The sequence below is a fragment of the Leucoraja erinacea genome, chromosome 21 (genome assembly GCF_028641065.1).
Source record: "Leucoraja erinacea ecotype New England chromosome 21, Leri_hhj_1, whole genome shotgun sequence".
In the NCBI taxonomy this organism is placed as follows: domain Eukaryota; kingdom Metazoa; phylum Chordata; class Chondrichthyes; order Rajiformes; family Rajidae; genus Leucoraja; species Leucoraja erinaceus.
The window spans coordinates 10,758,285-10,871,999 of NC_073397.1; the positions used below are offsets into that span (position 1 = coordinate 10,758,285).

A 113,715-nucleotide genomic window follows, 5' to 3' on the forward strand; every position below is an offset into this window, starting at 1 on the left:
ACCAAAGACAATCAACTTACGAACCTTTTACATCATTGGGTGGTAGTATGGAAGGAATCCGGAGCATCCGTAGAAAACCCATGCGGTCACAGGGACAATGTACAAACTCAGTAAAGACAGCAAGAATAGTCAGGATCATTCTTGGTACTGTAATGCAGCATTTCCATCACTGCGCTACCATGCCACCCTTTTCTCAATATTGACATCCTTTTGGCATTTAGTGGAACTAATCCAGTCACACAAATGCCTGGACATTAGAGCATGTTAGATGCTGGACTTCATGCAATTAATGTCACCACTTCCACAGCTACATAGCATAAGCCAGGAGAAACATGGAATAATATCCACTTGCTGGATGGGTGCAACTGCCACCACCCTCCAGAAAACTTGATGGAAGATGGAAGAAAAAGTGATCTGCCACCCTATCCACTACCTTACCCACCCGCTCCCACCACTGGATGTAAAGCTGAGAAAGGAATGGGAAGCAGATGCATCTCTGAATCACAAAACATATGCAGGAGCGGGCCCGGCCTCCAGCATAGAACCGTGCGAGACCGGAGCCAGCCAGTGCAAACAAGCCCAGCGACCGAAGTGACCACCGAGGACAAGGACGGACAAAGATGGACAAAGACCCTCGACAACAAGGATCAAGGACGACCAAGGACCGCCGAGAGCCAAACGGCCACATACGGTGGAAGCTCGGACAAGAGAGTTGACGAGGGAGCCATTGGTGGCGACGGACGCGAGGAGTGGGCCGGTTGGAGAGGGACCTGGGTATTACCACAAGCGTCTTCAAGGTGGGCTGCAGGAGGCACCCCCCAGGGCACAGAGGCAGTAGGCAGCGGAGCGGGATGCAGGTCAGGCTTACCTGGATCGGGGGAGCTCCTGGACGTCCAACACGTGAACTTAGAAACACTTTGCACCATTTGTGTTTTCTGATTTTTCTTTTTTTTAAATGCCATCAAAATTGTGGCGACACTGCATTTGTGGTTTTGCAAAAGAATCTCACTGTGCTGTGCATACGTGATAATAAAGAACCATTGAACCATTGAATCAATTGTTTGGCAAACCGTGGGAGCAGATTATTTCTCTCCCAAATTGTAAAATTTCACATTGCCCTACATTACACTCCAGTTTACAGAACTTTGCCTGTTGAATGTAACCTATCTATCTATCATCGTAGCCTCCTTATATCCCTCCTTTCATGATTTACTTTCCTACCTATCTTTGAGTCATTAACAAATTTAACAATATGACCAGGTAATTCACATAAATTAAAAAACGCTGGTCCCAGAATCACCTTCTATCTTGGCAATCATTAAAAAATATATTTTTAACCTCATCTCTATTTTGTGTTAGCCAGCCAATCTTCTATCCATGATATGTTACCTCCTACCCTATGACCATTTATCTTCTGCAGTAATCTTAGATGCAGCACCTTATCAAATGCTTTCTGGAAATCTGAGTACAAGCACCAGTTCTTTCTTATCCACAACATACGTTCAAAAAACTCCAATAAAAAGTTTAAATGTGATTTCCCTTCACAAAACTATATTGACCTTTCCTGATAACCTTGAATTTGCCTAAGCAACCTGCTATAGCATCTTCAATAAAAGTGTCGAACATTTTCTCTGTGCCAGATATTAAGTTAATCAGTCTGTATTATTGTGCTTTTTTGTCTTTCTCCCTTTCGAAATAGAGTTGTGACGATAAAAAGGACAAACACGCCAGGTTCTTATTTATTGTCTATAGCTTCACCATCAACATGATAATCCCATCCAAACTCATCCCATTCTCCAGGATCCACAGGTCAACACCCTCCTCGGAAAATGCATTCTCGACTTTCTCAGCCATAGACCACAATCAGTGATGAGAGATGACAATACATCTTCCCCGATAATTTTCAACACCAGTGTCCCGCAAAGATGCTTTCTCAGCCCCTTACTGTCCTCCTTGTAAACTCACAACAATGTGGACAATTCTGCTCTAACTACATCTACGCTTGCAGATGATCGCACTGTAGCGGGCTGGATCTCAAACAATTATGAGATGGAGTACAGAAAGGAGATAGAGAGCTTATGGTGTCGAGACAACAACCTCACCCTCAGCAAGATGGAGGAGCTGGTTCCACAACTTCAGGTAGCTTGGAGCACATGCCCTAATCAGCATCTATGGTGTCGAACTGGAGATGGTGAAGAGCTTCAAGCTTCTAGGTCTAAATACCACCAATAGTTTTTCCTGAAATAACCACATCAAAGTTTCAACCAAAAAGCCACACCAACACCTCTATTTCCATAGTCAGAGGGTGGTGAATCTGTGGAATTCATTGCCACAGAAGGCTGTGGAGGCCGTCAATGGATATTTTTAAGGTGATTAGTGTGGGTGTCAGGGGTTATGGGAGTAGGCAGGAGAATGGGGATGAGAGGGAAAAATAGATCAGCCATGATTGAACGGCGGAGTAGACTTGGTGGGTCGAATGGCCTAATTATGCCTATCTCTATAATTATAAAACTCTGGGATGTGTGTGGTTGTGTGTAATCACATCTGCTCGAAAAAATGACGCCCGATCGGTAAAACATTTACATATTCCTGTAGAGTTTTATCCCGTGGACTCCGAAATTGCCTCATCTGAAAAATTCATGCATTATTTCTCGAGTTATTAATCAAAATGTTTAAAAGTCTGAAAGAACTTGAAAATAAAACCGACTGGCTTTGGCTGATGACGTGATGACGTGACAATGGCTACACACTGTGTTCACACGCTGCGAGTGACGTCACCCGGCCGCTCGTTCGTCCACCAAGGCCCTTTGGAGGTTTAGGTTGCTAAACATTCTAACACCCCTTCCCATTCCCAGACTGACTTTTCTGTCCTTCACCTCCTCCATTACTAGAGGCCACATGCAAACTGGAGGAACAGCACCTTATATTCTGCTTGGGTAGCTTACAACCCGACAATATGAACAATTAATTCTCCAATTTCAAGTAATAATCCTATCTCTTTCCCCTACCCCGCAGTATGGGGGGGGGGGGGGGGGGGGGGGGGGGGGGGGGGGGGGGGGAGGGGGGGAGGAGTGGGGGGGGGGTGGGGGGAGTGGGGGGAACTCGAGGTATGAAAATGTCAGAACAAATCTAGGCTGACACAGATGACAAAGGAAGGGTAGAATTATTAATTCACCATCCATGGATCAATTAATTAAAAAAACAATGCAATTAAGGATTAAGCTAACATCTTAAACCAATTCTGAGATGCCCCTGTCCCACTGAGGAAACCTGAACGGAAACCTCTGGAGACTTTACGCCCCACCCAAGGTTTCCGTGCGGTTCCCGGAGGTTTTTGTCAGTCTCCCTACCTTTTTCCACTACCTGCAACCTCCAGCAACCACCTGCAACCTCCGGGAACCGCACAGAAACCTTGGGTGGGGACGCAAAGTCTCCAGAGGTTCCCGTTCAGGTTTCCTAAGTGGGACAGGGGCATTTAAGGGTAAAGGATTTACTTCCATACAAGACATTGGTATACTAAATATTTTTTTAAACAACTATCCAATCGTTTTATACTATCAATTACTGATGAGCGTTTTCCTAAAATTCCAGATTTGCTGAACCTGTTGAATTTTGATTTCCCACCCAGCACGGTGCGGATTTGAACTCACATCCGCAGTTTATTCATCAAGGCCTGTTGAATTACTTGCAACCAGTGATTTTCATGTGGAAGCAACTCTTGTGCACCAGTAAAATATTAATGGAGACACACGAGAACGCAGATGCTGGAAACTGGAGCAACGAACAATCTGGTGGGGGATCTCCGCACGTCATGGGAAATGGACGGTCAACCTTTTGGATCTCAACTGAAACTAGCCAGCACAGAGATGTTCTTTTCGGAAGCAGATAAGGAGAAATTTCTCAGAGAGGTGTGCAAGATAGGTTAACCTATGATGAGCACTTGTCGGCACTGGGCCTGTACTCGCTGGAGTTTAGAAGAATGAGAGGGGGCCTTTCAGAATTCACATTCATAATTGTTGAAGGCTTGGATATAGTGGATTCGAGAGGATGTTTCCACTCGTGGGAGAGTCTAGAACTAGAGGTCATAGCCTCAGAATTAAAGGGCATTCTTTTAGGAAGGAGATGAGGAATTTTTTTTTAGTCAGAGGCTGGTGAATCTGTGGAATTCTTTGCCACAGAAAGCTGTAGAAGCCCGGTCAGTGGATATTTTTAAGGTAGAGATAGATAGATTTGTGATTAGGACGGATATCAGAAGTTATGGGGTGAAGGCAGGAGAATGGGGGTAGGAGGGAGAGATAGATCAGCATGATTGAATGGCAGAGAATGGGTCGAATGGCCTAATTCTACTACTATCTCTTATGACCTTATGAGGAGGGAATGCGGGGTAGAACAAGAGCTGAAAAGTGAATATGGATCCAGGTGAGGTGCAGTTGACAGACAGATGGAGTTAGGCGGTGGAGGGAGAATATCAACCTTCATTGAAGTTTCCTTCTTATCCTTATTTTTAAACTTTGGGGAAGTTGGTTTCTTGGGAACTTTCATACCTCTGACTGCTTGCATCTATTTTTACATCAGCTAAAATGCTGTTGTTTCTGGTGTACGTTTCTGGTACACCAATGGCAAAATGGATATCAAGGGTCTCTTAGTTACACTGGCGATGTTAAGATAGTGGATCGAAACAAAACAGTCCCAGTGGCACTGTGGTAGAGTTGCTGCCTTACAGCGCCAGAGACCCGGGTTTGATTCTCACTACGGGTGCTGTCTGTACGGAGTTTTTATGTTCTCCCCGTGACCTACGTGGGTTTTCTCTGGGACCTCCGATTTCCTCCCATACTCAAAAAGGCATACAGATTTGTAGGTTATTTGGCTTCGGTAAAATTGTAAATTGCCACTGTGTTGTGGTTATGTTGTGTCGTGGACTTCTGTGTTTGTGCTTTTTAAAAATTTTTAATATGTTTTTATTATTTATTATGTATTTATCTTTTTATGATACTTGACTGTATGGAAAATTCATTTTGTTGTCTCTAATATGAGACAATGACAATAAATTGAATACAATACAATACAATACAATACAATTGAGTCTCTTCAATCTTATCACATCCAGCCACTAGTCATGTTGAATCCCAATTCTTCCCCACATGATGAATGCTTAATATTGCTCTATTGATGCCACAATCTGTTCATTATCACTTTCTAGTAAACTGGACGGTATTATTTCCTTCCAATTAACTCAAGGTTATCATTGGGCAGATTTATAGTGATTATTCCCTTGCTGTTAATCTTTCAGCCTGGATGTCACCAGGACTCTTGTCGTCAAAAGTATCTTGGTTATCAACAATCCCTATGGCAACTATGATGCCAATAACTCGTTCAACAGAAGAAACACGAAACAAGAGATAACAATTCTCCTTTTACTCCTACTCCTTCCATAAGCCATGTACAATCTGTGCTTTCATGAGCCCCATCACAGTCACAAATCTCCTGTGGGAAAAAGCCATCCTCGTCTCCAAAGATACCCACTTCTTATCTGCCACCTACATTAGTAATGTCAGCCATTACAGTAAGCATGCTCCATTGGTATTATTGTCTTGCTCAGTGGTTCTTAACCTTGGGGCCGTGACCCCCCTATGGGGGTCGTTTGGGGCTTTGCTGGGGGTCATGAAGGGGACACAAATAATATATCAATTTGTTGAGCCCATGTTTAGGAACCTAACGAAGGTACATACCACAAATAGTATTTTGTTCACATAAGCGCGTACTGGAGCCAAAGAGGTTAAGAACCACTGGTTAGCTGCTAGTTTAGGCCTGCCCCATCATTTGCACTCATAGCCTTAGTTGATGTACCAGCACCCGGTGCAAGATATTCTACATAATTGGAGCAACATTCTTCCTCTTGGGCAATCTCCTGGCACTAAGGATAATTTGCACTAAGCACAATCCCTCACTCAGTTATAGCGGACAATCGGCAATAACAGATTCCACCCCCCCCACCCCCCACCCCCCGGTCTGAGAGTTTACTGTATTTTGATTGTTATGAATATTACTTGTCAATGTTAAGCACTTATTTGTGCCTGAATATTTACATTCACTTAATGATGACTTCATGTTGATTTAGAGTTTTATTGCTCAAGTTTCTTCCATATCCAAGTTAAATTACAATAACATTCCTTTAAGCTTGCAACTATCACCCTCTAGTGGAAGATATTGTGAGATATATTTTCTGATCCTTGAACAAAAATGCTAGACATATTTCAGAATGAACCGAGGAAAAGGTGTAGACCATTAGCCCCTTAAGCTTCCCATTAGTCAATTAAATCAAGTCTGATCTTAGGACTGACTGCATTAACTTGCCTTATGGAACTCATAGCTTTAAGGTGAGAGCGGCAATGTTTAAAGGAGTTGTGCAAGGCAGGTTTTTTACACAGGGGTTGGGTGGTGAGTGCCTGGAACGTGCTGCTGGGGGTGGTAGTTGAAACTGATACAAAAGAGTCCAATGAATAGATATATGGATATGCAACAAATGGAGGGATATGGGTAATGTCTTGGCCTGTACTGTTCTGTACTGTTCTATGTTCTATGTAACTCCTTAATAAATGTGGCACTATATAAATTACAGATTTAAGATTAGCAATTAACCCAATATCAATTGTCATTTACAGCGCAGAGTTTTAAATTTCTACCATGTAGAAGTGTTTCCTAACATCACTCTTAAAAGATTTAACTCAAATTATTAGGCTGTAGCCCATAACCAGCAGAGGTGGACTTGCCAACTATCTTGAAGGCTAAGTGAACCTTTGTCAAATCCTACATACATTTTGACCAAGTGCTGCAAGTACAATGATGTTAAAACCTTCCTTTTCTCTTTAGAGGCTATTAATGTTTCAGCATTTTCTGTTAAAAACCTGGATTTCTGGTAAATGCAGCATTTACATGAGTGGATTCCAGTTTCCTCACTCAATTCAATTCTACTCGTGTGCATTGATCAATTACGCCGCTCACTTGCTTTTAATTTGGCAAACACACAGTTTAATAATGTGAACAATTTGCTCAAGTGAAGCAAAACCGATCCGTAAAGATACCTTCATACTTCATAATGAAGTGTAAAAACAATATGTGTAGAAAGTAACTCCAGATGCTAGTATATACTGAAAATAGATACAATGTGCTGGAGTAACTTTTCAACACAAAGTGCTGGATTAACTTTTTCAGACAGAAGAAGTCTGAAGAGGGTCCCAACCTGAAACGTCACCCATCCTTTTTCTCCGGAGATGCTGCCTGACCCGCTGAGTTACTCCAGCATCTTGTGTCTATCTTCTGTAAAAACAATATGTCTGGGTTGAATGTTGCAAGAATGGAGAAGAGGAGGAATTTCTTTGGTCAGAGGGTGGTGAATCTGTGGAATTAATTGCTACAGAGGCTAATTCATTCGATATTTTTAAAGCAGAGATTGATAGGTTCTTGATTAGTAAGGGTGTGAAAAGTAATGGGGAGAAGGCAGGCGAATAGCGGAGAGGGAAAGATAGATCAGCCATGATTGAATGGAAAAGCAGACTCAATGGGCCGAATGGCCTAATTTTGCTCCTCTGTCTTATGATTTTTGTTGAACATTACCGTTGCATCATATGATATAAGGTTCTTACTAGATGTGCTACCACACAGTATTGACAATTGTTTTAAATGTTCAGGATATCAGGAAATCAATTGCAATAATATCATTGCAAACTCATTCTGACGTTAGTACAGAGATATTTAGCGTTGTGCTGCATTCAAGTTCACAAGTTATAGGAGAAAAATTAGGCCATTTGGCCCATCAAGTCTATGGCTGATCTCTGCCTCCTGATCCCGTTTTTCTGCCTTCTCCCCATAACCCTTGATACCCGTTCTAATCAAAAATGTATTTATCTCTGCCTTCAAAATATCCACTGACTAGGCCTCCACAACCCTCTGTGGCACTGAGTTGAACATATTAACAGGTTGAGTTGAATGCTAAACTGTGACAATAATTTATTTATTCTTTCATTGATTTGTTGCAACTCAATTCAATTTCCCAAATTATTAATTTATAAATTCTGCAATGTTTCGCAGCCCCTTCACATGTTTTTTTAATGTCACAATTTTTTTTGTTCAGTTTCCGTGAAAATCTGTTTCTGGATGAATATTGTGATAAATGCAATATTCTGTAAAGGTTTTTTTCCTTTTGAAGTCTATATGTCATCATCCGTCTTGGAAAAATAAAGTTTAGTATATTCCCTTTCCTCAGCCATCAGTTTCAACTGTGACTACACTTCAAATGCATTTTATTTGTTGTTAAATGTTTTGAATGGCCAGTAAATGCCAAGGAAGGTGCTGTGTAAATGTGCATTATTTCCTGCCAATGCCAATATATTAAGTAAAAAACAAAATTGAAGTTGTTGGAAGTATGAAGTAATAAAACAGCATCTCTGGAGAAAAAAAACAGAATGAATGTTGTCTGCTGCTTTACCTGTGGGAGCTTTGCTAAAGTATCAGCTTCAACCTCATAAATCTCCACAACAGCAGCCCATTCTAGTCCACTGTACTCAGCTCCAACTGGCTCCATGGCCCCTAATTTACTCTCACCCTCCATGTCTCTATCTATCACCCATCAATCACTACCTCCGGATTCCTCCCTCTCCCTCTCCCTCTCCCTCTCCCCCTCCCTCCCTCTCCCTCTCCCTCTCCCTCTCCCTCTCCCTCTCCCCCTCCCTCCCTCCCTCTCCCCTCCTTCTCTCTCCCTCCTTCTCTTTCTCTCTCTCTCTCTCTCTCGCTCTGTCGGTCTCTCTTTCTATCCCTCTCCCTCACACTCTCTTTCTCACTCTCTCTCTCCCTCTCTCTCTCTCCCTCTCTCCCTCTCCCTCTCCCTCTATCTCTCCCTCTCCCTCTCCCTCTCTCCTCTCCCTCTCCTCTCCCTCTCCCTCTCCCTCTCCCTCTCCCCTCCCTCCCCCCCCCACCTGGCTCTATCTGCCTTTCATCTCTCCCCTCCCCTGGTTCAACCTGGCCAGCCTCCAGCCCCTGTTTGATCTCTCTCTCTCACCCCTTTATGGTGGTTATCTCCGCTCACTCTACAGTCCTAATGCAGGACCTCCACTCAAAACATTGACTAATCCTTTGCCCCTGCAGATGCTGCTTGGCACTCTGAGTGTTTCTTTGCTCCAGATTCCAGCAGCTGCAGTCTCTTGTGTCTGCGCTTCTCCTGTCTGCAGCCACACGCATGCCCAGAGGGAGAAGAGAGAGTAAATAGCAGCAGAAATCATGTGATTTCCCTTCCCTCACCTCGATGTTTGGCCCATACCAAATTCTCATGGTAGTTAGCAGAATATCAATGGAAAACATGTTCCTTACTGAGAAGTCTAGAACCAGAAGTCACGATCTCAAGAAACAGTGCATTCAGGAGAGGTGGTAGAAGCAGATATGATAGTGGCATTCACGAGGATTTTACATAAGCATGAGGATATGCAGGGAATAGGGGGATATAAATCACATGTTGGCAGAGGAGATTAACTACACACTTTAGACTTTATACTTGGCAGATACAGCGCTGTCTCTTCTGCTCACCGAGTCCTCGCCGACCAGCGATCACCCCGTACACTAACTATCCTACACATTAGGGACAATTTTACAACGTACCAAAGCCAATTAACCTACAAACCTGCATGACTTTGAAATGTGGGAGGAAACTGGAGCACCCGGAGAAAACCCACAGGGTCATAAGGAGAAGATATAAGCTCCGTACAGGCAGCATCTGTAGTCAGGATCCAACCCAGCTCTGGGGCACTGTAAAGGGCCTGTCCCACTTTGGCGACTTTTCAGCGACTGCCTGCGACCTTTAAGCTCGCCAGAAAAACCGCGAACTGGAACGGCGGCCGTCAGAGCGGGGACACACACACACACACACACACACACACACACACACACACACGCACGCACACACACACACACACACACACACACACACACACACACACACGCACACACACACGCACACACACACACACACACACACACACACACACGCACGCACACACACACACACACACACACACACACACACACACACACACACACATCACAAAGGCGGGGGCCAGGGAAAGCGGGGAAGCACTGTCTGAAATTCACACAGTGCAAAGCCAAGGTGATACAGACACACACCGCGATGAACAGGAAGGTTAAGATGGCTAGCACAGTGTACAGTAAGTCGTTTAAAGTCTTAATTGAGTTAACGGAGAAGTCCTTTAAAAGAGGTGGGAGAAGGGGGGAGAAGGAGTGGAGACAACTTTTAAGAAGCCAGACAACTTTTAATAAGCCAGAGATACACAGCTGTGAAGTTTAGCGGGCATTTAACATTACCGGTCGGTTCTCCTTGGTTCAGAAAACTCGTGCTTACGTTTTTTTCCCCCCAAAGAGCCAATGAAAATGTCAGCAAAGGCGATTAACTAAAACTACCTTCGGCTACCTAGACTACCTATAACTACATGGCAACCCCACTACCACTGCACCTACGATTACAAAAGTATCGATTTTCTCCATGGCGACCAATATTTGGTCGCAGAAAAATTTTCAACATGTTGAAAAATATGCGGCGACCATACTGAGGCCGCCATTAACCATATAATATAACCATATAACAATTACAGCACGGAAACAGGCCATCTCGGCCCTACAAGTCCATGCCGAACAAATTTTTTTTCCCCTTAGTCCCACCTGCCTGCACTCGTACCATAACCCTCCATTCCCTTCTCATCCATATGCCTATCCAATTTATTTTTAAATGATACCAATGAACCTGCCTCCACCACTTCCACTGGGAGCTCATTCCACACCGCTACCACTCTCTGTAAAGAAGTTCCCCCTCATATTACCCCTAAACTTCTGTCCCTTAATTCTGAAGTCATTTCCTCTTGTTTGAATCTTCCCTATTCTCAAAGGGAAAAGCTTGTCCACATCAACTCTGTCTATCCCTCTCATTTTTTTAAAGACCTCTATCAGGTCCCCCCTGAACCTGTCTGCGCTCCAGAGAATAAAGACTAAACTTATTCAACCTATCTCTGTAACTTAGTTGTTGAAACCCAGGCAACATTCTAGTAAATCTCCTCTGTACTCTCTCTATTTTGTTGACATCCTTCCTATAATTTGGCGACCAAAAATTGTACACCATACTCCAGATTTGGTCTCACCAATGCCTTGTACAAAAAACATTACATCCCAGCTTCTATACTCAATGCTCTGATTTATAAAGGCTAGCATACCAAAAGCTTTAGTTCCCAGAATGCGGGAACTCCTCGCGACCATGAAGGAGACTCACCAGAGACCACCAGCGAACATGTGGCGAACATGTGGGGACCATGTGGCGATCATGAGGCGAGCGCAGAGTCTCGTGCACTCGCTTAAAAAGTCGCCTAAGTGGGACAGGCCCTTAATGCAGCAACGCTACCACTGAACCACTGTGCCACCCAAACCTTCCATCATGTTAGGCATAGATATAGTGGGCCAAAGGTCCTGTTCCTATGCTCCAAATGTTCCAAAGGAATCTTTGGACTTTGCTAACCTGAAGGTTCATAGAGGTTCAGTCATTGATTTCATTAAAAACTAAGAGCATAAGATTTTTGAATTTTAAAAGAATCAAGAGATATGGGGACAGGGCAGGAAAATGTCTGTGAAGTTGAAGATCAGCTATGGTCTTGCTGAATGATGAAGCAGTCTCAAGCCAAATCACCTACTCCGATTCATTTAGTTATATTTGGCTGTCGGCTTTTGCATTGTATTTTTATTCATCTGATTATGGAATATAGACATCACCACCAATGTCAAAAAATGATTTTCTATCTGTAATTGCACATGAATTGAAGAGAACATTGAATTAAACCTCATTGGTGGTTCTGGACTCACACAAAGACCAGGCCAGGTGACGGTGGCAGGAAAGGAGATGGGTTTGAGAACAATCCAATGATCTTATGGTCTCCTTTGCTGAAAGAAACCTTTTTAAATTCCAGAAAAAAGACATAAAATACTCGAGTAACTCAGCGGGTCAGGCAGCATCACTCGAGAACATGGATGGGTGACGTTTCGAGCCGGGACCCTTCTTCACCAGAAATGCTGTCTGACCCGTTTAGTTACTCCAGCCCTTTGTGTCTTATTTTGTAAATCAGCATCTACAGTTCCTTGTTTAACTTTTTTAAATTCCACATTTATTTAGTGGCTGGTGAGATTTGAACTTGTCTTTCTAAATCAATAGCTAGCTGCTAGTCTAATAGCTTAACCACAATGCTATCACAAACCAGCTTGCAGAGATAAATCGAGAGCTCTCGGCTCGGTTTGGCTCAGTTCCATGCCATAATATGCGCAGTGTATTCAAAGCAGCATATATTAGGAAAATCAGTGCAATTTTTAAAGATATGGTCTCCTTTCATTGATTTATTACAAGTATAGTATGGTGCAACTCAATTCTGGAAATTAACCGTATCTGAACTGGGTGATGGGTGTGGTGAGATATGAAGTAGGTATATACCTTCTCTGTTTCTAATCTTTCTTTCTTTTTTCTCTTTTTTCTCTTTCTTTCTTTTTCTTTTTCGTTATTTTTCTACAAGCTATCACTTGTTAACCCCAGGCACTCCAGGGGTTTACACATCACAACTTTGTTCACTCTTTCCTTTCCTTGCTTTTTCTTGTGTTATCTTTCTGTTGTTAAATTAAAAACAGAAGTTGTACACAAAATGTATTATGTCCAATGTCACACATTATACTACTGTACACTACTAATAAAAATATATTTAAAAAAAAAGGAAAAAAAAAGCAGCATATATTCATTTTTAGGGCCCCAATGAACTGCAGATGCTGGAATACTGAGCAAAACACAAAGTGCTTGTGGAACTCAACGGGTCAGAGCAGCATCAGGATAAGTAATGTTTCAGGTCAGGACCCTTCTTCAGACTGATCATAGTAGTGGGGAGAAAGCAGGAAAAGAGAGGGGGTGGGCGGGTAAAGTCTGGCAAGTGATAGGTGGATAGAGGCGAGGGGAGTTTGGTGGGCAGATAGATGGAGTAAGTGACAATGAATCGAGATGAAAAGAAGTCAAAAGGGTGGCAGGCAAGGAGAGAAGGGGAACGAAAGATGAAGCCAGATGGAGAGATTTAGGAGTTGGGGGGTGAAAGAGGGGCAATATAGTGGAAATGGGTGTGCATCTGTTGTGGAAAACACAGGAAAGAGAGAGGGCTGGGGGTATTCATTAAAATTGGAGAATTCAATGTTCATGCCATTGTGTTGTAAGCTACCCAAGCGGTGCTGCTCCTCCACTTTGCTAGTGGCCACACTCCAGCAATGAAGGAGACAAAGAACATGAAGGTTGGTGTGGGAATGGGAAGGGGAATTAAAATGTTTAGCAACCAAAAGATCCAGCAGGCCTTGGTGGATGGTGTGCAAGAGTTCAGCAAAACGGCCACCTAGTCTACACTTGATCTCTCCGATGAAAATAAGTTTACATCGGGAGTGCTGAATGCAGTAGGCATGTAGGTAGAGGCATGCGTTCACCTGTGTCTCACCTGGAAGGCTTGCTCAGGTCACTGATCGGAGGTGCAGGTACAGGTGTCATATCTCGAACGGTATCTCAGGGAAAGGTAACTGGTCACCTGTGGGTGGGAAGGGACGAGTGAAGCAAGAGGTTACGGAGTGGTCTCTGTGGAAAGCGGAAAGTGGTGGGAACAGGTACGGGAAGATGTGACTTGCGGTGGGATCACGTTAAAGGTGACAGAAATGTCAGAGAATGGCATGTAAGATGAGGACCAGGAGAACTTGATCCATCTGGAGAGAGGGAGAGCGGCAGTAGAACTGCAGGACACAGAGAAGAGGGGTTAGTGATGCATCTACAACACTAAGGTAGAAACTATGTTTACTAAAGAAAGACTTATTTTTTGTTGCACGAAAACATATTAATTCTGAAGCGTATACTGTAAGCAAGTGTTGATACGTTGTTACATTTAATTAAATGCTGGACTGTAATATTCTTGCAACAATTTATTATCTAAACTGATGGCCATTCACTCTAATGCAAATTCACACATATTTCCATTTTATGTGTAAATTAATTAAGAGGATTTCATTTTTTTCTTCATTAACTAAACAAATGTATCATTTCTACTAAGAAGATGTCTCTTAAGAATGATCAAAATGTTTGTGTGAAATGCAGATAAAAAAAGTATGAGTAATATTTAACCAGATGAACTTTATGAGCCACATACTGGCCGATTCACCCATCATTTTTTTGGCATCTCGTCTTCAAGACAGCACCAAGGCAAGTACCAACATGATACGGAAATTCATAATCTTCAGCTTAGACACCTACAGCAAATATGTCCTCGGTATTAAAGGAACCATATTTCATTTGTAAAAACCAAGAGGACACTTCCATTTCTGTTTCTGCCACCCGCCTAAATAGAACTGGGCAGGAGAGTATGTGTCATTGCAGCTAATTAATAGCAGTAGCTTCAGTGTGTTATGAATTCCACCCAATTCTTCGTTGTTTGTGCATTCCCCACTCATGAGGAGTCACAGTCAATAAATGCTGACCGCAAAAGGCTAACACACACATTTCTGCTCTCCCATGTCATTTTCTTTCTATTTATTTTCACGTTGTGGGCATCACTGGCAAGGCGAGCATTTCTTTCCTGTGATGCATGTCTATCCTACTTCCTGGGCAGTGCCTCAGGATTGATGATGCACTGCTCTCATCCCAGTTTTGTGGGTCCTGTGGTGACTAATGAGGCGGGTACAGGAGGTCTAGAGCATTCCGCCTGCAGTTTAGTATCTAAACTAACTGGGTGTTCGTTCTAATGCAAACTCACACAAACCTCCTTTTGGTGTAAAATAGTAGTGAGCATTTTATTTAGTCTTCATTCATAAAGTTTGATGCATCTCTTCTACTGGGAAGGTGGGGCAGGTGGCAGCTGATGGGACAAATTTCTTCAGACTGAAAGGGTCTCTACCCGAAACGTCACCCATTCCTTCTCTACCTGTTCCGCTGAGTTACTCCAGCATTTTGTGTCTATCTCCTATTTAAACCAGCATCTGCAGTTCCTTCCTACACATATATAGTTTGTTGTGGTCAGCTTTTCCCTTCAATTACACATCGCCTCTGTGTGTTCCTCTGTGGGAACTGTGGTTCTCAACGCCTTCGTGAATGTTCATTCTGCATTGTGAGTGATTGTGGGCCAGGATTCCCAAGGATATTTCATATTTTCTATTTCTTGTGACAGGAAATGTGATCCACCTCTGCTTTTGTGGATGGAGTCCTCACCCATGTCTCCTCTGTGCCTCCCAGCTCTGCTCTTGTTCTCCCTCCTGCCCAGATGGCTCAAGGATACAACTACCCCGGTCCTCATCTTTCACTCCCCCAACCCCTTCAGCCAACGCGTCATTCTCCGACATTTTCTCCACTGTCAACGTGTTCCCACCACCAGCCATAACATCCCATCCCCACCCATTTCTGCTTTCTGCAGAGACCACTTTCACTGCCCCTTGGTTCACTCATCCCTTCCCACCCAACGTTCCCCTGCAACCGCAGGAGATGTATCGCCTGCCCCTACCCTTCCGCTCTCACTATCATCCAGGGACTGCCAGTAGCCCTTCCAGGTAAGACAGAAGTTCACATGCACCTTCTCGAACCTCATCTACTGCATTGGGTGCTCCTGATGTGGCCTCCTTGACATTGGCTGAACACCTGCGCACTGTCTGCCAAGGCCTGCTCGATCTCCCTGTTGCTAACTATTTTAACCCCCTTTCCTATCCTCATACTGACCGCTCTGTCCTTGCCCTCCCCCATTGCCAAAGTGAAGCCACAGATAAACTGGAAGAATGTTCTCCTTGAATAGCTTACAACCCAACAGTGTGAACATGAACTCCGATCTCAAGTATAGCCCCCAACATCCATTCGCTTTCCTCTGGCCACACCCCAGTGCACACATTTCTTCACCATCTTCCACCACCTCAGTGACCCTGCATCTTTCCCCTCCTCATCTCTTCACCCCCATTCTTTCCACACCTTCGTGTCCCATTCCACCCATACCCCTCCCTCTGGGTTTACATTTCACACTTCCTCTTCTTTATTTATCTGACATCCTTTCTTCTCCTGTACATCTCTAGCCTTTGTAACTCACTTCTCCCAACACCAACCTCTCCTCTTTTCTTGCCTTGTCCGCCTTAGACAGAAGAAGGGTCCTGGTCCAAAACATCCTCTGTCCATTTCCCCCACAGATGCTGCCTGAACCACTGAATTCCTCCAGCAGTTTGTTTCTTGCTCAAGATTCCAGCATCTGCCGTTACTTGTATTTTTCCCCTCATCTGTTATCTCGGCTCCGTTTCTCTCTCTCCATTCGTGTAGCCTGACATGCTGGGCTTTACATTCACAACTTTTATAATCTTTTGTTTGCATTCTTACCAAATGCCCTCATTTCATAGCTTTTGTCCATTTCCTCTCTGTCTAACTGGCCCCATTTACCCATCGATAAGGTGACTTCTAAAACTTCACTTCACTACAATCTTGACCTCATCCTATGCAAGATATTATTTTTGTCCCATCCACCCTCCCCGAACCTTATCTTCAACTAAATACTAACTATTTTTCTCTATCCTAGATCAGGCAAAGGATCTTTGGTCTAAAACATGAACTCTGTTTCTCTTCCCACACATGCTGCCTGACCCGCTGAGTGTCTGTAGCATTGGCCATTTCAGATTTACAGCATCTGCAGATTTTTGTCTTCCTTCATGAGACCTACGCAGTTTTTTCTCTAACCTTTGAAGTACTTCATAACAACTTACAGCAGAGAAGCAGGCCATTTGGCCCCTCGTGACCCTGCCAGCCAAAATCAAGCTATTGCGGCTGCACCTACAGTACTTCCCAGCTCTCAGTCTGCAGCTCTGCAAGTTACAACACTGCAAAATACTTGTTAATTATGAAGGTTCCTGCCTCCACCACCTGCTCGGGCAATGTTCCATAGCTCCACCTCTGCTCGCTTGAGAATATTTACCATTCCCCTGATAGTTCAAAAAATTGCTTTAAGTCTATGTCTCTGAGCTATTGACCTCTCTGCTAAGAAAATTGCCGAAGACTCTCACTTTTGTTAAGTTGCCCCTTGGCTTCCTTTGCTCTCCAGGAAAGAAACACAGCCCGACCAGTCTCTCCTCAATACTAAAGTTTTCCAGTTCTGGCTGCATCCAAAAAAACTCTCCTCACAACCGTTTCTTTCTAGTGCTGCAACGTTCTTCCTAAGGCATCATTCACAGTGCTTCAGCTGTAGCTTAGCTAGTAGCCTAAAGGGCAGCACAGTGGCACAGCGGTAGATTTGCTGCCTTACAATACCAGAGACCCGGGTTCGATCCTGACAACGGGTGCTGTCAGTACGGAGTTTGTACGTTCTCCCTGTGACCACGTGGTTTCCTCCAGGTGCTCCGGTCTCTTCCCACATTACAAATTGTCCCTATTGCATGTAGCATAGTATTAGTGTATGTAGTGGTCGCTGGCTGGCATTGACTCAATGGGCCAACAGGCCTGTTTCCACGCCACATATATAAAGTCTACTGCAAAGTCTAAATAAAGTCTAAACTAAAGGCAAATGTCATACACGTACTCAGAGATTTGTGTACACCAGGATCCTTCTGTTCCTTTTCTGATCCCGACTACAGGTGCTGTCTGGACAGAATTTGTACGTTCTCCCCGTGACCATGTGGGTTTTCTCAGAGATCTTTAGTTTCCTCCCACACTCCGAAGGCATACTGGTTTGTAGGTTAATTGGCTTGGTACATGTGTAACAAAATTGTCCCTAGTGTGTAGGATAGTGTTAATGTGCAGGATCGCTGGTTGGTGCAGACTTGGTGGGCCGAAGGGCGTGTTCCCATGCTGTATCACTAAAATAAAATAAACTCCAATCATTTGTATCTTTCTTCATTATGATTCTTACCATCAAGCCGACATGAACAATTAAAAGCAAGAAAGTTAGCATTGAGCTGTGATGAACCCCTTCAGAAAGTACTTTCTCTGGCATTTGCTACAACCCAGTACAGCCTTCTAATAACTGGAGCCTTCTCCCCCACTAAACCAATCTTGGATCCAACTTGACATCTTGTCTTGGATCTCAGGGGCTTTTAGCTTTCTGATCAGTCTACCATTGGGGGATTTGACCATAAGCCTTGCTAATCCACAAAGACTGAATTAAGTTACTCGTCCTATCAACTTGTTACTTTCTCATAAATTTCAATAAAGTTAGTTGGTCCCAATCTTCATATGAAGCACTGGGATAATAATCTAACATTAAACCTACTACGAAGGCACCTGACTTTGAGAGAGAGTGTAAAATCGAGCGCTAAAAACAAGTCTGAAATTGACATTACATTTTCCTTGCTTTTTAGTTCCGTTGATGTCAATAAAAGTCAGATAGGGAGACGCAAGAAAGTGCAGGTGCTGGAATCTCGAGAAAAACACAAAATGAAGGAACTCAGCGGGTCAAGTGGGAGGGAATATACAGGTAAAGTTTCGGATTGTGACCCTTCTTTAGGAAAGGGGATGGGTTTCAGATCCTGCCTGTTCTTCACTCAATGTTTCATGTGGCAGTGTAAGCTACAGTTTCGCCCATTCTGATCTGTTTCAATCCAGAGATAACATTTTCATATGTAAGAAAGAACTGCAGATGCTGGTTAAAATCGAAGGTAGACACAAAATGCTGGAGTAACTCAGCGGGACAGGCAGCATCTTTGGAGAGAAGGAATGGGCGACGTTTCGGGTCGAGACCCTTCTACAAAGAATCAAACATTCCTTCTTCCCATATCATTTTCATAGTCTTATAGGCAAAGGCATAATATTTTTTCAGATTATTTTATGACATATGTTCTTATCTTATATTCATGCGTTAATATTTTACATTTTTTCCCTAGCTAATGGAAACAGTACTTTCATCTTTTTGACCTTGGTGGCAATGGTTGTGTTTGCACAAGAACAATATGAGCTTTAGGACTGAATTACATGTGTTTCATTTATGGGCTTCATTCAGGTTGTTCTGTCAACCAACAGGTGGTCCTATCGATGGTTTTCCTTGAGGGTCAACGAGTGCTTGCTACTGCTGGCACTTCCACTCCTTTGCTTGTTCACACTCTTAGAATCATAGAATCATTTAGCAGTGAAACAGGCCCTTCGGCCCAACCTGTCCATGCTGGCCAGAATGCCAAATCTAAGCTAGTCCCATTTGTCCACGTTTGGCCCATATCCCTCTAAACTTTTCTTATCCATGTACCTGGACGAATTGTCTTTTGAATGCCATAGTGGTATCTGGCCCATCTCCCTTCCTCTGACAGCTCATTCCATATACCCATCACACCCTGAGTGAAATAGTTGCCCTTCAGGTTTGTATTAAATCTTGCCTCTCTCACCTTGTTTTTGATTCCCCAATCCTGGGTAAAGGAAAGTGTGCATTCACCCCATCTATTCCCGACGTGGCGGTAGAGCTCCTGCCTTACAAGGCCAGAGACACGGGTTCGATCCTGACCACTGATGCTGTCTGTAAGGAATTTGTACATTTACCCTGTGGCCGAGTGGGTTTTCTCCAGGTACTCTGGTTTCACACTCCAAAGATGTACAGGATTGGACGTTCATTGGCTTCGGTTAAAATTGCAAAGTTGTAAATAGTCCCGAGTAAGTAGGTTCGTGTCTTCTTCTTGCGGTTGAGGCAGCAGAAGTCTGCAGATGGGTGATGCCATCCGGTTCGACATCCGTAGGTGCCCGCCCTAGAAAGGGTCCATGCTCCGGGTTGGTGCCAAGCTGCCGAGCTGCTGCTGTGTCTGTTTGTTGTCATTCGCCTGACCGAGGTCAGTTGACAGGGCTCACCATAGGGAGGTCGACAACATGAGCCCCAGGTTAGTGTTATATTGTGAGTGTACGGAGTGATCGCTGGTCAGCATGGGCTTGATGGGCTGAAGGGCCTATTTCCACTCTGTACTCCAAAGTCTAAAGTCTTATAAGCTCACCTCCCAACCTCCAGCTCGCCAAGGAATAAAGGACCAAAACTGAACACAATACTCCAAGTGTAGCCTCACTTCCAAAGCCTTCTTCTCCACCCTCTGTACCTGTGATGCCACTTTCAGGGGATGACATGCTTGTAATCGTAGATCCCTCTACTCTACAACACTCCCCAGGACCTGACCAATCACTGTGGAGGTCCTGCCCTGGTGTGATCTCCCAAAACCTCACACTGAATTAAACTCCATTAGTCATTCCTCAAACCACTTGTCCGGATGAATAAGATCCCACCACAATAATAGGTTATCATTTTCACTGCCTACGATACCTCCTATTTCAGTGACATCTGCAAAATGACTAACCATGCCCTGTACATTCTCAGTTTATTGATGAGTAATCAACACTGCCCTTCCTGTTTTAACTTGATGTCTTCACCCCCCCCCCAATATTGACAAACCTTAATCGTAAACCCTCCAATTATTCTAGCAATATTCATCTGTCAGGGCTTTCAGATTTATATACTTCATATTGTAAAAAACTCTTCCTCACCTCATTTCTAAATTCCGCTGAAAAGACATTGGCCCAAAACATTCGTTTTGATTCTCTTTCCGCAGATGCTGCCTGACCTGTTGAGTGTTCCCAGCATTTTCAGTTTTTACTTCAGCTTAACGACATGTGGGCCATAGAGTCACAGAACCATAGAGTGATACAGTGTGGAAACAGTTCCTTCGGCCCACATCAGTTCCCACGCTGGTCAACATGTCCCAGCTACACTAGTCCCACCTGCATGCATTAGGTCCATATCCCTCCAAACCTATCCTGTCCATGTACCTGTCCAACTGTTTCTTAAATGTTTCTTAAATGCATCTACCCGATCTATTCCTCTCATGATTTTATACACTGAGGTTTTATGCTTTCTGGGTCTACATCCAATTTTCTTCCTACCACTTATAACTTAATGTCGGGTGGCACAGTGCTGCACCGGTAGAGTTGCTGCCTCTCCTTCTTCTTCTTCTTCTGTGTGGCGTGCACAGCCTAAAGTTGTTGAACAACTTGTTCTATCTGATCTTCCGTTTGTGCACGTCCAGTTGATTGCATTAGTCGAAACAGGGCTGACCACGTGATGGTTGCAATAGTTGCTGCCTTATAGCACCAGACTCCGGGGTTCAACCCTGACTACAGGTGTTGCCTGTACAAAACTTGTACGTTCTCCTTGTGACAGTGTGGGTTTTCTCCGGGTGCTCCAGTTTCCTCAAACACTCCAAATACACACAGGTTTGTAGGTTAATTGGCATCTGTAATTGGCACCTATTTCCATGCTGTATCTCTAAAGGTTTAAAGTCTAAAGTCGTAAAGTTGCACTTTATAAGACACTAAAGTTCATTTTGTCTCTTTAATGAAGTTTTATTTAACAAACTTATGTATCAGATTCTGCCAAACGTTAATGAAAATCAAGAAAACTCTATCAAACAAAGTAAAAAATTTAAAAAATCCAAGCCCTTCCTACATTGAAGTTTTGGACCCCACCAGCCCTCCCCTCCTCACCCCATTGTGACGCTGCAACAAGCACCCACAATTGTATACATGGGCTGCTCAGGTTAGCTCCCGTGATCCTAGGTACACAGCACCTGAGGAAGTCGATCAAGAGAGCAAGTCTTGATACAATCCCATTACAGTGGTAAGGGATGAAATAACATTTCTATCTCAGGTTTAACACTAATTTACCCAACTTTACAGCCACTGGAAAGCAGTTGGCAAAATGTGTTCCCTCCCTTCTGTCACCAGATGGGCAGCACTCATGGTGCAGCTGAAGAGCTGCTGCCTCACAGTGCCAGAGACCTGGGTTCGATCCTGACTGTGAGTGCTGTCTGTGTGGAGTTTGCACATTCTTCCTGTGACCACATTGATATTCTTCGGGTGCTACGGCTTCCTCCCACATTCCAAAGATGTGCGGGTTTGTAGTTGAATTGGCTTTTGAAAATTGCCCCTAGTGTGTAGGATGCAAAGGTGAGATAACAGAACTAGTGTCCAGGCGATTGATGGCCGGCATGGACACACAGGGCCAAAGGATCAGTTTCCAAGCTGTCCCTATTAGCTAAACTAAAATTATATGCATCTTTGCAGCAACAAATTGTTGTGGGCATAACACTAAAACTGCTACAGCAGGTGAGAAATATACCTTGTGGCCAACACCAAAATCAAAGAGCAGATTAATATCTATCTTGAGATAGGAGAAAGCAAGTCTGGTTACCAGTTATTCTCCTGGGATCATTGGAGACAGAAGAAACTGCAAATGCAGGAATCCTGAACAAAGCACTGGAGGAACTCAGTAGGTCAGGCAGCATCTGTGGAGGGATTGGACAGGCGACGAGTTGGTTTGGGACCCTTCTTTAGTTTTTCCCTCCCCCCAAGCAGAACAAGGATAAAGTGCCCCTGGTCACCAACTTTCATTCCACCAGCCTCCAACACATCAACACATCCTCCAACATATCATCCTCCAACATATCATCCTCCAACACATGTGTTCAAGAAGGAACTGCAGATGCTGGAAGATCGAAGGTACACAAAATTGCTGGAGAAATCCTCGGGTGCAGCACATCTATGGAGCGAAGGAAATAGGCACGTTTTCGGGCCGAAACCCTTCTTCAGACCCTCCACACATCATCCTCCACATTTCGTCACCCCAATATAATCCATCCCCATCCCATCTCCCCATCCCCCTTCCACAGAGATCGAGACCGATACCGCAACTCCTTGGCTCACTCATCCTTTCCCACCCAAACCACCTCCGCCCCAGGTACTTTCGTTTGCAACTGCAGTAGATGTAGCCCTTGTCCCTACACCTCCTCCCTCACCTCCATCCAGAGACCTTAGCAGTCCTGGCAGGTGAGGCAGAGGTTCACATGCACCCCCTGTAATCTTATCTACTGCATCCAGTGTTCCCGATGTGGGTCTTATTCATTGGTCCGACTCGGCAACCTTATTCACTTATTCTCAGGGCTAACCCATATTAGATCATCCTGGCTAAAGCCGCCCACCTTTCTTTGTCCATTGGATCTCGGCAACTCATTTCCTCGAAACACTCTTTTGTGCTCAGTCCTCTTTTCATCTCTGTCCTTTGCCCCATTTTCCTGAACCCCACCCCCCCCCCCCACCTATGCCTGAATCCACCATATTGCTTACCAGGTTTTGTCCAGCCCCTTTTCTTCCAGCTATCTTCTCTGCCCCCACCACAGTCAGTCTGAAGAAGGGTCCCGACCCCAAATGGGACCATGTTCTCCAGAGATGCTGCCTGACCCGCTGAGTTCCTCCAGCACTTGTCAACCAGAAGTTCAGTTCGCTGTTTCTACAATTTTATTGATCTACAACTTTCAAATTAAACCATGTTCTCAGTTGAAATTGTTTCTTCACATTATAACAAGAATTAGACTTTAAAAGGATCTCCTCAGGTGTGAAATGAAAACAGAAAAATTATGGAAACACACAAGTCGAACAGCATCGGTAGCAAACGAAGCAGTTAACATTTCAATGCAGAACACTTAGATTAATGTTTAGGTTTACTATGGTCCATTTACTGAATTACAGTGAAAAGCTTTGTTTATCCAAATCAAATCAGGTAATACTATACATAAATACAAGACAGCCAAATTCCAGTTCAAAATGTAGGACAAAGGACAAGATACAGAGTGTGGTATATATATGTGGTTCTCAGCATTGTAACACATCAGTTCCAGGGATGGTACAGTAGCGGTACATGGGTGCAGCGGTAGAGTTGCTGCCTTACAGCGCCAGAGACCTGGGTCGATCCTGCCTAAGGGTGCTGTCTGTACCAAATTCAGTATGTTCTCTCCTCCGTGACCCCGTGGGTTTTCTCTGGGTGCCCCAGTTTCCTCCCACATTCCAAAGACGTGGAAGGACCGTTTGGAAGTCTGATCTCAGAGGGGAAGAAGCTGTCCCTGAGTCCGGTGGTGTGCACTTTCAATCTTCTGTATCTTCTGCCTGATGGGAGCGAGGAGAAGACGATATGGCTAGGGTGGAACAAGCTTTTGATTGTGTTGGCTGCTTTTCTGAGGCAGCGTGTTGTAGATGGTGTCAATGGTGGGGTGTCTGGTGCCTTTTGCATGTCTGATGTGAAGCCCCTTTCGACACCCTGAGATTGTGAACTGTATGGATAAATACAAGTTCTGTTGCAAAGCCCAGCATTTCATTATTTTAATCCTTTAAATTTGACAACCTTGGCATATGCAAAGAATGTTGCAAAGCCACACCTAAACCAGTTAGGTTTGTCGAATGGCTTGCCTTCAGTTGCAGGATTGTAAATAAGATCCCATGTTAGTCTTTTGCTAGACGCAAGGTCAATGCTTTGAAATATTGAGTTTCTAGTAAATCTGATCATTTGGAAACAATTTTGGTTATTCTCAGTTGTTCTTAAGTAATCTTTGAGAGTGTAACATTGAGAGGGGTCTTATCAGCAGCCTTCTGCTCTCTCTCTTTCACTTGACATTATTCTGAACATGGCGCGGGTAAACCATAGCACACCAACCCCAGGAGTGCCAGAAGTTCCGGGGTTACGTCCGTGCCTGGGTGGTGTTAGAGAGGGACTACGCACTGTCAACGGGTGCCCTGGGGGATTTCCGGGACCGCTGGGCACTGCGGGGGGTGAAAAGTATCTTCAATAAGGATGGGGAAATGGTGATTTAATATTTAAGAATATTTGCTTTATTTTGTATTATGGTGGTGGGTTTGTTTGTGTTTTTGTGCGTATTTTTGTAAATAGTTGATTAAAAAATTTTTTTGCTTAAAAAAAAAGGTGTGCTATAAGTTGGGCCTCGAACAGTCATCAACTAAGGTTCAGAGGAGAGGAGGCACATCTCTCGAAATGGGAGAAACATAATGCCCAGGAGTCTGGAGAAATTGTAGCATCAGATGAGGTTACAGAGATGAAGGAGCAAAGATTGTCAGCAGGTTTAATGTGGATGAGAATATTGATGGTTGGGGGATGACAACCAAAGTTGTTGGCAAAGACAAGATGATCGATGACTCGATACAGGGCAAGATCGGAAGTGTGAGGTTTTGTATGAGCTGTGGACTCAAAGGGTGGAAGCTTGGAGGTCAGTCAACAGACCAGGAAATAGTAAAGGGCTAAATATGACTAGAGTAAGGATGGGTTATCAGAGGTTGATGAGCTGAGGTGAGATGGAGTGGCTGTGGAACGTTCTCCTTCTGACTGTGTGGTTTTCTCCGGGTATTCAGATTTCCTCCCACACTCCAGAGATGTACAGGTTTGTAGGTTAATTGGCTTCTGTAAATTGTCCCTAGTGTGTAGGACAGAACTAGTGCACTTAGTGCCCTACAGCGCCAGAGACCCTCTAATGATTTTGTTCACCTCTACAAGACCACCCCTCATCCTCCTACACTCCAGTAGTGCAAAGTTATATTACAGTACAATCATTGGTCATTGGTCATTGATCATTAATCAGTGCGGACTCTGTGGGCCAAAGGTCCTGTTTTCATGGCTGTATCTCTAAATCAAAAACTGTGAATAGTTTTATCAAACCTGAAACAATAGCCGGGACAAGAGGTTAGAACGGAGAGCATTATTCAGCAGGGTCAAAAGATAATAATTAACAGGAGGAAACTACGTCCTCCAAACTAAACAGCCTGATGTACAGGGAATATTGATTATGCAAAGGCAGTGATGGGGAGGTTGGGCAGTCACAATGTTTGCACAATTTTCCCGTATCAACTTGTCAAGAGGAAATGTACAGATAATGAAACGTTTCAGGCATAGGATGGGTCCATGGGATCTTTCCCGTGGTGACGGAATTATTTGGAAAGCAAAACACTATGTACTAGGTCACGGGGAACAAGGAAAGAACTGTAAAAAAATGCATCCTCAGTTATAATAATAATTACAAGGGCGGCACAGTGCCACAGCAGTAGAGTTATTGTCTTACAGCGCTAGAGACCCTCTCATGATTTTGTGCACCTCTATAAGATCAACCCTCATCCTCCCACACTCCAGTAGTGCAATAACCCAATGAGGAAGAGTTAAGAGTAAGAGTGCATTGCAGCACCTCCAGGAAGCGGGTGGAAGGAGATGATCGGTTTAAGAGTTGGAGAGCCGTGGGGAGGAACCTGGTCTGAAATCTGGATGTCCATGTTCTCAAGCTCCTGTATCATCGCGCAGAAAGTAGAAGAGAGGAAAAGGCATGGCCAGGGTGGCAGGAATCCTTGTCAATACTTTATTATTGGGATATTATTGTCATGTGTACTGAGGTACAGTGAAATGCTTTGTTTTGCATGCTATCTGAATAAGTTATACCAGGCACGGAACTCGCTGTCAAAATATGGAGGGGACCGGGGGACACAATTATTTGGCGACCGCGCGCGCATGCGCACACTCACACACACACGTGAGGCTTCGGAGGCTCAATCCAGCGCTAAATGCAGCTCAACTCTGCCTGCCTCGCCGGGTTCACCTACAAGCCCTGACTGGGCTGACGGGACACCAGCGCTGCTTCTCCGCACTGGCCATATTTCCCACAAGCCCAGGCAGGTTAACCTAGTGGGACAGGCAGAGTTGAGCTGGGTTTAGCGCTGTTTCTCTGCGCTGGCTGTGGGCCTGGGGGTACAGCTCGCGACTGACTCCCGACCTCTCTGGACACCCCTGGGGGGGGGGGGGGGGGGGGGGGGGGGGTGCTCGGGAGGGGACGGGACAGCGCCAGAGACCCGGCCGGGATCGATCCTGGCTGCGGATGAGGCGCAGGTCTGTGCCACATCTCCCTCCAATCACCGCACTCTATCCTCAGTCCCACCCCCCACTCCTCCCTCCTCCAATCATCGCGCTGAATCATCATGTCCCGCCCCCATTGCCTGCTGACCGACGTCTCTCTCGTCCAATCGGCGCCCTCGATCAGCAGTCCCACCTCCACTGTCTCGCGGAAAGCGGAGTTTAAAAATCCGGATGACAAAAACTTGGGGGGGATGTCCCCCACCTCTCAAAACATGGGGGGGGGACGTATCCCCTCTGGTCTCCCCGGGTTTTCCGCCCCTGCTATATATAAATACAATCAAGTCAAATTCAGGGACAATAGTTAGAGCAAAGGGGAACATACAGAGTGCAGGATATAGTCCTCAGCGTTGTACTGCACCAGTTCCTTTGACAAAGTCCAATGTTCACGATGCGATACATACCTACATGATACATGTTGCGTACCCCAGCTTATGGAAGGACCATCTTCTTCTTCTCGCGTATGGCGTGCACAGCCTAAAGTTGTAGGACAACTTGTTCTATTTGATCTTATTTGATTGTGCACGCCGGGTTGATTGCATTCGTCGAAACAGGGCGGACCACGTGAAGGTTGCAATCTTCCACCCCATAGAAGGACCATTCAGAAGCCTGACAAGAGTGGGGAACTCAAGCTTTTCCAGCATCTGTAATTCTGTACTTCCAAGCTTCTGTATCTTCTGCCGGATGGGAGCAGGGAGAAGAAGGAATGATCAGCGTGGGTACAAGTCTTTGATAATGTTGGCTGCTTTTCCGAGGCAGTGTGCAGTGTAGATAGAATCAATGGTGGGAAGTCTGGTCTGTGTGATGGACTGGGCTGCAATTATTTGCAGTCTTGGGCAGAGCTGTTCGCAAACCAAGCTGTGGCGCAACTGGAGAGTATGCTCCCTTTGGTGCACCTGCAGACGTTTGGAGACATGTGGAGTTTGCTCAGTCTCATCAGGAAGTGGAGGCATTGGTGTGCCTTCTTGGTTGTTACATCAACCTTAGTTGGTCCACGACAGATTATACATTTTAATAACGGCAAGGAAATTGAAGCTCTCAACCATTTCCACTTTAGCACCTTTGTTGCTGATTGGGGCATGTACTCCACCACGACTCCTGAATTCAATAACTAGCTCCTGCATGCTCCTGACATTGAAGGAGCGGTTGTTGTCCTAACACCATGTTGCTACATTATTTATCTCCTTCTTGTACTCCATCTCATTATTGTTTGTGATCCGATACACCACAGTGGTGTCATCTGCAAACTTGTAGATGGAGTTTGAGCAGAATTTGGTCATACAGTTGTGAGCGCATTAAGGGTTTCGTAGGAGACATTGGTGAGGCCATTGGTGAGTGTTGTGTTCAGTTTTGTCACCCTGTTATAGGAAAGATGTTGTTAAGCTGGAAAAAATGCAGATATTTGCAAGGATGTTGCCAGGACTCGAGGGCCAGAGCTGTAGGGTGAGGTTGAGCAGGCTAGGACTTCATAGTGGAGCGCAGGAGGATGAGGGGTGATCTTATGGAAATGTATAAGATCATGAGAGAAATAGATATAGTAGATGCACAAACATTTTGCCAAACATTAATGAAAATCAAGAGAACCGTATCAAAAAAAAAAAAAAATAAGAAAGGGAAAATCCAAGCCCATCCTATGCCCTTCCCGTACAGAGTCTTTTACCCAGAGTAGGGAAATCAAGAGCCAAAGGACATAGGTTTATGGAGAGGGGGGGAAAGAGGGGCAAGGGGTTGTAGGTGTATGGACCGAGCTGCTGGAGGATGTAGTTGAGGTTAGGTGCTATCACAACGTTTAAAATACATCTGGACACATACATGTCTAGACAGGTTTAGAGGGATATGGGTCAAACAATGGCAGGTAAGGCTAGCGTTGCTGGGCATGTTGGTCAGCATGGGCATGTTGGTCAGCATGGGCATGGTTGGCTGCAGGGCCTATTTCACCACTATATAACTATGACTCTTTGACTGGGAAAGCATCTTTGCCGTGTACAAGCGTTCCTGATGCAATGTGAAGACAGATTGGGTGGAAGGAAGAGATGAGTCTGTGAGTCTGTGAGGTTAGACAAGCACACCTCTTCAACCCTCACCCTGAACACCGGCATTCCACAGGGCGGTGTGCTGAGCCCCCTCCTCTACTCCCTCTTCACCTACGACTGCACACCTGTACATGGTACTAACGCCATCATCAAGTATGCAGATGATACAACGGTGATTGGCCTCATCAGCACCAACGATGAGTCGGCCTATAGGGAGGAGGTCCAGCTCCTAGCAGCATGGTGCGCTGACAACAACCTGGCCCTTAACTCCAAGAAGACCAAGGAGCTCATTGTAGACTTCAGGAAGTCTAGGGGCGGCATGCACACCCCCATCCACATCAACGGGACGGAGGTGGAACGTGCATCCAGCTTCAGGTTCCTGGGGGTCAACATCTCCGATGACCTCTCTTGGACCCACAATACCTCAACTCTGGTCAAGAAGGCTCACCAGCGTCTCTTCCTCCTGAGGAGACTGAAGAAGGTCCATCTGTCTCCTCAGATCCTGGTGAACTTCTACCGCCCCACCATCGAGAGCATCCTTACTAACTGTATCACAGTATGGTATGGCAACTGCTCTTGTCTCCGAACGGAAAGCACTGCAGAGGGTGATGAAAATTGCCCAACGCATCACCGGTTCCTCGCTCCCCTCCATTGAGTCTGTCCAAAGCAAGTGTTGTCTGCGGAGGGCGCTCAGCATCGCCAAGGGCTGCTCTCACCCCAACCACAGACTGTTTACCCTCTTACCATCCGGGAGGCGTTACAGGTCTATCCGTTGCCGGACCAGGAGGTCCAGAAACAGCTTCTTCCTTGCGGCAGTCACACTACTCAACAATGTACCTCGGTGACTGCCAATCACCCCCCCCCCCACCGGACACTCCTCCCACAGGAAAAACACTATGACTGTATGCATGTAAATAGATTTATTTATTCAAATCATATTCTATGTCGCTCTCCAGGGAGATGCTAACTGCATTTTGTTGTCTCTGTACTGTACACTGACTATGACAATTAAAGTTGAATCTGAAGTTGAATCTGAATCTGATGGATTCCATCTGCTAGATTAATCATAAGATCATAAGTGATAGGAGTAGAATTAGGCCATTCAGCACATCAGGTCTACTCAGCCATTCAATCATGACTGATCTATCTCTCCCTCCTAACCCCATTCTCCTGCCTTCTCCCCATAACCTCTGACACCCGCACTAATCAAGAATCGATCTATCTCAGCCTTCATATGCATTGACTTTTATGCTTAATGTCATGCTGAAAGATCTATTTTATTTCATAATTATATTGCAGCCAAGGATTACTTTGTTATCAATCCATTTGTATTTGATTGTCATCATTTCATACAGAAACATGACACCCATTCCTTATGGTCATGATTCCTGGTATCACCTTTCCTGCTAGTTCTACTTGTCTGCAGCAAATTAATAGTTCGGAAAAACTGTACATCATTAATTTCTGTGTAGGAAGGAACTGCAGATGCTGGTTTATACTGAAGATAGAAATAAAATGCAGGCGTAACTCAGCGGGTCAAGAGAATGGTCCCAAGATGGATTTCGACCCAAAACGTCACCTATTCCTCATCTCCAGAGATGCTGCCTGGCCTGCTGAGTTACACGTGCAATTTGAGTCTATCATCATTGATTTCTGTTCTTTCGAGTAGTGGACGTGCACAGTTGAAGGTCCACATTCATATTTTTATCCTTGAATTAAATCAAAGGTATTCCAGTAACTTCCCAACCATGATGTGTGGTTGAATGATATTTGCCTGTGGTGAATATTTCCAGTGAGGTTAACAGCATTCTACACTGATGTACGTTACAAATTCCCCTCCTGTCAGATCCATTTTCAATCATGTCCTAGCTTGCTGAATTCTGAGTACTTCAAAAAATGCAACGAACAGCCAGTCCCAGATTTTGTACAGTTTTTCTTTCGTAAATGTACACTCTTCAAATTTGTAAGGGGCAATGTCTTAACAGCAGCTGCAAACAAAATGAAGGTGGCATCACCGTCTTCAGAAGATTAAATAATGCAGTGAGTGGCTTCAGTCCAATTGGACATTTGGAACAACTCACTCAATAGGGTGAATTAATAGGGTGCTTGAAAATTTTTTAAAAATTAAGCAAAAAGGTTCTATCTTACAGAAAAATACATTAAATCTGCTTTCATTCAAAGAAGTACCTTGGAAAAAATTGTTTCCAGCTTACGAAGGAAACATTTATGAAGCAGTTAAATAATATTGAAAGAACTAGTTTTACCTGTTATAAAATTATAGCAAAACCTGTCTGTCAGGTTTACTGAACCTTTCTTTCTTTAGTGCAGCTGCTAGTACTGGAAAAAAACACACAAACTAGATTTGCAAGTATGTGCTAACAGTGCTTTGTACCATCCTGTTGCCTCCATGAATCCTGCTGAACTTCGTCTAGGATTCGGGTGGAAAGTACACAAGTGCGTGAAATCCTTTTTAAACAGCTACTCAGGAGTAAGTATGTGACATTTCTATATTATCCACAGCTCCAATCTGTTCTTTCGCGTTTGCATTGAATTGAATCATTTGGATAGTCTAGATACTGGTGTTTTGCTATGAGTCTCGCCATTACTGTACCAATACCTTTGCTAAAATCTGTGAGATCCAGATCAGCATTTAATGTTCTACTTGTAACCGTGTTACTACGTATTAAAGTAAAGTGCTCATGATTGTGCAAAATTTATTTACCCATCCAATCTGGGTATGTATTAATGTTCCCAAAAATCTGCAGCATGTAAGAAATTCATTGTTCCGGCTTATATCCGGCGCTTACGACATAGACACTTCTCAACCTTGATTATTGAAACAATCAATGTCACCAACTTTCTGCGGCCAAATTACTGCTGGCAGTATTTTTATAAAATCGAATATAATTTTAAAGGAGGATTTGTTTTTTTTGGTTTTTGATTGACTGCAATGCTATTAAAAAAAAAATTGATTCATAGAGCATTGGAGACCAAAGGCTATGTGGGCATGTTTCATCATGTAGTCAAGACAATATAATCTTGTTCCTATCAAGGGTTCGTTTTGCAGACACATGCATACTATACGGCAATGGATTTCTGATCAACAAAGATGGCAAGAATTTTAGCTGAATTTTAGCTGAATTTTTGTTATTACAAAGCAAAATCGTTCCTAAATACTACGAAGATTGTGGGACAGCATTAAGATTTGGATCAAATATGGAAGTGTTTGAGAGCTGCACAATTTCACTTTAATTTCATGTTTCATATATCGTGTTGTGTTTTATGATTGTTGGCAGACCAATTTCCCTCCTGGGATAAATAAAGTTCTATCGTATCGATAATCATTCCAACACGTCCTGTGGTGTTAAAGGTGTTTCTGGATTTTATGTTTTTACTGCAGCCTCTTACTTGCCACTTTCATTGCTCCCACCGCCCCCTTCCACCTATACTCTCATTGTAACTACTTCCTTATTCACTAACTCCCTATCTGATATCTTTGGTAAATGTGGGTGGGGATTTTCAGTAATTCTGCTTGTTGACCTTGAGTTAGACAATCACTCAAACATTTGTGTATTCTGCAAGCAACCTGTAATAATCATCCAGACCCTTTGCCCTCACTATTCTGATTAATGTTTGAGAAAAACAAACTTTCAGTTAAGCAAGCAGGCTTGCCTGGGGCAAAGGCTAAGGAGAAATCTTTGTGAAGGTATTTTTTTTAGAATATTGCGCTGTTAATAGCTGGGTAACATCTATTGATTTTCAATCAAAAATGTCTTCTGTGCACAATCATCTCCAGATTGAGACCATTTTGATCCACATTAAATGAATTTAACTAAAGAGGAAAGAACCCAACAATATAGTTACATTGAACCTTTAATGTATCGTCATCGAGCCACAGAGACAAACAGTGTGGAAACAGGCCCTTCAGCCCAACTTGCCCACACTAACCAACATGCCCCATCAACACTAGTCCCACCTTTGGCCCATATCCCTCTAAACTTGTCCTAGCCATGTATCTGTCTAAATGTTTCTTAAACATTTATTGTTTAATATAAAAGAACTCTCAAAGTGTTTTGCAGGAACATTCCAGGCCACCAGAATGCATTAGATCCAAATGCTCGTTCAAGTATTTAAATTGTGATCTAAAATAGGCAGAGGCACATAGGAAGGAACTGGACAACTTGGGTCCAGGCAGCAGCAGACGAGCAAGGGAGATGAGACGTGTGCAAGTGACCTGAACTAGGAACTGCTAGCCCTTGGTCTTTTCTCCACTCCAGCTCTTCACCTCCCCCCCTATCCCCAACCCCTTACTTTCATTCTGAAAGAGGGTCCCAACCCGAAATGTCACCCATCCTTTTTCTCCAGAGATGCTGCCTAACTCACTGAGTTACTCCAGCACGTTGTGTCTATTTTCGGTGTAAAACAGCACCTGCAGTTCTTTGTTTCTAAAATTAAGTAGCAGTTGATAGCTGGAGACTTATGCGTTATTCTAATTTGTTTAACCAAATAAAATTGCAATTTCTCTATGTACAAATAGGTGAAAGAAAAAAATATTCTTGTAGACAGAAGTGATAATTTTCTTTTGATTGAATTCAAACAAAATGGTGAATAGGAACACTTTATAGTCACCATGTTTCAGTCATTAGGTCAGTGCTCCAGCCAATCATTGCTCAGAAGGACAGGTAATGCGGTTTCAGCTGAGAAAACTCATTTTGAGTTCACGCGTTACCCATGTTGTCCCTTCTGTAGTTGTGAAATTCAATCGGCATCTTGTGTTGATATGGGCTGTTGCAGTTCTTCACTACTGTTTGACTCTGAAGATGGTTGAATTAAAAATACGATCACTGCATTTACATTCGAGTAAACTATGGATAAATGCTAAATCATGCTTGGAAATAATTTTCCGTATGATTACTTAAAAGTATGGAATTTTGACTTTATAGGCAACACCAATTTATTTAGCTAAGTCTTTCATAGTGTTCTGATATCAATGTCTTGTGATTTTCTACCGCATTAGAAATGACGTGTAATTGTTTGTTTTGTTTCGCTGAATTTGTTATTAGTGACCGTGCTGTAATTTGAATTATCTTGCAATTCTAAGAACTCATGCCCACATCAATAATGCAGTTCAGTACAAATGGGAACTTGTATTTGTCAGGACTGGACTGTGCTACTGTTGTAATCAGTACCTTTAATCACCGTATTACTGTATTTTCCAGGAATCACACTGTGCACTCCTCTCTGCTCTACAGATTGGGACAGTTCACGTTGTCAAAACATTACAATCAGGCTGAAACAAATAATCACATTTATTTCAATAGACAATAGACTATGTAGGAGTAGGCCATTCAGCCCTACGAGCCAGCACCGCCATTCAATGTGATCATGGCTGATCATCCACAATCAGTACCCCCTCTCCCCATATCCCCTGACTCCACTATCTTTAAGAGCCCTATCTAGCTCTCTCTTGAAAGTATCCAGAGAACCGGCAGAGAATTTCAGACCCACAACTCTCTGTGAGAAAAAGTGTTTCCTCGTCTCCGTTCTAAAAAAGCCAGGGCCGACCTTAAGAGGTGTGGGGCCCAATTGGGAACAATTTTCATAGAAATATAAATAAATATTTATAAATCAGTCACGTGTCGTGAGTAATATGACAGTCAGTCGGCTTTAAAAAAATCTTAAACCGCGCATGCGCAGATTGTTCTCCTCTCCGTAAAAATAAAAAGAAGTAAAGTAACGATTCAATTTGCCCAAGGCTTCCAAATCTCCTTCTTTCAGAATTACTGAATGGGTGGGGGGTGGAGGGTAACGGCAGGTGGAAAGATGGTGGGAAAAACGGGAGCGCACCGGGTCAACATGAATCAGTTGTCATCTTATTGAATGACTATACTAGTTCAAGGGACCAATTGGGGGGAGAGTTCATTTCACAGCGTGTGGGGAGTCTAGCCAGGGGTAAAGTTGCGGGGAGGGCAGGAGCGTTGAGAAGGAGGGGGTCGGGTTTATGCCAGTAACCCACTCACTCACCATTGCCGCTGTGCTCCGGGTGCGGAGCCACCGCATTGTGGCCGGGGAGGGATGTAGCTTGCGTGGTTACGAGCGGCCGCCATCACCAGACAGCAGAACCGACTGCCATCTCAGCACCTTCTGACGGCCTGCTCACCTCTGGCAGTGCTCTCTGTCTGAACAGTGAGGGGACCAGCTAAAGAGCAAAGATCTTAGAGTGAAGTGGGTCAGAGGGTGACGGATACCATCACAGCGGGCGGTGGAGCTTATTCCTGTGTCAGAGCGAACAAGGGATCAATTGAGGTTACTCGCACTGACATATGGAGTAGGCTCCACCTCCCGCTGTCCTATTATCCATCACCCGCTGACCCGCTCTTGAGCTGGATGCTGGCATGATCCCCGACCCCATCCCTCTCAACGCTCCTGCCCTCCCCACAACTTTACCCCTGGAAGACTACCCACATGCTGTGAAAGGAACCCCTCCTCCCCCCCCCCCCCCCCCCATCCCCCATCCCCCCCAGCACGCTGTCATTTTACAGCCTCTTCCGACTTTACAGCCGCTTCCCATCAGCTGCTAGCAATGAGGGATAGACTTGGCCATCGTTCTTGATGTTGCTGTGCTGAGGGATAACAAAGCCTATCTTTCTTGGCTAACAACCTAGCCTTCGGCCTCCAAGGTGCAGGTACATCTTCTAGCAATGTTACAAAATTTTGAGATTTTAAAAATCAAGTCTGCAATTTATCCCATCAGATAAAGCATAAAAAGAAGTTTAATTTGACACCTAATTCACTTTCATATCTTCAGTATTAAAACAGTTATGGCCATTTTCCTACTTGGAAATTAGCATCTTGTTCCCTATTGCTTTTCCATTGACGTAACACAAAAGCTACGATTGTGGACAGTCAAAAGCCCATAACTTTCTTAAAAACTAAGAGAACTGAATTAAATTTTCAGTTATTATAAATTGAGGCATTCTGAAACAAATATAAAACATCTTACTTGGATGACCTGAAATTAAAGCATATAATTAGTTAATTACCTAATTGTAGCTAATTACAAAATTGACCGTTGTGACAGAAATAGTAATAAAGAGTGGCGGCGCTGTGAACGGCTGCGGCTCGCCTGCAGTCCGTTTGTCTTTTACTTTTTTGTGTTGTTTTTTTCGTTTTGTGTAGTTATGTTTTTGTTTTTTTAGGCTGTGTTTATGTGGGGAGGGGGGTGAGGGGTGAAACGGGGGCTGCTGTCACTCCCTTCGGGGGAATACGACCTTTTTGTCGTATCCCCCTTCTTTGCCTCCGTCTACACTGAGGCCTAGCGGAGCCGGTGACCTCGGGACTCTGGAGGCAGCTGACAGGACTCGTCCTGGGCTCGCTCCCGGCCCAGCCCGGGATGGAACGGTGCTCCCGTGAGAGCGGCATGGTGAGGGGCTGGAGTGGCCCAGCCCGAGGGAGGAACGGCACTCCCGTCGGAGTGGCCCAGCCCGAGGGAGGAACGGCACTCCCGTCGGAGTGGCCAGCCCGAGGGAGGAACGGCACTCCCGCTGGAGTGGCCCAGCCCGAGGGAGGAACGGCACTCCCGTCGGAGTGGCCCAGCCCGAGGGAGGAACGGCACTCCCGTCGGAGTGGCCCAGCCCGAGGGTGGAACGGTACTCACGTGAGGGCGATCCGGTCCGGGGGCTGGGACGACGTTCTGGTGGCGGTGTCCAGAGTCCTGGGTTCAGCCGCGGGCCGGCGGCTGCGTGTGCTGGACTGGAGGTGCGGCGGCTTCGACCACCCCGGGCCGCAGTGTTTGAACCGGCCCGTTCTCGGGGTTCGGTGAGCTGCGGGACTGTTTATACCATCGCCCGGTGGGGAATCGCCTCAGCGCAGAGGGAGCAGAGGGAGAGACTGCAACCCTAAGATTTTTGCCTCCACCACAGTGAGGAGGTGTTTGGAGGACTCACTGTGGTGGATGTTAATTTGTGTTTATTGTTGTTATTATTGTATCATTGTATGTATGACTGCAGGCACAAAATTTCGTTCAGACCGTAAGGTCTGAATGACAATAAAGCAAATTCTAAACACCCAGACTGCTTTGAAAATTCAAAAATGTGATATTCTCAAGATCAGTACTTTAATATTATTGTATTATATGCTGTAAGTCCGTAACAGATAGGTAAATGAATTACAATTTCTAGCAATAGACCAAGTCTTTATGGAGAAGATCAGTTGCTAGCTGGTACATTGGCATACCATAATCAGTAGCATCGTCATACTCCTCAGATTGTAACCAATAAACAACTCTGTACACCTTGTTTTACCTCAACTTTCCAATTTTGGCATTGTAAACTACAAGTTTTTGCTCTTCAAACCACGCATGACATGCCTTTCTGCCCACTACTTTCCTATAAGGGAAGGATAATTTTTAAAAATAGCCTAAGTATCCAAATTACAAACTAATCCCATTCACGTTTTGAGTTGCCAAGAGGAGGTGAGATAGAGAGATCGAAGGAGATGCCTGTGATAGGGTGGAGACCAAGTATGTCTAGGTAACGCAATGTTTTCGGAGCCACCTAGTTGCAAATAAATGTGAGCAGTTAGAAAGAAGATGAAAACAAAACAACTTGCTGGAATGCTGAAACAAAAGGGAATGCTGGAGATGCCAAGCTGGTCAGGCAGCATCTGTGGAGTGAGAAACCCAGGGTAATGTTACAGGTGGATGTTCTGTAGAATGGTTTAGGTTATGATGGGTGCAAAAATGTGCGCAGGATGATCGGCATAGTTCAAATGGATCAGTGGTTCAAAGGGTCTGTTTCTATTGGGAACCTCACCATGATTCTGTGTCTTTACACCATGATAGATTTATGTTTGATTCATTGAGTAACTAACAATGGTGTAAGTTGGTGTAAAAAATGATGTAAAAAATGGTTTCTACAAGCTGAGTCATAATCCTATTTTATTATACCTTTGCATGGTTACAATAAGCACCATTAAATTTACAAATCTAAAAAGGACGCATGTGAAGAAGGGTCCTGACCCGAATGGCCTCCAGAGATTCTGCATGACCCGTTGAGTTACTCCAGCACTTTGTCTTTTATTTATGAACGAGCACATGCAGTTCCTTGTGTTTACAAATCACTGCCTGCTACGTGACAGAGCACATCATCCACTAATGGAAACACAGACAGTTCCCAGTCTTTTAATTTTGATGGAACAAGAAAAGTCCTGACTTTGAAAACAGGCTTCTGGTCCACTCAGCTACAATGCCACTTGGCCCTTTAAATAATATATTTGCCCAATAGTGTTGGTTGAGTGACTTTGGTGATAATGGGACATATTATGGTTTCTTATAGATACGCTACCCAACTTACGTAAGTTTAACATCCCGCGGACTCTTGCCCAGGTCGGATGTTATGTAAGTCGGAATCAGAAGTGCTGCTGCGCACGCATACTTTTACTATTTGACATGAAGACCACATGGGAGCTCCGACATGGAGACCGCGTAGGAGCTCTGATGTGGAGTCCACGTGGGGGCTCTGACGGCTCTGATGTGGAGACCAAGTGGGAGCTCTGACGCGGAGACTACATGGCAGCTCCGATGTGGAGACCAAGTGGGAGCTCTGACGTGGAGACTACATGGGAGCTCCGATGTGGAGTCCACGTGGGGGCTCTGACGCAGAGACCACGTGGGCATCTGTGGGTCTGGAGAATTGTTTACGTAAGTGCAAGTAAGTCGCCCGTTACATAAGTCAGGGATTGCCTGTATAGTTTTTTTTTTCTCAACAAAGTATTCTCAGTAGAACGTGTTCCAAGACAGATCAGGATTTAACAAGGGGGATAGGCACATAGTACTAGAATAACTCAGTGGGTCAGGCAACACTTTTCTGGAGAAAAAGGATAGGTGACGTTTCGGGTCGAGACCCTTCATAAGGAGTAGGGCGTGTAGGGAGAATAGGTTACAACAAAAATTAATGAGGAATAGGATTGCTCTATCAGCTAACGTAGACTTAATAGTCTGAAATGGTCGCCTTCTATACCATTATGGGATTATGGATATAGATTTGTCGTTACCTCCTGGTTAGTAATCTTCTAGAGTCTGTACATGAGGCTGCTTTCCACAAATGCATCTCTGTGAAGGGAAGTGATCAAATTTCATGTGGGGAATTTTGACAGTGTGCTACTGTAGGCCATGATATTAATAGTAGATGCATGATCATTCATATTCCATCTTATGCAAGAAAGCTGTCATCCTCTATTAATGCCTACACATCATTTTTTAATCATTTGCCTCACAAGGATTTAACCATCTGACAAGACAAGCGGAAGACATATCATGAATCATACCTAGAATGATGTTATAAGACACAAATGCACCTCAGGGATTGAATATTGTGAGCGCACATCCACCGAAGGGTCTCGACCCGAAACATGTTGATATTGATCAGCCGGTGCTGATAGCGCGGCCCCGAAAGCGAGGGCGCCCTCTGTCGAGGGTACCTCCTCCTCTGGCTACTCCGTCCCCTGCACCTGTTGGTCAGTTGCCTGTTCCTGTGCCGGGCACGGTATGCACCCGGGCTGGACACCGTGTACGCCCTCCTGTCCTCGGGTACCTGTGGGGGGAGGGGTTCCCTTGGCGGTCCCTGGGAGGTAGGCCACTCCTTGGATCATCCCCCTCGCCGATTGAGGGACAGGGGCGTTGGTCTGCCACGGGGTTTCCTGACCACCCGTGGTGTTTGCTCTCGGTGTGTGTGTGTGGTGTACTCGCTGTAGGGATTAAAAGACTACTGTTTGAACCTGCCTGGCGTCTGGCCTTTTCCTGACCTCGCCCAGGCCGCTACAACCCATTCTTTCTCTCCAGAGATGCTGCCTGTCCCACTGAGTTACTCCAGCTTATTGTGTCTATCTTTTGTTTAAAAGACTTTGACACTATTTACCGTTGCAAAGCTTCAATGTTGAAACGTTGTCCTGAAGGCAGGTGAAAGCATGATTTGTGCTGACCATGGATGAGTTTAGCACTTGTACGCAACAATGTTAACCCATATTTTCCATGGATGTCTGTTGAAATTAAACCCAAGGCATTTAAAACCACAGCAGAACAATTGCTTTTACTGTATAGAAGAAGTGTAGAGCCGAAGTGAATGCGTGGATGCAAATCTGATCTGGAAACAATCCAACCATCGAATGATTTCCAAGAACAGTGATGAGAAACTCAAAAGCAGCAATTCCTTGAAAATGCCAGGATAATACTGGAAAGAGTGCAGAACGTAACGGATGTTGAAACCATTTCCTGAACTGGAGAGATCAGATAAACTATCATTGGTTGAAAACTTGAAATCCATTTGCCATAGTGTTGCCCATTCTCTTCATCCTTTAACATTCTTTCATCCCTTTAATATTTCCTTCTACCCATTGCTTCCTATTGTTCTAATGCGGCACAGAGGTAGAGCTGATGCCTTATAGTGCCCGAGACCCGGGTTTGATCCTGACTGCGGGTGCTGTCTATACGGAGCTTGCACATTCACCCCGTGACCATGCGGGCTTTCTCTGGGTACTCCCGTTTTGTCCCACATCCCATAGACATGCAATTGGCTTCTGTAAATTGCCCCTGGAGTGAAGGATAGAACTAGTGTACGGGTTTGTCGGCGCGGACTCGGTAGCCGAATGGCTGTTTCCAAACTAAACTAGACTAAACTAATCTCACCTGTGTTTGTCTCTTTGCTAATGCATTTTGGGTGTGTTACTTTCCATCCTAGTATCTAAAATCATTTACAAACAGTGAATAGTTGCAGCCCTGATGTTGATCCTTGTCCAATTTCACAAGTCTAGGCCTGTCAATTTGAGCTCTTGTCCATTTAATCTACAGTACCTTCTATCTCCTGTTAGTCAGACATTTGCCAACAAGGCATAATAAAATGTCTTCAATAACATGAGGTTCAACATTAACTAACATTAACCTTTTGGAAGAGTGAAACGGGCCATAGAATCAAGAGGCCTTATTGTGCTCTAAATTCCAGTTTTTGAAACATCAGGACAGTGGGCGGCACGGTGGCGCAGCTGATAGGGTTCGATCCTGACCTCGGGTGCTGTCTGCGTGGAGTTCGCACGTTCTCTCTGTGACCACATAGGTTTACTCTGGGTGCTCCGGTTTCCTCCCACATCCCAAAATCGTGTGGATTTGTAGGTTAATTGACCGCTGTAAATTGCCCCTGGTGTGCATGGAGTGGGATAACATTGAACCAGTGCGAACGGGTGATCGATTGTCGGCGTGGACTCAGTGGGCTGAAGGGCTTGTTTCCATGCTGTAATAAACTAAACTGAAACTCCAACTCCAACTCTAAACTAAAGTGATAATAACAGCAATAATATAGAAAACCGGAAAGAAAACTAAAGGCCTCGAGCTAAAATGTCACCCATTCCTTTCCTCCAGAGATGCTGCCTGACCCGTTGAGTTACTCCAGCTTTTCGTGTCTATCTTAGATTACTGAAGGCTTCCTCCTACTAATAACTAGTAAGGTTACCTTGTATAGCACTCGCACAAAATTTGCTATTTGCCAACCACACCTCAATGCACTTTGATAGTCTCTCAAAATGAAAGCCAATAAGTACACTGAAATTAAAATGCCAACCATTCATCTATGTCCAAGCATTTAATATGATGTCAGAAAATATTCCTTTAGATCACCTTTATTTTCTTGAGCTCTGTGGGTGCTTTATAAGCCTCCCCAACTGTTCGACCAACTTAATATGTTTCAATATTTGAACAGATTTCAATGTGAACTAGACAGTAACATAGGCTTTGCCACTGGTTATGTCGGTCTTGAGAGGGATTTGTGAATTGAGGAGTGATATTTGACCATGGAGGGACAATTTGTCTATACCATCTGTCTTATTAAAGTGGCTTCACTGTAAGACTATTATTGGGGAGAGGGCATTCAAGTGTATGGTCTTTAGACTTTAGAGACAAGGCGTGGAAACTGGCCCTTCGACCCACCGTCCACGCTGACCACCAATCACCCCATACACTATCCGACACATTAGGGACAATTTACCATTTTTACTTAAGCCAATTAATCTACAAACCTGCACGTCTTTGGAATGTGGGAGGAAACCGGAGCACCCGGAGAAAACCAATGCAGTCGCAGGGAGACATACAAATGCTGTACAGATAGCACCCGGAGTTAGGATTGAACTAGGGTCTCTGGTGCTGTAAAGCAGCAACTCTACTGCTGAGCCACTGTGCTGGCCCAGCCTTGTGGATATGGTCCTGGGTACAAGCACGTTAAATGGATGGAAGAATCTTTATATTTAAATGTGAATTGATAGTTGATGGTAGTATGTGTTTTATCTGTAACGCCTTGCATTGGCAAAAAGGTACCTGGAAAGAAATGATTTATGATCAACGTTACTGGGGAAACGCGCATTCCGGGTTAGAAATCGCAGGAAATTAAAAGAATTACCCAGTATGGTCGATACGGTTGCTGGGTCAAAGCTGAAGGGTGGCATTTGTTCTCAGAATGGGAAGTTACAATATTATAGTGTCGATCAGGAAGGAATCACATTTAGGTATCAAATTTAGCTTCTATCTAGAGAGTAAAGTATGCAGTCTGGGTGAACAGACTGCATACTTGTTGCTTTGTTTTCAAACAATCTGGGAAATTACTGGGGCATCCTTGCGAATCAAGTAGTGAGATAATATTGTTACTCCGAGAGTAACCGCAGCCGCTGGTCATTTTGAAGCTTCCCATCCTGCAAGCAATAACTGGCTGAGTTTGTAACTTGCATTCTTGAAGCAGAGCACAGTTGTGTTATTGACAGGAAAACTGAACTCGGTCTCCCTCAAGAAGGGGGCACCCTTAAGCCCAGGGTAAACCTTGTTCTATATCAGAGGTGTGAGTTTGGCCTAAAGGAAAGGCACAGCTAACCTCAAGGCAGTATGGTGTGTTTTATTATTTTCTTGAGTTGGAGATGATGGGGTACATGATCATAGTTGTGCCATTATTGCATTAGTAATCCAGGTACCTGATAACCTGGAGATTAGCAACACAAAAACACAGCAGGTAAAGCTGCTGCCCCACAGTGCCAGCGACCAGGATTCGATCCTGACCTCCAGTGCTCTCTCTGTGGAGTTTTCAAGTTCTCTCTGTGATGGCATGGGTTTCCTCCGGGTGCTTCGGTTTCCTCACATATCCCAAAGACATGCGGGTTTGTAGGTTAATTAGTTTAATTTATTTTAGAGATACAGCGCGGAAACAGGCCCTTCGGCCCACCGGATCCGCACCGACCAGTGATCCCCACACATTAACACAAGCCCACACACACTATGGACAATTTACACTTATACCAAGCCAATTAGCCGACAAATCTCTACGTCTTTGGAGTGTGGGAGGAAACCGAAGATCTTGGGGAAAAAAACCCACGCTGTCATGGGGACAACGTATATACTCTGTACAGAAAGCATCCGTAGTTGGGATCGAACCCGGGTGCACAGTAAGGCAGCAACTCTACCGTGCTGCGATAATGGGCCCCTATAAAATCGCCCCTAAAGTGTAGGGAGTGGATGAGAAAGTGTGATAACATAGAACTAGTGTGAACGGGTGAACAATGGTCAGCGTAGACTCGGTGGCCCGAAGGACCTGTTTCCACGCTGTACCTCTAAACAAACCTCACCTCACGACCATCAATTAATGTAAATAAATAAAATCATATAATTGTCCACAAAGAATGATGGTTTGAAAGAATTTGAAATCGTAATTGGATTTTCTGCCCTGTGGCTACAAATCATAGATTAGCTTAGGCGGCCTTCAGCCCAATGTAACCCAAAGAGCTACAGAGACTAATCCCACTTTATATGAACACATTCTACATTTACTTATCACCATCTGCTTTGATCTGTTGTTTTCACACCTAACCCCTCCATATCTCTAGACTCCCTCTCTCTCTCTCCCCGAATCTCAGTCTGAAGAAAGGTCTCGACTCGAAACGTCACCAATTTTTTCTCTCCACAGATGCTGCCTGACCAGCTGAGTCACTCCAGCATTTACGGTCTATCTTTGGTGTGAACCAGTATCTGCATTTCCTTCCTACACACTTTGTATTTGTCAGCAATACAATTTACAGCACTCCGCCAACTTTTCCTGGTGCTTGTCGAATACAATGAACGTTTCTTGCAACACGTTGCAGGCCTTTCAATACCCTTTGGGTGAAAATATTTTCTTCTAGTCCTTCTACCTTCAACCTTGGTCCCCTTGTTATTGACCACTCCGCTAAGAGACGTAACTCCTTTCATTTATCCCTCACAAAGTGTTTTATAAATTGCATCCCCACGCAGTCTCCTATGTGGCAAAGAGAAAAATCTAGTCTGACCAGTTGTTCCTCTCACATAAATTGTTCTAGCCTTGTTGACATATCTGTAAATATATTTTGCATTCCGCCCTGTCACACTATTCTCCTCCTGTGACCTGGTGAGTTCTCTAACTGTGTTCTAATGGCATGCCCAACAGTGGCAGTCTCACTTGCTTTCTTAAATCTCCTTATTTGTATCAGGCACATACCTTCAGCTGTCTGTGGACTTGCACTTCAAGATCCCACTACAATATACCCTTCCATTTAAGTTGCATTTCCTTGCCTTTCGTGGCCATTTCATGTGTATTACCCCATTCTTCTCATTGAAATGATTTGCCACTTTCTTGCCCACCTGAAATCTAAATTGTTCCTTCTCATTTTTGGCCGTATTGTCCATTTTGGTGTAGCTTGCAAACTTCTTAATCATGGTTTCTATAGTTAACTAGACTAAGTGGGACCCATTGGGTCCCAGCATCACACGGAAGTGCTGGTCACCAACGCAATATTCCACCTCTCCACCAATTCCAATACTGCTCGCCAGTTGGGGGGGGCTGTCTGTTGCGCTAGTATGGGTGTTGCGGGCTGAAGGTACTGGTTTCCAGAGGGCTAGTATAGACATTGTGGGCCGTATGGATGCTTGGGCAGGCATCCAACTGTTGCAACGATTTTAAAAGCCAAGCCAAGGCAAACAATTGGGCTGCAGCCACCCGACAACCAAAATTCATTTTGTGAACACAAACTTTTTAAAAAGGGCTGCAGCCACTTTACAGCCGCATCGAGGGGACTCACCGTGGAGTAGATGTGCGTACAGTGTTATTCAGCAGCTCAGAGAGCCGTGACCCTCTCACTTCCTGGTCTGGCAGACACTGAGTGAGGCACGACACTTCCTGGTTTTATAGTCCCTCCCCCTGCCGCCAGTGGGGGCAGCAGAGAGAATGGGGAATTTTGTAAAAACATTCATATCTCTCTCATTTTTAATCGACGGAAAGAATCCTCTGCACTCATACGGCGGAGGAGGGCTCTGAGCGAGGTGGCCAAAAATGATTGCCGTAGGTGGCGGCGTTATCTCAGAAATCGTAGCACAGTCGGCCAAAATCGGTCAAGATCAGAGATTTAGTAATATAGATACCAGAACACTATTGGACATAGGAGCAGAATTAGACTATTTAGCCCATCAAGTCTACTCCACCATTCAATCATGGCTGATCTATTTTCCCTCTCAACACAATTCTCTTGCCTTCTCCCTTCCTAATCAAGAACCTATCAATCTCCATTTTAAAAATACTCCAGTGAAATCCAGAGCACTGACATCTACAGGAGGACAAGGGGACCAAACTCTACAAAATCCCATTAGAAGCACCCATCAACAATTATTCTTTACTTTGTGCATTATCGACTTCCTTTCAATGCCACACTGTTTAATATTTAGATTAATCCAACAGTGAGATGCTGTTAAAATATGCAGCTGTTTTCCTCCATTTAAAGCAACTTAGTCATAGAGTCATAGGGTCATCGAGTGATACTGTGTGGAAACAAGACCTTCGGCCCAACTTGTCACACCAGCCAATGTGTACCACCTGCCTACAGTTAGACAGGTACATGGATAGGACAAGTTTGGTCCACATCCCTCCAAACTTGTCCTATCCATGTACCTGTCTAACTGTTTCTTAAACATTGGGAAAGTCCCAGCCTCAACTACCTCCTCTGGCAGCTTGTTCCATACACCCACCACACTTTGTGCGAATAAGTTACCCGTCAGATTCCTATTAAATCTTTTCCCCTTCACCTTGAACTTCTGTCCTCTGGTCCTCAATTCCCCTACACTGTGCAAGAGATTCTGTGCATCAACCTGATCTATTCCTCTCATGATTTTATATACCTCTAAAAGATCACCCTTCATCCTCCTGCACTCTAAGGAATAGAGACCCAGCCTACTCAAGCACTCCCTATAGCTCAGGCCCTCCTACCCTGGCAACATCATCATAAATCTTTTCTGAACCCTTTCAAGCTTGACAATATCTTTCCTATAACATGGTGCCCAGAACTGAACACAATACTCTAAATGCAGTCTCACCAACGCCTTGTACAACTGCAATATGACCTCCCTACTTTGTACTCTATACTCTGACTGATGAAGGCCAATGGTCCAAGAGCCTTTTAGACCACCTTATCTACCTGCAAATCGACCTTCAAGGAACCATGTACCTGCACTCCTAGATCCTTCTGCTCTACAACACTCCCCAGAGGCCTACCATTCACTGTATAGGTCCTGCCCTTGTTAGGTCCCAAATTGCAACACATCACATTTCTCGGTATTAAATTCCATCAACCATTCCTCAGCGCACCTGGCCGATCGATCAAGGTCCTGCTGCAATCATTCACGACCATCTTCAATATCTGCAAAACCACTCACTTATGTATCATCAGCAAACTTGCTAATCTTGCCCCGTATGTTCTCATCCAAATCATTGATGTAGATGACAAACAGTAATGGGCTCTTCACCAAACCCTGAGGCACACCACTAGTCACAGGCCTCCAGTCTGAGAAGCAACCTTCCACCATCACCCTCTGCTCCCTTCCATAAAGCCAATTTGCTATCCATTCAGCTATCTCCCCTTGGATCCCATGTGATCTAACCTTCCAGAGCAGCCTACCATGTGGAACCTTGTCGAATGCCTTACTGAAGTCCATGTACACAACATCTACAGCTCTGCCCTCATCGACCTTTTTGGTCACGTCTTGTAAAAGCTCAATCAGATTTATGAGACACGACAGCCCACGTACAAAACCTTGCTGACTGTCCCTAATCAGCCCTTGCCCAAACAAATGCCTGTATAACCTATCCCTCAGAATAATCTCTAGTAACTACAGATGTTAAGCTCGCCGGCCTAAAGTTCCAGGAGTTTTTCCTGCAGCCCTTCTTGAATAGAGGCACCCTCCAGTCTTCCGGCACCTCCCCTGCATTTACGAACGACTCGTAAATTTCAACCAGGACAATTTCTTCTCTAGTGTCCCACATTGGCCTCGGATATATCTGATCAGGCCCCCCTGGAGATTTGTCTACCTTCATACATTTCAATGATATTTTATTGTCACATGTACCTTGGTACAGTGAGATTCTTTGTTTTTGCATACAATCTGGTAAAATCATACAGCAGACTTTACCCAGGCCGTTCCCAAAGAGACGCCACGTTTCTGGTACCGACAAAGTATCAGAAGTTCTTAGTACAGTCTTATCTTGTCGCAGTGGCGAACCAGGTCTGCCACCTCACATGGCCATAGGCGGACTGCCGGGTCCCTCTTTGTTCTCAGCGACCCGACTCAAAATGGCAAACAATGTAAACATGATGCATCTTCTCTTAACTCGCGTAAACCAGCCATTATTTCAATGCAACCACGTTCCTGGATTCTATGCCATATATTTCTGATGACAATACCACTTTAAAGTTTTACGGTTCAGCTCTTTGCACGCAGGTGAGGAATCCGGGTAGGACACTGCACCCAGAACTTTGTAAGGTTGATAATTTTAAATTGACAAAGTCCATTAATTACGCAATTGCATTTCCTCTTGGTGTTGTTTCACACACACACACGCCTTTGTGCAAGTGCTGGTTTCAAACGAACAGATTTTCTGCCGACACCGGAGAATGCGGATTAGGAAGCCGTTTTTGGAAAGGTCAAACTGAATGACAAGTAGAAATTACCTGAAGTGAACCGAAAGTTAAATGTAAACAGGATTGTGATATCTGCAATCACATGTGGCTGCGGAGTAAAGGACTCCTACAGATGTTGCCATGGGGAAAGTGGAAAGATAGCGACAGTGTTGATGCCAACAGCTACTTCTAGAAGGTGTGGAAAATTATATTTGTTGCTCTGTGATGTAAAATAATGGCCATCAATTGTTTCTGTGGCTGGTGCTTATACTGTCAATTGTTGCATGCTTGCTGATTCATTTTGTAACTGCCACTTTGTTGTAATACTCCTTCGCATAGATGTAATTATGTATTCTACAGATAGGGTTGAGAACCTAGCTCAGAGAATGAAGTCCATAAACCCATAATCTTGGAATATTTTGCAAGATCTATTCGCCTTTTCTTACGCCAGCAAAAACATGGCAAGTGAAATCAATGGCGGACTGGGTCTAAAAATATTGGTTGCCAGGAGACAAAGGGGGCCCACTTCATCAGGGGCCCACTTGCCATTGGGCAAGCTGACACCCTGGCCAGTCCGCCACTTAGTGAAATGTCTAGGCGCTGAGCGGGGGAAGGGAGAGTTATTTTGTTCAATGGACATATCAGTCTATTCACATTCAAACATACAGTCTTAAATGGAAGGGACTCTGAAAAAAAAAATTTGTAAAGGTTATCTTGTTATTACTGTCTAATGCTGTGTGGCTCTCTGCATATATTAACTTTTTTTTCTGGGGTTATCCTAGAAGTTGCAGACATTTATTTTCTTCTATTGACACTCCACCCCTCGAGTTCACATCATGCAAAGGAAAGATAAGATGGAGGCTGGGAAGCTGAAATAGAGTTTGCTGAAAAGAGTTGGTCCACGAGCTTCTGCGGAGGGTAGAAATTGAATGAACATTTTCAAATCACGAGCATATTACTTCACATCAGATTAATACAGGGGTCAGGGGTTATGGGGAGAAGGCAGGAGAATGGGGTTCGGAGGTAAAGATAGATCGGCCTTGATTGAAATATCACGGAGCAGCGGAGTAGACTTGATGGGCCGAATGACCTAATTCTACTCCTATCATTTATAACCTTATGACTTGTATCTGAGTAAAAGTTTTGAGATTAGCTGCGATTTAAACTGGAATTCTAAATAAATCTAATGGAATGTTGAAGGTTGAGGGAAGACCTACACTACGTCCAATTCTTGGTCCTCCCCCCCCACCTCTGGAGCATCAGAGGCTGAGGGGAGACCCGATAGAAATACAGAAACTCATGAGATGCTTAGATAGGGTAGACAGTCAGAAACCTTCCCCCCAGGATAAAAATGTCAAAGACTAGAGGGCATAGCTTCACGGTGAGAGGAGCAAAGTTTAAAGGAGATGGGCGGAGTAAGTTTTTTACACAGAAAGTGGTGGGTGCCTGGAACGTGCTGCCACTTTTATAGACAACATTATTTCGCCACTAGGCAACAATTCTATAATAATAGTAACCCATAATATTGTAGAGAATTTAGTGAGCAATACCTTTATATTGACAATTGAAACAATCTTGATGGTAGTTATTGAAAATTGATAGCTTGTGCTTGTTTTCTATAGTATCTATTAAATGGTACAAGATTCTGCAAGATTCTGACACCAGGAACAGATTACTATGGATGTTTCAATAAAGCTTCTCGCCCGAATTTACTGAAAAGATTGAATCTTGACATATGATTAAGATTAATCTTAACATAAGATTAATCTTAACATATATTAGTTTGATAAACAATAAAATACAGTTTGGTATATAATGCCTCGCTCAGTTAGCAACAATGCAAGTCACAATTTATTACTAAGTGGGCCATACTGCTTCAAGGAAACTTGTCATCCAAATTTTCCCCCCTCATTATCAGAAAGCACTTTGATTTAAATTATAATTCTTAAAATTGGTTTAAGAGATGCTGCCTGTCCCGCTGAGTTAGTCCAGCATTTTGTGTCTATTTTCGATGTAAACCAGCATCTGAAGTTCCTTCTTACACATGTTGATTTAAATAATTCTGACCATTTGTCATCACAGATCTTCTGTGGTAGTGAGCATTTGTCCAACAACGTAACAATTGAGCAACGCACCTCGTCAAAGCACCCTGTTACATTGCCACGTCGAATATTACAGGTGGCAACATTTTCTATACTTGACTTCACAATCTTTAAGAAAAACGCTTTTTGTGTCAAATAATAGTTGCACGAGAAATGCATTTCACAGGATAATGCATGCGTCTTGGAAAGTTCCCATACTAATCACACCATTGATTGGTAAATTTGGATGCCAAAGGTAACATTGATACTCAGCGATGCAATAACAAAAATCCAAATTTATACACTAGTTGAATTATTTCAAATGATCGAATCACAACTACAGTAGCCTGCATTCAATATAAATTTGTTGGTGTTATAAATAAATGAGGTGGGTCTGTATTTTAGTGCATAGTTGCTTTCAGGTCTGTTGTTTTGATACTCTAAATCAAAGTTGTATAGAGAGCTGGACCACTGGTTTGTTTTTCTCTTTACATTTTACAGAGCAGATTTGCCAATTTAAAATACTTGAAGTTTGCATAGCAAATTCCAAAAACAAAGGTGTAAATGGTATTAAATGATCCTGTTCTATTTGAGGTAGAATTATGCCATTTCTTTGCCGAATGGTTTAGTTTACTGATGTGGTGCATTTTCTATTCTGCCCAAGCCACTGTCTAGTTGAGTGTACTGCTGTGTTACAAAGAGGTCGTGTTCCCAGAGAACATTCTGCATCACCATTTTCTGTATCGCATGCTCTTGATGAGGCGGCATAGATGCACAGCAGTAGAGTTGCTGCCTTACAGCGCCAAAAACCCGGTTTTAATCCTGACTAAGGATGCTGTCTGTATGGAGTTTGTATGTTGTTCCTTTGACCATGTGGGTTTTCTCCAGGTTAAATTCACAACAGTGCCAATACTTTAGTTTAGCTTAGAGCTTAGGAAACAGGCCCTTCGGCCCACCGGGTCCGTGCCGACCATCGATCCCCACATATTAACACTATCCTACCCACACTAGGGACAATTTTTACATTTACCAAGCCAATTTACTTACATACCAGTGTGTCTTTGGTGTGGGGGAGGAAACCGAAGATCTCAGAGAAGACCCACGCTGGTCACGGGGAGAACGTACAAACTCCATACAGACAACGCCTGTAGTCAGGATCTAACCCTGGTCTCCTGCACTGCAAGGTGCTGTAAGGCAGCAACTCTACTGCTGCGCCACCGTGCCGCCCCTTCAAATACTCTTCAATGCCTATCTATTGATAGATTCCTCTTGTGAATCGTGAGTCCGTTTTGGGACTGTCATAGAGTCATAGTGCGTGGACGCAGGCCCTTTGACCCACTTGCCCACACTGACTAACATGTCCCATCTACACTAATCCCACCTGCCTGCCTTTTGCCCATATCCCTCCAAACCTACCCTGTCCATATACCTGTCTAAAAGTGCCTTAAATGTTGCGATTGGACCTGCATTTTAAATGTGATTTTTAAATGTGCTGTTAACTTGTTTGTGAGTTAAGTGACAAGGTGAATCTAATGTGAAACTTCAACCTTTGTACCTGGTTTCTATAAAAGGAAAATAAACCAAGCTAATGGAAACTGTTTGGCACAACTATTGTGGATTTGAGGCTGAATAAAAATTGGTAAAAATATTTAGAAATTGCACAGTGGTTGAGTTGCTGTTTTACAGCACCAGAAACCCAGATTCGATCCTGACTATTAGTGCTGTCTGTACATAGTTTGTATGTTCTCCCTGTGACCCACGTGGATTTTCTCCGGGTGATCCGGTTTCTTCCCACATTCAAAATTCGTGCAGGTCCGTAGGTTAATTGGCTGCTGTATGTTGCCCCTCGTATGTAGGATGGAAAACTGGGATAATATAGAACTAATGTACGGGTGATCGTTGGTCGGCACGGACTCGGTGGGCCGAAGGGCCTGTTTCCACGGTGTATCTCTGAAAACAAAAAAACAAAAAATGATCACATAATTTATGATATGTACTTTATATTTTGTGCTAGAGAAAGTTTCAGGAATTGAATACGGCTGGTTGAATAGATATATGTTGAGCACTTTTCTACCACTGATACCTCAGCTTTGAGCATGCTTCTTATGTCCTCTAATGTTATCAAACATGATGTTGATGCTCAAACATCTCCAGTTGGTAGCCCTCCATTGAGCAGCAGCCTGCTCCCATTTGCCACCTCTTGCCCTTCCACACTCAAACTCTGCAATTACCAAGTAAATCTTCCTCACATGGCCTCCTCAAACCCATCATGGTGGGGGTTATTGTAGAAACATAGAAACATAGAAATTAGGTGCAGGAGTAGGCCATTTGGCCCTTTGAACCTGCACCGCCATTCAATATGATCATGGCTGATCATCCAACTCAGTATCCCGTACCTGCCTTCTCTCCATACCCTCTGATCCCCTTAGCCACAAGGGCCACATCTAACTCCCTCTTAAATATAGCCAATGAACTGGCCTCGACTACCCTCTGTGGCAGAGAGTTCCAGAGATTCATCACTCTCTGTGTGAAAAAAGTTCTTCTCATCTCAGTTTTAAAGGATTGCCCCCTCATCCTTAAGCTGTGACCCCTTGTCCTGGACTTCCCCAACACCGGGAGCAATCTTACTGCATCTAGCCTGTCCAACCCCTTAAGAATTTTGTAAGTTTCTATAAGATCCCCTCTCAGTCTCCTAAATTCTAGAGAGTATAAACCAAGTCTATCCAGTCTTTCTTCATAAGACAGTCCTGACATCCCAGGAATCAGTCTGACATCCCAGGAATCAATTATGCTGGTATTGTAATAGATGGTTTGTTTGCTTATAGGCCGTTTGTGGTAGGCCTGATTCCTGGGCCTATTAACAAAGGCATAAGAGTATGTGCCACAATCCTACGTGTCACTATCAAGGTACCTATTTTAACAGATAAATTATTGTTTTATTGTTTATTTCATATTTATTTGTCATGTTGTTGTGATCATGTGCGCCTGTAAAGCTGCAGCAACTAATAATGTCATTGTTCTGGTGCATCGGACAATTAAAGACGACTTTAAACTGTTTGATATTCAGCATTACCGACAAAAAAAGCAAAGACATTGACTTCATCCCAATGTTCTTTAGACAAGGTTGTAGCCTTGAAAAATGAGTATACTGCAGATTAGACCGAAGCATCAGTGCTTCATCCAAGAGAAGTGTGATATTCTCCACCCGTTTGGTTTACTCCTCCCTTTCACATGCAAGCTTGTGCGAAATGGAGAAGTTGCCTTGGAATGTCAGAATTTCCAAAGAGCATGACCATGTGGCATCTTGGTCCCAGCCTCTGCATGAATCAATGAGTGTCATGGCCGTCCAGGCCCTTGGTTTTGGTATACACTTTGTAGTGGAAATCGTTGTTTTGTGGTATTCCCACATTAGCCGCCCTCCCCGACCAGCCATATCTTGGAAATCTTCATACAACCTCCTTCCTCTTATTTCACGCCTCTTTCACGAAGCACTGATACATTAGTCTAACTCTGCTGTATATGCAGTTCTCGTGAGGGAGGGTCAAGTAGAACTGATATGTTTTGGAAGGAACTGCAGATGCTGGTTTAAACCCTCTAAAGCATCTGAAGAAGGGTCTCAACCTAAATCGTCACCCATTCCTTCTCTCCGGAGATGCTGCCTGACCTGCTAAATTAATCCAGCTTTCTGTGTCTATCTTCGACCCGGACCTGATACTTTGATTTCATGCACAGCTTGTTGATGTGCGGCAATGAAACCAAAAATGGTCCTGCTCTTTCCTGCCTCAGCCAATCTACTTCTGAGAGCAAGCCGTTCTGTCCAGTGATTTCTCATCTGGACATCAAATAATATTCTCCAAATGGCAACAGCAGTGCAAACTGAATTATGGAATCAGTGTTCAATGAACTGTCGTTAATAGTTAATGCGTTTAACTCATAAGTTCATGTCATAGGAGTAGAAGTAGGCCATTCGGTCTATCGAGTCTACATTCAATTCTAGCTGATCTATCTTTCAATCACAACCCCATTCTCCTGCCTTCTCCACATAACCCTTGACACCCTTACCTGCCAATCTATGCCATAAAAATACCCAATGGCTTGGCCTCCACAGCCATCTATGACAATGAATTGCACAGATTCCCCACCGTCTGGCTACAGAGATTCCTTCTCATCCCCAAAACGTGTGGAGAAAATCCACGCAGTCGCAGGAAGAAGGTGCGATCTTCACACTGGCAGTTGCCAGGATCAGGATCGAACCCCAGGGTCTCTGGCGCTGTCAGTCTGCTGCTTAATCAGGCACAATGGCACAACCGGGAGAGCTGCTGGCTGAATAGGAGAATAGGTTACAGAGAAATAAGCGGGAAATATGAAATATGACCGTCTCTTCTTCTTCTTCTTCTTGCGTTTGAGGCAGTAGATCTCGACATCTGTAGGTGCCCACCCTAACAAGGGCGCATGCTCCGGGTTGGCGCCAAGTTGCGGCGCTGCTGCTGTCTCTGTTTGAGGTCAGTTGTCAGGGCTCACCACATGGAGGTCGACAACAATGAGCCCCAAATAGCCGGTAACATAGAGATATGGAACAAATGAATAAAAGGAACAATGGTCAAAGAAAGATGGAGCCCACAATGGTCCATTGTTGGCTATGGTCTAGGTGATAACGAGATAACAGACAGTGAAATTCTCCAGGATGACAGTGAAACTAGCATGATGACTAGGTTGAGGTGAAGGACGGAGGAGAGAGAGGGGATACAAGGGTTACTTGAAGTTAGAGAAATCAATATTCAAACCAAAGATAGACACAAAATGCTGCAGTAACTCAGCGGGGCAGGCCCATGGTCATACCGCTGGGTTGTAAGCTGCCAAAGCAAAGTATGAGGTGCTTTCCCTCCAATTTGCATTAGACTTCATCTGAACAATGGGGGAGGACAGAAAGGTCAATATGGGAGTAGAAAGGGGGGTTCATAAGGTCATAAGGAACAGGAGTAGAATTAGGCCATTCGGCCCATCAAGTCTACTCCGCCATTAAATCATGTCTGATCTCTCTCTCCTTCCTAACCCCATTCTCCTGCCTTCCCCCCATAAGTTTTGACACCTGCACTAATCAAAAATCTATCCATCTATGCCGTAAAAATATCCATAGGCTTGGCCTCTACAGCCTTCGGTGGCAAAGTATTTCACAGATTCACCACTCTCTGACTAAAGAAATTTCTCCTCATCTCCTTCCTAAAAGAACGTACTGAAGAGGTTCACGTGTTGTATAAACACTCAGTTTAATATTTAAACGATACAGCTCATAAATGAGTACAAAAGGGCAAGGTGTGTGTGTTGACGTGTTGACTGTGAAGTGAAGACTAGCTCTGTCGTCCCCACCAGCGGTACACCCAGGTCGGCGTTGATTGGTCGGCCCAGATCACTCCAGTACTAGGCAAGTACTTGAGCTCGATGAACGGCCGTTCGAGACCAAAGTGGCTCGGCCGCCACATGACACCACCCCCCCCCCCCCCCCCCCCCCAGAACTGGAGTATTGAAGGCGGTTAGGCTGTCAAGTGAAGCGGCCTAATCCTGTGTACGTGTCTCCTGTGTTCGGGGTTGCAGCTGGTTGTGTTGAGGGCGGGTTTGGTCTTGATGGTGAGCACCCTCAGCGGCGGGGTTGTTCCACCTGCACTGGTTGGTCAAGGTCCAAGTGTGCCGGCTTAAGACGGTCCACGGGGATAGTCTCGTGTCTGCCGCACGTGTCAATGATGAAAGCCGTGGCGCCATTTTGCAGTACTATGAAGGGTCCCTCGTAAGGCTTTTGCAGTGGTCTACAGTGGGAATTTCAGCAGAGGAAGATATACTGGCAGTCCTGGAGGGGGGGGGGGGGACGTACATGGTTGTGAGACCATGTCAGGAACAAAGTGGCTCGGCCCACCACAGTCCTTTAATTCTGAGGCTATGACCTCTAGTCCTAGATGCTCCCAATAGTGGCAACATCCTCTCCACCTAGAGTGTTTGGGAGATCATGTATGCCAAGTCGGACCGAGCGAAGGTGTCTTCCTTCGATGTCCTAAAGTATCACAAAATATTTACTTGATTGTTCAATTCAATTCAACTTTAATGTCATCGCACAAAATACAAGTATCAGTACAACGAAATGCAGTTTTGCGTCAGTCCGTAGTAGTTGTACATAAAGAGAAAAAAACAAGAAAAAAAATAGGAAGAGAGAAGATACAGAATAATCAGGAAATACAGAATGATTAAACAAAGGGGGACGGAGGGACCAGAGAAATCTATCGTCGGGACTCCGAGTTCAGCAGTGTGATTGTGTTGTTATAGAAGCTTTTCCTCATCCTGCTGGTACGTGACCTGAGGCTCCTGTACCGCCTCCCTGATGGGAGGAGGGCAAACAGTCCATGGTTGGGGTGTGAGGGGTCTTTGATGATCTTCCCAGCCCGTCTCAGACACCGTTTTCGGTGGAGGGCATCCATGGCAGGGAGCGGGGCACCGATGATGTGCTGTGAAGCATCTTGGGATGTTTTTATTGTCTTGAAGGCAATAAACATTCTGTTGTAAATGCAATAAAAATATTTTCGATCTTATTTAATGTTGAGATATTTGCATGCCAGTGGATCTGGTGTCAAAGCACAACCTGACTGAGGGTCCATGATTCTGTGATCACTTCAGGTGCAGTGAGGAATGGCTACAGACAACTTCACCGATGTATGGGCAAAGCTCAAAGATCTGCATGAACAAGAAGTGCGAGGTAAAAAAAAGTCGGCTGTTCGACACACTCTTGTCCATTGTAAATGCCTTTGTTCTGTACGGCCACAGTTAAACATAACGTGTAATAACTTGGTTATCTTTTATCTTTACCCAATGTTTTGGCAAGTGCGGCCATTTACAGAAGTTATTGTACACCCTCGCAGGAAAACTGTAGGAATACGTTAAACGATTACAATGTTTCTAAAGTTTTCTTTTCTTTTCTATTTCCCTTTCCCTTTTACTGCTCAGGACTGTACACAAAGTTAACTGAAATAAACATGGAGCGATGTCTGTGAGTATAGTGTGTTATGTTTTTGAAAAAGGCATTTTCCTTCTTTGAGTAGAATGTAGTTCACTGTCCTGTATTGCAAAGCTCATAATGCTTCCATGATAATCTTAAATGTCTCCATTCTTTGTTACCTACTTATTGCACGCTATTTTTTTTTTAGTTTAGTTTAGAGATACAGCGCGGAAACAGGCCCTTCGGCCCACCGAGTCTGCACTGACCAACATTAACACTATACAACACCACTAGGGACAATTTACACACACCAAGCCAATTAACCTACAAACCTGTACGTGTTTGGAGTGTGGGAGGAAACCGAAAATCTTGGAGAAAACCCACGCAGGTCACGGGGAGAATGTATAGACAGCACCCGTAGTTGGGATCGAACCCGGGTCTCTCGTGTTGCAAGCGCTGTAAGGCAGCAACTCTACCGTTGCGCCACCATGCCACCCTGTTTGTTAACTTTTGTTTATTCTTACACCTGCATATAACACATATCCCTCCATTCCCTGCATATCCACATGTCTATACAAAACTATTTAAATGCCATCAGCGTATCTGCTTCAACCACCATCCCTGGCAGCAAGTTCCAGGCACTCAGCACCACCACTGTGTAAAACAACTTGCCTCATACATATCCTTTAACTTTGTCCCTCTCACCTTAAATTTGTGCCCTCTAGTATTTGATTTTTCCTTCATGGGATAAAGATTTTGACTGTTTACCCTATCTATGCCCTTCATCAATTTACACATTTTCACACGTCAAAGACATGCGAGTTTGTGGGTTAACTGGCCTTTGTAAATTGCCCCTAATATGTGGGGAGTGGGCCTGTTTCCATGCTGTATCTTTCAATCAATCAATGAATTAATATTGACCATTAAGTAAAGAATCATTGCCATTTGCCCTTCCTAATCTGAAACAATCTCATTGTCATTGCGTATTACTTTTATGTATTTCCCTAATAGGCTATCCAGCACGGTGCACAACACTATAAATGTGACATTGCTAAGTTTTAGGGGAAGTTCCAAATTACTTCCATGTATTTGCATTCTGTCTCTCTGGTTTCCTTTCACTTTAATGGTACACATGGCTTACAGCCATCTCTTTAATCTTCTGTGCACTTAAAATGGATGTCCTTATTTTATCCTTAACACATTGGAAATATTTGTTTAATAAAAAAAGATTTAAGGTGATAGGGGAAAGATTTAATGGGAACCCGAGGGACAACTTTTTCACACAGAGGGTGGAGGGTAGATGGAACCAGCTGCCATAGGAAGCAGCCAAGCCAGGTACAATAACAACATTTAAAGGACATTTGTCCAGGTACTTGATTAGGACAGGTTTAGAGGGATATATAGACCAAACACAGGCAAATGGGACAAGCTTAGATGAGGCATGTTGTTCAGCATGGGTGAGTTGGTGGTACAATGACATAGAAGCTGCATCTCACAGCACCAGAGACCAAGGTTCGACCCTGACTACGGGTGCTGCCTGTGTGGAGTTTGTACGTTCTCCCTTTGACCACGTGGGTATTCTCCGGGAGCTCCTGTTCCCTCTTTCATCCCAAAAAGGTGCCGGTTTGTAGGCTAAATGGCTTCTGCAAATTGCCCCTTGTGTGTAGGATGCATAAGTGGAATAGCATGGAACTAATATACGGATAACTGATGGTCAGCAAGGACTTGGTGGGCTGAAGGGTCTGTTTCCATGCTGTATCTCTAAACTAAACTAAAGAGCCTGTTTCTATACTGTATACGACTCTTTATTGGTGCAATTTGTCTTTTACAGGGCACTGATTATAGAGTACTCCTAGCTTACAACAGGAGGGTACCTTTGGTCCATTTGGGTGGCAGATAATCCTAGATCCATGCATCCAGGAATCGAGTCCCGATCTTGGATGTCACCTTTACACAATCTCTCATTTATTGTGGGTGGTTCTTCCTCTGCTTCCACATCCTAAAGATTCATTGGCTACTGGTTAATTGGTTGATGCAAAATTACCCCATAGAGTAGGTTAATAGAAAATAAAAGAATCAAGAGGAAAAAATGTTGCAGGAGTACAAGGACATGAACGAGGGAATGGGATTAGAAACATAGAAAATAGGTGCAGTAGGCCATTCAGCTCTTCAAGCCAGCACTGCCATTCAATATGATCATGGCTGATCATCCAAAGTCAGTACCCAGTTCCTGTTCTCCCCATATCCCTTGATTCCGTTAGACCTAAGAGCCATATCTAATTCTCTCTTGAATACATCCAGTGAATTGGCCTCCACTGCCTGTTCACAATGGCTTTTGAGAAGGGAGTGTGCATTCTCTTTGATATCCTCCTCTCCGTTTATGAAGGTATTCACAGAATACTCTTTGGTAGAGAGCTGTAGGATGGAGACCTGGCTGGCGATGTGTGTCATGGATGGAAACGTGTTGCTAGTGATGGTCCCAATCACTGCAGGCCTTGTCCTTCTTGGTGGCTCTGAACACAGATCTGGAAGGTACCTCCAGAGACCCAACCCAAGTAACGCTATCCAAGCCAACTAGATGGAGTGCATTTTGTAGATGGTAAACAATGCAGTTACATTACACTAGTGGAGAAGCAAATGCAAGTTTACAGAGATGAATGGGGTACCAGTGGAGCAATCTGCATTGTCCTTGATGGCAATGAGCTTCTTGAGACATTTACGAGCCTCATTCATGCAGGCAAGGCAAGCTTATTCCATTATGTACATCGTACATGATGGTCTGATTTTGGGGTGAGTCACTCACCACATGCTATCTAACCTTTGACCTACTCTTGTAGCCATGTTATTTATGATTCTGGTACAATTTAGTTTCTGGTTACTAGAACCTCAGAATGTTTGTGAAGAAGACCTTGGCAATGAAATATCCAAGGTAGGCAGTTAGCCTCTCCCTTTTTGGAGATGTTCACTTGTGTGGAACAAGTGTTACCGTTCCTAAATGTTTTCCAGACCTTGTTGTATGCAAGGATACACTGCTCCATTTACTGAGGTGTGCCAAAGGAGATTGAGCATTGTACAATCAGTGATAAATCCACGTTCTGGCCTAATGATGGAAGGAAGTTCATTGATGTACAAACTCTGTACATGTAGCATGCATGGTCAGGATCGAACCCAAGTCTCTGGCCATGCAAAGCCGTGACAATAATATGGAACATTTCATGTGTGTCCGTAATACAAGAGCAGAGCTTACCCAGGCCACTGTCAGTAATAAATAGAAGTGATTGTTGGAGCCATCAAGCTACAGAGAGTTGTTCATGAAGCTCCCTCGCTGCTGAAGTTACAAACAATAGGAACAAGCCTGCGGCCTCTTTCCCCCTTTTACACTCTGTGCCTATTATATTGCCTGCCCATTCAGTGCCTGAGTTCATTAACCATGGGTGATGTTAAGGGTCCGGTTCAGACGGAAGAAGGATCTCGATCCCAAATGTCACCCATTCCTTCTCTCCAGAGATGCTGCTTGTCCCGCTGAATTACTCCAGTTTTTTGTGTCTATCTTCAGTTTAAACCAGCTTCGTCCTACACAGTTAATTAACCATGACTCCTTCTGCTTTTGTCTTGCATGACATATTCTTATGGTGACCGTGGTCCCAAATGGTCCAGGACATTTTTACCAAAACTGCAACAATGCTGTAATATTTTTTAATCTTTAAAAGAACATTCCAGTGGGCTGTTTGTTCTTATTATTTGCTCTGCCCAGCCCTCTAACTCAATTACAGAAATTAATTCCAACATGTTTAAATGGAAAGGGATGCTTGATTTTTGACCATATGTTTTACCACTGTGCCAATGCCCCAAGTGCCATTGAAAAAAAAACCCACACATTAAAACTAAAGGAAGGTACATCATAACTAATGTATACACTGGAGCTATTGTTGAACTTAATTGCAGAGGTCAATGTTCCAGGTGTAAATGTGGGATTATCATTTTAAGTGGTGGGTTCAATTCCTAACTTGATTCTGCACTCTGAATACTGTCCTCTGTATTATCAACAAGTGTTACTAGAAAATGTAATTGTGAAAGATAAAGAATTATTACACAAAACCTGGCATAATTACGATATTGTGTTACACAGTGATGCACAGAGATTGGACGAGTTGTTTAGCAAGAACCATCAGCTGAGGGAGCAGCACAAGATAATGAATGATAATGTCAAGGTTTTGGAAAACAGGTATGAAAACCCCCCTCTCCTTTGTTCAGATTCAAGTTTTATTTTTCTAATGTTTCTCAACTGAAGGTTTCATGCTCAGTAATCTGAGGGGGAAAAAATAACACTCACTTTCTCCCTGGTTGCTATTTCAATTTGCTCCACTAGCCCCACAGATGTGGAATTTTCTCGCTAAATTATTCTTTCCAAAACCGCAAGAAATGGCCCAGAGTTGTGACCGTAGCCCAGTCCATCACACAGACCAGACTCCCCACCATTGACTCCATCTACACTTCACGATGCCAGAATAATCAAAGACTTGTCCAACCTCAGTCATTCCTTCTTCTCTTCACTCCCGCTGGGCAGAAGATACAGAAGCTTGAAGGTGTACACCAGCAGACTCAGGAATGGCTTCTTCCATTCTGTTATCAGTTTTCCGAGAAGTCCTTCCATAAGCCATGGTACTGTCCGATTCACACTGAGCCCATTGCAGACGTTGGACTTTGTCTCTAGAACTGGCGCGCTACAATGCTGAGAATTATATTCTGCACTCTATATCTTTCCCATAGTTCTACCTATTGTACTGGAATTTGGCTTGATTGTATTTATATATAGTATTATCTGATTTGGTTGGATAGAATGCAAAACAAACCTATTCACTGTACCTTAGTACACATGACAATAATAAACTTAAACCTAACCCTAAAGACCTCTTCCTTCTTGTAGAAGCCTTTGTTTTGACCAATTCACCTGGCTTTATCAGATTCTGGGATCAATTTTGCTTATTAACACTATATGAATTATTTTGGGCAATGTTAAAAGTGCAGCAAGTTATTGTCATGGAGACCATAGTTGGGAATCAAACATGTGCATTTGGGGGAAAGTAGAATTGTATTTTATGAAATATCCCTGGTCATTTGCTTGCACCATCTTAGCCTGGTTTCAGCACCAAAAGTCTGGAGACACAAGGGAACTGCAGGTGCTGGAATCTTGAACAAAAAGTGCTGGAGGAATTCAGTGGGTCAGGCAGCATCTGCGGGGGGAAATGGACAGACGACGTTTCAAGTCAGCTCTTCTTCAGACCAAGAGTGAGAAACTGGGACATATCAGCGCCCAAGGATAACAATGCTCAGGGGAGAGTAATTAATGGCAACCTAAACACAGAAAATCTAATTTGCCATGCACAATTTTGAGTGCAGCTATAAAAGTGAAATATTTGAGGACAGATTTTGTTCCAGGTACCAAAGTAAATGTGAATAAATGCAGCAAACAATTTAATTAGCATTTGAATGAGGTATTGCCATATCAGATGAGGACCTTTTCTTCCTCGAATTTGGTTTCAGTTCAGGAATTTGTGGCTCAAATACATTTAAAAGTCAGGTGACCTGAGAAAATAAAGTCTGTTTGTATTTTGGAGACATAAGTCTCAAGTCCTGAATAACCCATAATTGAAAAACCAAGGAGTCTCAAAGCTATAAATGGAAACTAGAATTATATTTGTTACAATGAGTGTTGTGAATTCTTTGTATCCAGCACTGCTTAGATTAGACTCAGAGATCAGTGCATGACTCAAGAACATACAGCACAACTGTAATCATCTAACCCCAGCCAGCTATTGTTCAAAGAGTGTCCCCTTTGTCTTTGAGTCAGGGAACTATGGAGTCAACTCCCACTCCATAAACTGGAGTTGTGTACAATTATGGTGCTGAGGGCATTGGTTTAATTGCCTGCTCAGATGAGACATTTAAACCAAAGCTTTATTCGACTTTAGACTTTAGAGATACCGCATGGAAACAGGCACGTCTGCCCACCTAATCCGTGCAGACCAGCAATCACCCCGTACTCTAAGACTAGCCTACGCACTAGGGACAATTTATAATTTGTACTAAGCCAGTTAACCTACAAACCTGTGCGTCTTTGGAACGTGAGAGGCAGACAGAGCACCTGGAGAATAGCCACGTACAAACTCCGTATAGATAGCACAATAGTCAAGGTCGAATGGGGGTGCCTGGTGCTGTAAGGCAGCAACTATACTGCTGCGCCACTGTGCCACCCCCAATCTTCAAGTATACGGCAGCAGAGGTCTTAAATGTATTGGGGTGTAACCAGGGTCCTGATTTATTGATCTGAGTAAGGAAATCTGTCATCAATATTAGTAACCATGAAACTAAATGATTATCATAAAAAAACAAATAATTCCCTTCCCCAAAGAAAAATCAGTTATCCTTACCCAGGGGGATCTAAAGTCTGAAGAAAGTGCTCAGTTAGTCCTGGCAATGACAACCATATAGGCAAATGTATTAAAAAAAAAAAGCCTTAACACCAATTTTCAATCCTCATTCAGTGTTATTAGAAAATAAAAGCCTCGAAGTAAACAAGCATTGCAGTGAATGATAAATGTGACCAGCTGCTCATAGCCATAACAACACACCAGTGAGACTAGGATGCATATTCTCCATGCCCACAACTGGGTGGCACAGTGGCACAGTTGTCTGAGCTGCTGCCTCACAGCGCCAGAGACCCGGGCTCCATCCTGTCCTTGAGTGCTGTCTGTATGGGCTTTGAACATTCTCCCTGTGGCCGCATGGATTTCCTCCGGGTGCTCTGGCTTCCTCCCACATCCCAAAGACGTGTGGGTTTGTGGGTTAATTGTCCCTCTGCAAATTGCCATGAGTGTGTAGGGACTGGATGCAAAACTGGGATAAGATAGAATTAGAGTGAAGAGGTGATGGATGGTGGGTCGAAGTGTCTTGTTTCCATGCTGCATCTCTAAACACATGACCTCAGAAGCTGTTAGGCATGTTCAGTTTTCAAAGTTGTTCCTATTACCAGTTGTGCAAAACAAAGTCCTCAAACAGCTTGAATCAGAGGGTGGTCACTGTTTGAGTGCTATCAGTGGGGCTAAGCACGCCTCGGCCTCTGCAAGAAAATCTGAGATGTTCTGTTTTGCAGTAGGGTTTCTTTTGAACCGTTTTTCCTCTCTAATAAAGTCCACGACCAACACCCATCCCCCATCTTGACTACTGAAGAAAGATCTCGACCCGAAAAACATCGCCCATTCCTTCTCTCCAGAGATGCTGCCTCACCCGCTGAGTTGCTCCAGCATTTTGTGTCTACCCCCATCTTGACTACCTCACTACTGGTATCCAAGACACCCCAAGATACGCTCCGCAATAACACAACGTTGAACAAACCCCTGACTCAACCCACACATCCATCACTTCTTTATCACCTTCATCAACATTAACTGCTCCTGATGGCTGTCATTGGATCCGTTTTATGCTTGCCATTTCCTACCTTTTAGCCTTTTATACTCTGTATTAATTTGTTAAAAGTTAACAATTGTTTGTTTCCTACCATGCACCATTTAATTTAGATTCCCAGTCAATCAGGAAACCTGAAATTGTTCAGTTAAGTTTAGTTCATTGTCACGTGTACCAAGGAACAGTGAAAAGCTTTTGTTGCGTGCTATCCAGTCAGTGGAAAGACTATACATGATTACAATCAGGCCAACCACAGTGCACCGATACATGATGAAGCAAATAACGTGAATACGTTTGGTGCAAGTTTAAGTCCAGTAAAGTCCGATCAAAGATAGTCCTAATAAATGATTTCATCATTACCACAAAGCTGCTGTGGAAGCTGGCTTTATGCAGATTTGTATCTTACGGTGCTGGAAATAGAGCACTTTGGGGGCATTTTGCTTCATAGAAGGTGCTTCACAGAAAGTGACCAAACTGATCAAAAAGGCGCCGCAGCGCCTTTACTTCCTGAGGAGGCTCAAGAAAGCTCACCTGTCCCCCCAGATCCTGACCAACTTTTACGGCTGTACCATCGAAAGCATCCTGACCACATGCTTCACTGTATGGTACAGCAGTTGCACCGCAGCGGATAGGAAGGCACTACAACGGGTGGTGAAAACCGCTCAGCACATCATCGGTGCCCCGCTCCCTGCCATGGATGCTCTCCACCGAAAACGGTGTCTGAGACGGGCCAGGAAGATCATCAAGGACCCCTCTCACCCTAACCATGGACTGTTTGCCCTCCTCCCATCAGGGAGGCGGTACAGGAGCCTCAGGATGAGGATGAGGAACAGCTTTTTCAACAACACACTTACATTGCTGAACTCGGAGTCCCGTCACTAGATATCTTTGGTCTCTCCATCCACAGTGTTTACCAGTGCTCTTCTTACTCTAATGTATGCTTATTCTGTATTTTTTTTAATTCCCATTTTGCACTATGACTATGACCAGACGCTAAACTGCATTTCATTGTACCTATACTTGTATCTGTGCAATGACAATAAAGTTGAATTGAATTGAGTTGAATTGAATTGAATTGAATTATCACTATCACATTCTATGGTATTACCAAACTACACTCATGACCATTCTGCACAATTGCCAATGGCCTTGGGTCTCCCTTTGGTCCTGATAGTAGCTGTATAAATTCAACTCCTTCTCTTCTTACATTTGTAACGGTGTTTCCATTGCGCTGTCAAATCTTGAAAACTAATCAGCTGCTTGTGTTAGGCTCCGAGCAGGCCTTTGCGATCGATGCACAGTCACACAGGAGTTGGCCAGGAAAAAGCACCAGGAATTTGAAACATCTCAACTCCAAAGCCTTCAGCACATTTCTGTTCTCAGTAAGCACCCTAAACATTTCTTTATCAACCCATTGTCTGCGTCGTTCAATACAACACTCCCTCCATCTAACCTGTTTCTGTTTGGGCATTTTACAGCTCATGAAATCAGTGGATTGAAAGAGGAAAAGGAGTTACTTCATCAGGAGCTGAGAAAGCTGAAATACTTCTTACAGTGAGTAAAACGCACGGCTCCCATTACATTAACAATATTGAAGCTTTCTTGTGGAGTTGGCTCACAATAGTTTGTTTAATGTATGTTTGTCACGAGGAAGAGGATAGTTGTTCATACAAAATCACTACAAGATTCACAAGAAATATGAAATAAACATTCTTTCATAGAGTGACTGCGTTCTTATGATTTGGGTATTATCAAGGTAGAATCATTTTGATCACAATTCTAAACAAAATCATCCACTGGAAATCCCTGAGACTGTTCTGCTGCGCACGTTGATTATGAGTTTGCCCAGTCATTGGACAGTGTTGAGGAATAGAAACAAAATGCAGATGCTCGGTAATACACAGGACACAAAGTGCTGGAGTTACTCAGTGGGTCAGGCGGCATCTCTGGAGAGCATGGATTGGGAAAGAGCTCCAATTCTCTGTAGATTTAGTGCTTGCTTATATATATAAGGGTTGATCTTCCAAGAGCTGAGAAGCACAACTATTAATTGAGTGTTAATAGGCATTTATTAACGGAGAATGCCTTCAGACCTAATGGATCCAACATGCCCCCTCAGGATCTCCAAAACATATGAAAGCTCTCTCTCTGGACTCACTCACATCAGCATCCACTGTTCCCTGCACAGTGTGAGATAAGGATAGAAGAGGATAAGGGTCAAAGTATCTCAGGGAATAGAGACTAGACACAAAATGCTGGAGTAACTCAGCGGGACAAGCAGCATCACTGGAGAATGGACCCATCTGTCTATAGACCCATTGAATGTAATAGTGATTTTCTATGTAATAGGATGGATGACCTGAAGCTGCTGCTGGCCATCCAAGGGATCTGTAGAGAGGTGTGCATGGCAACATGCAATCTCTTGTTCTGAGCCCAGCGGCACTCTACAATAACATACTGATCTGAGAGGCCAAATCCAGATTGCATTTGACCTCAGCTTTATGCCAGCATTTGCTAGATCATACACATACAGTGCATTCAGAAAGTATTCAGACCCCTTCACTTTTTCCACATTTTGTTACGTTACAGCCTTATTTAAAAATGGATTCAATTCATTTTTTATCAACAATTTACACACAATACCCCAGAATGAAGAAGCGAAAACAGGTGTTTAGAATCGGAGATCCCGGTGAAAACTCACGTGGTCACAGGGAGAACATACAAACTACCATGATCAAGATAGAACCCAGGTGTCTAGCACTAAGGCAGCAACTCTATTGCCACGCCACTGTGCCGCCATTCTAGATCTTCTAGATTATTTAAATATTATTCCATTGTTTCTCAATGTCTCTGGTCATCAGAGCTGTCTAAAGACCATCGGGGCAGATCATTAGCAAACCATTTGGTTCTACTGTCTGGTCACTGCTTGCTGCTATTCCCCTCAGGGTGTGGCTGCACACATGGACCAGCGAGGTATCGGGATGCAAATGGCTGACTAAGAAAAATGCAACCACAAGGTGCAGGCCTGGTCCAAGCTAATTTGGCCCAATTTTAGCCAAATCAACTCATCATCAAACTATCAAGATTTTATAACCCACCAAAAGAAGACACAAAGTGCTGGAGTAACTCAGTGGGTCAGGCATCATCTCTGGGGAACATGAACAGGTGACGTTTCAGGATGGGACCCTTCTTCAGACTGACCAGTCTGGGACCATTTCAGACCGGGACTCTTCAGGCACCACATCCAAAACATCACCTGTCCATGTCCTCCAGAGATGCTGCCTGACCACTGTGTTACTCCAGCAATTTTTTGGTAAACCAGCATCTGCAGTTCCTTGTATCCACATGCTATAAACCACCAAGTTTACATCCTGTGCAATTGTATTTTCTAGATATGGCGTAAAACATTTTTTCGGTTAGTATCTCTCGAGGCATTTTAAGTTAAAATTGCTGTTGTCATTTTACAAATATTTGAGAGCACAAGTAATGTGACATTAATTAGCAATGTCAAAATCTGATGCCTTTGTTGGATATTATTAATTTGTTCTTTAACAAGTATGGCTTTTGACAGGCAAAGTCATAGTACTTCCCGGGGAAACCGCTCTTTGTCAGACAATAGCATATCTTTTGATTCATCCTTGAACCACAGACGGAAGCAAAGTTTGGATGCCGTTCACAATCCAATGTCGGAGCATCAAAGGCACAAACACAACTTCAGGCTTCCCTCACAAGGTAATCATATGTAGTACATTTGCCAAACATTTTCTTACTGTTAATTATTCATGTTAATATCTGTGTTCATGAAAATCATAGTACGTAATTTTCTATCATTTTCCAAATATTGTACATTTACATTCTTCTTTTGTTGCCAGTTTTCCTCATGATGCAATCACGGAAAGAGTAGCCAACAGTTAAATGTTTTGATTTCAACATGTCTGACGTTCCTTATGTCCTGCTTCAGAAAGGCATTGTCCTTCCACTGGGTCAGCTGCTTTGTTTGATGTAGGACAGTACGTCTTGATAGTCAACAATCAATATGCATACGCTAACCAAGACAATAATGAGGAACCACACAAAGCTTCCTTCTGCAAATAAACGTTGCTGTTCTCAATTACAAGGCAGTGGGGGAACGTGAAGAGGCTGAGTGAAGGCAATATGGTTCAACAGTGCTTTATTTGTCAGGCTCTGCTGTGATCTCCCCAGAGCCCAGTCATGGCCAAGTCGTGGCCCAGCCTCACGTCAGTAGAACCGCTGCAGGAAGCACAGGAAGGTTATTAGCAGAGGGACATCTTCCACAGTACAATAAGCTTTCGGTTGCCTAAAGCAGCAACCGCTCTCTGCGGGACAACTTCATTTCCAATCACAGAGTAAATAAATCTGGTATTCTTCAGTCCTAAATCTTGACAACCTTCAGAAGAGTGAGGAAATAACTAATCACTCTGCCAGCAACTGTAACTGCTGGTAAAATGGCATTGATACAAGACAGGCAAATCCTTAACTAGCATTTAGTAGGCGGCAACCCCTCTGATGTGATTACGTTTATATATACACTAGACCAAGGGGGACCTGTTGGGTCTCGTCCCCTCAATGCACAGTTGCAGATGGGGGGGGGCAGCCATCGGCGTCACACACACAAATTACCCCCCACACACACTAACCCTACCTTGATATTATATTAATATTATTAATTCGCTCCTTTTACCCCACCCCCCGCCCTATCCACTCACGCATAACCCCAACTGCGCAGGCACGGCTAGAGAAGGGGGGAGGGTGGAGAGGGAGGGGGAGCGGGGTGGAGAGGGAGAGGCAGGGGGGTAGAGATTGAGGGATGGGGGGTGCGGCGTCACAGGGGAGGGCTGGTTCCCGAACGCAATACTCCACCACTCACCCATAGGTCCCAATATTCGCCACTCCCTAGAGAGGGAGCGAGTGGGGCAGAGAGGAGGGGGGCAGAGAGGGAGGGAGGGCAGGGAGAGAGGGAGGGGGCAGGAGGAGGGGGCAGAGAGGGAGGGGGGCCCCCTCCCCCCTCTCCTCCTCCCTCTCCCCCCCTCTCCTCTCTCTCCCCCCCCACCCCCCCCTCCAACCAAGTCTCCACCCCCTCTCCCCCCTCCCCACCCCCACTCTCTTAATCAGAGCCTCCCAACCAAAACTGACCCATTTATTCCTACTTTGTTTATCTTCATAACTAACCCCCCATCCACAGCCCAAAAGAATATGATCTAAATTTGTTTAATGGAGCCTTGCCAAAGGTCTTCAGAAGCCACTATTGTTGGAGCTACCTCTTTGCAATTAAATGTAAATGGAGGAAAGACTAAATAGTTTGGGCCTGTATTACTTGGAGTTTAGAAAAATAAGGGCGACCTCATTCAAACATGCAGGATCCTAATAGGGCTTGACAGGGTAGATGTTTGGATGTTTTTATGAATGGGGCACAGCTAAGGAGATAAGCTATGAGATAAGGAGCCAGTTATTTAGAACTGAAGTATATCGACATTTCTTCTGTCAGTGAGTATGACATGTGTGCAAGCTTGTCTTGCAGGCTTTCCAAATGATACTATGCACGGGCACAATAGATTCTCTTCTCGTACGGTACGCAGCGAGTCGCCAACTTGCAACTTCCATGTCTCTGAAAAAGAGGCTGACCCAATCTTGAACAATGCTTAGATTTTGACTCTAAGTTTTTGGAGCAGGCTCAAACCAACATATCCCTCATTCAGAGCCAAATGTACGACCACTGAGCCATTTCCAGCACTCTGGGCAAGTACAGAAGAATGAATTGGATGTTCAGATATCTCTTCATGTTGAGTTATATTTAATTGTAGAAGAAGGTCAAAACCCTCTACTTGGTATTAATATTTTCCAATTCCAATTTCTGTTTTCATTTTTAGAAAGCTTCACCAACCCCAAAAGACCTTGTCACAATCTGCCTGACCTTTCAATGTTTGATTGGGTAAGTATAAGCTGTTTTGATCCCATTGTCCTTTGTAAATTGTCACCTACTCTTCACCCACCCCCCCTCCCCACCCCCCACCCTCTCCCCCCCCCCCACCCCCTCCCCATAGTTTCTGTCAAAAATCCTGTATCATTTTATCTTTTCCCTAATCAATGCCCACCTTTCCCGAATACTGCATTTCAATCCCTCCATCAGTTTCAAAGACACAAACAACGTACCTCAGCATAACATAGTGCCGGAGTAACTCTACTGATCAGGCAGCATCTGACGGGGGAATGGATAGGTGACGTTTTGGGTCATGACCCTTCTTCAGACTGATTGTAGTGGGAAGAAGCTGGAAAAGAGGGGAGGGGGTAGGACAAAGCTTGGCATGTGATAGCTGCAATCCCTGTCTACAGGTGACGGGGGTGATTGGAAGAAGAGTGGGGCAAGTCTCAAAGGCTAGAGATTAAACAGAGGCAATAATATGTCAGATAAGGAGTGAAGAGGGGTGAAATGTAAAGCCAAAGAGGAGCGTAGAGGTGGAAGGGGACGGGTAGGAGGGAATGTGGAGGAAGGAACTGCAGATGCTAATTTAAACCAAAGATAGGCACAAAAAGTTGGAGTAACTCAGCGGGTCAGACAGCATGTCTGGAGAAAAGGAATAGGTGATGTTTCGGGACGAGATCCTTCTTCAGAATGGATGAGGGGAAAACGGATAATCCAAAAAGGCTTCTTTAGACTGGAAGCGAAGAAGGGACTAGTCTGAAGAAGGGTCTCAACCTAAAATGTCATCTATAACTTTTCTCCAGAGATGAGTTACTCCAGCTCTTTGTGTCTGTCAAAGCCAGAGAATCTTTTACAGTGGAGACACAACAAATGAGGTAACCCAGCGGAGTTCAAGCAGCCAATTGCGTCACCTGCAATGCTTTGTCAACCCAATTCATCGCCACTAACAACTAATGATCTCATCCAAAGACACTGACCACACTCTGCTCTATCTCACCATCAGTCCTCAGTCTCAGACTTGGAACATACTTTATGTGACATTCAATAAATAAGCAGCACTTTATTACAATTAAAGATGGAGGCAAGTTGAATCAACCATCTTAGGCCTCAAACACAAACCCAACACCCTGTCACCATTCCCTCACAGAAAGATGTCTGAAGTTAGCTGAATTACAGATCCATCACCAATTTTCCAGCCACTGGTAGTCCGGTGCCTCATTTAATCTGGACAAAATCATGAGAGTGTATTTGAAATCCTCCCCCCACCACCACCCCCCGAAAATGTGGCACCTATACTGGGTAAGGCAGCCAATCTCGTCCTCATTAGGACTTCTGCACTGATTGATAGGTCTATTTTGCACCCTAAACCTGATCTAAATCCCTGCTGCCTACATTTTGATGAAATCTACATTGACTCGTGATTGTAGTTCTCAGCCCACCCTGGCGCCAACCCTGACAGCTGCTCCATTTTATACATTTCATTCTCACATCCATGTGTCTTCATTGCTGTCCCATCCATTCCTCACCATCCACTCCATCTGCCCACTGATCATTTTAGCTGCCCTAACTCTATGCTGCAAAATTCCTTCCCTAAGACTCTCTATTTCTTGCTTTTCTTCTTTAAAGTGCTTCCTGCATTTAAACCTTTGTCGAGGGATTGGCTTGTCGTTCCTCATATCACTTCCATTTCTCAGTCTCGAATGCTGTTAATGTTATTGTTTGATAAAGTGCCTTGGACTTTTTTTTTTTTTAGTTGTTCTTTTTATGATGTGAGCATCACTAGCTAGGCTAGCATTTATTAGCAACCTGTAATTACCCTTGAGAAGTTGGCAGTCAGTCATCTTTTTGGTTTAGATGTAATTGCGGTTACAAGAATGAGAAAATTCCCATTATGAAGGAACAGAGATACTTTTCCGAGTCGGGACGGTCTCTGATTTGAAAGAAAATGTGCCTGCAATAGTCTTCAATGCCCCTGCTTCCAATGTACTTTAGGAGAAGCATAGTCCCAAACCAAAACGTCGCCTAATGCCCGTCCCACTTAGGAAACCTGAACGGAAACCTCTGGAGACTTTGCGTCCCACCAATGGTTTCTGTGCGGTTCCCAGAGATTCCCGGAGGTTTTTGTCAGTCTCCCTACCTGTTTCCACTACCTGCAACCTCTGGCAACCACCTGCAACCTCCGGGAACCGCACGGAAACCTTGGGTGGGGCTCAAAGTCTCCAGAGGTTTCCGTTCAGGTTTCCTAAGTGGAACAGGGGCATAACTGTGTTCTCCCTAGAACTGTGATGCTGCCCTACCTGCTTAGTGACTCCAGCATTTTGTGTCTTTTTTACCAATGTACTTTTGGTGGAAAAAACAAAGAACTGCAGATGCTGATTTATGCCAAAGAAAGACACAAGGTGCTGGTCCTGACCCTCAAAGTCACCCATCCTTTCTCTCCAGAGATGTTGCCTGACTCGCTGAGATACTCGAGCACTTTGTGTCTATCTTTGGTATAAACCAGCATCTGTAGTTCTTTGTTTCTAGAATTAAGCAGAGGCTACTTTTGGTGGGGGTAGACGTCTTGAGTTTGGGAGATGGTATTGGAGTTGTTGAAGCAAGAAAATTCAATGGGTTCAAATGACACAGAATGCAGGTAAGGTTTTCTTAAGTTAGAGTTGAGCCCCGCGCCCCCCCCCCCAAGCCCCCTAATGCCCAAACCCTCCCCACCCTCCTCACCAGCATCTGCACCCCTGCCCAAACCCCCCGCCCCACCCCACCCCGCTACCATCAAACACACACACATGGGACTGAACTGGATGGAAATGCTGTCATCACAGGTGTTCCACGGCACTTGTCACTTTGCTTGTAACAGCACTACTTGTTATGTGGTATACTTATGGGGTATGTGTTATATGTGGGTATAGTTTTATGTGGGTTATGTGGTATCTATGGAGTACATATTTATTATGTGTTATATGTGGGTATTGTTTTATGTGGGTTATGTGTAAGTGGGGAACCATGCACAACTGGGCAGGCACTTAAACATTTCACTACTGGTTATACCTGTATAATTGAGTATGTGACCAACAAACTTGAATTAAATTGAATTGAATCGATTATTAAAATACCAGTTGTTTTTGTTGTAACTACATTAACTGCAATTCTATTTCACGTGGTATCTCACCGCTGACAATATTTTTCCTGGCTTCCAGCATCCTCAAAGAATATCTAACCAGTTGCATGGAACAATCGCACTAGTACAGTCTAGCTCTACACCTTGCTGTACATCAGAGAAAGATGTTACTTCAGCAGAGTTTGGTATGAAACTCCAAGAGCAGAGGCATTACGAGTGAGTAACCTTTCTGTGGTTGCAGGTAGTTAATGATGAAAGAAATATGCGTTTTCTTCATGGAAGTTTAGAAAAGCTATTCAAATACTGATATATTTTTAAAACATCCTTCTGTGCAACCAAAGGACAGTCGGACAGAATGTCTTTACAAAGTTTAATTACAAACATAAATAATTTATTGGATAGAAAACTGGTTAGAAAATCCATACAAACTTTATTAATATGGGTGTCAGGGGTTATGGGGAGGGCAAGAGAATGGGGTTGAGAGGGAAAGATATCTCAGCCATGATTGAATGGCAGACTTGATGGGCTGAATGGCCTAATTCTCCTCCTATAACTTATGAACTTATGAACAAACATCACTCAAGCAAAGTCAGACAAAGATTTTACAACTATTGCATCTCTGATTGTCCATTGGCCTATGTTTTTTTTAATGCCACCACATACATAAGGTCGGTCCTCATATATTGTGGACAAGAAAGTTTCAGATGGCATTACAGGTTAGCAATTCCCACAATCACACCTCACCTGAGTACATCATACATGTATGCTCAGCCCGGCACTTGTGCAGCTGTATGTGCTCATGCATAGCCCCATCTCGAAAGTCAAGTCGAGAGTCAAGGGTCAAGGGTGTTTTATCGTCACGTCCCGAAACAAAACAATGACATTCTTACTTGCAGCAGCGCCTCAGATATGTAAAATTAAAACTCTGTAAACACCATAATGAGCAACACAAAGATCTATATTTAGAAAAAAGAAACAAACAAACAATAATCGTGCAAAGACAAAAACAATGCCACCAAGTCTATGTAGTTCGGAGCTTATTTGGAGGTTGTAGTATTTAATAGTCTGTTGGTTGTTGGGAAGAAGCTGCTCCTGAGCCTGGACATTACCGTTTTCAGTCTCCTATACCATTTTCCTGATGGTAGGTACCATGAAATGAGAGTGTGGCCAGGGTGGTGTGAGTCTCTGATGATGCTGGCTGACGTTTTGAGGCAGTGACTCCTGTGGAGCCACAGCACTCTCAGAGATGGCCATTGGGATGATGGTCTTCTAACAATAATCAATGTCTCTCTCAGTGCTAGTATAAACACCCATATTATCAAGTTGCTAGTGACGGACTGATATGTGCCAATGTATCTCTATCCAGACATTTCACACAAAGAGCCACTATAACAGGAAATGCAGAATTATCCCACCCCCACTAAAGCTCGGAGTGCATTTTGAAATGATGCTGAGGATCCAAGTATGTTGGGAAGACTGCACTGGAAGAATCTTTCTCAACATCATCCAGGCTCTATCCTGGTATCTTTCTGAGGGCTTCAGCAACAATAAGGTCCTCTCTGTTTTCTCCACCTCCAACGCCCATCCCCATGAATCTGAGCACATTATACGCAACCTTTACCCAGCAGTTGGACGTAATGCTATGCAAATGTAATGCTAATACAGAACAAGAAACCTCAGGACATCCTGCATCAGTTCAGTCAGCATGGACAGGTTGAGACTTCTTACAGCAGGGAAGTAGAATCTCTAGTGTTTGCACACCAGAGCTGTAAGCATCTTCTGAGACAGCCAGGCTTGTCCCCTTTTTCTGGTTCTTTTTGTTTTACAAAGTACAACTCCACACACACTTCATCTTAGGCAGATACCTGGTTGATAGTTATACCAGTACGTTGGGAAATGAGCCAGAATAATGTTCCACGTTAACAAATTCCTGCCAGTTCCAGTGAAGGAATGTTCCACTCATACAATACAATACAATACCGTTTATTTGTAATTTGAACCTCACATGAAGTTCATCCAACCAGTTTCAATTTGGTAAGTTGCTTAATCATAATCCGAGAGACTAGGGGATGGCATAGTGACATAGGTAGAATTGCTGCCTTTTAGCACCAGAGACTGGGATTTGATTCTGATTACAGATGCTGTCAGTATGAAGTTTGTACATTCTCTCTGTCACTGCATGGATTTTCTCTGGGTGCTCCGGTTTCCTCCCACACTCCAAAGACGTACGGGTTTGTAGGTTTATTGGCTTTAGTGAAAATTGTAAATTTGTCCCTTCTGTGTTGGATAGAACTAGTTTATGGGGTGATCGCCAGTTGCCGCAGACTCGGTGGGCCAAAAGTCCTGTTTTCTTGCTGTATCGATAAAGTATAAAGTGATACAGCATAGAAACAGATCCTTCGGCCCAACTCGTCCATGCCAACCAAGATTCCCAGCTACTTTTGACCCATTTGCCCACCTCTTCTCAGTTTTTGGTACAAGTCTGAAGCTCTTGAAGAACCAAATATTGTTCTAAGGGTAGCTCAAATCTACAATCTCGGTGTTTCTTGAGTTTGTGTTATTATGGGATGCTGCTGCGCAATACTTAATACTGACTCTATACAAAAATGAATTTCACTGTACCTCAGTACATGTGACAAATAAATTACCATACCACACCATACCATTCAAAGTAAAACGTTTTGAAGGTCAGCGCTTTGAATGACAATATGTAAATTGGCACAACAGCAGAGCAGGATTTGCTGCCTCACAGCTTTGCCAATTCAGGTTCAACTCTGACCTCAGGTGACAACAGTGTGGCGTTTCCATGGTTCCCTCCCACATCCTAAAATATGCTGGTTGCTGGGTTAATTGGCATTTGCAAATAACCCGCAGTGTGGGTGTGTGTCTGGGGGACAAGGTGTGTGTCTGGGACACAAAGTTACAAGGAAATCACTGGGGGAATGGGACTGATGGGATTAATGTCACTCACTGGGCCACGTGGGCTCACTTTATTTTGTAAATAATTCTGAGAACGATATGAATGTGATTTGATTTTTCATCTTGATTACAGGGAGGCACATAATTGGTCTAAAGGCTACAGGAGAAGCCAGTCTGCCGCAGAACAATCTAACACTATACACAAAATACAAACTGAGGAAAGTCAAAATGGCCGCTGTAAAAATTCTGAGGGAAATGCTAATGCATCTGGGGAGAAACCTTTGGATTTATCAGATTACTGCAAAAATAAGGATTCGTCCACACATGGAAGTGAATCGTCCATTCAATTTGAGTCTAAGAAGGCAAAATTGGAAGAACCTCTCCTGAAGAAGTGCACTCATGATGGTTTAGTGAGTGACACTTCCAAGGACAATATGCACTCTTATGAACCAGTCGGCAAGACAAAGAGTGGTGAAGCACCCAGTAGAGACAAAGATAAGGCACAGGAAGTGTTGAGTCCCAAAGATGAATTAAAAATGAGTGACAATGAAGACAAAGTGTACAAGAATTTGAACATCAAGGTGTGTTATCATGTTTTGTAATTAATAAAGTATCAGTGATATGAAGTATTGTTATCCTCATTTTTAACAGCTACTGATCAGAATGGAGCATATCAATCTCATGTCATCAGTGGAGAGAAGAAGGACTTCAGATTGATTGTACTAAGGGAGCTAAAGCTGGAAAATAGAGGCGAGGGTAGGAAAGAGCCTAGCAAGTGATAGGTGGATACAGGTGCGGGGAGGGGGGGGGGGGGTGGTTTGACTGGCACATGGGCGGAGTAAGTGACAAAGGCTGGAGATGAAAAGGAGACAAAAGGGTGTCAGATAATAGTTAAGAAATAGACAGGTACATGGAAATGACAGGTTTGAAGAGATATGGACCAAACGCAGGCAGGTGGGACTAGTGTAGCTGGGACATATTGGCCGGTGTGGGCAAGTTGGGCTGAAGGGCCTGTTTCCACGCTGTATGACTTGATGAAATTAGGAAAGAGGAGTGAAATGAAATGCCAGAGGGATGGATATAGGGGAAGGTGGACCAAGGATGAAGGGAAGGATAGTGAGAGAAATCGGTTATTTCCTTAACTTTTGTGCTTATTCCCTTTAGTACACTCTAAACATGCACAATTTCCATGACTTTAGACCAGCCTTTAATCTTTGCAATATTATGAGATGAGCACTTAAGAGCAATGTCCTAAACTTTACTAGTATGACCTCAACCCTGATAGTGATCTCCCTGATTCTCTATACCCAAAATTACTTCAGTTAAATCTGGAGTGCTGATCTTGCTTGGCTAAACAATCACAGGCTCCTACTGCCAGTCCATGAAAGGCAGTCGCTCCTGAATGACTTAATGAAGTCCATAAAGAAACCAGAATAAGCCATTCCCGTAAACACTCCTCCGGTAGCCTTTCTCAGCCAACAAGGCTTGATGGAGAGGAGGGGGGGGGGGGGGAGGGGGGGGGGGGGGGGGGGGGGGGGGGGGGGGGGGGGGGGGGGGGGGGGGGGGGGGGCAGGGCTGTCAAGGCTAACCCATTTTTCCAATGTCTCTTCGTATCTCTGATATGCATAGACATTTGGAAACAGTAATAAATAACGTAAGTAGTAAAATAAAAAGTAAATCACAAAAACTGTTAAATGGAAAACCAAAATAAAAACTTTTGCCATAGATTATTAAAATGAAAAACATTTTACAGCTGTACCTGCCCATATGTCTTTCACTGTTGTTTTATATGTTGTTCCTTGCCTTCCTTTGTCCCCCATTTAGTAAAAATATTGCGCCAATTATACCAGTCTGAAGAAGGGTTTCGGCCCGAAACATTGCCCATTTCCTTCACTCCATAGATGCTGCCTCGCCCGCTGAGTTTCTCCAGCATTTTTGTCAGGCACCCAATTATAACATTCTTTGAACCAATTATAACATTCTTTGGCTTAAAAACATAAAAGTCACAGAAAAACCCAACAGATGAGGCAGCATCTATGAAGAGAAAAAAACAAATTCCATGGTTGGTGTCCAATAATATTCTCTGTAATAATGACAACAGAATTGTCATTAATATAGCAAATTAATAGCTTTGAATTGAATAGAGATTTTTTGTCATAGACAAGCTAAATAGACACTTTGGGAAAACAACCGTAAAACTTTCAACAGCTTAGTATTTTACCATGAAATACGATTCTCTCAGCAGATCATGTAAAACTAAACTTATCCTGGGTAGGAAAATATTAAACGTGTAATCATGATTGCAATAATTCCAAATGTGACCATAAACAATTATATATACATATACGTCCTTGTAAAATTCTCAAGGGAAATTGTCCATCACTTATGAAGACAACTATCGGGTACTGTTTTTTGCCTTGTGTATATTTTTCCCGATTCCCCCACCATGGGGTGAAGAGGGGTATCCATAGGTCGTGTGATATAATTGATATGAATGCAGTTAAAATTAAGAAACATTCACGAATGTAAGCACATATCTTTTGCAGTTGGTATTAGCCCTCAAATGCAAATTAATCTACACACTATATTGTGCAGTTTGGCAAAATGGCATTGCTCTTCTAAGTATGTGGACTAAGCATAGATGTATTTTGCATCTGTATGAATTATACATATGAGTTGAGATGGAGGATCAGATATATCTGCTTGCAGGCACAATATGACAGCACTTCTAGATCCAGGGATCCAGATGACAATCGGAGAATTAGAATGAAACTGTGCACAAAGAGACTCAAGTGCAGGGATGATGGAAGTCCAACTGGTAAGAATATTAATCTTCAAACGTCAATAGAAATTTTGAGTGTTTAATCTCCAATTTCAGTTAATATTTACAAAGGGGTTGAAAGCTGGCACAGGTTGTCGGGTGCAGTGAAAACTTTCTAAAACCTTTGAATTTATTTTAGATTTTAGACTTTGGAATACAGCGTAGAAACAGGCTCTATGGCTCAGCGAGTCCATGCCAATGAGCGATCACACTAACTCATACACTAACACTATCCTACAGACTAGGGAGAATTGACAATTTACAGAAACCAATTAACAAACCCATACATCTTTGGAGTGTGGGAGGAAACCAGAGCACCCAGAGAAACCCCATGCGGTCACAAGGAGTACATGCAAACTCCGTACATACAGTGGCAGTAGTCAGGGACAAACCAGTTCTATGGCACTGTAAGGCAGCAACTCTAACGCTGTTCCACTGTGCCGCCCCAAACTAATTTATGACTTTGCTATATCTAATTCTCACACTAAATGCTCCCGTGCAATGGATTATGTAGACCAAAGAATAAAAAAGTACTTTGTTCATCCATGATAGACACAAAATGCTGGAGTAACTCAGCGGGACAGGCAGCATCTCTGGAGAGAAGGAATGGGTCACGTTTTGGATTGAGGCCCTTCTCCTCAAAACCCACACGGCCCGATTTTATCTTCTCCCCAAATTCTACAAACAGAACTGCCCTGGCAGACCAATTGTTTCTGCTTGTTCATGTCCCACTGATAAAGTCGACCTGCCATTGTTCATCCATGTATGATTTGCAAGTCGGAAGGATGATACCACAACTGCTGACCAGAGGCAAGAATTAACATGCTCATGGTCACATGGCAACAAGTCTGTGTTTTGTCTTCTCACTGACTTATCCGGTAATTACTGATTGGTGTATGTTTGATGGAGGTTTCACTTATAGGTTTCCCAGCAGAAAAATAAATCCGACAAAAAAAAAAAGAATCTATTTTCAAATCAGGAATTCACCTTTTTACCGTTGTTAATAGAATTTAAATAATTCGTTTTGGCTACATAGGTTTGGCTACAAAGCAATTTGTCCTAATCGGGCTGACAGTTACCAGAAGTTGCTTGTAAATAGGTGGTTATGAATATAAACGTCACCTCAAAAAAACATGAGTAAGCCTCTGAAAGCGGGTATGATTTTGAAAATTCAGGTTATTTCTATTAAACAGGAAATTGTTCAAAACTGCAATGGTTATTCTCCAAGAAGACAGCTGTTGAATTTTCCTCATTATTAATAAAAACTACAGTAGATAGAAATACAAATTTGCTTTCTATCAGGTTAACACATGTGCAGATTATAAATTACAATGCAATTCACTACCTTCTTTGTCTTCATTCAGTGGAGGTACATCTTCAGTTTTTGAACGGCAAGTCAGATTCACCTGCTCTCTCTCAATGTGAGGTTAGTACAAAAAGTGTAGGTCGTCTAATCCACAAATAAGCTCATGAACTCTGAGGACACAAAGTGATGGAGCAACTCAGCAGGTCAAGCAGCATCTCTAGAGAACATGGATAGGTGATGATTCGGGTCAGGAAGTCTGAAGATGAGTCCCAACCCCAAACGTCACCTATCCATGATGTCCAAATATACTGCCTGATTCACCGAGTTTAATTTACTTTTAGTCTAGAGATACAGTGCAGAAACTGGCCCTTCAGCCCACCGAGTCCGTGCTACACACTAGGGACAATTTATAACTTTACCAAATCCAATTATCTACAAACCAGGACGTCTTTGGAGTGTGGGAGGAAACTGGAACACCCGGAGAAAACCCACGTGGTCACAGGGAGAACATACAAACTCCATACAGACAGCATCTGTAGTCAGGATTGAATCTGGGTGTGTGGCAGTTACTCCATCACTTTGTGTCCTTTTGTTTAAACCGACATTTGCATTTCCTTGTTTCTACAGTTCATGAACTCTGCTGTGAGCAGAATGTAAAGAATCGTACATTGTGCTCAAGATTTTTGATGGTGTTTCCCATAACGTCACTGGTTGAAATTTAACAGCATAAATTGGAAATAATATATTCACCTATAGAAATCATTTTTGAATGTTACACAGTGGGACCACGATGCTGTTATATGACCAGAGCAGTTATTATGGCTTCGAAAGGTATATCCTGGCCAAATGCTCCTCCAACTGAAAATCACAAAATGCTGGAGGAACTCAGTGGGTGAGGCGACATCTGAGGTGGGAATGGACAGGTGACATTGTGGGTCAGACTGAAGAAAAGTCCAGGCCTAAAATGTTGCCTGTCCATTCCTACAGAGATGCTGCCTGATCTGTTGAGTTCTTCCAGGACTTTGTGTTTTGCTCAAGATTCCAGCATTCACAACCTCTTGTGTCTCCATGTTATTCCTACAGATTTTGTATTAACTAAATATTTGGGAGGTCTGAGGAGAGGAAATGAAAATTTATATTTTTAGCAGAGACTGGTAAATTCACAGTTCACATGTATCTCCCTCCTTCTGTTTGCTGTCTATGTATTGATATCTGGTTTGAAGAGTTTTACATTGTAGAAAATGGGCCATTTGATTTTGCCTCCAATGGGAATGTTACATTCTTATTAATATTTATGTTTTTTTTTATCATAACCTGCAGCTTCATGATAAATATGTTTGTATTGTTGTTAGATCATGTTCTAAAGTAACACAGATCAATGATGTTATTAGAAATCCAAACAAAGGTGCCTATAATGAATGTATTAATCATGTCTCACACCATATTTTCTTTTTAGTACATATTTGTCAAATTTATGCACCAAAGGATTTTTACATGGGGAGGAATCCATTGATGAACACTTCTATTCTGACTATTGGAAAACTTCACCTGATAAATAGAAAGAATGGGCAGAGAAATGGCAGACATAGTTTAACCCGAGTGAGTGTGAGGTGTTGCACTTTGGAAGGTCGAATGTGAGGGGAAAGTATACAGTTATCGGCAAGATCCTTATCAGCATTAATGTGCACGGGATCTTGGGGTGCAAGTCCATAGCTCCATGAAAATAGCAACATGAGTAGATGGAGTGGTAAAGAAGGCAGGGGCGGAAAACCCGGGGGGGGGCAGAGGGGACACGTCCTCCCCATGTTTTGAGAGGTGGGGGACATCCCCCCAGGTTTTTGTGATCCCGATTTTAAAATCACCGTTTTTAGCGCTGGATTCAGCCTCCGAAGCCTCGCGCGTGTGTGAGTGTGCGCATGCGTGCGTGTCCGCCCCAAAATTGTGTCCCCCGTCCCCTCCATATTTTGATAGTGAGTTCCGTTCTTGAAAGAAGGCATAGAGTATGCTTGCCTTCATTGATGGAACATGGAGTATAAGGAACAGGAAGTCAGGATGCAGCTTGTTAGGACTTTGGTTTAGCCACATGTGGGGTATTATGTGCAGTTCTGATCGTCCCATTATAGGAAGGTTGTGGAGGCTTTGGAGAAGGTGCAGAAGCGATTTACTAGAATGCTGCCTGGATTAAAATATATTAGCTATAAGGAGTGGTTGGACAAACTTGGAATGTTTTTGGAGGTTTGGAGGCTGAGGGGACACCGAAAAAATATATATAAAATCATGAGAGGCACAGATTGGATAGACAGTCAGAAATATTTTTTCCCAGGGTTGAAATGTCAAATATTAGGGAGGCATAGCTTTAAAGCCCTGCCCCACGGTATGAGTTCATTCCAAGAGCTCTCCCGAGTTTGCCCTGATTCGAACTTGGAGATTTACGGTAATGGCCACTCGTCGGCACTCTTGTGGACATTTTTCAACATGTTGAAAAATCTTCACGAGTCTTCCTGTGCTTACCTGCCATTAGCGAGTCTTCCCGAGTACCTGCCATTAGCTTTACGAGACGTCCCCGAGCTCCGACGTACCCGCTACGTTCATTCTCCGTGCTTACCACGAGTTTGATTTTTTTTTAAACTCGGGAGAGCTCTTAGAATGAACTCGTACCGTGGGACAGGGCTTTAGGGGTGAAATAAACAAAGTTTCAAGGAGATGTGTGGGTTTTAACTGGTGGGTGCCTGGAACATGCTGCCAGGGTGTTGTAGGAGGCAGAAACAACAGTGTAGTTTAAGAAGCTTTCAGAAAGGCACATGGATTATAGAGGGAATGGAGGGATATGGATCATGTGCAGGCAGTGGAGAATAGTTCCTTCCTTCGTCCTTCTTAACTGCCTGTTGAACCTGCCTATTAACTTTTTGCGATTCATATATTGATATAGAGTTGTTCCGATTCTGAGTATGTGGACTGGATCAGATAACTAGTTCCTGTTAAGTGCAAGGTCATTTAGCAACTATTAATAATACAGCCAGAAGGTGCTGGGGGGAAAAAAGTTCTTAATGGGAAGCTGATGAGAATGTGAGGAGAATAATATTGGTTAGAATAATATTTGTGTAAAAGTGTGTGTTTGGTAGTTGGTGCAGTTTGGGTGAACTGAAAGAACTGTTTCTGTGCTGTCTTCTCTCAATGACTTTTTAACTGATGCTATGGTCCTCTAAATCAGCAGGTCAGGCATCTGTGGAAGGAAAACCAATTAATGTTTCTGATCCAGGACCCTTCATCAGATCGGAGAGAGAGAAGAATAATTTAGGCTTGAGATAGATGCGATAGTGCAAATGGTGGTGGGTAGAACAAAGGGAATCTGTCCGAGAGGGTAAAATATCGTGACACTTAAGGGGTAGTTAAAATCAGATTAAGATCATTGTACAATGCATCACTAATGTTGCATAGTCTGTGATTTTCCTTCAGCAGTCATTGTGAAAGGCTGCTAGATTTGCCAAGATTTGTATTATTACTTGTTCCAGGTTAACAAAACCAAAATGATTTGATTGTATTTCTGATTTGTTTGAATATTTTGGTCCTTGAAGTCGGAGAGTTAAAATCGGATAGAAAAATCGTAAGTTTAATAATACATAGAGGGATAACTAGTTCATCTTTGTTGTAAGGGAAAGAAAAGTGAGGGCTAATAACTAGTAAATAGGGACGTGGATTGTGCTATTGTGGTGACAGGGAACTGCAGATAAAACCTAAAAGTAGAGACATGGAATACATGATTTGGAAAGGCACACACCTGTCTATATAAGGCCCCACAGTTGGCAGTGCATGTCAGAGCAAAAACCAAGCCATGAAGACGGAGGAATTGGCCGTAGACCTCTGAGACAGATTGTGTCGAGACACAGATCTGGGGAAGGGTATAAAACAATTTCTGCAGCATTGCAGGTCCCGAAGAGCACAGTGGACCTTGTCATTCTTAAATGGAAGAACTTGAAACCACCAGGACTCTTCATAGAGCTGGCCGTCCGGCCAAACTGAGCAATCGGGGGAGAAGGGCCTTGGTCAGGGAAGTGACCAAGAACCCGATGGTCACTCTGACAGAGCTCCAGAGTTCTTCTGTGGAGATGGGAGAAACTTCCAGAAGGACAACTATATCTGCAGCACTCCACCAATCAGGCCATTATGGTAGAGTGGCCAGACGGAAGTCACTCCTCACAGTAAAAGGCACCTGACAGCCCGCTTGCAGTTTGCCAAAAGGTACCTAAACAAGATTCTCTGGTCTGATGAAACCAAGATTGAACTCTTTGGCCTGAATGCCAAGCGTCACATCTGGAGGGAACCAGGCACTGCTCATCACCTGGCCAATACCATACCTATGGTGAAGCATGGTGGTAGCAGCATCGTGCTGTGGGGATGTTTTTCAGTGGCAGGAACTGGGAGACTAGTCAGGATCTTGGGAAAGATGAGCGGAGCAAAGTTCAGAGAGATCCTTGATGAAAACCTGCCTCAGAGCGTTCTGGACCTCAGACTGGGGTGGAGGTTCACCTTCCAACAGGACAACGAACTTAAGCACACAGCCAAGTCAACACAGGAGTGGCTTCATGACAAGTCTGTGAATGTCCTTGAGTGGCCCAGCCAGAGCCCGGACTTGAACCCGATCATGTATCTCTGGTGGGACCTGAAAATAGCTGGGCATCGATGCTCCCCATCCAACCTGACAGAGCTTGAGAGGATCTGCAGAGAAGAATGGGAGAAATTACCCAAATACAAGTGTGCCAAGCTTGTAGTATCATACCCAAGAAGACTTGAGGCTGTTATCGCTGCCAAAGGTGCCTCAACAAAGTACTGAGTAAAGGGTCTGAATACTTATGTAAATGTGATATTTCAATTATTTATTTTTAATTACTTTCCAAAAATTTCTAAACGCCTGTTTTTTGCATTTTTATTATGGGGTATTGTGTGTAGATTGAATATTAAAAAATTGAATTTAATCCATTTTAGAATGCTGTAAAGTAACAAAATGTGAAAAAAGTGAAGGGGTCTGAATACTTTGTGATTAATGTTTTAATGCCTGCTTATTTTTTGGCTTTTGTTGGCGGCTGAGGGGAGATAAGGGCAAGTGGCAGATTCTCCTAATTACCCACAGCCTCCTGCTATGCAGACGCAAAATGCTGGAGTAACTCAGCGGAATAGGTAGCATCTCTGGATGGAAGATATGCATGACGTTTCGGGTCGAGACCCTTCTCTCGATCCAAAACGTCACCCATTCCTATCCAGAGATGCTGCCTGTTCCGCTGAGTTACTCCAGCATTTTGTATCCATCTTCGGTGTAAATCAGCATCCGCAGTTCCTTCCTACATGCTGCTGATGATATAATCTTCATATTCAATATGAAACCATCTAATGGGATCTGTTTAACAAGCCAATTAAAAATTAAAAGTGACCAAGTAGTTTCAAGAATAGCATCCATTCCTTGTTTTATGTCAAGGGAGTAAATAAATCTGCTTTTTATTAAATGCCATTGAAATGGTCCAAGGATAAAGATCGCTGAGATAAGAGAACTGTGACTCTTGCAAGGTTTTATGGCTGGTGGCTTTCCATTCTGAATTTGCTTGTTTCACCATATTAGGCCACTGATTTTCAAGAGATATACGAGAAGCAAAGGATTAAACCCGAAAATGAGAAGCAACAAGCAGAAAATAGTGCTGCCCAACCGAGGAAAAAGAAGAAGAAGAAACCTCAGGACTATTGGACATCTGGTAAGAGTGGAGCAGTTTCAGATAGATTTGTATTTAAGTTTAGAAATCATAGCATTTAGGAGCAGAATTCTACTATTGAGGCCCATTCTGTCCACTCCGCCATTCAATCATGGCTGATCTATCTTTCCCTCTCAACCCCATTCTCCTGCCTTCTCCCCATAACCCCGGACATTCGTTCTAATCAAGAATCTATCAATCTCTGCCTTAAAAATATCCATTGACATGGCCTCCACAGCCATCTATGGCAATTAATTCCACAGATTCATCACCCACTGACCAAATAAATTCCTCTTCAATAGACTATGTAAAGTAAATAGACTATAGTAGTGCAAAGTAAAAAATAATGTCCCCAAGTCTATATAGTTCAGAGATTATTTGTTTAATAACCTGATGGTTGTAGGGATGAACCTGCTCCTAAAGCTGGATGTTAGTGTTCAGTCTCTAATATCTTCTTCCCAATAGCAGAAGGGTCACAAATCAAAATATCTTCTGTCCATTTCCCGAAACTGTTGCTGCTAGTTACTCCGGCACTGTGTATTATGCTCAAGATTACAGCACCTGCAGTTCCTTACGTCTGCTGGGCTTTTTTAGGTGTACATACTGTATGACTTGATTTCAGCTTTCAATTTGGTTTTAAGAAAGTATTTTGTGTTGGATATTAAGTTTCCGTGGTGACTGAGTCACTGTGATGGAGAGTGGCAGTAGGAAAGCTAGGACAGTGAATGGAGATTGGTTTAGTTTAGTTTAGGGATGCAGCGCGGAAACAGGCCCAACGGCCCATTGAGTCCACACCGCTCAGCGGTCCCCATACACTAGCACTATCCTACACACTATGGACAATTTACTATTTTTACCGAACACAATTAACCTACAAACCTGTACGTCTTTGGAGTGCGGGAGGAAACCGGAGCACCCGGAGAAAACCTCGTGGTGAAAGGGAGAACGTACAAACTCCGGACAGATAGCACCCGTAGTCAGAATCGAATTCGGGTCTCTGGCACACCGTGCATTGGTGTTCCATTTGTTGGTGTCACAGTTGAATCAATTCTTCATGGACATCCCAGGCAGGAAAGGATCTTCTAGATTGTCTCCCCCCCCCTTCCCCTTTCCTCTTCACCATGTCCTCCTGTTTCTCGGTTCTTCAGATGGGGACAAGTGCTACTATTCACCTTGGCGGGGGTTGTGTAACATACAGCAAGCACAACGCTGGAAGTATAACATGCACTGTACCGGAACTAGCAATAGGACGACGGCAGGGAGGGTCCAGGCAGCTGATGAGCTGATCCAGACTACCCATGGCCTGCTCCAACAAATCCCGCCTGTTTGTGAGGCTTTCATAGGTTCATAAGTCATAGGAGCAGAGGTAGATCATTCGACCCAATCATGTATACTCCAATCATGGGTGAACTATCATTCTCTCTCAACCTCATTCTCCTACCTTTCCCCATAACCCTTGACAACCTCCGTGTAAAAATACTCGTCGCACATATCTCTATTAAACTTTGCTGCTCTTACCTTAAAGCTATGCTTTCTAGAATTTGATATTTCCATCCTGGGAAAAAGATTCTGGCAGCCTATCCTGTCTATGCCTTGCATGCTGTATGACTCTCTGACTAACAATTCCTAAAACACATTTGTAAGTAATTTCAGGAAATATTATGGTGTTTTTTGTGCAACTAATTATCAAATTGAAGGTGAATGTTTACTGGAATCCCCAAACTGGCAACTGTGCTCATTTATTATGGTATTTACGGATTCTTTAGTTTAGTTTAGTTTAGTTTAGTTTAGAGATATAACGCAGAAACGGCTCTTCGGCCCAACGAGTCCGCGCTAAACAGTGATCCCTGTACACTAGCACTATCCTACACACTAGAGCCAATTTACAATTTTTACTGAAGCCAATTGGAGTGTGGGAGGAAACCGGAGCACCCAGAGAAAACCCACATGGTCTCAGAGAGAACGTACAAACTCTATACAGGCAGCACCCGTAGTCAGGATCAAACGCGGGTCTCTGGCGCTGTAAGGCAGCAACTTTACCCTTGCCCCACCGTGCCGCCCTGATTGTTTGCTTGCAAGTATTTATAGCTGCATTGCGAGTTCCCAATTATCTGGGTCCAGAGAACATATTTCTCTGAAATAACCTTCAGTCTACATTTACTTATGATGAATATATGCAGAAAGGGTGAGGCAGACATTTAACTGTGAGTTTACGCACACCTTTCATTTGCTGTTAATTAATTACAAAATGATTGTGCCTCTGGAGACAGTGATATCAGCACAGAATTCTTTTAAAGCACTTGTTAAACAAGTCCTTTATTTACTTTCAATTCAAAACAACATGCCATTTTGTAACTCAACATTTAATTAGTATCGCATGAGGTTTTTCAGGGTGAAGCTCCTGTTACAAAATGAAGATAAGAGATTGCAATGAGGCAATGGGCTTGTTGTTTAAGAATAGTGAGCATTTCTTTTTTTTGCATTCAGAGACTGAATGACATTGCAAAGAGCTAAAGGTATTCGCCTTATTTTCGATTAGCTCATTCAAACATGGGTGGTTCTGTAGAGTTAAATCAAAACCAAGCCTGGTCAGATTTAGCTTTGGATCTGCTCTGATTAAAATGCTTTGAATGGGGAAAATGGCACAATGGAGGCAAGCAAAGTTTCTACTTTGCTCTTTACCTAAAGGAAACATTTTAGGGAGGTTTGCAATGTAGTTCTGACCTTATCTAGAAGATTCTTAATTCTTTAGGCCTTTTGGAGTTAGGGTAAGCAAGCATATTTTTTAAATAATTAAACTTGAGTGGTGAAGCTTGTTTTTGGTCAATAGCATTAAATGCATTGTACGGTTGTGGCTTCAGATATGGAATACACTGCAACACTGTTACCGTACGGGTGTTAGCATGTGAAGTCAAAATCTCTAAACATATTAACAATAAATTAGAACGGAATAGAGGGATTAGATCAAACAACCTCTTGAATATCTGCTTTCATTCAGTAAGAATAAAATACATTTTACAAATTATAAATAATCTCGTACAGCACAGGACCGGAGACTCAGGTTCGATCCTGACCTTGGGTACTGTCTGTGTGCAGTTTGCACGTTCTCCCTGTGACTGCGTGGGTTTCCGCTGGGTCCTCGGATTTCCTCCCACATTCCAAAGACGTGCAGGTTTGGAGGTTAATTGGTCTTTGTAAATTGCACCTGGTGGGTCGGAATTAGGAAAGTGGGATAACATTGAACTAGTGTGAACGGGTGATCGATAGTCGGCATAGGCTCGGTGGGCCGAAGGGACTGTTTCCATGCTGTATCTCTAAACTCAACTAAACTAAATCTGATAAACACAAAATACAAAATGAAGCAATCACAGAATATTAATTTTAGCATTTTTAATATTCCAAAATATTTTAGTTAATGAGTACTTTGCATATCTAGTCACAATTATATGAGGTTCCATGGAAGATACTTCCTTACAACTATCAAGTTCTTGAACAAACCTGCACAGCCCTAATCCCACCTCAACACTGGAACACAATGAACCACTTCTTTTTTTTTTTCCATGGTCATTTTTTTCTAATGGTGTTTTGCACTAATGTCTTTTCTTTGCAGTCTTTCTTTTTCTTTTTATTGTCTTGCAGAATTTATGTGTAGTGTATTTATAATTTGTGTTTTTATGAGTTTAGCTGGTTCTATGTGCCTGTGATGCTGCTGCAAAGCTAGATTTTCACTGTACGTACCTAACCTTGTGCATATGACAATAACATCCACGTGACTTGATGGGGAAAGACGCAGTCAGTATGCACACATAGATGCATTAATATTATACATTGCCAGCTAATTTATGTTTTGGTAATGTGGGTTAAGGAATCAATGCAGTACAGGACACTGGGAGGGAGAGGCGGTGTGTACAAATTCTCCCATGGGGAGTCCGTATGGCTTAGTACATGGCAGATCATGTCTTACTAATTTGATCGAGTTTTTTTGAGGAGGTGACAAAGGTGATCAGTGAGGTTAGGGTGGTGATGTTGTCTATGTGGATTTGATGAAATTCTCCACGGTAGGCTGATCCAAAAGATTAAGGTGCACAGGATTAACAGTGACTTGGTCATCTGGATACAGAACTGGCTTGCTGATAGGAGACAGAGGGTTGTGGCGGAAGGACAATATTCAGGGTGGATGTCAGTGACCAGTGTAGTTCCTCAGTCTGGAAAAGGGTCTCGACCTGAAACGTCACCCATTCTTTCTCTCCATAGATGCTGCCTGTCCCGCTGAGTTACTCCAGCATTTTGTGTCCACCTTCGATTTAAACCAGCATCTGCAGTTCTTTCCTGCATAAGTTCGTCAGGGATCTGTGCTAGGACCTCTACTGTGGAGCCTTTTATCCATTTACCTACTGAAATATTTTATGCGGGTCCAGGTGATCGCAACTTTGTTATGTGAAAATTAAAATAGAATAAAGATATCAAAATATGGAATCTTTCAGCTTGTGCAACACGAAATATGATTTTTGAATAACATTACACCAAAATTCAATGTTCATTAAGTTAAATGTTTTTACCTTTGGAATCTCGCTGCCTGCGCTGCATGAACCATGCAATTTTCTTTACTTTTCTCATCTTTTTGCCTGTGTTGCTATTGCTGAATTTGTGATTCATACCACTCACTTCTATTGCTGCTGCAAACCCAAGCGTAAAATAATTCATTAGATATCAGTATCAATTCTAAGCATTTCCATCTTTATTATGCAGCCAGAGTGAGCAATGTGTGATGCAACTCTCTACAAGAATATAACTTGGTTTCCATCCTGGAGCCTTCCCTTTGCGAAAGTAGATGGGTGAGGGAACTAGGACAACAATTAAGAGACAAAACTTGTGGGATAATATTGACCAAAATTGATGTGATCAAATTGCATCTAATTTGAAGAATGCATGCGTGTATTTTGTGTCTTCTTCCTATCTATTTGTTCGCCATTTAATTGACTGCTAGCACTTGAGCTATGAAGAAGCCATGGTGAAGTCAAGAGTGTTTTATTGTGTTGCATCCCGAAACGGAACAATTAAATTCTTACTTGCAGCAGCACAACAGATACCTAAACATCATCATCTGTAAAACCCATAATAAAGCAAAAAAAGTTGTGTATATAAAAACAAAGACACATAAATAGACAATAATAGTGCAAAAAGAGTCCCCAAATCTGTATAGTTCTGTACTTATTTGGAGGTTGTAATGTTTAACATTGGTTGTAGGGAAGAAGCTGCTCCTGAACATCCTATATATCCATATTTACTTATATGCTTATTTATAGCTGCGTACAAGAGGGGAAGAAGAATTAAAAAATGTAAATCCACTCAGCCATCGCACACACATGCTTCACAATGCAATCCAAACATATCAGAAGACAAAGCTTCATCTGTTCCGGACTTGGCTCCAGAAAGGTAAGCACTCATTACTAACTACTCTAAGCTCTTTGGTACCTGGGCTATGTCACTCATAACCAGAGTGAAGCCAAACTCAAACTGGAGGAACAGCACCTCATATTCTGCTTGGGTAGTTTGCATCCCGGTGGTATGAACATTGAATCCTTCAATTGTAGGCAACTTCTAGAAACCCTCCCCTTGTCCCTCCCCCCCCCCCCCCCCCCCCCCCCCCCCCCCCCCCCCCTTTGAAGGTTTTCCTTTGATGCCACATTCTGCCAAACGCAGCGTTAATGTCAAAGAAGCCACTCACATGTCTCCGCTGGAATTCAGCTATTAACTCGGGAACCTTCTTCAGACATGTCTCTGGAGATGCTGCATGATCCATTGAGTTCATCGAGCACTTTATGTTCTACACAAGATTCCAACATCGACAGGACCATGAATCCTCCTCCATCTTTGTTACATGGCAAGATTATTCCACCTGTATTAAATAGCAAGATTACTGAGCACAGAAAACGGATCAAACCAGCGATCTTTCCTCTCTCTGCAACTTGGCAGCCACAACATAGTGAATTTCTTTCATGTTTGTGAGTTGGTTTTGTTCTTGTTCATCTCAGAATGTGGGGGGGCAAGGCTAACATCTATCACCCATCCCAAGTAGTCTTAATACGGTGCTGGTGAAAGTAAGTGGAGGAGTCAACCAAGATTGAGCCTCAGTGGGACTGAAATAATATTTGTAGTCATGAAGCCTTCTAATATTAGACTGCTTAGCTGAATTTACTGATCTGCTTTAGCCATAGATAGTAACAGCAAGAATGGAAGGGTGTACAACTATAACAGCTCCACTAGAACTTTTTGCCCAGTTTTTGCATGCCACCATTAGTAGGAAGTCTTCGTTAAGTGTTATGGTGCAAATGTAATGCTAGTTCGGTTACAATAGGTGGCGCCAGTGGATGTGGTATCCTCACATGCAGTTGTGCACCAAATTGTGAGTGCAAAGAAAGGTCAATTCATTTTATTGCTTTTTGAAGGGAACAAAGTAATAAGAAAAGCTGTTTTATTCTGGATAATATCTGCCTTTGGTGCTTGTTGAAATGACTCGTTGCAACCAGTGAATGAAGAGGAACCTCAGCAACAGAGGTTCCTGCTACCAATCTGCCCCCTGCTGGAAATGAACATGGATATCAGGATAAGGCTCTTGGACATGAATCTTGCAATGATATTGAGAATCTTTCATCCGTGCACCCAAAGCAAATGGGGCCTGTGTAAGTAGTGGAAAGAACAGACGATCTTACAAATTTGCCCACACACCTGTTCCTCTAGCATCCCACCTTGTTTGTTTAGTTTAGTTTAAAGATACAATGCGGAAACAGGCCCTTCGGCCTACCGAGTCATCACGGACCAGCGATCCCCACACATTAACACCACCCTACACACACTAGGGACAGTTTTACATTTACACCAAGCCAATTAACCTACAAACCTGTACGCCTTTGGCGTGTGGGAGAAAAACGATGATCTCGCAGGTCACGGGGAGAATGTACAAACTCAGTACCTGGTATCAGGATCGAACTCGGGTCTCTGGCGCTGTAAGGCAGTACCTCCACCGCTGGGCCACCGTGCCGCCCTTTGTCCATCTGTGGATGACTGTGCACCTCCCAAATTGATCTCATTAGCCACTTCAGAATCTGAGCAGAAAGGATGAAAAGGAGAGGAGGGAAGAAAAAAAAGGAACTAAACAGAATATAATACAAGGGATCCTTTTAATGCTATCCAGTCCATTCTTTGAAAGACAGACTTATCATTACAATGACAGCCCAATAAATGCCAAAATCTCCAGCCTCAACCCATTCCTTCTCTCCAGAGATGCTGCCTGTCCCGCTGAGTTTCTCCAGCATTTTTGGTCTATCTTTGGTTTAAACCAGTATCTGCAGTTCCTTCATACACAGCACTGACACCATTTCCACATCAATTTCCAATCTATAAACGTTTGCCACCCACCACCCTGGCGACCACTGGCACATTTACCCACCAGTTGTTATAGTTGCACATTCCTTCTGTTCTTGCTGTTACTAACGTTGACCCACTCCTTGTTTGGCATTTGCTCGAACTAAAATTATCATCCATCTTTTCAGCCAGCTTCTGTGCAAAGATACAACGATAATCCTATTTCTGATCTGCAAGTATTTTCAGTTTGTACTTTAGGTTTCTTGTATCCGCATTTTTTTGATATTAGACAATAGACAATAGGTGCAGGAGTAGGCCATTCGGCCCTTCGAGCCAGCACCGCCATTCAATGCGATCATGGCTGATCATCCCCAATCAGTACCCCGTTCCTGACTTCTCCCATACCCCCAGACTATCTTTAAGAGCCCTATCTAGCTCTCTCTTGATTCAAGAGATGCGTGTATTCCTTCAATTCTGACCTCCAGCTCACCTGTAGTAGCAGAAATCCTTTCATCTGCCAAGGTCCTAACTTCTGAGAATCCATTTCTAAATCCAAGTATTTTATCCTGTAGAGCACTTCATAGGGTACTTCAAAGATTGGTTGGGGGGGGGGGGGGAATAATGTGCTCTGTACTTCTTAGCCAGCTTGTCAATAATTTGCAATTAAATAATGCCCCTAAATTATACAATGTCACAGGATGCCTTATCAGGTAGAATATAACAAACCAACACTGTAATGTACTCCATAAAAGCTACCTTTTTGAACAGGTTTTTGGTCAACAGCCAAAAACAATTTTATTTCCTTGGTGGTTCATTGTCAGGTTCTGTCTGATAAAGCCCCGATAAAATATCTTGTGACATTTTACTACGTTAAAAGCATTATTTGTGCAAATTGCTGATAGGCTCCTCAAAGTAGTACATATATTTTAGTTCATAACACATTTGTTTTGTTTAAAACTTCTTTGAAGTGCTTTGTGATTATTCTTTAGATTAGTACATTGCCCTTTTATAACTTCGTCTTGAGTTCATTTAGCACTGACTGATAGGATGATTCTTTTCTCCTCCTTTTGGCTAGAGGAATTCTAACAAGTTGAACCTGCTTCAGGTCTCTTATATTGAGCTTACTTATTGCATGAAATTGTCCAAAATTAAATCTTTACTCGAGGGACACAGGGCGTATTGCACATATCAGATTCAGATTCAGATTCAGATTCAATTTTAATTGTCATTGTCAGTGTACAGTACAGTGACAACGAAATGCATTTAGCATCTCCCTGGAAGAGCGACATAGCAAATGATTTGAATAAATAATAATAAGTGTCCGGGGGGGGGGGGTGATTGGCAGTCACCGAGGTATGTTGTTGAGTAGAGTGACAGCCACCGGGAAGAAGCTGTTCCTCGACCTGCTGGTTCGGCAACGGAGAGACCTGTAGCGCCTCCCGGATGGTAGGAGGGTAAACAGTCCATGGTTGGGGTGAGAGCAGTCCTTGGCGACGCTGAGCGCCCTCCGCAGATAGCGCTTGCTTTGGACAGACTCAATGGAGGGGAGCGATGAACCGGTGATGCATTGGGCAATTTTCACCACCCTCTGCAATGCCTTCCGGTCGGAGACAGAGCAGTTGCCATACCATACTGTGATGCAGTTGGTAAGGATGCTCTCTCGGTAGAAGTTCACCAGGATCTGAGGAGACAGATGGACCTTCTTCAGTCTCCTCAGGAAGAAGAGACGCTGATGAGCCTTCTTGATCAGAGTAGAGGTATTGTGGGTCCAAGAGAGGTCATCGGAGATGTTGACTCCCAGGAACCTGAAGCTAGAAACACGTTCCACCTCCGTCCCGTTAATGTGGATGGGGGTGTGCGTGCCGCCTCTGGACTTCCTGAAGTCTACAATGAGCTCCTTGGTCTTCTTGGAGTTAAGGGCCAGGTTGTTGTCAGCGCACCATGCTGCTAAGTGCTGGACCTCCTCCCTGTAGGCCAGCTCATCGTTGTTGCTGATGAGGCCAATCACCGTTGTATCATCTGCATACTTGATGATGGTGTTAGTACCATGTACAGGTGTGCAGTCATAGGTGAAGAGGGAGTAGAGGAGGGGGCTCAGCACACAGCCCTGTGGAACGCCGGTGTTCAGGGTGAGGGTTGAAGAGGTGTGCTTGTCTAACCTCACAGACTGGGGTCTGTTGGTTAGAAAGTCCGGTATCCAGTTGCAGAGGGAGGGGTCGATGCCCAGGTTACCGAGTTTGGTGATCAGTTTTGATGGTATAATGGTGTTGAATGCTGAGCTGTAATCGATGAACAGCATTCTTACGTAAGTGTCTCTGTTGTCGAGGTGGGAGAGGGCGGAGTGAAGTGCCGTTGAGATGGCATCCTCCGTACTCCTGTTCTTGCGGTAGGGGTATTTCCCCAGGGGTAGGAAATTAAGAACCAGAGGACATATTTTAAGGTGAAAGGGGAAAGATAGGAACCTGAGAGGATGCTTTTTCTACACAGAGGTTGGTAAGTCTATGGAACGAGCTGCCAGAGGATGTGGTTGAGGCAGGTGCAATAACAATATTTAAGGGGCATTTGGACAGGACCAGGGATAGGAAAAGTTTCAAGGGATAAGGGGCAAATGCAGGCCAATGGGACAAATATTGATGGGCATCTTGGTTGGCATGGACGAGTTGGGCCGAAGGGCTGGTTCCATGCTACAAGACTCTATGATGTTCATGCTCATGAACAAAATATCCAGAAGGTTGATGGGTGTAAAGCTGGAAATTTACTCCTGTTATAGGAGACAAGGAAACATTTTAGTTGAAACTTCAGTTTGCAATGTATATGGAAAATACTAATTAATTAAGTGCAACATACATTAGTATGCTCATATTAGATTTCTCTTAATTTGATGATGTTAATCTATCAACTTCTAAACATCTTAAACCTTTTGCCCACATGCTGGTGACAAATTTCACACAATAACACAGTGATTACTGCAATCCAATCAAGAATAAAGGATGTCCTGGGAAATTCTGGACTCGTTTGCTACTGAGAACGTAGTTAGTTTAGAGATAGATACAGCGCGGAAACAGGCCCTTCGGCCCACCGGGTACGTGCCGACCAGCGATCCCCACACATTAACATTATCCTACACCCACTAGGGAAATTTTTTACAGTTAATTAACCTACAAATCGGTACATCTTTGGAGTGTGGGAGGAAACCGAAGATCTCGGAGAAAACCCACGCAGGTCACGGGGAGAACATACAGACAGCACCCGTAGTCGGGATCGAGCCCGGGTCTCCGGCGCTGCATTCGCTGTAAGGCGGCAACTCTACCGCTGCGCCACCATGACCGCCCGAGAAACCTGTCCCTTTCTCTAGCAAAATTCATGCACCAGAATCTAACATTTACCACTATCATGAAATATTAACGCAACATTATAGGGCTAATGGATATGAAAGTTTATGGAAAGGAACATTTTAGAGGGAAGATAGACACAAAATGCGGGAGTAACTCAACAGATCAGAAATAGGTGGCGTTTCGGGTCAAAACCCTTCCTCAGACTGAGAGTCGGGGGGATGGAAATTAAAGGTATGAAAAGGTTCAGAACAAACCAGAGTCGGCATCGTTGACCAAGGAAAGGTGGAGCCCACAATGGTCCATTGTTGGCTGTGGAGGAGGTGACAATGGAGAAATATATGGATGCGAACAGTGGAACTGGCAGGACATCTAGGGTGGGGGAAGAGCCGAAGAGAGAAGGAATTCAGGGGTATCCATGAAATTAAAGAAATCAACGTTCATATCACTGGGTTGTCAGCTGCCCAAGCGAAATATGAGGTGCTATTCCTCCAATTTGCTTGTGGCTTCACTCCGACAGTGGAGGAGGCCTAGGACAGAAAGATCAGTGTGGGTAGACACAAAATGCTGGAGTAACTCAGCGGGACAGGCAGCATATCTGGAGAAGGAATGGGATGTTTTGGGTCGAGACCCTTGTTCCGGGTCCGCTAAAAAAAGTGTTCACCATCACCTCTGACCTCCCACCTTCTGATACAGAACGGTCCGTCCTCAGCAGAGGCCTTACCATTGTTCCCCTCCGCCCCCACCTCAACGAGTGCTGGACCTGCTAAAAAAAACTGGCACCAGCAAGTCAGTGTGGGAATGGGAAGAGGAGTTAAAATGTTTGGCAACCTGGAGATCACGTAGGCCAAAGCAGACTGAGTGTAGGTGTTCAGCAAAACGATCGCCCAGTCTCACCAATATATAGGAGCCCACACCAAGAACAACGGATATAGTAGATGCAATGGATACAGGTATCTACTGTATATATAGATCTTGGGCGGTATGGGCAAATTGGGCGGTATGGGCAAATTGGGCGGTATGGGCAAGTTGGGCTGAAGGGCCTGTTTCCATGCTGTATAACTCAATAACTCTAGATATACCGGTACTTAAGATATTGGGAGAAAAATTGGTGATATTTATAGTTGTTTATTTTTAATACTTTTTGGTAACATTAATCACATTTGAAGATAGGAGGTGTGCAGACATATGTATTAATTCATGTTACAGGATCCTGTTCTCATCTTGATTATATATTTTCTTTTGCAGCCAAAGCTAAGAAGAAAATTAGAAAGCAAGAGTTAATGATTAATGCTCATCATAGACCGCAGAGAATGTATACAAGATTCATACCACTGCAGTACTGTCACTTCTGATCATATTTTCCTGTATTATCTAATCTGTTCACTGACGTTTCCACTGGGTCAACAGCACATGTAGGATTGAACACTGGTACAGGCACAAAAAAAAAAATTGCTTTTCATAATCAGTAATGTTAATATCTAGGCCAAATTAAAATGTTATGTCAACAGAATAACAATGTTGTAAATATCTTCCGGTTGTATTTTCTATTTTTAACACTGTTGCAAAATGCCTTGATTACTGATAAAATGGACCACCTCCAACTTTTTTTATCCATATCAGTCATTGCACAGGTTTGGTAGGCAATAAAACATTTGCAACTCAACACTACCAAGACACCATAACATTAACCTCTTCATTGCTGCTTCCATATGTACGACAGATGGACACAAAGTGCTGAAGTAACTCAGCGGGTCAGGCAGCATTTCTGGAGAAAAAGGATGGGTGATGTTTCGATTCAGGACACTTCTTCAGGGTCGGGGATAGGAAGCCTGAAGAAGGGTCCCGACCCAAAACGTCATCCATCCTTTTTCTCCAGAGATGCCGACTGACCCACTATCAGTTGGGCACTCCAGCGCTTTTTGTGTCTATCTTTAGCATAAACCAGCATCTGCAGTTCTTTGTTTCTCCATATGTACTACCATCCTAATTTGACATTATTCAAAGGACCTAACCTAGCCTGAGCTGCTTCCAGAGGTAGATATCTTACTTGAGTTTACATTATTACTGATCTTTCCACCAACCTTCTCCTCTTTGCAACCAATATACTTAGGCAATTCTTTCAACCATGTCCCAATCCGGGCCAACTGCGCCCACTTCATCCATTTGCTGACATGCTCCCTCTACACCATCTCCTCATCCACACCATCTGCTATTGTTTTTCCAACCAACACAGCCATTTTCTTCTCTGATTATCTCTATAACCAGTCCTTCCCTCCAAAGGGCTTCACCAATACTGCCCACAGCAGATTCCTCTCCCCAGCATTCACATGCCATGACCTGTCCCTTCCCCAGTTTCCCTTTTCCACATTCTGCCTTCACCCTCAAAATGGTTCTGAATTGACTTTTTCAAAATCTTCACTATTCCGTATCAAATGGCAGAGGATGGTACAGTGACACAGCTGGTGGAGCTGCTGCTTCACAGCACCAGAGACCCGTGTTCAATCGTGACCTCGGGCGCTATCTGCATGGAGTTTGCACATACACCCTGTGACTGAATGGGTTTCCTCCAGGTGCTACCGTTTCCTCCCACATTCCAGAGACGTACGGGTTGGAAGGTTAACTGGCCTCAGTAAAATTGCACAATGTGTGAAGGGGGTGGATGAGAAAGTGAGGTAAAATGGAATTAGTGTCATAATCATAGTCACAGAGTGATACAGTGTGGAAACAAGCCCTTTGGCCCAACTACCCACACTGACCAACATGTCCCAGATCACACACCCCCATCCTCCTGCGCTCCAAGGAATAGAGACCCAGCCTACTCAACCTCTCCCTATACCTCACGTCCTGGCAAAATCCTCCTAAATCCTCTCTGAACCCTATCAAGTTTGACAATATCTTTCCTATAACATGGTGCCCAGAACTGAACACGATATTCTAAATGCGGTCTCACCAACGTCTTATACAACTGCAACATGACCTCCCAACCTCTAAACTCTATACTCTGACTGATGAAGGCCAATGTGCCCAAAACCTTGTTGACCATCTTATCTACCTGCGACTCGACCTTCTAGGAACCATGCACCTGCACTCCGAGATCCCTCTGCTCTACACTACAACACTACCCCTACAACACTCCCCAGAGGCCTAACATTCACTGTGTAGGTCCTACCCTTGTTAGACTTCCCAAAATGCAACACCTCACACTTCTCTGTATTAAATTCCATCAACTATTCTTCAGCCCACCTGGCCAATCGATCCAAATCCTGCTGCAATCTTTCACAACCATCTTCACTACCTGCAAAACCACCCACTTTTGTATCATCTGCAAACTTGTTCATCTTGCCCTGTATGGTCTCATCCAAATCATTGATGTAGATGAGAAACAGTAACAGGCCCAGCACCGAACCCTGAGGCTCACCACTAGTCACAGGCCTCCAGTCCGAGAAGCAACTTTCCACCATCACCCTCTGCTTCCTTCCATGGAGCCAATTTACTATCCATTCAGCTCTCTCTCCTTGGATCGGGTGATTAAAGGCCAGCGTGGACTTTGTGGGCCAAAGGGCCTGTTTCCTTGCTGTATCTCAACCAAACTAAACTAAAGTGAATGGCCATTGTGCAACTAAAGTTCTATTCAACTATACATGACGCTTGGCCTTCGTGCAGAATAGGACACCCAAGCAAAATCAATACAAACCCACTGTTACCGTAACCAATACGTTTAACTGTGTTACAATTTCTAGATATCAGCAGATATTATTATTCAAATTTATTCTCTTTCCATGGGTGGATATGTGACCATGTCAAATCGCTCTACAACTTTTTAAGAAAAACTTGGTTTTTAATTGTGTATCAGAATATTTGTCATTGACTTTTAGTTATTGCAAATAAACTCTCAATGAGAATGTATTTTCTTCAAAATAGCTGACATTTACATTTTTTTCCATTATTTTGCTTTTTTTTCTTATCCTATCTCAAAATACCCCAGCTAACTGTAAATCCGTAGGGAAAGAAAATCACATAGCACAGAACAATCAGCAAATAAATAGTCAGGTATAAATGCCAGAAATGTATACACAGGACTTTAATCCTTCTTCTAATAAAGAGTAATTGAAAACTTTAACTATGTGAAATAAAAACAAATCCTTAATACTACGTATATATAGATAGATCAGTTTGTCTAATACCCTGAATCCATTACTCTCTAGTGAAGAACGGTCACAACTCGAAATGTCACCTATCCATGTTCTCCAGAGATGCTGACTGAGCTGCTGAGTTACTCCGGTACTTTGTGTTCTTTCTTTGGTAAAGCAGACCATCGCACAGAATCAACAATTGGCGAACCATTGTTCTGCTTGTAACTCCACTTAACCTCACTTCCCTCATTAGATTTTGTTTTTGAAAAGAGCATCACAATTAGTCTCTGGATAATTTAAGAATAATGGCATAACTTATTGTACTCTTTCAAAGGGTATAAATGTCACCGTTGTATCTTTTCCTGGGACAATTTCAATGCTGACGGCCCCATTTAATAAATTAATTTGGACAAAAACAGGAAATACATTCCAGCCACTTATGATTGTAAGCGACCAACTATTTTAGAGTGTACTTTCATTTTAGGAACATTTAAAATGCTAACAAATTAATCTGATTATCAAGTGATGCAATTCTATGTTGGTCATCGGGCCCACGATTCCAGGCGTATAGAAAAGCAACATAATTGTAATCATAATGTATTCATTAACTACAATCACAACATGGGGGTGTGTATTCAGATAGACACATGGTAATGCACAGACAAATGATCCAGCAGGTTCATTCTGAGGATGGTGACTAGTCCACAGAGCTACTCTTGGGAAGACATCTTAACTCTGTACAATGGCAACCTTTAAATTAATTCCATATTAAAATCCATCTGGTTTTGATCTTTCCACATGAAAGAGATTTTTCTTGAGGTTGAACTTGATTCTGCATTCAAAGACAGGGCTGCTAAAGGATGCAGCCAGTTTGGTGTTTATAGAATTTGTCCCAGTAATCCCAGTAGAATTACCCTCTGATGCAGGGTTACAAGCCAAAGTGTCAACCATCCCTCTGCCTGTACAGATTCTGCCTGCAGTTTTTTTTTTTTATGCTCTAAAATTACTCCCATTCCTGTTGCTGGACAGAGGGCCAATTCCAACTGTTCGAGCATTATCTCCCTTAAGAATTCAGATGGAAAAGTTAGATAATCTGGACATGTAAAATTTTATTTTTAAATTAACTTATAAATGAGTATGTTTCAAGTTGGCTTTAACATGGAATTATGTTTCATGCGGTTCCAGAGATTGAAATGCTTCCTCCTTCAAGAGCGCATAATTCATTAATGATGCCCCACTATAAATTCAACCTAAAGAATCTCTTTCTTTATACTTTTGACTTTAGAATTTAGAGAATGAGTGTGGAAACTGGCACATCGGCCCACCTAGGCTGTGCAAACCAACGTTCACCCCGTACACTAACACAATCCTACACACAAGGGACAATTTTACAACTTACCAAAGCCAATTAACCTACAAACATGTTCATCTTTGGAATGTGGGAGGAAACTGGAGATCTTAGAGAAAACCCACGTGGTCACAGGGAGAATGTACAAACTCCGTACAGACAGCACCCATAGTCAGGATCAAACCCGGGTCTCTGGCGCTGTAAGGCAGCAACTCTCCTTCTTCCCAATAAAGAGAATATTTTGTTCTGATCTGAACTGCTGGATGTTTCCAGCATTTTTTGTTTTTGATTCAGATTTCCAGCATCTGTTTTTTTTAAATTATTTTCTTCTATTCATGCTTGACTGCACAAATCATAGAAGCAGTTCTGAGGCATTGATTTTCTGAAATGCCAAGCTTGATCATTGATGGTATAGATTGGATTTAATGCTTATATATAACCATTGCACAATATTTGTTAGAATTAATAAAGTGTGCAACATTGGTAAATCAGTCATAATTTAGTTTAAATTAAAGATACAGCTCGGAAAAAGGCCCTTCGGCCCACCGAGTCCACGCTGACCAACGATCTTTGCACATTAACACTATCCTACACAGACTAGGGACAGTTTTCACACTTATATCAAGCCAATTAACCTACAAACCTGAGGTACACAAAAATGCTGGAGAAACTCAGCGGGTGCAGCAGCATCTATGGAGCGAAGGAAATAGGCAACATTTCGGGCCGAAACGCTTCTTCAGTCTGAAGTTCCTTCTTAAACACCTAACCTATAAACGTGTATGTCTTTGGAGTGTGGGATGAAACCGAAGATCTCTGAGAAAACCCACGCGGTCATGGGGAGAACGTACAAACTCTGTACAGACATCACCCGTAGTCGGGATCAAGCCCAGGTCGCTGCCGCTGCAAGTGCTGTAAGGCAACAACTCTACCGCTTCACCACTTTAGCACATGGAAATAATGTAATTTCCCAGCAATTCACTCAGGTCAAAATTCCTTCTGCATTCTGGTAGTGCATTCTAAGCCACAAACAATGTTTAAATTTATTAACTTCATTAAACAGTAATGCTTATTTAAATGAGACAACGCCAAGGAATGCTAGTATATTAGGACCATTCTGAAGATGGTCCTGACCTCAATTGTCATCTGTCCATTTTGCTCCAGCAGTTTGTTTTTTGCTCATGATTTTAGCATCTGCAGTCTCTTGTGCCTGTCAATAAATTTATGGTTCTGTTATTTTGGTAGTTATTTTAAATCATTCTTATAATTTAGGCATTGCCAATATTTATCGCACTTAATTGCCCTTGAATCAAGGGGCAGCTACAATGCATTAGATCTGAAGTCACAATTGGACTAGATTAGAATAAGATAATTGATCCACTTCTTTAAAGGGTAGCAGTATATGGGATGGATTTTTACAACAAACTAGTCCTATTTTATATTCGAGAATTCAAGAAGGATATTGAATTATGTGAGGTAAGGGAAACAAGTAGAGTAGCTATGGAAACTATGAGATTCAAAGAAGAGGAAGTACTGACACTTTTGAAAAATATAAAAGTGGATAAGTCTCGAGGTCCTGACAGGATATTTCCTAGGACATTGAGGGAAGTTAGTGTAGAAATAACAGGGGCTATGACAGAAATATTTCAATTGTCATTAGAAACGGGAATAGTGCCGGAGGATTGGCGTACTGCGCATGTTGTTCCATTGTTTAAAAAGGGTTCTAAGAGTAAACCTAGCAATTATAGACCTGTTAGTTTGACGTCAGAGGTGGGCAAATTAATGGAAAGGATACTTAGAGATAATATATATAATAAGCATCTGGATAAACAGGGTCTGATTAGGAACAGTCAACAAGGATTTGTGCCTGGAAGGTCATGTTTGACTGATCTTCTTGAATTTTTTGAAGAGGTTACTCGGGAAATTGATGAGGGTAAAGCAGTCTTGTCCTCTTGTTTGAATCTTCCCTACTCTCAATGGGAAAAGCTTATCCACGTCAACTCTGTCTATCCCTCTCATCATTTTAAAGACCTCTATCAAGTCCCCCCTTAACCTTCTGCGCTCCAAAGAATAAAGACCTAACTTGTTCAACCTTTCTCTGTAACTTAGTTGCTGAAACCCAGGCAGCATTCTAGTAAATCTCCTCTGTACTCTCTCTATTTTGTTGACATCCTTCCTATAATTAGGCGACCTAAACGAGCATAGCATAGATACATAGACAATAGGTGCAGGAGTTGGTCATTCGGCCCTTCGAGCCAGCACCGCCATTCAATGTGATCATGGCTGATCATTCCACAATCAGTACCCTGTTCTTGCCTTTGCCATTGGAAATGTCATGCTAGGTGTCACAGTCTCACAACACACTGTTGTCCATTCAGGATAGACAAGTAGAAATTTAAAAGTACAGTCACAGGTCTGGGATTACCATTGCAGTCCCGATACCTTTTCATTAATCTTGGAGTGGCATCAACCTATTCCATTCTTCCACTTCTGCTTGTTGTGTCCTTGAGGTTGGCATGGCCTTTTATCTGACCTTATATTATTAAATTAGACAATTAGTAGGGGCAGCACATTGGCACAGTTGGTAGAGCTGCTGTCTCACAGCGCCAGAGAGTAAACATTATTCCCTTCATCCTGTATCTATACACTGTGGATGGCTCACTCGTAATCATGTATAGTCTTTCCACCGACGGGTTAGCACACAAGAAATGCTTTTCACTGTGCCTCGGTACACGTGGTAATGGACTAAGCTAAACTAAATCATACAGTTTTTGAGCTTAATATTCTGTCTGAAGAATTCTGGAAGGATGGAACGCCTTGAATCTTCCCAGCAGTAGTACACGGTGAGGGGGAAATCAGTGGAAAAATATAAAACATCCCAAGTGATCATTAAAATTAATCTAAGCATCCAATTTGATACATGAACATTCAGACAGCAGGAGAAAACACTTGATAAGAAGATCGGAATGCTTAATATAGTATTTCTATGAGCCTGCATCCCCCTTATATGAAGACACAAAAAGCTGGAGTAACTCAACGTATCAGGCAGTGGACCATCTCTGGTGAAAAGGAGTAGGTGACGTTTCAGGTTGAGATCCTACTTCACACTCTTATGTGACATGCGGATTGCATTCAATCAGCCAGACTATCCCATGAAATAATTATTGCATGGAATTCATCTTCATAGATTAGTTCTAACGAAAATGTATATACAGGTAGCTGAAGATACTCAGTAGATCAGGCAGCATCGGTTGGGTTTAGTTTTGTTTATTGTCACATGTACAGGGTTCAATAATAATAATAATACATTTTATTTATTGGGTGCCTTTCAGACATCTCAAGGACACCTTACATAGGTTAACAGGAAATAAACATATAATCAGAATAAAATAAATAATAAAGACATCACAGAAACACAAATTAAAAACAGAATTCAGTCCAAAAACAAAAATCAAAAACACAATGTGAAGAGAGAGCAGCGGCAGCTAAAGCGCGCCAGCGTCCACTCTCCCTTCACGGCAGCCATCTTGGACAAAGACTAACAGGATTACCTTACAGACAAAAAAAAAAATCATCCCCCCACAATGGATACCACTGTGGGGGAAGGCACAATGTCCAGTCCCTATCCCAAGTTCATCCCAAAGTCAGGCCTAATGAGGCCACCGCAGTTGCCTCTACGGAGGCCCGCTGTTCCTGGCCGTTCTCACCGGGTGGTCTTGCCCTGGCGTCGGGAGAGTCCTCTCAGCGGCTGGGCCACCTGGAACGGCCGCTATCTAGCTGGAGACTGCGGCTTCCGAAGCCGACAAGGCCGCGCCGGTTTGGAGCTCCCAGGCTCCCGATGTTGAAAACGGCGCCGCCCACCGCAGTCCGGAGGTGTTGAACACGGCGGTCACAGCTCACCAGAGCTCCAGCACGTCGATCCAGCGCGGCGACCCAGGCAAGGCATCGCCCGCTCCGCTCCGCGATAGCGCTCCAACGCTGTGCCGCCACCGAGGCCGAGGTGCTGGGCGGTCCCCGCCAGGAAACAGCGCTCCAAGCCCGCTGGTAGGCCACGAGGACGGGTCGACGGGCAGCCCGGAGAAAAAGCTGCCTCACCGACCAGGTAGGGACCTAGAAGTAAAATTAACCCCTACAACCCACATTAAAAAGTCCATATCCCCTACGGACAAAAAACAGGACTCACTAAAAACTTTAAAACAAGCAAATTAAAACGGACGGCTGCTGGCTAGCAGCCATTCCCCAAGATGGCTCCTCCTCCTGACAGTGGAATGCTTTTGTTGCGTGCTAACTAGTCAGCCGAAAACCAATACATGACTACTATCGAGCCATCTACAGTGTACAGATACGTGATAAAGTGTATAACGTTTAGTGCAAGATAACATTTGATCGGCAGATAGGCAGAGGGTCTCCAATGAGGTAGATAGTAGCTCAGGATTTCTGTGGAGGAAGAGTTAACATTTTAGGTTGATGACCTTTTATCACATCATCAACTAAAACAGTAACTCGTCATCTCTCTTCAAAGATGCTGCCTGACCGGCTGAACAGTTCCAATATTTTCAATTTTATTTCACATTTCCAACATGTGCATTTACAAAAAAAAAAAAAAAAAAAAAATCATAAATTAAACATTTTACTGCTGGTAAAGTGCCCGAGGAAATTTAATAAATTGAATGTGCAATAAATCTTATCCAAATTTACACGCATGCTGACGGTTTAATTTTACATCAAGAGTTACAACTTAAAAGCATTTCAGATTGGGGGCCTAACGGGTGTTGGAAGTAGCTTCATGTTAAAAGAAAATCATTAATGGCTTAATGTTCCTCTTGATTTGGAGCTGTATTGAGCTCATTGCATGTTCTTGAAAATGTTGATGGATTATTTATTTGATTCAGTTAATCAATGTGTGCCTTACATCAGCAAGTCCCAGTGGAAGTGAGGAATCTCCCAGCTGGAAGAGAGGAAATCATTCCATGGGGTTTTTGAATGGTACAATCAAAGCCTGATGCACTAGTGAAAAAATTAATAATTCATGAACAAAATATTTCTTTTTTTTAAATTCTGATTCATAAATCTGCATCAATAAGCGATGAATGGCAATAGAACCTTTAAGAAAGCAATCGAGTAAAGTTTCCATTTAGCTTAAGTCTTTCAATAGTCCAAGATGCCATATACCAGGCAGGTAATAAGAAGGATGGCAAGAAGGTTGAGTTACAGATTGAAAATGAGGAATGCGCTAATGCAACCATGAAGAGAATTCCAGGTTTTGGTAACTAAATGAATTATCAAGAAAAGGAGATGAAGAGTTAGTGAGAGGGATAAACAACAGGGCAGAGATAAAAGATTGAAGCATGGTTCAAAGGCAATTTATTGTCACATATACCAAGATATAATTAAATCCCTATTTCACATACAGTTCAGTACAAAATATTACCGTACATAAGTGTAATCATAGTTAACTACAAGTGTATAGGAATAGTACACCGAGACAGTATACAAGAGTTGCTATTCTTCTGACACCATTTTTCATGATTCAAGTACAAAAGTTAAACTCTCGTCAAACCCTAGAGATGGGGTAGAAATTCCTTCAAAGATACACCGTGGAAACATGCCCTCTGGCCCACCGAGTCCGCACCGACCAGCAATCCATTGGAGGGAAAGATCAAAGGGCACAAACCTGGAGTGAAATGGCCCAAAGCTGTTGAAAAGAAAGAGTGGGAGACGGTCAACAGTGACATTATACATATCTTGGAGCAACAAGCGGGCACAGCAGTGGAAAAGCTTGAAAGGATGGGCAACACAATCTACAGCTACGGAGAAGAACGGTTTGGGGGGAGTAAAGGGAGAGGTGGAAAGAAATTACCAACACCAATCAAGTCCAGGAGGCAGCAGGAGATCGAGGGGCTAATCAGAGAGAGGAGACAGTTGAAAAAGCAATGGAAAAAAGCAACTGACGCAGAGAGAGAAGGTCTCATGCTAAGCCCGCGGGGACATCAAGAGCCAATTTGCAACCTTATTTAAAAGCAGAGAACTTGAGGAAAGGTCGCAAGAAGAAAAAACACACAAGAACAAATAAATACAAAGACCCTTTCAAGTTCATCAAAGACCTCTTCGCAAAGGAAAAAAGTGGAACTTTGAAAATATCAAAGCGGGAATTGGAGCGAACAGCCTTTAACTCTCCCCACCAAGCCACTTGGAAAAGGCATGAGCAGTTAGTACATCCCACATGAAATCCCCCCTATTCAACCACCTGAATTCACAATGAATGGGGGGCTATGCCCAAGTTTCATTTTTCTGTCTGTGCCTTTTAATGCAGTTTTGTTATTTTTTGTTGGGGTGTGTGTGTGGGGGGGGTGGGGGGTGGGGTGGGGGGGGTCGGGAGAGTCCTCTTTTAAATCTGGGCTCCCTGCACTGGAGACCCGATCTAGCTTCTCTCGGGTTTCCGTTGTCGTTGGGGCCGCAACGAGGAGCTCCCAGGCAACAGGAAGAAGCCGGGGACTCTGGTGCTACAACTCACCGTCGCCGTCGCGGGGCTGGCCGAGTCCGGAGCGGGTGGAGGAGGAGCGCTGCTGCTGCTGCTGCTGCGGCCCCGACCGGAGAGTCGGAGGCTCCAACGACAGGTCTGTGGACGGCAGCATCGGGAGCCCGCGGATCCCTGGAGGGAGTCCGCTTTTCAGGGCTCTCGCAACGGCGAATAGCTCCCCCCCCGAGTTGGGGGGGAAGTAAGAGCTCCTACAGCCCACCTAAATCACTCCCCTACGCGCACTAAAAACTTTGGAACATGCAAATTAAAACGGGACTCTGGCGAGCAGCCATTCCCCAAGGGGGCTCTAACTGATCAGTGGAATGCGGTTTGTTGCCTGCTAACTAGTCCGGCGAAAACCAATAATGACTACGCGGGACAATCTACATCGCCAGCCGTGGGGGTGTATGACGGTTAGTGCACTCTGACATCGGGGCAGGGGGGGAGGAGAGTGCAGTGGAGAAATAAGTTTATTTGGCCTTCCATCACAGCGATGTGATGGATGTTTATGTAAATTATGTTGTGTCTTGGGTCTATGTGTTTGTATGTATGGCTGCAGAAACGGCATTTCGTTTGGACCTCAAGGGGTCCAAATGACAATAAATGTATCTTATCTTATCTTATCTTATCTGACACCAGCCCTCTGAGATGGAAAGAGGTAGAGAATACTGTCCGGCGAGCTAGAGCAGCATCAGCTCTGGGGCCAAACGGAGTACCATACAAGCTCTACAAGAACGCACCGGATGTGTTACGCTTTCTATGGAAGCTCATAAGGGTGGTGTGGAAGAAGCAAACAATACCTAAGGCGTGGCGAAGCGCCGGCGGCGTGCTAATACCTAAAGAAAAGGATGCGTCAGACATCAGCCAATTCCGGCCAATAGGTCTCCTCAACGTCGAGGGAAAAATCTTTTTCAGCATCATATCACAAAGGCTGTCCACCTATCTGGTAACAAACAAGTACATTGATACATCTGTACAGAAAGCAGGAATTCCAGGATTTTCTGGCTGCTTGGAGCATACAAGCATGATCTGGCACGAGATCCAAGCAGCTAAGAAGGAGAAGAGAGACCTACATGTGATCTTCCTCGATCTGGCCAATGCATTTGGTTCAGTTCCTCATGAACTCCTTTGGGAATCTTTTGCCTTTTTCCATGTACCAGGGTTCATCACCACACTGGTCAAGAGCTATTTCCAAGGCCTGCAGCTGTGCTTCACAACAGTTGACTTCAGTACAACATGGCAGCGCTTGGAAGTAGGCATCATGGCAGGCTGCACAGTCTCACCCTTGGCCTTTACAATGGCCATGGAAGTCATCATCAGGGCTCAAAATGGGTGGTGGGCGGTGAACGAACCAGGGCTGGGCTCTGTCTGCCACCCATCAGGGCATACATGGACGACATGACAATACTAACCACTACTGCAGCATGCACCAAGCGGCTACTTGGAAAGCTGCAGGAGAACATCAAGTGGGCCCGAATGAAAATCAAACCAAGTAAATCTCGAAGCATCTCCATAGTCAAGGGGGTGCTTAGAGACACAAGGTTCTGCATCGGTGACGACCTAATACCAACAGTATCTGAGCAGCCAGTTAAAAGCCTGGGCAGATGGTACAACGCAAGTCTCAAGGACAAAGAGTAGCAATGTTACAAAATTTTGAGATTTTAAAAATCAAAGTCTGCAATTTATCCCATCAGATAAAGCATAACAACAAGTTTAATTTGACACCAAATTCACTTTCATATCTCAAGTATTAAAAAAGTTATGGCCATTTTCATACTCGGAAATTAGCATCTTGTTCCCTATTGATTTTCAATGGACATTACAAAAAAGCTGTGATCTTGGATAGTCAAAAGCCCGTAACTTTCTTAAGAATTAAGAGAACTGAATGAAATTTTCACCTATCATAGATTGAAGCATTCTGAAAAAATATAAAACAATCTTACTTGGATGACATGAAATTAAAGCATATAATTAGCTAATTACCTAATTGTAGCTAATTACAAAATTGCCCGATGTGACAGAAATGGTAATAAACAACCAGACTGCCTTGAAAATTCAAAAATGTGATATTCTCAAGATCAGAACTTTAATATTATTGTATAATAAGCTGTAAGTCAGTTATGGATAGGTAAATAAATTACAATTTCTAGCAAAAGAACAAGTCTTTATGGAGAAGATCAGCTGCTAGCTGGTACATTGGCATATCATAATCAGTAGCATCATCATACTCCTCAGACTGCAACCAATAAGCAACTCTGTACACTTTGTTTTTCCTCGTCTTTTTCAATTTTATAAAAAAAGGTAGAGATTATAAAGTTAAGGCGTGGCTAAAACAAATAGTAAATACTAAGAACGAAAATCATGTTTAATCAAAATTCAATTACTAGATCCTAAACATCTATCCATTTCTTAAAAGCCTAATATCACAAAGATTATTCATAAATCTGGTCACACATATAACATGATTTTTATATCTGTAATTTAGGAATTAATTTATAGGCCAAATGGAAGGAATTTAGTGTTCAATTGCTGTAAATAAATGCCCATTTAAATCGGTTTTCTAGTGGGTTCCTGTGAACGCGCTGGTTTAGAACGTTCACATCGCGCTGGATTTGTGCCCTCAAGTACCCGAGAAAAATACTGCGGGATATAAAGAGCCCAAAATGAACTACTCGCTATAGAAAATTTTATATACAGGGTTATATACATGCCCTTGGAAGTAGTAAACATAAGGTACATACCTTTACATTGTCACCCTTGCCTTTATAAAACCCTGGGGCTGCGAATGGTTGCGGGGCGGTGTGAACCAGAGCTGGGCTCTTTAAAACTATTATAATTATTACATTGAGGCATGTAAAACTAATAATACCTTTTGCATGCACCAGGGCTACTTGCAGCGCTTTTTCGTTAATCAAGATTTACGAGAATGAACATCTGCGAAGTTATCTCGAAGCATCTCCATAAAAATCGCGTTTTAGAGACCCGCCCCCTCCAAACAGCGCCGACCCAATACCGGACATGGCTTTGGGCAGATTTAAAATGACGATTCAGGTAGTACAACGCAACATACCTACAAAGAGCAGGTGCAACAACTAAGGCAAGAAATTGTCAACGGCCTGGAGAACATCAATCAGACCCTACTGCCTGGGAAACTGAAGCTCTGGTGCCTACAGTTTGGACTCCTTCCACAGTTCCTTGTGGCCACTGACCGTTTATGAAGCCCCAATAACAACTGTGGAGAAGATGGAGCGAACCATAACTTCATACGCGAAGAAATGGCTCGGGGTCCCACGATGTCTAACAAACATCGGCCTATATGGCAAAGGGGTCCTGGAACTACCCCTCACTAGTCTAACAGAGGAATACAAGTGTTCTAAAGTAAGATTCCAGATGACACTGAGGGACTCTAGAGACAAGACCATCAGTGCTGTTGCGCCGCCCCTAGTAACTGGCCGGAAGTGGACACCATCTGATGCAGTACAGCAAGCTTCATCAGCCCTGAGGCACAAAGACATCGTGGGGCAAGTCCAGCAGGGAAGAGGAGGCTTTGGCCTTACGACAAATAAACCAACTTGGCGAAAGGCCACAACATCAGAGCGGAGGACATTGGTGGTCGAGGAGGTGCGGCGACAAGAGGAGGCCGCAAGAAGTGCAAAGGCGGTCTCTCTTGCCAAACAGGGGCAATGGATGCAGTGGGAAGGTGTAGAGCGGAGAAAGATCAGCTGGAAATAACTATGGGAAATGGAAGCAAGCAAGATCAGCTTCATCATCAGAGCGACTTATGACGTGCTTCCATCACCAAAGAACCTCTGCCCAACTCCAGCGACCCTCAAACACATCATGGTAGGCTGCAAGACCAGCCTCACGCAAGGGAGATACACGTGGCGGCATAATCATGTACTAAAAAGCCTGGCATCAGCCCTTGAGAACAGGCGGTGTGCGACCAACTCCTTGCCTCTGAGAGCAAGCAACCCCTCCCCCCCTAAGGGCAACAACCTTTCTCCGAGAAGGACAGAAAACATCTAAACATCCTTCCACCAGATCAGAAGAAGGAAACCTATGCAGGGCCCGTGACTGGAGGATGCTGGCGGACATCGGCCGACAACTATTTTTTCCACCTGAAATTACTTCCACCAACCTCAGGCCAGACTTGGTGTTCTGGTCCCCTTCACAGAAGACTGTTTACATCATAGAGCTCACAGTTCCATGGGAGAACTCTGTTGAGGAGGCCTATGAGCGTAAGAAGCTGCGCTACGCAGAGCTTGCAGCAGAGGCAACGCAGCGTGGCTGGAACACCAAAGTCTACCCAGTTGAAGTGGGATGCTGACGATTTGTTGCGTCATCTACCATCAGACTGCTGAAGGAGCTTTGAATCCATGGTCAGGCTCTGCGGAAGACCATAAGATCACTCTCAGAGGCGGCTGAAAGAAGCAGCCGGTGGATTTGGCTCAAGCGGAAAGACCCATGCTGGGCCCCAAGTACGTCAGGGTGAATCTTTGGGACGGTTTGACATGGGACACGCGCTGAGGGCTGATCATCCTGCAGCGGGCCGCCCTTGTGGAGGGTGTATAGTGTTAAAAGGCCGAAACACCCAGTGATGCAAGGGTACACTACTGATGATGTGTCCTGTGCTCAACTGTCCTGAAAGTTACCCAGGCCAAGATATACGTATCCCGCCCCCCCACCGATGTTGAGCGTCTACCACTCTCAACAATCAACGAATGTCGTGAAATACTCCCCACCTATTGGCACTAGGGACTAATTAACATCTTGTCCTGTGTATTTGATTCTTCTCCAGAGATGCTGCCTGACCTGCTGAGTTACTCCAGCATTTT

The 113,715-nt window shown here is 43.6% G+C and overlaps 1 protein-coding gene across 6 annotated transcripts; it reads left to right on the forward strand.

The window, feature by feature from the left end:
- The first annotated feature begins 30,833 nt into the window (after window positions 1-30,833).
- Window positions 30,834-100,803, forward strand: rbbp8l (retinoblastoma binding protein 8-like). Of its 6 annotated transcripts, XM_055652099.1 has the most exons (16): window positions 30,842-31,328; window positions 49,901-49,996; window positions 56,560-56,638; window positions 56,887-56,929; window positions 61,008-61,103; window positions 65,612-65,724; window positions 65,821-65,896; window positions 67,914-68,074; window positions 70,231-70,292; window positions 73,478-73,614; window positions 76,451-76,898; window positions 79,027-79,135; window positions 80,503-80,564; window positions 86,056-86,185; window positions 91,489-91,618; window positions 98,128-100,803. In XM_055652099.1, the coding sequence occupies exons 3-16, from the start codon at window positions 56,572-56,574 to the stop codon at window positions 98,135-98,137; spliced, it is 1,644 nt and encodes a 547-aa protein (XP_055508074.1). In that variant the 5' UTR covers window positions 30,842-31,328; window positions 49,901-49,996; window positions 56,560-56,571; the 3' UTR covers window positions 98,138-100,803. The 6 variants fall into 6 exon arrangements, with proteins under 6 accessions (XP_055508077.1, XP_055508074.1, XP_055508073.1 ...); XM_055652102.1 differs by lacking the exon at window positions 49,901-49,996 and having other exon boundaries at window positions 30,834-31,328; window positions 67,992-68,074; XM_055652098.1 differs by lacking the exon at window positions 49,901-49,996 and having other exon boundaries at window positions 30,843-31,332.
- The last annotated feature ends 12,912 nt before the right edge of the window (window positions 100,804-113,715 follow it).

Excerpts from the sequence above, each read along its gene's own strand:
- rbbp8l (XM_055652099.1), top strand. The coding sequence starts at position 56,572 with ATGGCTACAGACAACTTCACCGATGTATGGGCAAAGCTCAAAGATCTG. Across the intron at positions 56,639-56,886 it reads GCATGAACAAGAAGTGCGAG|GACTGTACACAAAGTTAACT; the intron begins GTAAAAAAAAGT and ends TTTACTGCTCAG. Across the intron at positions 76,899-79,026 it reads ACAAGAATTTGAACATCAAG|GCACAATATGACAGCACTTC; the intron begins GTGTGTTATCAT and ends ATCTGCTTGCAG.